Raw genomic sequence first — 144,179 nt, forward strand, 5'->3', positions numbered from 1 at the left:
ACACCTTTAAATAAAATTTTTTACAGATACAGTGAAGAAGCTTCACATGCCAACCCATCTCATAAGATTTAGCATGAGCTTGCTGAACTATGTCTCAGTGTGTCCATAGTAGATGTGGAAATGGAAGGAGTTTGATATAGTAGTGTGTAGTAGGCATGAACGTCTGAAGCACTTCAGACTACAGCAACATAATTAGTGGCGTAATCAACACTATCCATGCGCATACCTCAGCTGCCCATGTACTTTTAAGTCATGAAATACCTTACATATTCCTTTAAGTAGAGTCCATGCCAAGCTAAATTCTCAGGAGCTTCTGGAATTATCAACATGGTTGTTATTTGTGCCCTTGCAGCAACTTGCCTACAGAGAAGGATTACTTCAATCACATTAGCAATCACCTTAAAACTTAAGAAACTGTAAATTGCATGTTTGAGGGCTGTAGTTTTCAAACAAATATATATGGTACATTTATGGTATATGGTACATTTCATGGTGTCAGGGAAACACACCCCTCACCCCATGAAAGATTTCATATCGGGTGTAGTTAGAGCCAGATGAATCCATATTCTGTCCGATATGCTCTTTACTAAAATGACAGTATTGATGTCATGAGAAAGAGCTTCCAAGCTCTTTGCGTAAAAGAAGATCCAGGCAAACTGGTGAAGGAGTACATGGTCTGTATACTCAAATACTATTCAGATGCTTTGTTCTTTTTTTTTTTCACACACACTTATGTGCATATACTCATGCACTCTCTCCCTCTCCCCATCCATCCATCCATCCACCCATCCATCTATCTATCTATCTATCTATCTATCTATCTATCTATCTATCAGACAGACAGACAGATAGATAATCTATCTGTTTGTCTGTCTGTGTCTGTCTATTTATCCATCATTCATTCGTTTGTTTGTTCTTTTCTCCTCCTTTCCCTATCCCTGTCTATCCCACCCATTATTTCTCCAATCCCCCCTCACTCTTCATTTTTTATATTTCCACTCTTCCTTCCTTCCCTCCTTCCACCCACACACCCTTCCAGTCACTCACCAACCTGTATTTTGATCTTTCTATTCAAATAAACATCCCTCTGTATAATCATTCATCCATCTATGTAGCCAGCATGCCTTTCTTTCTCACTTTCTTTGTGGCTTTTAACCTTTTCACAGTCAATCCCATTCCATTTTTGGTGCAAAGCTTTTAAAACGTTCAGTTTCTCACCTTACAAGCACTTCTCCAAAAATGCATTTCTACTTTTTTCTTGTGAATGGTTTAATAAGGAATTGTTTGCATTGTTTGACTTCATTTGGTTACAAATTCAACAATGAGATGATAGATGTTGAGATGTAGTAGTTACACAGTGTTGTCATGGGGAAAAGAAAGGTTCCATGGAGAGATGGCAGAGATTCCGATTGCCATCTATGTTATTAAACATGAAGGTTCACTTCATGAGAGTACTCCATAGTATGGCATTTGCAGTGTGAATTTTGCTGTGATTTATAGATGCCTCAACCTTAGCAACCCACCAGAATTACTTTGAAGCTCTGCAGAAGATTGCCATGGAGCATCAATGAAAGTACAAGCACTGAAATCTGGAAAACTGGAATTTGCTGTCACTGAGCTATTTGTGCCTGTACACTGATCAGCCATAACATTAAAACCACCGGCCTAATATTGTGTGCTGTGCATCTGCACGTGCACTTTATGTAGAAATGTGTAGATCTTATTTAGTTCTGTGTAGTCTCATGTGGTTAGTGTGTTGTTTTATGTAGCACCACGGTCCTGGAGGAACGTTGTTTCATTTCACTGTGTACTGTACCAGCTGTATATGGCTGAAAAGACAATAAAACCACTTGAACTTGAACTTGTGGTATATGTTACCAAGACTTTAACAGCAGATCCTTTAAGTCCTATAAGTTGTGAGGTGGGGCTTGTTTGGGACTTGTTTGTCCAGTACATCCCATGGGTGCTCGATCAGATTGAGATCTCGGGAATTTGTAGGCCATGCCAACACCTTGAACTCTTTATCATGTTCCTCAAACCATTGCAGGACAATTTTTGCAGTTTGACAGGGCGCATTATCCTTCTGAAAGAGGCCACTGCCATTAGGGAATACCGCTGCCATGAAGGGGTGTACTTGGTCTGCAGCAATGTTTAGGAAGGTGGTATGTGTCAAAGTAACATCCACATGAATGCCAGGACCCAAGGTTTCCCAGCAGAACATTGCCCAGAGCATCACACTATCTCCGCTGGCTCACCTTCTTAACATAGCGCATGCTGGTGCTATCTGTTCCCCAGGTAAGCGACGCGCATGCAACCAGCTGTCCACATAATGTAAAAGAAAACGTGATTCATCAGACCAGGCCACCTTCTTTCATTGCTCCATGACCCAGTTTTGATGCTCACGTGTCCGTTGTAGGTGTTTTCAGTGGTGGACAGGGGTCAGCATAGGCACTCTGACTCCTAACTATCATAGCCAGCATTAACCTTTTCAGTAATTTATCTACAATAGCTCTTCTGTGGGATAAGCCCAGACAGACGGGCTATCCTTCGCTCCCCATGCACATCAATGAGCCTTGGGTGCTCATGACCCTGTTGCCAGTTCACCGGTTGTCCTTCCTTGGGGCACTTTTTGGTAGGTACTAACCACTGCATACCAGGAACACCCCACTCGACCTGCCATTTTGGAGATGCTCTGACCCAGCCATCACAATTTGGCCTTTTTGTTATTTACTTAAGTTAAACAAACCCAAATAAATGAAGTTCTGCCAACATGAGTGAAATATACCAACACTAGCCCAACACAATATCTTGTTCAACCCATCTATTTAAATTAGGTTAATGCTGTCAATGCAAATGAAGTTCAGTCAATATTATTAAATCATGATCGATCAACTAAACTGAATCATGTTAAAAGGGACCAATTTAATCACATGGAAATCCTTTGCATAATTAATGTATGTTCAGCAAGTTATTTTCATCATTGTGTAGTGGCACTAAATGGTGTTAAATGAAGTCTATTTACCTAACTTAAACAAACCCACTAAATTAAGTGTATCTTCTTCAGCCCACCCATTTAAATTAGCTTAATATTGTCAATGAAAATTAAGTTCAGTCAGTATTACAAAATGCTAAGAGAATGCAAATTAATTGTGTGGAAATCCATTACCTCAATTCATTTACATTCAGGTAACGAGTGCAACATATCTAATGTGGTTAACTCAACTCAAGTGTCCAGGTGTAAATAATGCTAGTTGTTTCTTAAATTCAAAAGCTCAAACGTGTTAATTAATTAATTAAAATTAATGTTAATTGGTTCACATTGATATGAACATTGGTTAATGCAGGTGTTGATTTATCAACGTTATGCAAACATCAATTAATTTTAGTTGCTGTGGTGTCAAAGTACATAGTTAATTAATGTGTTAAATATCAGTTAAAGGAACCTTAATGTAAAATGTTGCAAAAAAGTTTTTTTTTTTTTTTCCCCCTCTAAAGTGTGCGTTTTATTATGGTCGCATTTCTGACTACATTTTCATCAGCTTTATTAAATGGCTGTTTGCCATGGAACACAGTCCTCCTAATATCTCAGATGAATGCCTTCACTACTAGGGATTGACTACTAGGTCAATGTAATATCATTCTATTTCTGGCTCTCGTGACACTGGGGCTTTTTTTTTTTTTAATACCAGTGAAGTGAATCCAATATGTGCCTGAGAGGGAATCAATACTTTAGCCACTTACTAATATATGTAATTAGTAAGTTTAGTTAGAGGATATGTGGCTTCTGTGGGATGATTTATGACACGCAATCATTAGTTGATTAAGAGGAGTCAATTTGTATTGCCATATAGAATAGGAGAAAGTGGGATGTGTGGCATTGAATGAAATATTAAAGTGGAACAACATGCTCAAATTTAAACTATGGTGTAGTTTTTATCAGTGTGAAAGACAGAATGCTCTTATTTCTACTTTTACAGTCCCTGAATAAATAGGTTGTGAGCAGAGAGATTTATGTAATTTTCCAGTTGTCATTCGCATGTAGGTGATTAAATAGTAAGAAAACCATATGCAATGAAATAGTGCAAGGGAAATTAAGTATTCACTGATGATGTGCTTTGGGTTATATGTGACCTTTCCTGTAATAATACAAAAAAGAAGCTGTTCTAAACAAAGTGAACAAAGTAGTATGCTGTATGTATTATGAACAAGGAGCATATTTGTAGCTATACAGCCTGACAGCTGACAAAAGAAATTGGTAATCAGGCTTTTATTCTGAAGCACTGAGAACTGAGAAATAAAAAAAACTGAGAACTAAAGCAGTAGGCCTTTGTTAAGAGCAGAAAAATACAGTTATATCCATAAAACCTTTGCCCTTTATTTATTAACGTTGCCATAGGATCATAAAACAAATGCATGCAAATTTCACCACCAGTTTCCTTATTCATCGATTTAATCATTTAGCCAAGATATTTTATTAACAATCTATAAAAATGCTTGATTTGCAGAAGAATAATTGAAATGAATATCAAATAAAAATAATCCAGAATTATAGCAAGTATACTAAGTATATTAGTTTAAGTGATAACAATAAAAGTACAAATAATGTTAATATTTAGATGTGCATGCAGGAACCTCATATTAAAATGGGGTTTAGTGTCAACATATCAAATATGAATCAGAGACACCTTTTTATCACCTCTTTATAATTTATCACCTCATTAGTCTTTTAAATTTAGGCACATTTGCAAAAAAAAAGGCAGCACAAAGTACTGACCTGAATGTGGAGTCTTGGACAGATGAATCACATGCCCTGGACATTCAAAGACCTTTGCATATATGAGCTATAAATAGAGTTCACTTTAGGTAAGGTTGGGAAATGGTTCAGATTTCTACATGGTTATGGTTTTAAACAGACAAAGGGAATATATTTCTCACCATATTTACTTATTTCCTTGGATCTTCCTCTGATCTCGATGAATGCTATTCATTTATTGGCTCACAATAATGATACCTACATAAATTAGGGTGTGCTGCATGTAAATGTGATGTACTGTATGTGAGGGTCATTTGGGGGTGTGCCATATGTATATGACTTATATGTTTGTGTTAAAAACAACACTGAATCAGATGCAGATTAGTTCATACATCAAACTGTATATGCAAATGTGTGCTTGCATCTTTGCAGCTTTTATAAAGGGCCAGTATGTGCTGACTTGGTGCAGGGTAGAAACAATTAACAAGGACATGTCTCGTCTACATGCTATAAAATGGCTACTCTACACAGATAATGTGACAATAATTTTGACATTATCTCTATACTGGTTATAAAAGAGCAGGCACATAGATCCTATAGTGCATATAGCAATGCTTACATGCAATATATCTAACGTACTTCTAGAGCTCATGGGTGACAAAGGGAAAAAACAATATAAAGTCTTAGTAAGGTGCTGAGCCACCACAACATCTTCAATGTGTCTTACCAAATTCTACAAATATCTGGACGTGTACTTGGAGATGAACACGGCTCTTCCAAAAGATATTCCTTCAGAGAATATCTTTTGAGAATGCTGTGTAATGCTATAGAGAATGCTGTGTAACATATCAGTCTAAAATCATCCACAGGTGTTAAATCCGTTGGGATCTGGTGACTATGAAGGCCGTAGCATATGATGCACATCATTTTGATGCTCATGAAACCATTCAGTAAGCCCTCATGCCCTGTGGATGGGGGTGGGGTTATCCTGGAAGAAACCACTACCATCAGGATAGAGATGTTTCATAATAGGATGAAGATGATCAGTCAGAATGATGGCATTGATTGCAGTGATGCTTCCCTTTAAAGGGAATAAGTGGACCTAAACCATACTTCCACAGCATAACAGAGCCACCATTTTTTCTTTAACCTGTCACCCATCTTTAGGTTCAGTGTACATAGAGTCTATTTTAAGCCATGCATGGGTTCTCTCACAGCCAGCCTCTGAAAGAGGACTAGGCCAGCAGGCTTCTACTAAACCTTGTTTGCATCTGTACTGACATGACAAAGTGAATGTGCCTTTTCCCAGATGTTCTCCGTCACCACAAAATTGCATTTCTCCTTACCATTGGATGTATATATATATATATATAATATGGAACAAACTGTATGTTTGAATTATCTGGTTCACAACAACAATCCTCTCTACTGACCAAAAATCCATAGGATAGTTAGCTTTATTCAGGAAAGCAACAGGAAAACAATGGTTGTGAAAGCAGTGAAAGTTTGAGGCATGCTTATTGATGTGTATGAATGCATACGAATGAAAATGGCCCTTTTCTTACTCTTGACTGTGATATATTAGTGTTTGGGACTGCTTTTCTTATTATGTACAAAGCACTGTGTCTGGTCTGCACATTTTTGTTTCTTTGAAATGAGAAAAACTAAGAACAAGGACTAGATGTGCCAGAACTGGAGAAGGACTTGACGGTGATTGCCTAGGTTCATGCTGAGCCAAACTTCATGAATAAATAAATTCAACAACTTGGAGCATATTTGCTGGCCATCTTTGAGGCACAGCAAACACCTGCAGAACTAAAAAACCTTGTCTTAGACAAGTACATACATCATACCCTTTGAATGACATAACATAAATATATGAACAGAAAAAAGCTTAGCTTACCCACAAAGTACTCCACAGCACAATCATCCTAAATCACATTCTCCTCGCAAAGCTGTAATTTGCTCTGTGTGCTCTGTGGGAGTTTGAAATCCAAAAAGACATTGCTGAATTTTGCATGATAGGCCAACCGGTTTCAGAAACAGAAAAGAGGCCTCCTTTTTTTATTTTGTTCTGCCCTGTCAATTTTTGCTTACTTCTTTGATAAGTGACATCTACAGCTACGTCAACTTAGTTTATGCACCATATTCATGAAATCTGAGCACATGTCACTGATAATGTGAGTATGGTTATTATTATTATTATTATTATTATTATTATTATTATTATTATTATTATAAGGGGGGAAATATGCAGATGTGCAGGATGTTGTTCTGGCACAAGTCATCTACTGCTTGTTAGGCTTTTAATAAAATTCCAACCACAATTTAGTTAACACACTTGTCATTTCCTTTTTGCTGTAAGTACTAAAATCTGCTAATGTTCTTAGCTGAAAGCACTGATTAATTTAGAGAGTGCTGATAAATTTAGCTGCTATGCAGACCCTCTATCAGTGTGTGGGAGTCAGGATGCACGCTTGGTGTTCTTAAGCCACAGACCCAGTGGGCATTTTTGAACTGAATTAATATGTTTTCTGGCATGAATGCTTTGCTCTTCACACACACCACAATAGGGCTTGGATTGCATGTCAGTACCATAGTTCTGGAGGAGACAAATATCAACAGTTATTAGCCTTGGCTATGATTCATCCAATTAAATGCCAAAACTAATTACCACAAGCGAAGTGCATAACTGTACTCATATCAGGATAATACCTTCAGCCATGCATGTCTGGGGATCTGTGATTGAGTGGTGGGGAATTTTTATACCCCCAAATATATTAAAGGCCATCAGGAAGAAGAATACTTGATCGTGCCTGCTGAGCACCTGTGAACCGATCTTATCTCTTTCTCTACCACCACTTCTCTCCCAGCAAGGCTTTTTTTGTTCCTATTATACTGTCTGAAGTCTTGGTTGTCATGGAAACCATACCAAACTATCATTGCCCAAAATGGCATGACGCAGAGCCAATTCTTCTTTGCCAATGACAAAGTGACACATTGAAGTGATAGCTCACAACTGCTTGAAACAAAGAGTGATGCACTCATAAATTGTAGACCGACGCACATAAAATCTCAGGCTGAGGACGAGGATGAGGACGTTTAAGTAAAAGCATGCTAGTGGTTTGATGATCTGCTGTTCCTTTTTTTCCTTAAGAATGACTTTTTATGCAGGATCACATATAATTCCCAATGTGAGAGTTGTAGATTGTCATTCTCACAAAAAAAAAATCTGCTCAAGTACAAATGTGCAACAACATGCATAGCTAGCTAGCTAAACACAGTAACTGACACCATGCTGTCTCAAATACATATCATTAAATCACATATATTATAAAGTAAATACATAAATATGAAATAGAAAAATGAAACCAGTGTGTTCAAAAACTGCTAGCATTCAAGCCTAAATTTCCTTAATGCTGATGACAAAAATGATAGAACAATTATAGCAATTTCTTGATATGTACAAAATTTTATGCGGTTTATAACTGTTGCATGATGCAGTTTATTTATTTATTTATTAATCATTCTTAAAAAGCTATGGCATTCATTGGAATCTGGCACAAGACATATTATTTTCATTTGGAATTTCATGTAGAAAGTTTGTAAACATATACCAGAGACATGCAGCATTGAGAATCACAAATGTTCTAGAGAACAACAGAAATCAGGTTAATGTTTTACGTTAAATTACATGAAATATTGGTCTCATGGGATATTTAGATGATTTATGTCTTATTTTTTCCCTATAAACCATTTTGAATTGGTTATCCTATGCATTGTATGTTTTAAAAATACAATTCTGAAAAAAAAGGAAAATAAAACTAGTCAGCTTTCCTGCTCATTCCTGCCTGCTGATGATTCAGTCCCTGTATGCCTGTGTTATATGGTTTTGATTTGTAAACTATTAATAATTTTCGAATTATTCTAAGTACAAAACATAGAATATGTCTACTGCGTGGCTAGGCATTCACCAAAACTGCAACATCAAGTTTCTAAAGGCTTTCCTATTCAATAAATTTGCACAGCAACAAAGCACACAGAATAATGTATGAACAAATCATCTGATTCATGAAACTGTCATAAGAAATCAAAACAAGCTGTGATTTGAATGTGATCAATGAATCAGCTTCAGTTGCATGGATACAAGCTCCCAGCTACAGTACCAGTCTTGTATTTACATAACATATACATACAACATATCCCATTTTTACCCTTACAAACTGTACATCTAATTTGCACAAACCATTCCTTAAATCATGCAGAATAGCCATGTCACAATAGTGAGCCAATAAAAGAAAAGCATTCAGCTGGCCGTTAGGATGTTGAGAAAGATCCAAGGAACAGAGTTAGAGATACTTTGAGTTAGATGTACTTTTGGCCAAGGTTTCCTCATATCATCTTAGGGAGTTTTTGCTTGCCACCGTTGCCACTGGCTTGCTCAATAGGGATAAATTCACACACTTAAAATCTGTATCCTGTGTTTATATGTTTCTGAAAAGCTGCTTTGAGACAATGTCCATTGTTAAACGTGCTATACAAATAAAATAGAATTGAACTGCTGCAGATAAAGACAGTTATGTTAAAGTAAACTCTATTTTTAGCTAGGTTTTTATTCATTTTAGAACTTGAAAAAGTCAGCTTTAACTGATTATTTCGCCGAAGCTATATTTTTAAATGTAGGAGAGTCACGTTTCCAGTTAAACAAATTTCACATAAACAAAACACTGAAATGAATAAAATTGCATTTGGTGTCTTTTAGTGTTTACACAAATAAAAATGACATAGCATGCAATGATATCCAAGTGTGTTTGAATAGTACATGTGGATCACCTGTCTTATACTGATGGTCTAATGAACTGATGAATATAATAAACCCCATTACCTATTTTAGTACAGTGCATCCGGAAAGTATTCACAGTGCTTCACTTTTTCCACATTTTGTTATGTTACAGCCTTATTCCAAAATGGATTAAATTCATTATTTTCCTCAAAATTTTACAAACAATACCCCATACATGAAAGAAGCTTGTTTGAAATCTTTGCAAATTTATTAAAAATAAAAAACAAAAAAGCACATGTACAGTACATAAGTATTCACAGCCTTTGCCATGACACTCAAAATTGAGCTCAGGTGCATCCTGTTTCCACTGATCATTGTTGAGATGCTTCTACAACTTGATTGGAGTTCACCTGTGGTAAATTCATTTGATTGGACATGTTTTGGAAAGGCACACACCTGTCTATATAAGGTCCCACAGTTAACAGTGCATGTCAGAAAACCAATCCATGAAGTCCAAGGAATTGTCTGTAGACCTCCGAGACAGAATTGTATCGATGCACAGATCTGGGGAAGAGTACAGAAACATTTCTGCAGCATTGAAGGTCCCAATAAGCACAGTGGACTCCATCATCCATAAATGGAAGAAGTTTGGAACCACCAGGACTCTTCTTAGAGCTGAGTGATCGGGGGAGAAGGGCCTTAGTCGGGGAGTTGACCAAAAACCTGATGGTCACTCTGACAGAGCTCCAGCGTGTCTCTGTGGAGAGAGGAGAACCTTCCAGAAGAACAACCATCTCTGCAGCACTCCACCAATCAGGCCTGTATGGTAGAGTGGCCAGACGGAAGCCACTCCTCAGTAAAAGCACATGACAGCCCGCCTGGAGTTTGCCAAAAGGCACCTGAAGGACTCTCAGACCAAAATTTAACAAAGATTGAACTCTTTGGCCTGAATGGCAAGCGTCATGTCTGGAGGAAACCAGGCACCAGTCATCACCTGGCCAATACCATCCCTACAGTGAAGCATGATGGTGGCAGAATCATACTGTGGGGATGTTTTTCAGTGGCAGGAACTGGGAGACTAGTCAGGATCAAGGGAAAGATGAATGCAGCAATGTACAGAGACATCCTTGATGAAAACCTGCTCCAGAGCGCTCTGGACCTCAGACTGGGGCGAAGGTTCATCTTCCAACAGGACAAGAACCCTAAGCACACAGCCAAGATAACAAAGGAGTCCAGAGCCCAGACTTGAACCCGACTGAACATCTCTGGAGAGATCTGAAAATGGCTGTGCACCTACGCTCCCCATCCAACCTGATGGAACTTGAGAGGTCCTGCAAAGAAGAATGGGAGAAACTGCCCAAAAATAGGTGTGCCAAGCTTGTAGCATCATATGCAAAAAGACTTGAGGCTATAATTGGTGCCAAAAGTGCTTCAACAAAGTATTGAGCAAAGGCTGTGAATACTTATGTACATGTGCTTTTTTTTGTTTTCTATTTTTAATAAATTTGCAAAGATTTCAAACAAACTTCATTCACGTTGTCATTATGGGGTATTGTTTGTAGAATTTTGAGGAAAATAATGAATTTAATCCATTTTGGAATAAGGCTGTAACATAACAAAATGTGGAAAAAGTGAAGCGCTGTGAATACTTTCCGGATGCACTGTATGAGGATCTTGCATGCATAAATCTACCCTATATATCCTTATATTAATTGCATTCAGCATTGCAAAAGAACACCACATTAGACTATCCTTTGTTTAGCTGAAACTGTGATTACAGTTGATTTCAAGTTTTAATTTTGCCCACCTTGTATACCATTTTTATCTCATATCTCTGTGCAACTTGGTGAATAAGTGCCATCATCTGTGTGTGTTGTGTGTGTTAGTGATGCATGAGTCACTCCATTTAGAGCCAAACCTCATGCAAAGACAGTCAGAGTCAAGTGTCTATACAGCAATTACAAAAAAATTAGGAGTCCCACCCTAACTAAAATTTCCTTTAACCTTATTCCCATTAAAGTAAAACAGTATTTTTGTCAGAGAAAATATAAAATACAATAATATATAAAATAGCTACATTTTTTTAACTATAGTAAAACCCACTGAAAATTGTTTCTGCACTTAAATTTGTTTTAGCCAGTTTATGTAAGCCAACTTTAAACTTCTTTAAACATATTTTAATATTATTTTAGTAAAATCATTGTATCCTGTCATACCTCTGTATCCTTAAATAGTATGTGAAGCCACAATCTTAACTTCATTAGAGTCCACCAAATACACTGAAAGCTGTCAACAGCACAATCATTTTCTATTTGACGATTCATCCCCCTGTCACTGTTAAAAGCTGAGTTTAGATTAGTTAGTTAGTTTAGATTTGAAAAGTTATATATGAGCTTTACATTGCCTTACCAAGAGTGAAAACACTATAATCCTGTGCTTGTTAATGAACTCAAGAAACAGTAAAAAAAAAAAATGAGCTGTGACTTCAGCAGCATTTATCTTTTATTTTTCAGATGTTAACATTCAAAGTGATAAAACTGCAGTATGATGCAGAAGCTGACAATACTGGAGTTCAAGCACAGGACTTGAATGGTAAGAAAGTATAGGTGGATTTGGATGTCAGGTTTGAAAATGCACACAAGGAGCACAAAACAATGTCTTACCTGCTTAGTGCATTCATTGCAAATTGCCACAGTGATAGATTCAAGAAGAAGCGGTGCCTCTCAGGAGCTCCAAGCTGTCATTATTTTTGCATATGAGGAACATCAAGAGCAGGCTGGAAGCTGCATTTTGCTATAGGCACTCTATTTTGACACGCAGTAACATCTGGTTGTGTGGTGTGCAACCTTCAAAAAAATAAAGCCATCATCACTTTGCTTACAAAAGCATTCCACTGGTTGTTCTGAATGTGGGTCCTTCCTCTTCTAAGTGGACAGAGTTAAAACAACCTTTCAACAACAATTCTTAAATCATGCTAGAGTCCTTTTGTTAAGTGAGCAACAGGTTGTAATGAGCCTCGCCATCTCTATAGCAATGGATTTAAACAGACACGCTCAAGAGGATGGTAAAAAGGAGCTGGTCAAACATGAATGAATGACAAGTTGATCTGGAATATGATACAGTGGAGATAAAATGTCTAAACACCCCTGTTACAACTGAAGGATTTTGTGATGTAAAAAAATTAAGCCAAGATAAATCATGTCAGATCTTTTTCCACCTTTAATGTGTTATAGTAACTGTCAAAATTCAAGTGAGAAACAAATAGAATCGTTTGAGGGAGAAAAAATGAAAAACAAAAAAAAGCTTATAATAACTTGGTTGCACAATTGTGCACATCCCTTAACTAATGCTTTGTTAAAGCACCTTTTGCTTGTAATACAGCATTTATTTATTTTTTTTGCGTAAGAGTCTACCAGCTTAGAACATCTTGGTTTGCCAATTTTATTTCACTCTTCCTTTCCAAAATGGTTCAGGTATATCAAACTGCAATGAGATCTCCTGTGCACAGCCCTCTTCAAGTCATTCCACAGGTTTTCGACAGGATTTAGATCTGGGCTCTGACTGGGCTATGCCAAAATGTTGATCTTCTCCTGAAGCCACTCCATTGTTGACTTGGATTTGTGCTTTGGGTCATTGTCCTGCTGGAGTTGTAAGTTGGTCTACAGGTTTTGTGCAAAAACAGATTGGTATTTTGTGCTACCAATGATTCCCTCTATCTTGACTAGAGCCCCATTCACAACTGAAGCGAAGCAGTGCCATAGCATGATACTGCCACCACCATGCTTCACTGTGGGTATGGTATTCTTTGTGTGTTAAACTTTGTTATTTTTGTGCCAAGCATTATTTAGAATTATGCCCAACAAATTATACCTTGGTCTCATTAGACCATTGTACATTTTGCCACATGGTTTTGGGTAATTTAGGTGGGCTTGGGGATTTCTTGTGAGAAAGGACTTCAATCTATCTACCCTACCCCATAGTCCAGACGTGAAGAAATGAGAGGTTTATTTTCACAATTACTTTTAAACATGATAAATACTTTTGAACATGAGTTTAAATACAATTTGTTTATTCTGAGCTCAGCCACATGCCCTATTATGTACTATTAATAAAAGGGTGTGCATACTTAGGCAAACTAGTTAATGTAATTTAAAAAAAAAAAAAAAAAAAATTCTCTAAAACATTTCTATTTGTTTTTCACCTGAATGTTATTGGTTGCTATATCACATTAAGGGTGAGAAATATATCTCACATGATTTATCTTGGTTTCCTAAAAAAAAAACAAAAAAAAAAAAACATAAATTTGTGTGTGTAGAATTTTTATATCCACTGTGTTGATTGAATTGTGTTGATTTTGATGGATGTTTTGGATCATTGTCCTGCTGGAACATCCAATCATGACCCATTTTAAGCTTTCTGGCAGAGGCAGTCAGGTTTTCATTTAATATCTGTTGATATTTGATAGTCCATGATGCCATGTATCCTAACAAAATGTCCAGGTCCTCTGGCAGAAAATCAGCCACAAAACATTTGAAGTTCCAGTAGTATCTTGCAAACTGAAGATGCTTGAATTTTGGATGAGAATAGATGCTTTTTTCTTGAAACCCTACCAAACAACTTGTGGTTGTGTAGAAGATTTCAGATTGTAGTTTTGGAGACTTTCTGAGACCAAGACGCAACCAACTTCTGCAATTCTCCAGCTATGATCCTTGGAGATTATTTTGGCCACTCGAACCATCTTCACAGTGCGTTGAGACAATATATACACACGTCCAATTCCAGGTCGATTCATAACATTTCCAGTCGACTGGAACTTCTTAATTATTGCCCTGGTAGTGGAAATGGGCATTTTCAATGGAGGTTTACTGCTCATGTTAGAGAGGAGCTTTAGGGATCAATGCTCAGTGCAATGCATTACAATAAGTGTCTAAGGTGGATATTTCATGAGGAAAATATATATTTCCTTTTGAACCCTGTTGCTTTTCAGAGATGCTGACTACAGAGGATAAAGCAATTTGGTGTAGATCACTTTCAGAGACCAACCAATCTAGCAACCTTTCAAGAAGAGTTGTCTTCCCGTGTGTATACAAGATTGATTTCTAGGTACCCAGGCAATAAAAGTCTACATGGCAGTAATAGGGACTCAAACACTGCATGTGGCACAGGTGCTTCTGAGCTTTTCAGTACGCATAGATTATATATATATATATATATATATATATATATATATATATATATATATATATATATATATGTATCTATCTATCTATCTATCTATCTATCTATCTATATATATATATATATATATATATATATATATATATATATATATATATATATATATATATATATATTATAATTGATCCCAAAGGATAGAATTTCTATTTACCCGGTTTTCCATTATGAGACTAGTTAGTTTATGTTCTTATTGACAAACATTAGCAGTGAATTAAATGTTTTCACAGAAAACCTGTCAAATTGGCTCAGATTAAGTAGCTGGCTAATATTACCTGTCAGAATTCCTGTCAGGTTATGTCATGTTAGCTAGTGTCATAGATTTAGCAATGAAGATTTCAATAATTTTTGGATATGACATTAAAGTCCTTTCAGAAATCCTATCAGGCTAGCTCAGCTTATCTAGATGGCTAACAAATCATGTGAAAATACATGAGCATAGATGGAGCCAAAAGACATCCTTCTTGAAGATTAATACTTGATGATTTCCATGTACAGTAATTATTAAAAGAAATGCCAACTTGCTCACACTGAATTGCTCTCAAGACTTAAAAACACATCCACATTTCAAGTTATTTGGTCTACAAGCTGCAGACAGACACTTTTAAGTATTTCTACCATGGTAGTGTGGATATATATATATTTTTTTTTAGATATTTGTAGCTATTGTAGATTTGGTCTCACAAAGGTAAAGTACAGTACATCCTATGGTCATGATGCTAAGACATACAGACGTTCATTTACTTCCTGATGGAACAATAGAAGAAGAGGAGATAGCGCTAACAGAGAGTCACTTTTCCCTTAAGTGTCCGCTGACCTGCTTTAATGAGTCTGCATAAAGGAAGCAGTTAATTAGTCCCTATTTTTCATTCCAATTTTATCTAGACACATAATCGCCAAAAGCAGCCAATTTACAGTGGCAAAAGTTAAGGTCTGGTAAGAGCTTAGGCAGTCTTTTAGCAAATCCATGAGATGATCAAGAGAAAGTTGTTCTTTGTTTCCCTTTACAATAGTAGTTAGCAGACAGAATTTACTCCCATATGAATAAATGTCTTTGTCAGTTTCACAAACCCTGACGTTTTATTTCATAGTAGATATATATTCAAGCAGAGGCAAATGTCTTGGTGAAAAAACTGTTAGAGGAAAAACTTCTTATGGTTATCGTTTCATTTTTGGCATGCTGTTACACAGATAAGGAAAATAAATTAATTGAACAGCATGGAAAAAAGAGCTTTCCACAATAGCCAATAAGAGCAGTGGCACATGAATTATTGTATATTACATTTAGTAAAGAGTGCAACAGTTTTAGAGTACTCTTGCTGAATTGCAGAGCAGGCTGATTGCAGACCAAAAATTAGTTCAGCAAAAAAAAAAAAAATTCACTTCATGCATATTCTCATGCCCAACCCATGCCAAGTTCTCAACTGCTCAACCATGGTTCCAGCTGATGTACAGATCCAAGTAATAGTGATAACATGTAATAACAGCCTCTCCCATACCCTCTTTCTTATGAATGATACCTACTATAGATCTCAGCCTAATTTTCTGTTTCATGTTATAGAGTACTTTTAGCTACAGTGAAGCCCAGACTACATGCTTCTAATTTAATGCAAATATTCTGGATTTCTGTGCTTTTCAGGCTTTCTGTCTTCATGTAACCCACATATAACCTAGCCACATGCAATACATTAGAAAGGGAAAGAAATTTAAATAATAATGCAAGAAAATTGACAATGCTGCCATGAACAGGGGTGCATCTGGGAGAATCTTGTTGGCCAGCACAGGTGCAGCACTACTGAAGCTGACAGTTGATGGAACTGTTATGTTGTTAGTCGTTGAATTGATATGATGCATGCACTTGCACATTTTGTTGCAACCATTTGTTTGATGTTCAGATGGTTTTGGTTTTAGCGATTTAGATGTCTTCCCTTTCGTGAAACCATCACTTGAATGGCTAAACACAGCATGGCTGCTGCTCTTCGCTGAACTGTTTCTGCCACACAGCAAGACAAATTTTGTGAACGTGCAAGTGAACACATACCATAAAGCCATGGTATACTTTCAGTTAAATGCAAGGGTTGTGAGAAGCTGAAACCACCTTGCCAGGCTTACAGTCTCACATATGTTCTGCAGTTTCGTTTCACACATGAATACTCTACATACAGGTTTTGTCACTTAGCACCTTCATCCATAGACTTCGTCTGGCTGCTATGTGCACATCACAGCAAGCAAAGCCCTCCACACAATGACTGTTTGCTCCACAATTACTCCATTGTCTTTGTGGAAGCCAACCAAATATTGTCTTTGCATAAAGTATGCTGAGGCCTTTATGCCTATTATCCACAATTACATCATTTAGTTTACGGAAGTCACATGAATGATGTCTCTGCAAGAAATACCAAGGCCTTCAGAATCCACATTTGACTATTACAACAAAACTCTGAACTATGACCAATGGATGGGAGTTCTAATTTAAAATGAGTACTTAAATTTTGGTAAATATAGGTTGAACATCTAAATCACTGACAATTACCATATGCTACATATAGAGCTTCACTGGGGAGACATTACAGTGGAATTGAGTTTGTCCCCAAACATCCAACATTTAAAATGCTGTAAAATAAGAACGCTTCTTTAAGATTTATATTTATATTAAATGAGTGTTCACTAAAGAATTCCATTAATACACCATCCTCGACACCCTACCTCCCCACTGCAGCTGGTCAGGTGAAAGCTTGCTTTAGTGCTCTTGAAATAATTTTCTCATTCCTGTGGAAAAGGACTCCGTCTGACACCAATTTAGCTGAAGACCCAAGAGCTGACTAGTACCAGTGCAAAACCTTATGGTGTGAAAGGATAAGACTTGCACTGTGCTTGTAACAGACCAGTCTAGATCATTAGTGTAAAAAGGAAGAGTCTATACATCATTCTCTGAAAGAACTACAATTAGCATGACATTTAAGGACTTGTCTAAAGGATATGGCTAATGTTGGGGAAACTATTGCAATTGTAACTTGTCAAGAAGCTACAAACTACTCATGATTTAAAATAGCTACTGTACACTACAGCCACACTACTCAGTTAATAAAGTAGATAGATATGCTACAAGCTACTAAGAAAAAGTAGCTTGTAGTATAGCTAGCAACTTTATCAAAAGGCTAGTTTGGCAGTTTAATCAACAACAGTAACAAAAAAGGTAACAAGCTATCCACCTTTATGTGTGCCTGAATTGCTGCTCAAAAGTTTACATGTGGCCTCGGTGGTTCCTCCTGCTCACCAGCAGAGGGTACCATCAGCTGAGTATTGACTTTTCCCATGGACTCAATCTCCCATAACCACATACCACCACACCTGTTTGAAAGCCATATTAAAATGGCCACAACCCACCATGATCAAAGAACTGCAACATTTTCTGTGTTTCGCCAACTTTTATAGATGCTTTATCAGAGGCTTCAGTACTGTCACCGCACCTCGAACATCAATGACAAAGAAAGGGGGCTCTTGACTCTCCTGCACCCCAGCAGCCATGAAGTCCTTTCACGACCTCAAGGCTCGCTTCACCTCAGCACCCATTCCCGACTCGGATCGACCATTCACTGTTGAAGTGGATGCCTCCAACACCGGCATCAGAGCCATTCTCTCACATCCTAAGCTCTTCCCAGGTGCATACTCTTGCAAACTTTGCGCCACCGAATGGAACTATTGGCCATGAAGGCAGCATTCAAAGAGTGGTGTCATTGGCTGGAGGGAGCCAAACACCCATTTTTTGTGTTAACAAATCACTGAAACCTGGAGTATCTGCGCACCGCCAAGAGACTCAACCCCAGACAGGCTAGATGGGGGCTTCAAGTCACCTACCGCTCTGGTTCAAAAACCCGCAAGGCCAATGCTTTGTCCCACCAAAATGAATTCCCACAACAACCTCAGACTGAAGAGCCCATTATACCACCCACTATAATCATCGCCCCAGTACAATGGGATATAATGACTGAAATAACGAACATTCAGACTCACGACCCACCACCCCCTGACTGCCCCCCTGACAAGACCTACATTCCTCTCTCACTCTGCAATGAGGTCATCCACTGGGTGCACGCCTCCCTCAACTCTGGTCATCCTGGAATCACTGCCGCCCTCCAGTTAGTACACAACTGGTTTTGGTGGCCCACCATGCAGGCTTATACCATTAACTACATTCAGAACTGTTCCACTTGCAACATCAGTAGGTCACCCAGACAACCCTCTGCCAGACTACTACAACCCCTACCCACACCTCAATGCCCATGGTCCCACATTGCCTTAGATTTTGTGAGAGATCTTCCAATTTCTTCAGAACATCTATGTAACTATGTATTCAGACTCTACAGTCTACCAGAAGACTGAGGGCCGCAGATCACCTCTCATGTATGGGCAGATCTTCATCACCGTCACAACCTCCGGTTTGGCTCTTCACCTGTGATTTCCGACTCCACCTACCATGCAGGAAACTCAGACCGAGGTATGTGAGTCCATTCAAAATACTTGGACAGATCACACCCGTATCATACTGTCCTGCCCTGCCACCCACTTATCACATTTCTCCTACTTTCCATGTGTCTTTGCTCAAGCCCCCTGGTGGTTCGAGAGGGGTGACAGAGGAGGTCAGTAATCGGGGTCCCCTACCCATCGTCGTGGACGGTGAGGAGGCCTATCAGGTACGAGACCTCCTGGACTCCAGATGCCGGGGGAGGTCACTATAGTATCTCGTGGACTGGGAGGGGGGGAGGGGGGGGTGCTCTGTCACAAATCAGGCCTCTGTCGTTCATCCCGCTCACCACAAGAGGCCACAATCACCCAAGTATTGACTTTTTCAATGGACTCCGTCTCCCATAACCACATTCCTGGAACTGATTACCATCTCACTTGTTTCTCATCGAACTCTCTATTTAAGACACACACATACACACTCACTGCGAAGTCTTGTTTTGCCTGTGCAAACATTACTGAGCATTTACTATTTTTTCCTGCCTGTGTTTGATGCTGGACTGTTTATTTGGTTCGTTGATCCTTCGCTGCCTGACCTGACCTTTTGCCTGTTTGACTACAATTTTGGAATTACCTTTGATGCTTTGCTTGCCAGTGATTGACCTCAGCCTGTTTGTATATATTTGTTACATTGTTTAATAAAGCTGCAAATGGATCCTCACTCTGTGGATGCTTCTTTACAACAGTATAATTTCATGTTGTGTGAATCTTTCACGCTTATAAACATTGTTTCCTCATGAAACTATTTCCGCATTGATTAAAAATAAGGGGGGGACAAACATAATCTTAAAATATATTTTACAAAAAAATAAATAAGAGAAAAGGCAGTGTAGTTTTTGTCACAGTATACTGTTACTTTTTTTTTTTTAAAGTAGCTAGTTACTTAGCTACATTAAAAGCTACATTATTTTGGAAATAACTCAAACTACTACTAGCTACTGCCACACTACTATAAATAATTCATTTAGACTATTTAGACACTACCTATGGCTTAATCGCAAACTGAGCTTTTGAGCATCTATTAAAATATTCATACTTTGCAGTTAGTTGATGCAAGTTTCCCAGTAATTCATCACTGAACAAATGTAAAGTTCTGGGATGATCATACCCAGATACATTGTACACAAAAAATCACTGTATTGTGCTGAGGGCACTTTGAAAGATCATGCTTCAAGTCTCTGGATCAAAACACAATTATTGGTGGGAATGAAATGTGAAATTTGGCATCCTATTATTATCTCTTCCCCTTGGAGCTGTAAGGCAGAGAGCATGCTTCATGGTTATTTGTGGATGAAAGCCAGAGATGGTTGCCTGCTTTTTTTTTTTTTTTCTTTTAGAGGCTTGATTTCACTCCAACAGCCCTGACCACCTGTTGAGGTGATGTATTCATCTCCAAGGAAGTGACATTGATGAACCAGCGAGCCACTGCATAAGACTAAATAATGGCGCTCTGCACCAGAGCACCATCAGCCTATTGAATACCAGGAGTCCAGAAGCATTACACAGTGACTCACTCAATATTTTAAGCAATATATGCTGCAGACTTTGTCTATGGGAAAACAAATAATAGTGACTCACACACTAAGTACTGTACCTCTCACCTTTTGATTTTCCTGTCCATAAGAATGTCCAGGTCCAGTCATCTCGTATATATATATATATATATATATATATATATATATATATATATATATATATATATATATATATATATATATAAATACTGCTGATCCTTACAGAGCTGTCATTAACTTGAAACTTGAAATGTACCTGAAATTCTTGAAAATACTAAGTACACAGAAGAACAGTAAACAAGATGTTTGATGCAGAAAATGTAGACTACATTGCTGTCTTTATCTCTCTCTCTCTCTCTCTCTCTCTCTCTCTCTCTCTCTCTCTCGCTCTCTGTATATACAGTATATAGAGTCAGGTCCATAAGTATTTGGACAACAACACAATTTTCTTAATTTTTCCTCTGTGTACACCACCACAAGGAATTTGAAATGAAGCAATCAAGATGAAACTGAAATGTAGACTTTCACCTTTACTTCAAGTGGTTTCATAAAAATATTGCACTTACCATTTAGGAATTACAGCCATTTTCTCAGGCTCAAAAGTAATTGGACAATTGACTGATAAGCAGTTTCATAGCCAGGTGTGGCCCATTTCCTTGTTATTTTATGACAAATTAAGGAGATAAAAGGTCTGGAGTTGATTCTAAGCATTTAATTCGCATTTGGTAGTTGTTCATGGGGATTCTCAATTTTTGGTCCAAAGAGGTGTCAATGCAAGTGAAGGAGGTCATCATTTGGCTGAAAAAAACAAAACAGACCTATCAGAGAGTTAGGAGAAACTTTAGTGGCCAAATCAACAATTTCGTACATCATTAAAGAGAAGGAATGCACTGGCGAACTCAGCAACAACAAAAGGCCTGGAAGGCCACTGAAGACAACTAAAGTGGATGAATGCATAATTATTTCCTTGTTGAAGAAAATCGCATTCACAACATCTATCCAAATCAAGTACACTTTGGACGAAGTACAGTATGTGTATCATTGCAGAAATCAAGAAACACCTTCATGAATGTAAATACAGACAGTTTATCTCCAGATTTAAACCACTGGTTACACTCAAAACCAGAAAGGTGAGATTAGACTTTGCAAAAAATAAAATAAATAAAAACCTCTTAAAAAACAAACAAACAAAAAGCCTGACCAGTTCTGATGCAAGAGTAACTTGTACCACAATGATGTTAAGAAAAGAGTATGGAGAAGGAATGGAAAGGCTTATGATCCAAATCATATCACATCATCTGTAAAACATATGGAGGGAGTGTTATGGTATGGGCATGTATGGTGGCAAATGGAACTGGGTCACTGGTGTTTATTGATGATGTGACTGCTGATTGAAGTAGAAGGATGAATTCTGAAGTGTATATAGCTATACTTTCTGCCCAGCTTCAGTTAAATGCTGTAAAACTGTAAGGGCAGTGCTTCATAGTACAGATGGATAATGATTCTGAACATACCACGAAAGCAAATCAAGAGCTTCTTAAAGAAAAATCATTAAATGTTCTTAAATGTCTAATGACTTCAACCCAATTGAGCATGCTTTTCATGTACTGAAGATAAAACTGAAGGCAGAAAGACCCACATACAAACAGCAACTGAAGGCAGCTGCAATAAAGGCATGGCAAAGCATTTCAAGTGAGGAAACTCAGCATTTGATTATGTCCATGGTTTCCAGACTTCAGGCAGTCATTGACTCCAAAGGATTTGCATCCAAGTATTAAAAATAATCCTAATATTTATGATTGTTAGTTTGTCAAATAATTTTTGAGCCTGTGAAAATGGAGGGACTCAGGTAATGCAAGTAACATATTATATTATAACATAACATAATATAATATTTTTGATAAACTCCTTGAATTAAAGCTGAAAGTCTACACGTCAATCACATCTTGATTGCTCAATTTCAAGTCCATTGTGGTGGGGGGGTATATATATATATATATATATATATATATATATATATATATATATATACACACACACTATGTATTCTAATAAAGCGTATCATATATATCATATTCAAATGTTTAAATTTTGCATTTAAAATTTGTAACTTTTGGGAAGAATTTACTGGTGCTTCTTCTATTCCACAAGTACCGATAAATGCTTAGTAACATGATGAGAACAAACTTCTCGATAACTGTTGTGAAACATGAGGAGCAATAACATATTCCCACAGCTGATAATGCCTAAGACATTGAGACCCCCTTACTCACTGGTCATATCAAGCATGGATGATTTTTCTTGGAAGATATGTGATGTGCTGAACAGCTGTATCATCACCACTGTTAGAAATCTGTCTCTAATTTACTAACACCACGCAGAAACAAAACCATAAATGCCACTGAGAATCAGACAAAGACACTGCTGCTTTTGGGTAGTGAATTTGAAAAAAAAAAAAATCAATTAATGTAGGAATATATCAAATGTGAGCCAGACTATATTCACATGATTTTAAGTTTGAGAAGCAGCAATTGTAATAGATAAAACTTTCCTCATCCAAACATCTGCTCATAGTGAAAAACTTTACAGCATAGCTTGCTCATTTTTTTTTTTTTTTAATGCGGAAATCATTTAACATCTGATATAGGAGGAAACTGATATCACATCAAAAAGAAAGCAATGTCTTTTTTATGGTTTGTAATCTCTTGCTACCTTACAAATGTACTGCATAGTATCTGGAATGAAAAATTATTCTCTCAAATCCACTCGGCTCCATTCAGCTCCTTTTTGCATGTTTAATCTGTAGTCACACATATTTTGTAATGTCATTAGTAAAATGCAACATAAGCATTTCCTTTCACCATACTTTTTCTTTCCATTCTGTCTCGATCTCCACTGAAGCGTGTTAAAATTTCCACAGTTTATCCCCATCACGCACTCCTCTACAGCTGTTTCAGTCTGGTCTACATGCCATCTGGAGAACCACTGGCCCTGTGAGACCTGAAGGAGGGGGGAGCTGTCAGATGTGTCCGTACAGCACACAGAGACTGTTCAAGGTTAAAGGGAATTCTATTAATTTGTGAAAACCTATTTTCATAAATTATTTAAATATATATATTTTATATATTATTTAAATAATAATTCACTTTCATTCAGGATTCAGGATTTTGAATCCACATTATGAGAGATTTTATATTAGATCATCAGCTGGACCAGATGCGTGTAAAACAAAGCAAAACTGAAATTGTGCAAGGCAATGTGGCTTCCTGTTATGAAAAAATCATACATTTTACATGTAATCATATGTTTTTGTCATGTGATTAATAAGGGAATAATGTGAAATGAATTATGAAAAAAAATCATGTGAAAATAAATATATCATGAAACAATAATGTGAGAAATGAATCACGTGGAAAAAAATAATGTGAGAAATTAATCTTGACATAAAATAACATGAACTTAACTGAATAATGTGAAAAATCTGAAAAGATTGCAAGTGAAAATCAGTGAATCATATCAAAGAATCTCATGTGAATATCAGTCAGTCTTCTAAAAAAATACAAGTGAAAAAAACGAATATGTAAAGAATTATGTGAAAATAAGGGAATCGTTTAAAAACTAGTGTGAATAGTGAATGATGTGAAACATTGCTTGTGAAAATAAATGAATCGTAAAAATTGTATGTTAAATAAATGAATCATTTGGGAAAAAAATAATGTGAAATAAATGAATCTTGGGGAAAAATGAATCATGAAAAAAATCATATGTGAAATACAAATCATGTGAAAAAATGTTTGTGAGAATAAATGAATCGTGTAAATACAAATGAATAATGTGAAAATTTTCCTATCAAAATAAATGAATTGTGTAAAAATTGTACATTAAATAAATTAATTATTCAAAGAATCACATGTGAAAATACATGAATCTTGTGAAAAAGTCACCTGTGAAAATAAGTGAGCTATGTGTAAAAACTGCACGTGAAAATAACTGAATCTTGTCAGTGAATCACATACTGTACTATACATAACACAACATACAATATGCTATAGGGTAAATGGCACACTTATATAGCGCTTTTATCCAAAGCACTTTACACTGTGTCTCATTGACCCATTCACACACACACCAATGGTAACAGAGCTGCCATGCAAGGCGCTAACTTGCCATCAGGAGCAACTTGGGGTTCAGTGTCTTGCCCAAGGACACTTCAGCATGTGGAGTCATGTGGGCCGGGAATCGAACCGCCCACCCTACGATTAGTGGACAACCCACTCTACCACCTGAGCCACAGCCGCCCCATAGACAGAAAAGGAATTAATTACAAATCAGACATGCAGCATATTGAACATGAAAAGAAAAAGAAAAAGATCAACAATTAGTTCGCTTACTCTATTCATGGTCATGATTTTCCAATGAATTCTAGTCTAATGGAAAAGTCAAGCTTAAGTCAGACTCAAAACTTTCAGAGACTGCAATGTCTTTTCCCTCAGTGGAACATAGTGCAGTCACTGTCTTGACTTAAGACACATTAAGCCACTGAATAAGTGACCATGGCAGCAGAGACATTTAGTTTCAGTGGACACCAATTTCTATGTACCCTGGGCTATTCTGTTTCAGCACCCACTGACTCACTCTCTCCCTTTTGGATTTCTGTCAATTAAGTGCAATTCGCTGTATATTAATGTTCAAAGAGATATGGCTCTAGAACAAATTGACTTCCTTGATATCCTCATACTCTAACATTTTCCACAGAAGTAGGTTAAGATTTTTTTAAATATATTCTATTGACAGGCTCTTGTACCTACAAATCTCAGCACGAACAAAACAGAGAAGTACCCAAAGGATAATACTTAATACAGAAAATATTTTGTAGAACAAATCCAAATTACTTCAGAATGGTTCATTTTTCATCAGTTTAAATGACTTCACCTTGTTCAAGTATTAATGCTTAGATGCCAATGGGAGTTCAGCATAGTTTGGTGATTTTTCATTTTGCTTTTATCCAAAGTGAGCTAAACAATTGAAGGTTCCTCAAGGATGTTGCAGTGCTTCTCCTGTAGTCTTGGACTGTTTTTCTTGCTCTAACAGCTTCTAACACTTTCCAGCTGTACTACCCACTCTAGGGCACTAGATAGGGTGCTCAGTTCCATTATGTTATATTCTGGATGTACCCATAGGGCACTTGTAGGGCACACACAAGGTGAATAGGAATCCATTTGGGATTAGAAGATGGTGGAAGGAAAGTAAGATCAAGCGAAACAGTGATTAGAAAAACATTACTAAATGAATGGTTTAGCCACATACTGTACCTTAGGACCATTCGGAAAATGTTTTTTTTTTTTTTTTTGTCTCCTCTTCTTTTCAGAACACTGATTGGAAGCAATGAGAAGTTTACATAAGAATGAAATGTACTATCATGAGTGCTCTCACTCATAAAGGAGAGTGGGTTTCACTGGATTCTAACAACTGATGACCAGAAATTAGCTAATCCATTATATAATTAATTATAAAATTGTCCAATTACAATTAAAAAGCTGCAGTCAACAAGGGGGGGTTGATGAGGACTCTTGTAAATCACCCTTTTTTGTCTCCGCAGTTAGGTTGTTTTTGTGTTTTGTTCTGTTTTATATGGAAAAAATGTGCTTCAGCAGTTAAAAATGCTTAAAGTTGTAGTCTCACCTGCTGCTCAAGCAGCAGATAGATAGATAGAAAAATAGATAGATAGATAGATAGATAGATAGATAGATGGATAGAGTACTTGGGACATTGTTTAGGCTTGTATTAAATGTGATCTTTTTCCACTTTAATTTATTTAGGTAAGTGGGATTTGTGAAGCATGATTTCTAAAATATTGTTTTACAGGAAATCACAATCCACCATTATCAACTTTCTTATATCTATAATGAGTTCTTATAGTTATTAGCCTGCTTGACTGGCCACTTGAATTGAATGGGTTTAATCCAAACCTCCATAACTCAATATCAAGTCACCCTGTAAAAAATGTCAACTTGAAGTTCAGGAATAATAATAATAAGCGGATGAAAAAGCACTATGGTTTCAACAAAATGCCAGAATATTACTGTGCACAGTTTAATAATGATGCTAACATTTAAACAGTTGTATTATGTGTTTATGTAAAATAAATCTCTACTGATGTACTGTGGTATTTATTTGAGAGTTTTAGACTTAAAGGGGTATCTGGCTGGGTTTGAGAACCCCTGATTTAGGCACAGTGCACATTATATGGGAGTAACACATATGTAAGATCAGATTATCTGTCAATCATTGCAAGTGTTTTCAAATTTGACTCGTTGGAAGCTTGGTCACACAGTAATTCTTTCAGATAAAATAATAAAAGACAAAATAGTAATACTGTACATTCTCTAGTTTAATCCCTGACTGTCTATAGCCCTAGTTAAACAGTAACATTTATCTGCATGATCCTGACACACTGATAGAAAAACTGAATTAATTAATTGCATACCCATTTAACTGGATTGAAAGGAGGCAAGAAGAGGCTACTTACATCAGCAAACTCCTGCTAATGTCATTGAGACAATGAACTCTTTGGACACATCCAGTGTCTCAGCCTTGCAAATGAGGCAGAATACATTTGTCTTTTCCTTGACAGAAGACAATCTGGTCTGACAGTTTAATGGCATTATGAAGCCCAGCCAAAGTACCAGCTCAACTGAAGCCAAACTTCAAGATGACACTTTTTCCATCAGGGTTTCCAAACGGAATTACCTGTCAACAAGATCATAAAACTGCAGGATGCTTTGACAGTTCTCATACAATTTTTACCACAAATATCATTAGTTCCATTAGTTAGAAACCATCTGGTTGCAATGCGAGAATGTTTGTTCTAATTATGACAATGCTGCACTCTGGTGGTGAGGTTAGGGTGTTGCACCTTCAGGCACTGAGCTGAATTTCTGTATAATGTAGGGCTGTGTTCATTCATATTTAATTACTATATAGTTTATAACACAGTCGAAGAAAAATATACTATATTTATTTTACAAACTGATTTTTAAGTATGTATATTTAAATTTTAGCATGCATATTTAAAATTCTAGTATGCATACTTATTTTTTAAATGCATATAAACTTTGTGTCCATTCTTAATTTGTGTACAACCTTTTAAGATGCATACATATTTAGCATAATTATTGTTTAGTATTTGTACATATTTTTTACTGATTTGTACTTTCACAAGTCTTTGCTTAAAGACTTCTATGTATCAGTAAATTAGGTAAACATTGCTTAGTTAATTAATTCATATGGTAAGCTAGTTAAACTTTAGCTTGCTCCTGATGCAGTGGTGAGTTGGCATAATGGGTAATGTTAGGAGCTCGTGTTCCAAAGGTTTTTGATCTGTGGTCACTTTTGCAGAGTTTCACGGTTCCTCCTGGGCCTGTGTGGGTTTCCTACAGATTCTCTCATTTTCTCCCACCTCTTGAAAACATGCCACTTAATGGTTTAGGTAAAAGTCTGACCTGTGAGACTACCATGACTCTGACCAGGACAAATATCTATATGATTGAATGAATTATTTTAGCATGATTCTGATGCTCAAACTGACATACAAGGAATTGTAAACAATTAAGGTTTGATCAATGAACCTAACCAATAACTAGTTTTTGGATGAACTTCTTGGAACAGAAACATGTGCAATGAAATAGTTTTAAATCACATATCCATGATATCAGTGTGAAAATATGCATTTATTTAAACATGCAGTTAACAGTACTGTTCCCTACATTCTTGGCAGCCATAAAAGAAGTAGAGCTTCCCCATGTCCTAAATATTACTTTTACCCCTGAGACTTACAGACATAGATCAAATGTTTTGAAATAAAAACCTACTGGATTTTGCGAGTATATTTATTTTGCAAAACTTATTTTTAAGTATGTATATTTAAATGTTGGCATGCATACTTAAAATTCTAGTATGCATAATTATTTTTTAAGTATGCATATAAACTTTGTGTCCATTCTTAATTTGTGTGCAACTTTTAAAAAAGCATACATATTTTGCATACTTATTGTTTAGTATTTGTATATATTTTTACTGATTTGTACTTTCATATTTCTTTGCTTAAAGACTTCTATGTATTAGTAAAACAGGTAAACGTTGCTTATTTAATTAATCTATAGGGTAAGCTAGTTAAACTTTAGCTGGCTCGCGCAATTCTGTCCAGGATGAATAAATTGGATGACTTAAGTGTTTCAGTGCACCTCTTTAAGGTGGAGTCCAAGTCTTTGTTCACTTTTTAGCAATAGTTTTTTCAGCTAGTTATTGTAATTAACAGTGTCTGAGGCTAAATCAGTTTTGAAAAAACTGATTACTTCTACAGAGTGTCAATCACAAGGTTTTATTTAAATCATTAATTTAATTTTTATACACAATAAAAAAAACTATTACTTTCAAACTACTACACGATCTAAAAGTTCTCCCTATAATTACAAGAAAACAGAAAATTCATAGATAATTCAGATAAGATATAACTTTTTTGCCATTTAGTGCAAAATGCTAACATTCTGTATATTTGGAGCTATTCGAGTTGCGATAGTTTGCTGTAGTTCTCAAGCAATGATGGATAAGGTAGTCTTCCAGTGAGCACCAGCAGTAATGTGTATAGATGCAATTTAACTTGGTAAACTTGGATATTATATGCGTATGGTAGCTAATACTTGGGGGGGGGGAGGGGGGGGGCATGAAAAGGATATGGAAACATTTGTACTTCTTGAAACTGGACAGCAAGTAAGCCCCTGACAGCTGTGTAACACCGCAGCTTCCCTTTGGATTAATTGATTGCTTTTCAAATTAAATGACACGAAGATTATCACAAGGTAAGACTTTGCTATATTGTTATTGTTTGTTGTTCATTTATATAGCAGCACTTTTCCAGTGGGTGATAAACACGCTCCTTCAAATGCATCACGCGTGTATATAATGCTGGCTTGGTGTGTTTAGAGATGAATTGTTGTGATATTTGCTGCTGCAGCACATATTTATAGGGAATGAATGAGGAATGAATAGAAAAATGTGGTATTTGATACTGTCATGTGGGGTAGTAAAGAGAGAACCTAATTGGGAAAGCCAAACCAAAATGACTCGTGTTTTTTCATGAGTCTCTGTCTTCAAGTCCAAGTCAAGTCTCGAGTGAGTTGTTCATGACTCCATGTCAAGTCACAAGTCATTTTTTGCGACTTAAGTGTGACTCGAATCCAAGTCGCAGACTTGAGTTTCCATCTCTGCTCAGATCATTACGCTTGCCCATTTTTCCTGGTTTCAACACATCAGCTTTGAGAACTTGCAGCCTAATATATCCCACCGCTTCACAGGTGCCATTGTAACAAGATAATCAATTTTATTCACTTCACCTGTCAGTGCTTTTAATGTTATTGCTGATCGGTGAATACACAGTGAGGAATTTTCAAATCTTACCATATTATGCTATCCTTTCTTAACACAGAACTATTTAAAGGCAAGAAATTGAGGAGACAAATATCCTGTAAACATTTTATTTTAAAACAGTTTATTTTGTGTAAAATAAATGTAACAAACGAAAGTATGTTAAAAGACTACATTATACCGTGAGAACACTCATGTTAGCCAAAACATTTAACAATATTTTCTAGTGTTAAACATTAGAATTAAATAAAGAATGAATGAATAAAAATCCCTCTATAAATATAAAGAAAAAAAGCATAATTAATCAAACAGCATCTTGGTGTTCATTGATAAATATTTATATATTTCTATAGAACAAATATATAGAACACAAAGCTACAACTACTGACTTTCTGAAAATCCTGATTGTGCATTGCAGTTATGCAGTAGTTACTCTCAATGTAACATAATCTGATTAACAAGGAATAATCTCCCTCACAGGGAGAAGCTCAGTAAACCTTTTTGTCTGCTTTGGCAAAAAAAAAAGAGCTAAATCACACTAAACTACAGCCCGTTTGGGTTGGTAACTCATTACTGTGTATGCACACAATATGCTTCAGACTTACACATAATAGGCTGGTACTTGATCAGTGTCATAAATACAGTCAAATAAAATATACAGTGTCACTATCAGAAATATAAGAATAGCCTGCTCAAAAAAACCCCCAACTTGTCAGAATCTCATTAAAAATGACAGGAAATCATCATAAATGTCTAAATACAATGAATTGTCTTTAAATGTTTATACTATTTGGTAAGACTGAGCTGAGAAAATATAATCAATAGCTTTGCATACATGTATAGAAAAAGTTATATTTTTGAGACCAGTAACATTTTTTTTTCTTCATTTTCTTTGACCAGCAGAATGAAGACCAAACCTCTATGACATCACATTGGATGAACCATACAATTGTTTTTGTACTCGTAAAAACCCAGACAATACAAGTGCCATAACAATCTGTAATGAAGTTTGTAACAGCAATGACACTTCATCTTTGTAATGGCCATACTACTTCTTAATTTTTTTTCCAGTTTTTACATATAACAAATAAGTGCTGAATACAAACAGGCATCCAGAAAAATTCTTTCCATTATTTAAAATTAATTTAGGCAATACAAAAATAATCTGTTTAGAATATTCCAGTAAGGCACATCGGGTTACCTGCACAGTGTAGTAAACGTGTAGCATTTCATCAGCAAGGAGTCTCACATTCACCATTCTGTGACTGACAGCTTTGGGCATAACGGACAGCATCACCGAGAGAGTGAAAAATGATCTCAGTACTCTCAGGGTCATAATAGCCACCTCTGCGCAGCGATTCGATCACTGACGGGCTGCACTGGGCTAATAACAAGTGCACGGCAAACTCCTTGTAATCCTTATACATCTCCTTCAGAGCGCTAACTCCGGCAGTATCCACAAATAACACAGCGCTGCAGTCGAGGATCAGTGTGTGAAAAGAAGGGAGAAAACCGCAGGTGGGCACTTCAGCATCTTCCTTCATCTTCTTCTGCTGCTTTTCCAGCTTCTTGAGCCTGGCTTTCTCTTTCTGCGGGTCTAGACCTACGCTGCGATACAGAAACTTCTTAAACAGAGCCTGGTTGGCGTAGTAGATGGGAGCTTCATAGCGAAACACAGCCACCCCGGGATGCTTGTGGAGGTTTTTATACGATTCCATGTCCTTGAAGAGGTCACGATGCCCTGCCTGGCCCAGCTCAATTGCCTGGGCACACTGGGTGCGGCCTAGCACGCAGAATGCAGACACCAGCACGCCTACCAGCAGGCCCAGCTCAGTGTTTACCAGTGCTGATGTGGCCATGGTCACCAGCCAGATGGCAGCGTCTATGTGGTTCACACGCCACATTTGTGGAACATCTCGGAACTTCCGCAAAGCACCACGCAGGTTCACCACAATGATAACGGCTAGCACACATCTGAAAACAAGGAAGGAGATGGTAAATGACATTTAAGGATACTGAAACTCTTATTTAAAGAGTCTGAATGGATCACACAAACACTATGCAAACAATGCATCATTAAGTTTCAATTATTGTGTTTTTATAATGTTGATGTTTTAATTAGTTGAATTTAAACCAACCTAAGTCACATGTTTATTTTTGCAATATAAAAATTGCACTGTATTGAGACACTGTATCATACTGAATTGGAATTTTGTGTACCGTTACACCCCTAACACTTATCTGTGCAATTCATACTTAGAGACATTTATAGTATGTATAACTTAATTCTGTATCTGTTTTGTGTTTTATGTTTCATATCTCCTCTGTATGTACATGTTCTGCAGTTATACAAGTTATATCTATTTGTTTTGGTGTTGGTGTGTTCGTAGATGAAGGACACCCGGCATTTTGGAGGTCACTTATCACACTTCCTTCAGTTTCAAACTCTGTCACTTGAATGAACAACTTTTCTTCTCTCTAGGACTGAGATTACATTGCATTACACTATACACTTACTTCTGTAGTGAGTAGAAGAGAGGCGCGATGACAAGTAGCACCAGCAGTAGCACGAGAGCAGTTACCAAGCTTGAGAGCTGAGTCTGGCAGCCAGTGGACTCCTTCACCAGGGTCTTGGTCAGGGCGGCACTAGTGGTGAAGCAGCGAAAAAATGATGGAAAGATATTGCAGAATCCGATGGCGTACATCTCCTGATTGGGATCCACCATGTAGCCATGTTTCTGAGCAAACATTTCAGACAGAGACACAGTGATGGCGAAGCCCACAATGGCTATTGAGAAGGCATCAAGCGCTATGTTGGGTATGAGATCCCAGGCTGGGAGCTGTGGAGGCATGAAGCCTGTGGGAATGGCCCCAGACACCTCGGATCCATACTTCTCCTGGAAATTACCAAAATGGGAAGCCAGTGTGGCAATGATAACCACAAACAGCTCAAAGGGAATTGGTGCCTTGAGTCTGGATTTAAAGAAGTCGTTCAGCTCCTTGGCAGGGACCAGAACGAGCAGGCAGAGGATGCTGGTGATGAGATCACACATGTTGGTTTGGCCCAGGTTCTCGAAGAGCCTGATCCAGGTTTTGATTAATGAGCCCCAACCTTGGGCACGAGGTAGTTTCAGGCCCAGCAGGTACTTCAGCTGTGAGGTGAGAATGGTAAGAGAGGCACCAGTGGCAAAGCCACTTAGGAGAGAGTCAGAAAGGAAGACGGAGACAAAGCCAACCTGGAGGAGACCCATTAATACCTGGAAGAGAATTAAACGCTCAGAATTTGGAATGCTTTTTGAGATCAAATATAGATGGAGTTTTGGGTCAATTACGAGATTGCTGGTTTTTACAGCAATTTGGAGTTATAATTTTATAAGAGAATAATAACTTGTTCCTTCAATGAAGCAGATTAGAATTAAAATGTGTTCTTTGACTTAAAAGGGTTACACAATACATGATTTCTTAATCATTATCACATGGGGTGAACAAATCGAACAGGACAAATACATTACATATCTGGGATATCATTCACATTTGCCTGGAGGACAACAGGTTCAGTAGGCTGTTGATTTTTGTTTTTTTACTTCACTCGTCCAACATCCAGAGAAAGAAAAACTACAAAAATTATATATTTGTTTAAAACTTAACATGCATCAATTGGTTCATAGATTTCTCAAAGGTGCAAAGGACATAATGTATTCCACATGCACAAGTCACTTTACATATTAATGCTACTCAGGAACATTCAAACAGCTTACATCAACAAGAATACTACCGTGTATTGTAGCTATTTGATATGTACAGTTTAGTATTTAGTGTATACTGTATATTACATAGTTTACTGTATATTATAGAGTTTATTCTGTACTATCTATTGTAAACTATTATCTGTATTTATTGTTTACTGTACATTGTATCTTTATAGTTGAGTTGTTACTTTAAGTTATTTAGTTTCATGTTACTGTATATTGAATATTAGCTTCAGTAGCACATTCTTTAGCTGTGGATTACCTTGTTAATGGGACTGAATTGTTGCCAATTTGACAAGATTCCGGATTTTTTAGTTTACAAAGGATGTTGTTGGACCTGTTCCAACAGGCCTGTAATCTCCAACCTGTTCAGGAGCAGGCTTACTCAGTGTAAATAAGATTAGCTGACTCATCTAGACACGTAATCATGGTCATCATGACGTAGAATGTGGCCATGACATATAAAATCATGATCATTTGCAGTAGATGGACAGGAATAGCTTTGTTATTCTCTTGTTTCTACTACTGAAAGTATTTAGATTAATGTAATTGTGCTTGCCATGTGGTAAATTTGTGTTCTTGTTTAATGGATAAACTGAACAAACATGTTAGAGCTCGGTGTTAATACACAGAGTTTATTAGTCTCTTCTTTGCATAGTTTTTTTTCCATTTCTTACAGAGCCATAATGAGATACATTACCATCACAATGGCATTAGAGGAGAGAACAAAATTTTTATTATAGCACAGTTCTATTAATTAGATGACTCTGAGAGAAATAGCAAATGGCTTAATTTATTATGTGTCTTTTAATTTATTTCCACATTAAACTATAATGGGCACACATATTACTACATTGTGAGAATTAAATAATGAAAACCATAAGGTGGCCTCTCATTTTGCACCATTTTCATCAGCCAATTGTTGTCTTATAATGGTTTTAAGTCTGTCTGATATATCTGGTCGTTCCAGTCAACATATTTTGACATCTCAATCTTGTTATACTAATCAAGTCTTTCTGTTGGAAGAACCAAATTAATCCATAGTATATCTGACATACATCACCACCACCCTCACTCCCCATGTTTGGCATTTATTGGGGGACCTGATCTAAGCAGACACCTACCTGGTACACTCCTGCTGTGAAGGTCACAGTGGCCCCTATGATGATGGCGTAGCAGCTACGGTCACATTGTGGAATTGTGTTGTTTTCCAGGCTGGTGATGTTTCCTGACTGATCGGTGGGATATCCAGCCAATGTGAGCTCCCTGTCCACCACCTGGCCCACCAACAAGCACAGCACCCCGAAGATACCCACCGAAATATGCCTGGATGTGCCAAGAAGAGTGTAGATAATGCTGGAGAAGAACGACGTGTAGAGCCCATAGATGGGATCCTGGCCTGCCAGCAGTGAGTAGGCGATGGACTGGGGAACCAGCAAGATGCCCACAATAAGGCCTGACATCATGTCACCCAGGAGCCAGTCTTTGACCTGATATTTTGGCAGCCATTTTAAGATGGGTACAGAATCTAGGAGCAGGGCTTTTGCTCGAGCTGGGCTGCAGACACATTGCTTTTTCAGTTTTTGACTCAGCAACACCCTCAAAGACTGGTCCTTCCTCTCACATTCCTCTAGGATGAATGGAGTCTGAAGTTCATTCTTAGATTCACCTTCTGCTGCAACCTGGTCTGCCTCAACACCTGACATCATGTAATGACCCAGAGCTCTTCCTTAGAGGAAAACACACAGATGAGTTTTAATAGTGCTATCACAAACAGTGTTGTGTGACATGTGAATATTAAATATCAGAATGACAAATCATGTTGCTGTGCGTCAGAAACTGTGGGATATGTGATACGGCCTTTTCGATGTTGAGCAAAGAATTTTATCAAGATCCAGGGTTTCAACATGGCAGGCAGGGACAGTCAATATTTGCTACATGGCACCAAATTTATCAATCAAGCTTTATCTCAAAAAATGACGTACAATGATTTTGCAAAGCCTGGAACAGTCGATTTTCTTTCCTTTGGAGATTTTTGTTTCTGTGACTCATTCTGACTTGCACATAATTAAAACAATGTAACATGTAAAATAGCCCCTTCAAAAAAAAATCCAGCTTCTAAAGTATTTCAGATACTTGAAAGGCGTTAGGTACAAGTACAAATAAAACCCCACAGCAATTTAACAGATTAAAAATATGCATCACAGTCAGAGAATATACACTCACTGACCACATTAATAGGAACACACTGCCCCTTCATGCAATTTTCTCATGCAATGAGGCAATCATGTGGCAGCAGCACAATGCATACAATCATGTAGATTAGAGCTGCAACAACTAATTGATAAAATCGATAATAATTGATTATGAAAATCGGTGTCAACGAATCTCATTATAGATTAGTTGGTCTGCGCACGGCCCGGGGGAGATTTACTCATTACATTACTTCTATTCCGAAAACACGCTTCGGAGAGTAGATACTAAAGTTGTTTCCCAAATGAAGTACTCTACACTTACACTATGCACTAGTGTCTAGTGTGTGGATTTTAGAAAGGTAATATCATCTCAAATTACATCACTAGTGTTTTTTTTACTAACCGGAAGTATAAGCCACTGTATAGTTGACGGCGCATGACGTCATACGCACGCTAGCATTAGCAGACACCCCAGTCACAGACAATGGCTTTCTTCAGTTTACTTTCTGTCAGCGTTACCTTTTATTTCCAACATGACCTCAGTCTCCATCAGACGGAGGCGAAATCATCACGTGACTGAGGAAGAAAGTCCTCTAAAGCAAGGGAGCATTTTATATTAAACACTGCAGAGATTAAACAGTGCTGCATGAGAACAAACATGTTTATATCCAAAATGCTCCACTGTGTGTAAGGGGCAGGGGAAACTGATGCAAGCTGCTTAAAAGGTTTAGTTTAATTTAAGTTTATTGTGATTATATGCTGTATTTGCGCGCTTGCAGTGTAAATTCTGTCGTTTATTATAACGGAAGTGATGTGTTAGTAACGAGGCCACGTTGCTGATCACACGCAGTGTAGAGAGTGGGAGCGCGAGTAAGATCTGTAATGTCTAATTAAAAAATTATGATCAAAAGTACAATAGTACACAAGTACAATAATATGTCTAAAGGCAGCGAGTAACAGAAACCTAGCGGTGCAGTGAAAGTGAGTTTTTATTATTAATTTAGGACTGTAGTATAATTCGGTGATTTTTGTGCATCCATAAAAAAAATTATGCATAAATAAATTGTGTGTATATATTGTATATATTGTGTGTGTGTATATATATATATATATATATATATATATATATATATATATATATATATATATATATACACACACACACACACACATATACACAATATCTCACAAAAGTGAGTACACCCCTCACATTACTGTAAATATTTGATTATATCTTTTCATGTGACAACACTGAAGAAATGACACTTTGCTACAATGTAAAGTAGTGAGTGTTCAGCTTGTATTACTGTAAATTTGCTGTCCCCTCAAAATAACTCAACACACAGCCTTTAATGTCTAAACCGCTGGTGAAAATGTCCATATTGGGCCCAAAGTGTCAATATTTTGTGTGGCCACCATTATTTTCTAGCACTGCCCTAACCAGGACTATTTTGTTGAACTTATCGACTGTTCACTAATGGAGACTTGAGTGCAAAACTGACCGTGGCAATTGCAGTCCTAAAGCTATCATAGCAATTGTAGTCCTAAGCCATCATAACTGCAAAACTGTTCATATGAATTGAGGTCCAAAGCCATCTTTATGGTTTTTTAAGTGGTACAGTACCATCCTCAGTACTCTCAATGATCTTCAGGCTGCACCATGTAGGGCCATCCTCAGCAGCAGAGAGTGATTTCCAATTGATGAGAACTCCAACCAGACGTAGGGCATCAGGATGGATCGGGCAGGACCGCAAAAGACTAAAGCAAGCACTAACACTGCATGCAGGAATTACCAAGCAGTCAAGAGCATAATGAGAGTTACCATGATCTAATCATCACTAATCACAAATTAATTATGCGAGTAAGCTCACACAAAGTTCTTCCAGATTCCGACAGCTCCACTCCCTTACCCAACAAACCACCCTCTGTGTAAATGATATGGCATACAGATTCATGGAGGACTTCCCCCTGCATATTTTTTATATATATATATATATATATATATATATATATATATATATATATATATATATATATATATATTCCATAGATCACAAGATTCTGCCCTAGACCCTGATCTAAACTTTCACTACATCATCACAAATGGATAGTATTTATGAGGGTGTCCATATCAGAGGTCTGTGCTGAATAGGCATAAGTTAATGCATAGGCCTATATAAGCCTTCTATTTCAGACAACTAACAAGTACAGGAGTCATAACTATGAAGAATTAATTAAATTAATCAAAAACAGTTCCCTAACTGCGATACAATATTCCCGACAGTTGTCAGACACTGATTTGTTCAATTATGATCAATCAAATACAAAATAAAGGACAATATCCACTGGCTATCTCATTGAAATTCTAGGATGCTAAATTCATTTTGCTTGCCGTGTCATTTTGCTATATGAAATCGGATCTAAAGCTCTGGAGTTGATGCTTAGTTTTTGAATGTGTGAAATGAGGACATCGACTGTTTTAGGGATCTTTCCTTTTAGGGACTAGTGTCTTTTTCTAAGTCAATCAGATAACATTGGAGGGAGAATTTTAATCCTGTATACCTGTATATATCTGTTACAGCATACTTTCTATAGGCGTGCTACAGTATTCCATTAACTGTAATATTTATCCAGTTTTGCTTGCTACTAAACTGAAAGTCATGTGTCTTTTGTAGGCTAAGTGTAGGATATAGTCAGGCCTGGATTAAGAATTCAGAGGCCCCTGGGCACAACGTCTCCCGCACTCTGCTCCATTCAGCGCTGGGTTATAAAAAAACAGCGTGGGCTTTCCACACTTGCGCTTGACCAATTATATCATTCTGTTTAGATTAAAACAATATCAGCATGCTTTTTATTGGTTATACATGGTGTCATTATTTGAAGGCAGCGGCTATTTACACTAAGTGAAAATAGTGATATATTCTATTTACACTATATAAAAATAGCAGTTATTTGCAATACGTGCAAATAGTTGTTAGATACTATTGATACATATAAATAGTGGCAGATACTATTTGCACCTCAGTATTGTTGTACATCAACATGATGCAGTAATAGAGTGTAAATGACTATATTTATGAAAATTATTAAATGGATGCCACCTTATTGGGACAATAAAGCCCTCCCTACACCTCTAACCGATAAACACTTTATTATTAAACAGTCGTTAGGCACTTTATTTCCCCTTGTCAAATGTTTTCTTCATTTTTATTAAAAATAAATGCCTTTCTGATCTGATATGTGATGGAAAAGGGAGAAGAGTGAGTTTGGCAAAAGGCGGATTTCAACTCGGGTCGAACGGGTCAAAAGCTTCATTCAGGTGCCACAGTCCTTACAGCCTACACCACTGTAGATGCTAAATAGTGCACGTCTTTTTTAATCGTGTGTGGTCCAACCTGACATTACCCTCTGTTTTTGGCAATGTAAAAAAAAAGAAAAGAAAAGAAAAGACATAAAATTTCTTCTTACCCTCGCTTATACCCGAAAGTGCACATGGGCCCCTGGGCCCGTGCCCAAAATATCCATTGGACAATCCGGCCAAGGAATTAGTTCACAGTTAGGGATTTGCACTCAAGTATAAGTCAGTCCATGAATATAACTAAATCTGAAAATTATTTAGTTATGGAATCAATTTAGTCTGAAACCATTTATTGGTTTGAGTGAATGATACAAGCAAAGAATTAATGAATTAAAAAGAAAACACTTTCAACTCAGCAGCAGTAGCTACCCAAATTCTTACATAAGAAAACTCCCAAGTGGCAGTATGTAGTGTATTATGGCTCATTCTAAGTAATGCACAATATGTCCAATAGATAGAAATTGCAGTATGTCACAAGTTTTAATTTACTCTTAAAGATGCATTATGTAAGCTCTTTCTTTAACTCTATATATCACTTTTAAAGTATAAACTTCTCCAAGTAACTAATAAACAGTAATATTCATTTAATCTAAGTTTCAAATGTGGATATAACATCAACACTCTACTTATTTTTCTTCAATATAATAACTTTAAGAACTTTTTTTAACTACTTGTCTTTTAAGAAGTGCCACGACAGCAGTGTATATAAATGGGCCATTGATCAGAAGTTTGCAACGTGTAACTGCAGGTTACGTGTACCTTACCGGACTCACAATACTTCAAACAAAGCACAAGCATAAAGTTTAATCTGTTACTTACCGCGTAAAATTTACATACTACTCATATCTTATCATGCCCAGCGGATAACGTACTTCATCTTTCACGACTACAACCCAGTGACACTTCTAAACGGTGTAATAACGACAGAGTTCACCGACGAGATGTGAAGCCATCGCGGAACACCGCTGTCACGTGGCTAAATGTCACGTGAATAGATATATAACCCGGATGTTGAGTAGTAAACTCTGAAATAGCATACTATCTTTCTAACTAGTATTTTTCTGCCTAGTGTGAATGGAAAGAGTGCGCTACACACCCGTATAGCGAACAAGCCAAACTTTTAGTCATGCTATTTAGTACAGTAGTATGGGGTTTACAAATACTACTTCCATTAAAAAGCGTTTTACTCAGGAAACGTGATCACTTGCAGAGATGATGATGATGATGGTTGTTGTTTTGTTTTTGCTGTCACTACTACTACTACTACTACTACTATTGTTATTATTATTAGTAGTAGTAATAACAATAACCACAATAATAATGTTACTACTACTAATAATAATAGTAGTAGTAGTAGTAGTAGTAGTAGTAGTGACAGCAAAAACAAAACAACAACCATCATCATCATCATCTCTGCAAGTGATCACGTTTCCTTCTGAGTCGGGTTCCTCTCAAGGTTTCTTCCTCTTAAAACATCTTAGGGAGTTTTTCCTTGCCACCGTCGCCACTCAGTGGCTTGCTCAGTTGGGATAAATTTGCACCTTTAATATCTGTATACCATGTTGATATTTCTGTAAAGCTGCTTTGAGACAATGTCTATTGTAAAAAGCGCTATACAAATAAAATAAATAAATAAATAAAATAAATAAATAGTAGTAGTTTTATTATTATTATTATTATTATTATTATTATTATTATTATTGTAGTTGTTGTTAATACTATTACTAATTAATAATAATAGTAATAGTAGTAGTAGTTTTATTATTATTGTTATTATTATTATTAGTAGTAGTAGTAGTGATAACAATAACAACAACAATAATAATAATAATAATAATGTTACTACTACTACTACTATTACTACTAATAGTAATAGTAGTAGTAGTTTTATTATTACTGTTGTTGTTGTTACTACTACTACTACTACTAATAATAATAGTAGTAGTTTTATTATTAGTAGTAGTAGCAGTAGTAGTAGTAGTAGTGGTAGTAGTAGTGTTATTATTATTATTATTATTATTATTATTGTTGTTGTTGTTGTTGTTATTATTATTAGTAGTAGTGGTAGTAGTAGTGTTATTATTGTTGTTGTTGTTGTTGTTGTTATTATTATTATTATTAGTAGTAGTAGTAGTAGTAGTAGGTCACAGACATGTCTGTAGATAGGTCTCACACAGATACAGTATTTCAATATACAGAATGCTGATCCCCAATTGAGTTTATAGTCTTAAAAATGATTTTGACACTTTCAAGTACAATTACAAAAGTGTATCAATTTAATTTCCTGTGTTCTCTTGCAGAATCTTTCTACGATAATGTATTCTATGTGGCCAAAAGTATGTGGACACCGTAACAACACACCCATACGTAGTTTTCCCCCAAACTTTTGCCACAAAATTGGAAGCACACAGTTGTATAAGATGTCTTTGTAGGCTGTAGCATTTCAATTTCCCTTCACTGCAACTAAGAGGCCCAAACCTGACACTGCCCAAGCATGACAATGCCCCTGTACACAAAGTGAAATCCATGAAAATATGGTTGGCCAAGAGTGCAAGAACTTGAGTGGCCTGCACAGAGCCCTGTACCTCAACCCCACTGAACACATTTGGGATGAATTGGAACGCTGACTGCACCCCAGGCCTCCTCGTCCAACCTTAGTGCCTGATCACTGAGTGCACGCCTCTTTAAAGCAATCCACATAATCCCAATTAGTTCTGCCCACATAGTAAATGTAGAAGACATTACACACCACTGGAGTGTGTGCAGTTACAGTCCTACAGGAAACTCTCAAAGGACATCAGTTTTTTTTCTCAGCTAAGGCAGCTATATGGCTGTAGTAGACCAGGACGTGGCTGAAAGGTTTTTGGACAGTAACCCTACCTTTGCCAAGCAATACTATGATACCCACTTTAGGGCCCAGGTTGTGTCGAACCTGCTGTCCACATCCAAGAAGACTGCCGTTGACATCAGCCAGTACCATGACCTGAGCTCTGTGGAGGAGAGTGAGATTGTGTTTGACATGGTACGGGACCTACAGGACCATCTACAGATGGAGAAGGCTCTGTTCAACCTCATGCGCCATCTGAGCTTCATCATGCGTGCTGACCGCATGAGCCTGTTCATGTACCGGCAGAGGAATGGCACGGCCGAGCTGGCCACTCGCCTCTTCAATGTCCACAAAGATGCCACATTGGAGGAATGCCTGGTCCCTCCAGATAGTGAGATCGTGTATCCACTGGACATGGGAATTGTGGGTCATGTTGCCACTGTCAAGAAGACAGTTAATGTACCTGATGTGACACAGGTAAATTAACGTCTAGGGCTGAACATGTGTTATAATCTCAATTTTATTGTTCACAATTTATCATTATCTTCAAGATTAGTACTGAATAAATCTCAATGAAACATCCAGTGATTTTAATTTTCTGCTACGAGACATTCACAATGATCTAGATGACTGAAACCTGTATAGATATTTAGAATTTTGATAGAATATTAATATTTCTAATTTTCTAATTCATTTTGTGTGTGAACTAAAGCAACATGACACTGTATTTCATAAAGCATAAAAAAGATATATTTTGACCAGTAGAGAGCAGTGTAAGTTTACATTTCTGTAGCATGACATGATTTTAAGAACTTGCCAGCAGACTAAAAACTTTATTTTATAAATCAAATAAGGGCAAAATACTCCTCAGTGCAGTGATTTATTATATTTTTCCTGCTAGGTAAAGAATATTACAAATTACACTCCATTTGCGATTTTAAACCATTGCAACACATTTAATACTCTCTAATAATCACTTTGTGTTAGTAGATCAACATAGTTATATTTGTTTTCTTGCAGGAATAGTACATTTCAAATAGTATCAAATTTTGAGTCATAAAACTCAAAGATCCAGTGGATTAATTTAATCCCGAATCACACTACTACAAATAAAGGCACATTATCAAATGTGCATGACACTGGTCTGAAATGAAAACCATGAAATTCTTCCTTATAGCAATCAGTTCAGAAAGGAACAGACTGTCTCGCTCTCCTCTCTGTCTGGCATGAAAATCTGCTACTCATCCTGGAAAACACCTGTCTCTGTAGAACACGACCACTCCAGAGCATATAATCATCTGTAATAAATTGACTGCCTTTATCTTCTTCAATGAAAATGTGACTGAAATACAAAGTGTCTGGAATACAGCAGTGGCACTCCCTCCTTGCTTTAACCCATCTCCTGTCTAACTGACCAGCTGAAAATATCACTATACAGTATGTTCAACAACTCTGTCTTTAATAATATGCTAAAAGATACCTCTTTGATTTGATTGCTTCAATTGCTCTTTGGGTAAATTATTTGCTCCACAAACTATATGAGTGCAGAGTGGAATTAGCGCATTAGGTCTGTTTCTTTCCACTGGCTATGATGGGCCACAGGGAATAAAGCTCTTTAATCTTGCTTGAATTAGAGTGACCCTGGATTATATTTAAAGGTCAGTGCATAAAGCCGTGTTCTCTAAGTCAGCGGAATAGCAGCAGCTTACTGTACCTGCACCTTTTATTTATAACTAAATCACAAATGTCCATAAACTATATAGTAAGAAAGATAGGAAGTGTTGATAACTAGTCAGTAATGGCCACATGAGCTGTTGTTGAAGAATGACAGCAGATTGAATACTCAATTCCTGATTTATTTTGTTTTACATGATCTGAGCCATATGTTCAAACAGACATTTGGCAGTTGCTCATTTAATAACAAAATTGACTTTATATATATGTAGCCTTCTTAGACTTTAGGGAAAAGATCAAATGGCGAACAGGCGAATAAATTCAATTCAAAACTAGCTATAATGTTGCATGGAAATATCATAGTTTATTGTTCATCACTGCAGTCTTTGTAGGTTGTCTCATGCATTTTTAATGATTCTTAACATGTGGTTCTTTGATCAGTGCCCCCACTTCAGTGACTTTGTGGACACACTGACAGAGTATGAGACTAAGAACATACTGGCTACTCCCATCATGAACGGGAAGGACATGGTGGCCGTCATAATGGCGGTGAACAAGATTGGTGGCTCCTGTTTCACCACACAAGATGAAGAGGTGTCTGTCTTTCCCATTCCCCCATATTTCTCTCTCTCTCTCTCTCTCTCTCTCTCTCTCTCTCAGATAATCAGATAGATCAGTTGTCACCAACCCTGTTCTTGGAGATCTACCTTCCTGAAGACTTTAGCTCCAACCATAATTGTGCCCACCTGACCATATAATCATTATCTTAAGAACTTCTTGATCAACTAAAACAGATGTGTTAGATTTTGGTTGGAGAAGGAAGGTACATCTCAAGGAAGAGGGTTGGTGACCACTGGTGTACATCATATTATTCATCATATCTTATTCAAGATAGCATAAAACTTGCCATTACACCATGTGTGTTTAGAAATGTACGGAAATGTTTATACCTTATTTCTATGCCCATCTTATCTTCCCAGCTTAACTGTTAATGTTAGAGTAACTCCTACCTGAAACCTGCCTGTTTGTTTTTTTTTCAGACGGTGAACAAATATTTGAACTTTGCCAATCTTGTTCTTCGAGTCTTTCACCTTAGCTACTTGCACAACTGTGAAACCAGAAGAGGACAGGTGAGATGATTAGTAATATTTTTATAATGGTTTTGCCTAGTGCAGTAACATGGTGGCTTAATTAATGGCTTCCATTCACATCTACCTTGTAGGTTTTGCTCTGGTCTGCCAGCAAAGTGTTTGAGGAGCTGACGGATATTGAGAGGCAGTTCCACAAAGCCCTGTACACAGTGCGAGCCTTTCTCAACTGTGACCGCTACTCCGTGGGCCTTTTGGACATGACCAAGACAAAAGTAATTTAGCTGATCACTGCAGTAGTGCTATGACGTTTGAATTAGAACTGGGTTTTTTTTTTCTTCCTGATTAGAGAATGGTAATAAGTAGATTAAATGTTAACCATGTGTCTTTACAAAAACTCTTGATATGTAAACATCTGTTGTGAAAATTGAAAACAGTATACTGGGATGTAAGACAAGCTCCTCCATTGCCACTTTGAGACACAAAGTCCAAAATGCAAAAATGACACATACAATTCTTTGTAATACTTAAAAATTAGGTCCATAAATAAGCATTTATTAATACTTACATATTAACCTAACCTAACATCTATCATCTAACAACTAATCGTATCATGATGCTCCTTAGATAATCAGCAAATAATGAAAAGTATTCATTAACACCCTCTGAGTCATACAGTATATGACCAATAACAATGATACTAATTAAGTATTAACATATTTGCACACTTGCTAACTCAATCTGTTCATATCATGATTTGCAGTATAATTAAAGATAATGAACATTAAGAAGGGTGTGTTTGGAAACAATGTAGTTACTACCTTGAAACATACAACTGTGGTACTACCATGAAACATACAACTGTGAGCTAGGCCTCAACAACTGTTTGCAACTCTTCTACTCTTAATTACCCTATGTCACATTCCTTACCATATGCTTGTACTGTATAAATGAACCTTCTAAATTAGTGGTGCTAAGTTTGAATTTGGGATTGTGAACTGTCCCAGTTACTTAAATAAGCTAATGTTTGGATTAACCTACAGTACACTGTGTAAATAAGTATTTTTTTTTTAAAACAACAATTAATGATCTTCATTAATACTACAAGTCACAGTATTAATTTACAGGATAAGTTAATATGATGTTAATTCTATTACCATTAGTAATGTATATATGACTCATATATGACTCAGTTGGCTGTTATTGTATACACTTCGTTACTTCCTGATGTGCTAAGCATTAGTGCATGTATTAATTCATTATGAAAGCATTACTCAAGTATTAATATATTTTTATTTGTGGACTCCATATAAAATAATAAATTGACAAAATTGTGCATCAGTAAGTGCTAACATTCCTATAAGCATCTCTTATTATGCTTTTAGGAGTTCTTTGACCTTTGGCCTGTTCTGATGGGTGAGGTGCCTCCATATACAGGACCAAAGACTCCTGATGGCAGAGTGAGTACCATAAAATATGGCAATAAGTAACATTCAGTTTTTAAATCCTATATTCTATTTTACAAACACACCTGTGTGTGTTCAGGAGAAACTCATGATATTACTTTCCCCTCAGGAAATCATTTTCTACAAAGTGATTGATTATATATTACATGGAAAGGAGGACATTAAAGTAATACCGTAAGTCACCCCACTTTTATCATTTCTGATCTCAGAAATTTAATTACTAGGATTTATTTATAGCCTTTGGCTGAAGCCAATTATGACTGTCACAAAGAGACACTGCTTTTATTAAAATATAGAAGAATGAAGTATAACACCATAAAAACACCACCAATTTATGAAGAAGCTCAGAAAGATCTCCACCCAATCAACTCTATCTCTCTTCAAACAAAAAAGGGCCCCATCTATCTAGCAAAATCACATCTCGCGCCGCCTTGCGTTAAAGGCATGGCCTGCATTCACAAATGGAGGGCTTCCCCACATTTTCAAGCAGAGCTGAGCTCTGATAAATAAATAGTGTTGGATAATGGGATAATAATGATTATATAATACAGTTTCACACTGTGTTGTAGAGAAATGTATTCTTTCAAATCGTGGAAATTGTTAATTGTTGTTTACATACATTTGATCATTAAACCAAATTGTATTCATCACGCATAATTTTAGAAAAGAATTACAATTAGTATTTAATCTATTTGATTATTTGCTAAAGCATATAATCATATAGACTAAATACTATTTACAAGTACAAAAAGATGTATTGTACATATTGTATATTGTCATATTTTTGCAACTCTTATGTAGGAACCCCCCTGCTGATCACTGGGCTCTTGTCAGTGGACTGCCCACCTATGTGGCTGAAAATGGCCTGGTAAGAGTCCTCTATCTAACAAAACAATCACGCCAGTCACAAGCAGAAAGGCATTATCTGAATGTAATGATGGAATACTCTGGACACAGCAATTAATGGATTAAACCTTTTTAGTACTGGTCAATCTCATGATGTTGATGGTCTCTGTCTTTCCTCCAGATCTGTAACATCATGAATGCTGCCCAGGATGACTTCTTCAACTTTCAAGTAAATTCAATTATTTTTTTAATTTTTATTTTGAGTGAATTTATTTTTATTATTTTTAATTTATCACTTGCTGAAAAAGTGAACTGTATTAAACTAAAATGTGCTCTGAACCTAAACTCTTTTTTATTTTTTATTTATTTATTTATTTATTACTGTTGTTATTATTATAAGAAAGAGCCTTTGGATGAATCAGGATGGACTGTAAAGAATGTCTTGTCTCTACCGATCGTGAACAAGAAAGAGGAAATAGTTGGCGTAGCAACATTCTATAACAGGAAAGATGGAAAGCCGTTCGATGAAATGGACGAAACACTAATGGAGGTATTTGCGGATAAGACTGAGTCACTGTTGTATTTTTACACAGCAGACTCTGCATTATTGAGTTATGAACTCTTCACCCAGAGACTGTGAAGAAGTCAGTGTGTTCTCATTTATTAATCTTTATTTCAGTGAAAATAAACTGGTTGAATTCCAGTGATCATCAAGTTTATTTTAATTCCAGTTCTTGTTCTGTTTTATATCAGTCTCTAACTCAGTTCCTGGGTTGGTCAGTGCTCAACACAGACACTTATGATAAGATGAACAAGCTAGAGAATCGCAAGGACATATTTCAGGACATGGTGCTTTACCATGTCAAGTGCAGAAAGGATGAGATCCAGAACATCTTGGTGAGTTTCTGCACCATAACATCATCGTATGTATCTTGATAAAATAAATACATTACCCAGACCATTTAAATAACTTTTAAATCTTGTACAGTAAAAATATTATATGTTAGTATAGTAACCTGCAAAGAGACTATTATCTTACCCTATGATGTTGCTAAAATAATTCTATTATTATTGGGTTTTTGTGTTAGAATACACGTGAGATGTATGGGAAAGAACCACATGAATGTGAAGAAGATGAATTGGAAGACATTCTGGTAAAAAAGAAAAAAGTGACCTGAATGAAAAGAAATATTTAAATATGATTCATTAGCTACATGTTTAAATGTCATTTTATCTGTCTTGTAGAAAGACACTCTACCAAACCCAAAGGAATCCGAGATCTATGAGTTTCATTTCTATGACTTTGTGCATACTGAAATGGACCTGGTTAAGTGTGGTATTTCAATGTACTATGAGCTGGGAGTGGTGGACAAGTTTCATATACCTCGCGAGGTGAGTTAGAGCTAACAACGAGCCAATCGATATCTCAAATTATGGCAATCCAGGGGTCCCAGACAGCGTAAATGGCTCTGCTCTCTGGGTGGCAAAAATTGGCTTTGTTTCTTCCCTAGTCAACCATAGCCCATGTATTTAGAGTGGGACTGTTAGTGCACTCCTCGAAGTGTTTTAGCAGTAGTGTGAAAAGATTGAGTGGAGTGCCATTGAGTGGCTTTATATCTTAACTCCCACACTTCTAGACTAGTAGCTGTCATGTGGTAGAGAAGCTCTAGCTAGTGGGTAGGAAGAAAGCCAAGTTTAAAAAAATCTGTACATGGTCATTAAAAAAAAAAAAAACAACAACAAAAAAAACCATTTTCTACCAATTTGATCTCCCAAGATCTCAAGATGTCCACAACTGGCTAGTGTTGTGCTGATTGACAGGGGAGAGGGCAACACCATCCCACTCACATAAATGGGAACATTCCCAAATTTGCTTAATTGGACTCCCAGCCATGGATGGTTGTGGTATCATTGGGATTCAAATTCATGATCTCATGATGAACACTTTTCTGTTGCACCACTTAGGAGCCCCAGTACCACTTCTGTGATATAAAATAAGGATTTCATAACTCACACTGCTTGGTTAAGAAGGTAATTAAAGTGCTCATATGTTTCCAGGTGTTGGTGAGATTCGTGTACTCAGTCAGTAAAGGCTACAGAAAGATTACTTACCACAATTGGAGACACGGCTTCAATGTGGGCCAGACGATGTTCACACTTCTCATGGTAAAGAGCAGCTGTGTTAGCAACAAGCACTAGATGCATTCAGCAAATAATAGACCAACAATTGAATCTTTGAATAGATTTGTCACATTTTTAAATGTGCTGGAAATATGTATGGGTATAGTGCCCTCCTACAGTATGTATTCCTTAAAAAGGAGCTCTAGAAGCAAGATAATGAGGCATCCAGGCATGAAACTGCTTCATGCTGCCTCATCAGTAAACACTGACATTGAGTCATATGGCAGGCAGGATGGAATTTTGTTGCTGGTGTAAGTCCAGTCCTTGATGAGCATCATTCCCAGGTGTCACTGAATGTAATGAGCTCTCTGGAGTCCAGTACAGACATTGAGTCTCCTCCCGCAGCTCCGCAGAGATGTTCTTTAACCCTTTAATATAGGTTCAGGTCATAATTGTAAATATGAAACAAAAATGAGGTTACAGAGCATGTAACATGTCTTATTTGCACTCTCAGCCATTTTTTTTCCGCAAAAAATGGATTTTTGTCTATTTTCATGTTTATTTCCAAATATTTCCATATATTTGATACTTTAAATTAGATCTTGTACTATTGTATTTGTTCAAAATCAAAAGTGATCAACAGCACATAAACTGAAAACAGAACAAAACATGAGTTAATATTCTAAATATTTCTCTCAGACGGGTGACCTGAAGCGCTACTACACAGACTTGGAGGCCATGGCCATGGTCACAGCCGGATTATGCCATGATATCGATCACCGTGGGACAAACAACCTCTACCAAATGAAGTATGAGCTGCATACCGTAATTACAGCCATAAACTGCAGAGATGTTACAGTTACTTTTGATGACAGCATCTCTCTGTAATATGTTGCTTCTTATTTGTGTGACATTAATTTAGCATGTTTTAGATCATCTCCTTTGTGGAATTATTTTCTCAGATCTGGGAACCCACTGGCAAAGCTGCACGGTTCTTCCATTCTCGAGAGGCACCATCTGGAGTTTGGTAAAACCCTGCTGAGAGATGAAGTGAGCCTAAGAGTTGATGTGCTTCCTAAATTTATCAAATCATCTCATAATATTGTAATGAAATTACATCTTGTCTTGTGCATGCAAAGCAAATTCAAACAAACCTGACCTCTAGGATCTGAATGAAAAAAGAGATTGCATGTTCTTCTATTCACTGTATATATATATATTCATATTTTCAGGCTTTGAATATCTACCAGAATCTTAATCGACGGCAGCACGACACTGTCATCCATTTGATGGATGTAGCTATTATTGCCACAGACTTGGCCTTGTATTTCAAGTAAGGATATTACATATTATGCTGTGAATATGGTATGTGAACAGTGGCTTGTTGATGAGGGTATCACTATGGAAACTGTTAGAACATTTCTGAGCTGTCAGTAGTGTATCACTGTGAATGACATTCATTTAATTGTTATATTGCTTGTAGAAAAAGGACCATGTTTCAAAAAATTGTGGATCAATCCAAAACCTATGAGAACTGGAACGACTGGACCAAATACATGATGCTGGAGACGACCAGGAAAGAAATTGTGATGTAAGTAACGTACACAGTGTTGCCACAATATAACCCTGCAGCAGTAATATTTGACTAACTCACAGAATGAGAAATATACCATTGCTTTCTCCATTTTTGACTACGATGTGAGTCCATGTGAGAAGATTCACAGATTCACAGTATGATGTTGATGGTTTTTCCATGGCAGGGCAATGATGATGACTGCATGTGATTTGTCTGCTATTGCCAAGCCCTGGGAGATCCAGAGCAAGGTATGGCATTACTTTGGCATAATGCAGTTTTGCTCAGCAGGCGAGATTCAACAGCTCCTGCATAAAAAGGCTGTGGCTGCACAAATATATCTGTGCTGTCAGGCAATATACTGTAATGAGATTCGGGTGCTTTTCATATGGTAATGTAATAAGTTGTTTAAACTATGTTATTATATGCATTTACGAATCTGCAGCCATGCTGATGATTATGTATGACAGGCTAAAGTAGGTACCTAAGCTATGGAAAAAAAAAATGGGGAAAAAAATAATGACTGAGCATAATGTTTTGGTCCTGTTCAATTGTGTGATCACCAGCAGAGTAGTTTGTTACTTTGGTCCTGTTGAGCCGATTAATTGCATTCAGTTAGGGGTGTTTATTGGGACTGAGATCTCTTGGGACCCAACAAAAAGATGTGGCAGCAGATGTTTCTTACTTGCATGAAGCTTGTAAGACAAAAAAGGCACTGTTGATCATCCAGGTTAGTTTGGCAATAGATTAAATTAGTTATTTGTTTTTATTTTTGGAAACAGAACCAACTTTGAGGTACAAACAAATATGACAATGATCAAACGTTCTGTTGGAGTGGACATGATTGTACATGAATTCCTTGAGCAGCAGGCAGGATCAGTTAGAATTCCTTTGGGAACAGGTAGGATTGATCAAAATTCCTTTGTGAGCTGGCAGGCCTGGTCAGAATTCATTTGTTAGCAGGCAGGATTACTCAGTTTCTTTGAGAGCTTGCAAAATCGGTCCAAAGTCATCCAGGAATTGGCAGGATTGGTCAGAATTCCTTGAACAAAAGGCAGAATTGGTCAGAATTCCTTTGGGAACTGGCAGGATTGTAGAGAATTTTTTGGAAGCTATCAGGTTTGGTCAGAATTTCTTTGGGAGGAGGTGGGAGTGGGATTTTTTAAAAACAGTTAAAAAAAAAACATGTGTAGACCTCTATATCCAATTTTTAATCTTTGAACGTTCAAGAATAACAGCTTACATCAAATACTTGTGAATATTATCATTTTTCTTTTTCCAGAGAGTGTAGCAGCAAATTAAACCCCTTTTTAAATAAGATGCTTCCTTGCAGTTATTTCACATATAAATTTAAATGGTTTATTCAGAAGATTCATTGCAGAGACAGACTGATATCCCATCTAAGAAAATATCAGTTGACTGCTAATCTAATTTTATTGCTGCTAGAGACACAAAAGATTACAATCAGACAACTTATCTCCATGTTCTGCCTCAGCCGATATTCCACTGTAGTGTAATCTATGTATAGTATCTCACAAAAGTGAGTACACCCCTCACATTTTTGTAAATATTTGATCATATCTTTTCATGTGACAACACTGGAGAAATGACACTTTGCTACAATGTAAAGTAGTGAGTGTACAGCTTGTGTAACAGTGTAAATTTGCTGTCCCCTCAAAATAACTCAACACACAGCCATTAATGACTAAACTGCTGGCAACAAAAGTGAGTACACCCCTAAGTGAAAATGTCCAAATTGGGCCCAATTAGCCATTTTCCCTCCCCGGTGTCATGTGACTTGTTAGTGTTATAAGGTCTCAGGTGTGAATGGGGAGCAGGCATGTTAAATTTGGTGTCATTGCTCTCACACTCCCTCATACTGGTCACTGAAAGTTCAACATGGCACCTCATGGCAAAGAACTCTCTGAGGATCTGAAAAAAGAATTGTTGCTCTACATAAAGATGGCCTAAGCTATAAGAAGATTGCCAAGATCCTGACACTGAGCTGCAGCATGGTGGCCAAGAGCATACAGCGGTTTAATAGGACAGGTTCCACTCAGAACAGGCCTTGCCATGGTCGACCAAAGAAGTTGAGTACATGTACTCAGCGTCATATCCAGAGGTTGTGTTTGGGAAATAGCTGTATGAGTGCTGCCAGCATTGCTGCAGAGGTTGAAGGGGTGGGGGGTCAGCCTGTCAGTGCTCAGACCATAAGCCGCACACTGCGTCAAATTGGTCTGCATGGCTGTCGTCCCAGAAGGAAGCCTCTTCTAAAGATGATGCACAAGAAAGCCCGCAAACAGTTTGCTGAAGACAAGCAGACTAAGGACATGGATTACTGGAACCATGTCCTGTGGTCTGATGAGACCAAGATAAACTTATTTGGTTCAGATGGTGTCAAGCATGTGTGGTGGCAACCAGGTGAGGAGTACAAAGACAAGTGTGTCTTGCCTACAGTCAAGCATGGTGGTGGGAGTGTCATGGTCTGGGGCTGCATGAGTGCTGCCAGTACAGGGGAGCTACAGTTCATTGTGGGAACCATGAATGCCAACATGTACTGTGACATACTGAAGCAGAGCATGATCCCAGCTTGAATTCCAGCATGATAATGACCCCAAACACACCTCCAAGATTACCACTGCCTTGCTAAAGAAGCTGAGGGTGAAGGTGATGGACTGGCCAAGTATGTCTCCAGACCTAAACCCTATTGAGCATCTGTGGGGCATCCTCAAACGGAAGGTGGAGGAGCACAAGGTCTCTAACATCCACCAGCTCTGTGATGTCATCATGGAGGAGTGGAAGAGGACTCCAGTGGCAACCTGTGAAGCTCTGGTGAACTCCATACCCAAGAGGGTTAAGGCAGTGCTGGAAAATAATGGTGGCCACACAAAATATTGACACTTTGGGCCCAATTTGGACATTTTCACTTAGGGGTGTGCTCACTTTTGTTGCCAGCGGTTTAGTCATTAATGGCTGTGTATTGAGTTATTTTGAGGGGACAGCAAATTTACACTGTTACACAAGCTGTACACTCACTACTTTACATTGTAGCAAAGTGTCATTTCTTCAGTGTTGTCACATGAAAAGATATAATCAAATATTTACAAAAATGTGAGGGTGTACTCACTTTTGTGAGATACTGTACATTTGTTTGCATAAGGCAGAACAAATTTATAAATGAAGCACACACAGGAAACTTAATCAGTGCTTAGTAATCACTTCACTTAGCATCAACACTAATAAGTATCAAGCAACCTTATGAGCTCTTACAACTGCAAAGGCTAAAGCCTAGAAGTCATTCTAAGCACTGTCTCTAACAGTTGTGATTATCTAAATGCTATGTGAGTTTTGGGCAGTTTTCTTTTCCTGCCCTATTCCTAAAGGCATGCTTGACACCACATCCTGGTATGTTTAAACTCATGTGGTTTGTGCCTGTGTGATCCTGCAGGTGGCACTGTCTGTGGCTGCAGAGTTTTGGGAGCAGGGTGACCTGGAGAGGACTGTGCTGGAGCAACAACCTATTGTGAGACATTCACCAGAATTATGAGACACAGAGAAGAGGAGGAGGAGAAGGCCATGGTGGCAAAGACAACGAGTAGAAAAAAGAAAGAGAGATTGCCCATAGGACACATCGTGATGTACTGCCTATTATGTGGTGCAGTGAGTCATAAAGAGCGGTCATAGTGGCCCAGGCAGCTGCTCCATTCTTTAACTTGCCCATTTTCCACCACACTGCCACCATAGCCTTTCATATCCTGTTCTTTCATATGGCTACTAACTTGCATTAAGTGCAACAAATGATTTTAAAATGGTTTGTTTCACTACATCTTAATGCTAAGTTCTGTTTACACTCTAGCCCATGATGGACAGAAACAAAGCAGATGAACTCCCCAAACTGCAGTGTGGTTTCATCGATTTCGTCTGCTCATTTGTGTACAAGGTGAGGCCTTCCATTTTGATGTGCCACCATTTACTTGCACCCCTAAAGGCTTCCAGGTTTTCTAGACATTGATAGATTTGCACCTGTATAGAAAATACTGTAATTAAGTGACAAGGCTAGTTTAATAGTTTTAATTTGTAGTTTTAATGGTAATGTAGTAAGTGGGTCTAACAATTAAAGAGAGTAGAGTGTAAAAATGCAATGGGAGAATTTTAAATGCATTATTTATAAAGTTTGCTTCTAAGATGAAAATAAATGGCCTAATGAGTCAGCCAATTTAGCTGAGGAGAAACTAAGTTCAGCATCTCTCATCACTCCCTAGTTTAAGTGTGCTAAAATGGAACTCAGCTTTAATCACTCTAGGTTTTTCTCAACTTTATTTCTTGTTGGTGTGTTCATTAATATTTAAATATTATAAGAATTGGCTGTCAAGATCATAAAAAAACTACCCTAAATGTAATTCCTAGATTTGAAAATCAAAATAAATTCTTCAAAGCTTTTTGGCAGAGTCTGCACTACCACTTAAAATGCATTCCTGTTATCCACCATTAAAGGAAAACTTAATGTGGAGTTACAAGATAATAATTTCAGCATGTTATACAGTTGTATTAAAACTATAAGAGTTACCCTCTAACAAGAGATAATGTTTTCCCAGATCTGTTCTTATACAGGTTTATCCAACTTTCAAATCAGAATTACAACACACACACACACACACACAAACACACACACACATATATATATATATATATATATTCTCCTCTGTACAATATATATATATATATATATATATATATATATATATATATATATATATATATATATATATATATATATATTGTACAGAGGAGAATACAGCACAGATAAATATTGCACAGAAACATTATTGTATCTTAAACACAAAACATAAGTTGTTTGTGAAGCAATTAAGCCGTTGTAAGTTTGACTGCATATAGGAAGTAGCTTTTCTGGTGCCTGGAGATATTGACACACTGCTGGAAAGAATTTGTGGTTTCCTTTATGCAATTTTCTAGTGATGATGGAGCACTGGAGAAATACAGGATTTTTTATATTGACTTCTCTCTGAAAAAGTACAGTAGATTGTTTAGAGCTTGACTAAGGAATTCATAGTGTCCTACAAAAATTCATTTTTACTTAAATCTTCACTGACTGCTCCAACAATAGATTTGAGAGTAAACAGAATGTATGTTCTTTTCTGAGAAACGTCAATATTCTAGACTGTGGTAATCACACATCACATATATGCTTGTTTGTGATTAGCTTGACTAACTGCGGTAGCATTACACACTTTTCCATATCTCCCTGCAGGAGTTCTCTCGCTTCCACTTGCAGATCACACCCATGCTGGACAGGCTACTGAACAACAGGAAGGAGTGGAATGCACTTAAAGAAATACATGAGGCTAAACTGGCGAAGATTGAGGAAGCCAAGAAGGCTAAGGAAGAGGCTGCAGCTGCGGAAGCAGCTGTCAAACAGGGTAAAAACTTTAAAACTGGCTTGTTCACTGGTCAGCCATAACATTAAAACCACTGACAGTTGATGTGAATAACACTGATTATCTTGTTACAATGGCCCCTGTCAAGGTGTGGGATATATTAGGCAGCAAGTGAACAGTCAGTTCATGGGAAAGTGTAAGGATCTGAGATACTTTGACAAGGACCATGTTGTGATGGCTAGACAACTGGGTCAGATCGTCTCCAAAATGGCAGGTCTTATGGGATGTTCTCGGTATGCAGTGGTTAGTACCTACTAAAAGTGGCCCAAGGAAGGACAACTGGTGAACCAGAGACAGGGTCATGGGCGCCCAACGCTTATTGATGCATGTGGGGAGCCTGTCTGGTCGGATCCCACACAAGACCTACTGTAGCACAAATTGAAGAAAAAGATAATGCTGGCTATAATAGAAAATTGAAAGCACCTACAAAGGGCAGGTGAGCATCAGAACTGATCCATGGAGCAATAAAAAAGCCTGGCCTGATGAATCTCATTTTCTTTTACATCATGTGGATGGGCGTGTGCATGTGCATCACTTACCTGGGGAAGAGTTGGCACCAGGATACACTATGGAAAGAAAGCAAGTTGATGGAGGCAGTGTGATTCTGCTGGGAAACCTTGGGTCCTGGCATTCATTTGGATGTTACTTTGACACATACCACCTAACTAAACATTGTTGCAGACCAAGTACACCCCTTCATGGCAATGGTATTCCCTAAAGGCAGTGACCTCTTTCAGTAGGATAATGCACCCTTCCACAAAATTGTTCAGGAATGATTTAAGGAACATGACAAAGAGTTCAAGGTGTTGACTTGGCCTCCAAATTCCCCAGATCTCAATCCGATCAAGCATCTGTAGGATGTGCTGGACAAACAAGTCCAATCCATGGAGGCCCCACCTCTCAACATACAGGAGCTGCTGCTAATATCTTGGTGTGGCCAGATACCACAGAACACCTTCAGAGGTCTTGTGGAGTCCATGCCTCGACGGGTCAGAGCTGTTTTGGTGGCACAAGGGGGACCTGCACAATATTAGGCATGTGATTTTAATGTTATGGCTGAGCGGTGTACATCATTACTCTTCTACAACTGTATACTATAAAGTCAAGCTGTGCAAAGTGTGTTGGAAATATCTTAAGTATAAGCATCAGGATAATTTTTTGGTTTCTTTAGAGTTTTAGAGGTTAAGAAAAAGACAGTAAAGTAAAAAGGCAGATTTGACACTAAACACTGACTGAGAAATAGTGACCTAAGCTATGATCTTTTCTCTTCCAGCAAGTGCAGCCCAGGCCTCCCAGTCCAAGACCTGTGTCCTCAGCTGAGTCTTCAATATTCCAAATACATATCTATTTATTCCCATTTTCAGTTAGGTTTCACATTTAAGAGTTTAGAATATTAAATGTATCAAAATAACTACTTTAATGTCAGTGATATAGCTAGGGGTAAGTAAATATACTAAATAAAATCACTATGTGATCTATAGAATAAATTGCCTGTTCAATTAACTTCTTCTCAATATAGCACTTGGTAGCCAATAAAATGTGATTACACAGAGTAAGGGATGAGCATGTTCGATGTCTGGGTGGGTAATCATAGAGGAAGTGTAATGATGATGTCCACTGACCTTTTATGAACATTATTATAACATAATTACAGCACAAAGAATTTGGAAATGTCCAAAATAGACTCCCAACCCCCCCCCCCCCCCCCACCGCATACAGCAAAAAAAATAAAATCTGTTTTACGTGTTGTCTTACATCCTCCTCTCCGCCTAGAGGATGCTGCACACTCGGCTGAGCTCTAGTGTGCTAACTGTTCCACAGGGAGCGTGCATAATCATCTAACACATGGCATGATGATGCCTGCAGGGGATAGCGTAATTGAACAAGGGAGGCGAGAGAGCTGATTGGCAGATTAGGAGCTGGTGAATGAGGGGGGCTTTAACTACAGTGCTGACGTCATCGCAGACGCACATTTACGTGTGTCTGCGATGGGTACGTCAGCATTGCGTGACGTAATGGTGTACTGTCCTGGGATTGAACAGCTGCAGGTGTGTGTTCTAAACCCTGTGCTTTCAAGATCTTTACGTGCATTCACACACACACACACACACACACACACACACACACACACACACACAGAGCTTATGCAGAAAGCAGAATCACACAAGGCAATGCAGCAGTAAACTACCACCAGCATCATCATCGGGATACTGCATTAACGTAAAGGGTCTTCTCTTTTTCCTTCCCATGAGACTTTGCCTGGTTACAGAATTTTCAGTAGCCAATCATGCATCTGCTGCTTACACAGTGTATAGCTCAGCTATAACAGGGATTCAGCACCCTCCCCTCTCGAACTCCAGTCCAGCCTGCACTGCTCATTCCAGGAATAATTTCATAGTGCTAACAGTGCTTTATGTGGAGGGTAAATCAGCCCATAACACATTAATCCTTGTCAAACTTATTTTGAAGTGGAGTATAACAAATAAATGATAAAACACTGTACCACATGCATTAACAGACAACACACACTGTCAGTGTTCATTAGGACGTTTTTTATTGTCTGGAGCCAAATCAATGAATATATATCAGTTGTTTTTTTGTTTGTTTGTTTGTTTGTTTGTTGTTGTTGTTTTTTTTTTTTTTTTTTTTTTACAGTATATGAGGATCAGTTTCTATAGTTTAATAATGTAAACAATCTCAGAAGAGAAATGTATTCAGTTTAAAAGGAAGCCATCATCTTTTTTTCCCCAACTATTTACATGAATTAAAATATAATTTATAACATCAGATAATTTCCACCATATAGATAATCTGTGAAACTAGATTTCAACAATTCAAAAATACTGAAATGCATTTGTCTCCATTCTCAAGACATATGAAATCACACAATATAAAGGGAAAAAAACACCATTAAAAGACATTCAAGCTAAGTGACATATAAATAAAATTTAAAAACCCAAAAGAAAAAAAAAACCTAAAAATAAAACAATATATGTAAAAATAGAAAATCTTACTAGAAGTATTTACCATATTCCAAAAAACTACATTAAAAAAAGGAAAATCATAGTGAGTTTGATAGTCATTAGATGTAAAGGAAAAAAAAAATATCGATAGAAATGAAACAAGAAAGAAATCAATGTATGCCCTTTGATGCTGATTTTGTTTCCACCAAACACACGATACTGAAGCAGCAAGACTACATCCATCACTGGCTTCATGGATTCACAAAGACATCAGACGCCTTGTTCTCTGACGCTTCGGCACAAAATAAACACAAAACGGGACTGAATTTTGATATTTATGATCATGATGTAGCGTATATAAATATTTGTTTTGATAAAACAATCGTGATTTAGTTGACAAATATTTTCCAATATTGCGATATTTTCTGACCAAGGATGTGACATTGTTATAAAGTGAGAAGATTTGTCTCTTTCCTTACACTTCTCATTGTAGCAATGACAACACAGATGCTCTCATACACACAAGGGCCAAGAAAGCCGGTCATGACATTCACTCATGAGACAGATTCAATGTGGTACTGCACTTTTCCTGTACATACATTAAGTATACTTTTTGGTCAAATAGTGATTGCTAAAATGGAGATGTATTGCATTTAAAGAGGGTTCCCTTTGGGAGTTTTTTTTTCTTTTTATTTTGATTATCTCAGTCTGTATATTCTAGATTGACACCATATGTTAAAATGTATTGAAGTGCTTTCAAAAGCTGAATAAATGGTCAAAATTCTATAAGAAATTATATCTTCTATATATATTTATATATATATTTATCTACACCAACACAAATACATATAGATTCATATATATGTACTCTATATAACTTTTTGTATGGCTGTATTGAAAAAGTTCACTTAAGAAAACAGATTGGACTTTTAAAAGGACAGTAGATATTAATAAAAGCTTAATAGCTGTTTCCCCGACCGTTGGTTTAAGGCTCTCCTGACGAGACTGTCTGCAAGACCTTCATTTGACCCATTAGAGTGTCTCAGTACTGACCAACAATCCCCCACTCCAGCAGTCCGATGACATACACTCGCACACACTCACGCACACACACACACAGTCAGAAATCCAAATCGTACAAGTTCACCACTGTGTGAGAGGGATTTTTGGTGGCAATATTACACACGGCACCCAAAGTCAAGGGTACTAATCTACATCTTGCAGATTAGTAAAATGAGAAGCTGTTAGTGATACTACAGTCCAGTTCTCAATCAGTATTTCACTGCGACATACAGAACAGGATCTCATCTCAAAGACTGCCAAGTAATTTTCAGAATAAATCCTTTCATTTAGGAGAAAGACTGTCTCTGATAACATGTATTGCATCTTAAATCTGTTTTTTTTTTTTAAATACAATAATTAAAAATAAGCAAGAACAGAAAATAGCTCATTATCATCTTCTAAAGGGATACTTTTTTACAACAGAGTCTGACTTTTGAAGCCACGTCCCTTTTCGTGCTTCCCTGTATTGCTCAACTTAAATCCTCATCACGTGCTTGCACCATTAATACACCTTTGCCCTAGCAGGCAACCTGACACCCCAGTTTTTGAACACACATGTGAACACATCGCTGTACAACACACAACCATACAAGTCATGTTTACATTAGACACAGGGCTATGTACAGATTATATACCCATGTATATATAGATCTATATATAGTCATGTAAACAGCACATCCTCCTTCAGTAGTATATGTACTAAGAACAAAAAACTCATTCAGGTTTTTATTTTAAAACGGTGTAGGTTCTACGAAAAGAGTGTGTACGAACGAATATCTAGGGTCGGCCAAAAAGGCACATCCTGATAGAGTAGCCTTAACGCTGAATAAGGCGTGTTGTACTTAGTGTGCGCTCGATTAAAGTCAAAGAAGGATTCAAATGATGTAAACATTCAGTTTCCTGGTGTGTTACTGAGGAGGTGATTGGTTAAAATAGGTGAGGCAGGGATCATGCATAAGAAACACACACACACACACGCACACACTTAAAAGCACATGGCTCCACTATACAGGATCTACAGGATAGAATCAAACCCCCCATATTTAAAAAAACAAATACAAAGCAGAGAGTGACTGTCTCCCAGGTTCATGAAACTTGGGGCCAAGCCCATCCCGGGACCCGAGGAAACACAGAGACGGCACAATCAGATATACGTGGGTATACTTTTACACTCCAAACACAGACAGAGAACGATTAAGAGTTTAAAGTACGAGGCAAGAGCTAGAAAAACCCGAAGACCTTCCCCTATTAGATAGGAGAGAGTAGAAAAACTGAGTATAGAGAGAGCATGTGAGAGAGGGAGATGTAAACAACATAGAGATACACTGGTACCTCTCGGGAGATTGAGCTTTAGTAATAACTTCCTCCCGGATTTCCATGGCCCTTCTCTCTACCCGTAGACACTCATCTGTAGTCCAATGGCTATTGAGTTGATGGGATGTGTAACTAGCTGATACTGATCAATATTCATATCCTTGAGGGATACATTCTACTGTGAGTCCAAATTTTCCTTTGAGAGTCTTTTTTTAACGTTAATGGTCATTGTTTTTTTTCTTCATTCTAAAAAGGACACTATGCATCCAAGCGCACTGATTGCATACCTAGAACCTGACACACTGAAAGCATTATGGATGTGCTGAGTAAATGTGAATGGTGCAGTTGTACAGTAGTGGTACAGTAAAGTTGGTTAGGTCTTCGGGCTCCATTGCTTGTTATATGTGGCAGCCAGCAGCAAGAACCCAACCATAGAAGGAGGGGAGAGGCAAGAAAACCACAAGCGCTACCTCGTTTGAGTGCATAGATGAAATAAGGAAGCACTAAAATGACAAAAAAAAGACAGATTTTTTTTTGTTCTTTTTGATTTGTAAACTCTATGAGTTTTTTTTTTGTTGTTGTTTGTTTCCCCCACACTTTTTTGTCATTGTAACACACAGTTGAACATCCACAACGCTTTGCTAATATAAAGCAATTATCGTTTATATATTTGTACGACAAAATGGTGAGTTGCAGTTCCACCGAAAAAGTGACAAAAGTTTACAAAAAAAGAAGCGAAAAAAGCAACACACGTACAGACGTCACAACGACCAAACAGAGAGGGCAAGGGTTTGCTACAGAAACCAGGGCCGCTCAGAGGCCACTAGTGTTTGACGTCCACACACTTCTTTCTGTTGTTGTTTCATTTCTCGGTTTCGTCCTCATGCCTCAGCAGCACTCCGGCCTCAATAAGAAGGTCCAATTTTGTTTCCCCGATTTCAATGTTCGAAAATGTAAACATGAGGAGGAGTCTGGGCTGAGGTTGTGAGGTGGCTCAGGAATGAGGATCACTGAGCTGTCAGTAAGGCGTATCAGCGGTGTAGACTCCTCTGGGCCTCCTTAAGCAAAGTGTCAAAGTCCAGAGCGTCATACTTGCTCTTCACTGGGCCTGGTCCTGCCTCATCTGAACAGCCAAACACAAAGCACAGTTGTAGTAGGACATTACTTTACTAACATTTACGAAGGTTTTAAGTCAAACAGGTCAGTGTGTAACATCTAGTAATAGTAATAAGTCAAAGCGACCAGACTTGTGGTATAACTGAATAATTACTAAAGAAGACCTTTGGAAAAGTCATTTTGACATACCACTAAACAACATTTAAAATTCAAATCAAAATTAATTTTGAGCTCAACTACTTACTATCTACAGGTTATAGCATAGTACAGCCTAGCATAGCTAGGTGTAGTGTAGTATAGTACAGTATAGTATGCCGCCCAGTATAGTATTTTAAAGTAGGGCTGCACGCTTATGGCCAAAATGATAATCCCGATTATTTTGATCAATATTGAGATCTCGATTATTTATCATGATTATTAATTGAGCTTAGTGACAACATATTTTATTGCACTTTCACATTTATTAAGTTTTCTCATGCCACAATATAATACACAAGTAGGCATGAGAAAACTTGAGCTGGTCAATTATGACAAAATTTAGGAACATAGTGTGAGCCATGACTAATTAATTTACCTTCTGATAAACTAAATTTAATATTTTCAGTTAATTTTACAGACTGTATGCAAAAAAAAGTTAACCTGTTCCATCTTGTAAACAAATACAATAAACATCAATGTTCAGTGTTTGAAGTCTGCTCCTCTTAAATATATTTAAAGCTACACTATTAGACATTTTCCGCCGTCATGGTTCTGGGCTGGAGCCAGTTCTCGAACCGCTCTGCATATATTGTAAATATATCTGAATAATCTCTTATAGGATGGATTGGGTGAGTTCATTTACTCGTCAGATGCAAAGCGCTATAGTTTAATGGTGTTCATTAGGGATGCTCCGATCAAGATTTTTACAGCCGAAACCGATCCAGATACCAATCTTTTTTTTGTTTAAGCTTTAATCAAGAGGTCATATACAGTTACAGTATCTCACAAAAGTGAGTACACCCTCACATTTTGTAAATATTTGATTGTCTTTTAATGTGACAACACTGAAGAAATGACACTTTGCTACAATGTAAAGTAGTGAGTGTACAGCTTGTATAACAGTGTAAATTTGCTGTCCCCTCAAAATAACTCAACACACAGCCATTAATGACTAAACCGCTGGCTACAAAAGTGAGTACACCCCTAAGTGAAAATGTCCAATTTGGGCCCAAAGTGTCAATATTTTGTGTGGTCACCATTATTTTCCAGCAGTGTTTTAACCCTCTTGGGCATGGAGTTCACCAGAGCTTCACAGGTTGCCACTGGAGTCCTCTTCCACTCCTCCATGATGACATCACGGAGCTGGTGGATGTTAGAGACCTTGTGCTCCTCCACCTTCCGTTTGAGGATGCCCCACAGATGCTCAATAGGGTTTAGGTCTGGAGACATGCTTGGCCAGTCCATCACCTTCACCCTCAGCTTCTTTAGCAAGGCAGAGGTTGTCTTGGAGGTGTGTTTGGGGTTGTTATCATGTTGGAATACTGCATACTGATCATGCTCTGCTTCAGTATGTCACAGTACATGTTGGCATTCATGGTTCCCTCAATGAACTGTAGCTCCCAGTGCCAGCAGCACTCATGCAGCCCCAGACCATGACACTCCCACCACCATGCTTGACTGTAGGCAAGACACACTTGTATTTTACTCCTCACCTGGTTGCCGCCACACACGTGACACCATCTGAACCAAATAAGTTTATCTTGGTCTCATCAGACCACAGGACATGGTTCCAGTAATCCATATCCTTAGTCTGCTTGTCTTCAGCAAACTGTTTGCGGGCTTTCTTGTGCATCATCTTTAGAAGAGGCTTCCTTCTGGGACGACAGCCATGCAGACCAATTTGATGCAGTGTGCAGCGTGTGGTCTGAGCATTGACAGGCTAACCCCCAACCCTTCAACCTCTGCAGCAATGCTGGCAGCACTCATATGTCTATTTCCCAAACATAACCTCCGGATATGATGCTGAGCACGTGCACTCAACTTCTTTGGTCGACCATGGCGAGGCCTGTTCTGAGTGGAACCTGTCCTATTAAACCGCTGTATGGTCTTGGCCACCGTGCTGCAGCTCAGTGTCAGGGTCTTGGCAATCTTCTTATAGCCATAGGCCATCTTTATGTAGAGCAACAATTCTTTTTTTCAGATCCTCAGAGAGTTCTTTGCCATGAGGTGCCATGTTGAACTTCCAGTGACCAGTATGAGGGAGTGTGAGAGCGATGACACCAAATTTAACACACCTGCTCCCCATTCACACCTGAGACCTTGTAACACTAACAAGTCACATGACACCATGGAGGGAAAATGGCTAATTGGGCCCAATTTGGACATTTTCACTTAGGGGTGTACTCACTTTTGTTGCCAGCGGTTTAGACATTAATGGCTGTGTATATATGTATATGTATATATAGAGTACTCTATATACTACTTTTTACTATATACAGTTGGGTGCCAGCAAAATATCGCCACACAGAGCCTCCAGTTTTTCCTCTAACTTGTTACATGTATATACATATAAAGATATATACATACATATATATATATATATATATATATATATATATATATATATATATATATATATATATATAGTTATTCAATAGACTGCTTCTCTCTTGCTCATTCTACATCAGGATTGACTCCCGTCACCTCTTCCTCCATCTTACCCAGATCTATGTACCGCTTCCTGCTGAACCTCCGACTGCCATTTCCAGCATACTGCCCCACAGAGTCATGTCGCCTGTGCTTCAGACTCGGCTCATTCTGATTCTGCCTAAAAGTGATGACTCCACAGCGCTCCCTAAAACCACATACACACAGGTTAGAATCGTATGTACCTGTACATACCTTAGCTACTAACCCAAGTAAGAAAACAGGCAGGATTTGTCCTACTCTTTTTTGACGAGCACCCGGCAGTCCTCTGGTTCGCCAAAGGCCTTGAAGCGTTTGCGCAGGACAGCCTGTGTGACGCTGATCGGCAGATTGTGAATGTACAATACTTGGCACTTGTCCTGAAATACCAAAATTATAATCGATCAGTCACAGAGGTATTTTGTCATACTGTATACTGAATTGGAAAATAATAAAACTGACTGGAACTGGAACAGTAATTTTTTGTCCATTTATTTGACTTGGTCATCTCCAAAAGATCTGTTAATGTAGATTATGCAGCCTCAAAACTACTTACCCCATCTTCCTCTTGTCCATGTGTAGTGATATTGCTCTGCTTGTCACAGTGGCTCTCGCAACTACAACAAATCAAAGAGAGGAGAGTTAAAGAGATACCGACTTACACAGACAGCAAACAACGTAAAAGCAGGCGCACTGAGTCTCCAGAACTACCTGAGGTTGATCTGATGGCAGGGTGAAGGTGGCCGGCATGAGTCTGGGCACTCAGCATCAGCCTCGGGAGTGGGTGAGGAGGCAGGAGAGGGCTGTCCTGTCTCTGCAGGTTGGTGTGGGGAGAAGTCTGGGGGCAAATCAGCCTGCTGGGCCTCGGTCTCCTCCTGCCTGTTTTTCTCCCCCATCTGGTCCTCCTCTTCCTCCTGGACCTTGGTGTAGCAGACAGGCACTGGGAGGATGGCAGCAATCCTTTTGTGGCTCTCCCCTAAGTTTAGCATGCAGTAGTCATGGTCTCTGTAGGCACCCTTGCTCTGGATCTCGCCCGTCGGGCCCATGCGCCGCAGCTGGGCATACAGCTCCGTCTGCTCCGGAAGCTTCCGCAGGTGTGTCCGCACTGGACACATGCCCTTGCTGGGGAGTTCGGCCTTGACCTCGGGCTTGAAGAGCTCCTCTTCAACAGGTTTATGGGGTGGTGTTGTGGGTGGGGTGAGTCCTGGAAAATGGGACACACTTGTAAGCCAAAGTGTAAACAATACAAAATAACAAAAAAGAAAAAAACACCTATGAATGCCTTAAATAGAATATTTAGCAATGGCTCGTGCAAGCCGTTGCTAATAAACTTAATGCTTATAAAACATTAAAGCTAATTTAACGGGATAAATTAAGTTCTTGCATTTTATGGTTCTTTTATGGGGTTTTTTAGAGGAAAAATAAAGTTAAAGTCAGCAACTTGGCCAAAAGCTAGCTCAAGCTAGTAGGTACAAATTGAGCCCCAACGTTCAGTGTCCCCTCCAAAGCCATGCCCCCTGAATGCTCTCCTAGGCTACAATGGCTGATGCTTGAATGCTATTGCAAGAGGAGCTTGGATGAAAGTGATTAATGGATGACCAAGATCCATCCAATCACAAATTAAATCACTAATTAAAAATCACTTTTTTTCTTGCTATTTACAGAGCCTGGGGCAGAACAGTTTTTTCCTCTGAGCAGATGTTTTATTGATCAGAATATGAGGAAAACATCAACAAATAATACAAACACGTTCTGACTCAAATATTACTAATCCCACCATTAATGGCTGAAATGGCATACAAATTTTATATTATTTATATAGATAGACAAGTTCATGACAAGTCTACAATGAATGTTTGGAATAATTCTGACACAGGTGTAAACCAACACCATGCTATTAGCTATGTAAATGTCACAGTCAGTCTAACCTAGTGGCTTTGATGTAATGGAACACTCTGCTTCATTATTCATTTAGTTGTCTACGTTCCTGAGCACACGGCTAATCCTGTGTGTGAGTACATGGCTTCCCATGGCATGAGTTTGAACTTGCACAATGGTTTGAGAGCATGACATTACCTGCAGTGCCGCACAGTTCCACACAGAGATTCTGCTCAAAGGGCCTGCTTGGATCTCTGATCATGACAAAGGGAGAGTGAAAAGTCAATGGACTTCATGACTTTATAATAAGGAGAACAGCAAGAGCAAGTCTGAACAGGCAATTGAGAAAATAAATGTTAATACACAAAAATATATTTAGTGATGGCTTATATGCCAAGCATTTCTGAGCGATCGGTGTCACTAAGCATCACACCAATAATCTATAATTGGCAAAACAAACTCAAGCTCTAGCAAGGCGCTTTCGGATTTTAAAGGTGTAGCATCACTATGTGTCTCCCAGACGTCACTTGGGAGGCATCCAGAAACATTCAAAAGCCCTTTAGGCCTGGAATAGCTCCAATTCTATAATGGCAGACTAGGAGTTAGGGGAATACACACCCTGTGGATTTAGGAGTCAGCGGCAGGCAGAGGCAGGCACGCTTCTCTGCAATCAGACAAACAGAGTAGAAAGACGTCCTCAGTCATACCAGAGTTATTATGAAGTTAGTTGTTTGTCGAACTTCCTGATCTACTGTATGTCTCTTACCGTCATTACAGCAGAGGTTTGGGGTTTCAGGGCTCTTTAGGGAGTCTGCTTTCTCAATGCTGTCTTCAGCAGGGGAATCCATGGCAGGGTGGTGGACTGAGCTCTCCTCCTCACTGGAGTGTCCACTCGAACGTGCTCTTTTTGCAAATCGGCTCGGGAAGGAGGCTAAGCGGCGGGAGCGGCGCACCGAAAACGAGCCCTCATCTATTTCGGGCCATTTAGACCGCTTGGCAGCCACCTGAGAGCCTTCGATGACGCTCGTGTCTTTGTGCTCAGCTTTGGGCCGTGCTGCGGTGGTCCTGCTGTGGCTATATGGGGGGCTGTGCAGTCTGTAAGGCTTGCTCACATCAAAGGAAGCGACAGCCTCCAGCAGCTCCTTAAGCAAAGAGTGCGCTTTAGTTTCTCGACGGCGTACAAAAGGAATCTTGGGTTTAGTTCCTCTACTGGTGCTGCTGTTGGAGAGGGTCGCGGGGTGGGTGGCAGGTTTAGAACAGCTAGAGGTGGCATTACGAGGAATTGCAGGGTTTTCAGGCTTGGTCTTGCGCGTCACGTTTTCACGCTCTTTGCGGTCCCAGCTGGCCTGCTTGCGTGATGGTACACAGTACGTGTGCATGTAGCGGATCAGCTCCACCACAGAGTGACGCTCCTTCTCCGAGGGGAACTGAGGTTCGAGCGGCTCGGCGCACATGGTACTCTCCACCTCGCTGCTGGATGAAGACTCCTCTTCCCCTTCATCCTCCCCCTCCTCATCCTCCGAGTCACTGTCCTCATCTTCCTCTTCTTCCTCCTCCTCCTCGGTATCAGCTGCATGTGTGTCCTCGGTGTTGGCCTCCTGGGTGAGGTGGCGTTGCAGCTCAGTGCAGAGATGGCCAACAGGCCTGAACGCTCGCGGTTTCCTCTCCACTGTGTATGCTCTGTCCCTCTGTAAAGAGACCAAAGGAAAGAGAGAGATTTATTAGATTTGATAACATTATCAAGTAGCAAGCTATGGTAACAAAGCGAAAATCCATCCTGAATGACTTGCATATCAACATTTATAATCAATAGCTGGTTTCTACCTAACAAGAGAGATGTAGCAGTGCTTTAGTCCTTAAGCCCGTCCAAACATTTACTGTGTTTCAGGGAGGAGGTTTCTTTTAAGGCATATAAAGAATGCAACCCAAAATAAAATAAAAAAATCCGTACTCCAGTAAACCACCCATCTTTCGTTCTTCAAAACAATTCATTTACTAAGACTTTTTCTTCATGTACCTCATACTCTGTGATTATAAGCTAAAGTTGGAAACATTCTATGAGAAGCTAGACGGTGAATCAGGCTTTATGTAAGCTCTTAGTTTGAAGCAGGGTTGCCCTTTACCCCTCTGGAAACCATGGTTTTGCTATGACAGATGGCCACAGTCAGCGCTAATTCTGCACTCGCCTTGGCAGAGCTACAACACATCAAAGCACAGACACGCAACACAATGTGGCTTGCTAATTCTGAGCAACTCCAGTTTATTTCATTCTCTTCACACGCAGGTAAAAGCATTAGCATTTCATTCTCTTCATAAGCCAAGCATTAGCATGATGGCAGGAATAAAGTGTTACAGCACAGACAGTGCTGCTTAATACATGGTGTCTCTGCTGATGCTAACCTTCCCAGACACAAGTTTTGTGTGCGTGAGTTTTATGTTTTATTGCCGCAAACAGACTCGGCTCACCTTCAGAAAAGGACGGGCAGACTTGAGTTGCTGAGTCTTACTGAGCGCGCTGCTCAACCTGTTTGAGTCCAGACCCACAGGCACATTTGGGGGGGACAGCAGGAGCTTTTTCAGCTGTAGACAGGAAAGAAGAGAAAGAGAGAGAGAGAGAGAGAGACAGAGAGAGTGAGAGAGAGAGAGAGAGTGAGAGATAGGGACAACTAATTAGCAGGCATGCCACTCTATCCATCCACACAACACATCATCATCACATGAAATGTTCACTGCTTTGATTCCTGCCAAAGAATCACAAACACAAAATCAAAATGCAGGTGGCATGGCGACAGGGAAATGTCAAACAGCAATGCTAATTTCAAGCTGTACTAGGCATTGCTGCTGTGTTGGAGGAACGACCCCCCCCCCCCCCCCCCCGAGCTGCCCTGGTGGGAGAGCCAAGGGAACAAAACACAAGAGAGAGAGAGAGAGAGAGAGAGAGAGAGAGAGAGATGGAAGACTGTTTCTTCTGCTTTCTGAGGGAGTAACCTGGGCTCTGGGATGTGAGTCAATGATGAAACTAGCAGGGAAAAATAACCCTCAGCTCATGAAGTTGCTTGAGGTAGTGTGTTAGATTGGCAGATTATCAGAGTCCACAGAAAGAAGTGAAGGGGCACAGGGTGCTTCCATTGCGCTCTACAAAACGCCACCAGTATGCCAGGGCCATCTACTCCATGAGAACATGTGCTCGGCTCTCTCCCTCCCCACGGTGCCCAAAGGTCCTCAATGCGGCCCTTGTTTCCTACACAGATGGGCCTCATTGAGGGGGCTGAGGCACACAGACAGCACTAGCCACCAGAGGGTGCTCTAAAACTTTCTGGGATTATACAGCTGCCCAGACATAATAAGATATAAAGCTGTCTGAGTAGGCGCAAGAAGAAGGAGGCCTCCATTAGCTATATGTCTGACCAGACAGAAATACACCTGTCTAGACCATAATGTTAGAGGAGAGTTGTTGAGTTTTTTTTTTTTGTATCTTTATGATATAGATAGAAATAATCCTCTACCATTCAGGCTACAAATGAGACTGTCAGAATAAATGTACAGTGTAAATGTTGAACAGTGTCTATTTTTACTTTGTACCACCACTGGTGTAAGTATAAATATCAATTCATAACCATATGGTCAATTCTACTTCCATGTATTCATCTTAACCATTCCATGTAAGGTGTCATATCTAAAAGGTTAGTTCATTAAAACATATATGTATTCTGATGGTCTTTAACAACATCATTTAATTTTCTAGGTGCCAATACTTTTAAGTATCTTCGATAAGCCAGACAAAGCCATAGTGCTGGAAGGGTCATTTCCAAGATATTGTTCTATTGCAATGTGCTTTCAATTACAAAGAATACTATTTGGAGGAACATTCTGACCCCTTAATGCATTGAGCTGAACATATTAAATCAGTTTAAGAACAAACTGCTTCTTCCCTAAGCGTCTGTTGCTTAAGGTTGTTTACCATTCTGTAATTTAGCCCAATTTCATTCAAGCCCAAATAAAAGCGAAGGTACCAGGCATTCAGTTAGCCGCTTTCACTGAGGTAACAATAAGACTTTTGTAACCTTCAACAAAGCGATCTTTTTAGTCCTTTTAATATGGCCTGAATTTGGATTTGTGTGTTTTTTTTGCATTAAGGCAGATATACAGTGCCCTCCACTAATATTGGTACCCTTGGTAAATATGAGTAAAGAAGGCTGTGAAAATTTGTCTTTATTGTTTAAACTTTTGATCTTTTGTTAAAAGATTCACAAAAATACTCTGCTCTCATGGACATCAAACAATTTCAAACACAAGAAAGGTTTATCCAAAAAATATATTTGTTAAATATAGGTGTGCAACAAATGTTGGCTATGAATTCATATGAGAAAAATATATTTGAAGTATATTCCCATTGATATTTAAATTTTTTTAGTACACCTGGGTGACTAGGAAGAGGAAATTTTTCAACCATGACTTCCTGTTTCACAGGGGTATAAATATGAGGTAACACACAGGCCAAATTCCCTTAGTTATTGATAACAATGGGTAAGACCAAGGAATATATCTGTGATATGCAGCAGAAGGTTGTTGAGCTTCACAAAATGGTGACTGGCTACAAGAAAATAGCACAAGCACTGAAAATGTCCATTTCCACCATCAGGGCAATAATTAAAAAGTTTCAGTCAACTGGAAATGTTATTTTTCACAGCCATCTTTTCTCATATTTACCAAGGGTGCCAATATTAGTAGAGGGAACTGTATATATAGCCCCTTACAGCCTATAACTTATAATTCATTTAATAGACTGAAAAGAAATGTGTTCAAGTTGCTCATCAGAGTGTAGCATCATGCCGATTCAAAAACATCAATGGAATAAAATAAAAATGTGTCCAGAAAGCTAGTAATCAGACAGGCAGTAATAGGATGCAGGGAGCAGGAGAAAGGAAAACATCTTGTTTTTGGGGTTGTTTTTTTTTTGATTGTTTGTTTTGGTTTCATCAGAGATCTGTAGAGCCTCTCATAAACAGGTGTGAAAACTGCAGAATGGGGCTGAACAAGCAAAAAAAGAGGTCATGGAAGAAAAAGACAGAGGGACAGAGAAGAGAATCAGAAGAAGAAAAAAAAGAGTCTAAATCCTAAGGTGTAGTTTGTGTTGTGCTCCAACTCCCCGCCTGTGAAAAGGATTCTTATTAGTGCGGTTGCTAAAGAGAATTGAAAAGCCCAAAATGAGAAAAATTCAGACCTGTTTTGCCTATCATACCCATGCTGTGGGGTAGTCAGAGGCCCATCCAAATCCACCTTAAACAGGAAGGAAGGGTTCTTACTAGAGACGGGTCTTCTGTCTCTGGGCTCAGCGAGCCTTGGACAGGCTCACTTTCCAAAAAGAGTTCGTCTTCCTCGTCCTCCTCCTCCTCAGGGTCTTCACCCAGCGAGGGGAACACGGACAGCCCCCCCACCCCGTCCTCCACAATGCCATCCAGGCTGTCTGTGAGAGCGGCGAGCAGCGCCGCATTCTCCTCTTCCGTCTGTAGGGGAGGTGAGAGAGAGAGAGAGAGAAAGGAGAGAGAGAGAGAGAGAGAGAGAGAGAGAGAGAGAGAGACAAGGGGATAAGACAGGTGATGACCTCCAAATGAAAGCCCAGACACTGGTCCATCTGCACATTCTGCTCTGGGGACAGTGCAGCTATCTGATTACTGTGCAAAGATCAATCCAAGGCTTATTGTGACCCCATGCCTGATAAGCCCTACAAGAAAAATCCTCTTTCAATTAAACTTGTGTGTACCTCTACTACTTTTTAATCTCTACCCTTGTCCCACGTAATCATATGCTCATAATGTGTGGAGCTCCAGGAAGTTACTTGGTGCTATCTTACAGAATTTGGTCCCACCTGAAGGTTAATTGAACTTGACGCTATGATCAATAGCTTCCCTGGCACCTAAAATAGAGCAGTACTCGGTGCCTAAAAATCAATCACAGTCCAGAATTACATGATGCAAAGAGTGAATTAGCACTAGATACAACAACTCTCTATGATCAATCATCAATCACAAACATACACGCTTTTGGACTTGACAGAATCTTGACAAACTGCCATGAGTTGCCAAACCACTCGGTTCGGTTGTCATATTAGCTCCATTAAACCCAACTGAGTTCTTTTAGGATCCTTCTGGTGGGAATAGCTACGTAATGTGCTAAGATTAGAGCAGAGATTAGAGCTGGAAATTGTTGGCCTGAGGATTGCAGAATGTGGGGTCTGACCTCGAAGAGCTCAGTGTCCCCTGAGCTGTACTGTATGGAGGCGGGGGAGCTGTCTGAGTGGTCATTGCACCAGTGTAGCTCGCTGAGGCAGTTCACGGAGTCAAAGTCGCTGTCCAGCTGAGAGAGGTCGAAGTCGGGGAAATCAGTGTCCAGGCGGTCTGAGCACACCTCCTCCTCCCCATACTGAGAGAGAGAGAGAGAGAGAGAGAGAGAGAGAGAGAGAGAGAGAGAGAGAGTAAAGTTACAGGCTGACAGGCTAACATCAAAGAGACATTTCCCCTAAAGACCGTATCTAATAATATACTTCCTTTTTGGGGGATCAATAAGCAGGCCTGTGGTCAGGCAACTGCATCACTTTGTCTTGAGCAACGGATATGAGGTAGGTATCATAAGCACAGTGAATCATATGAGTCAGCCTGCCCGATCAGCAAAACTTCATTACCAATACTGAAGCAATAATTACACCTGAGATTGGGCATGCGGCATTTCAATAAGAAAACGACACCATGTGTGGGACAGGGAAATGCAGAAAACAAACATTGTGTGTGTGCACAACTATGAGAGTATGTGTTGCACATAAGAGAGTAAGTACTGTGAGAAGGGAAGTGCTTTAAACCCCAAGGGGGTGCGAAGAAAAAAACAAAAAACAAAACAAAACACAGCTCCTCTTGATGTGTGTAATCGTGGTATGCAGTCTCCACTTTAATAACTTAAGCTTTTGCTGTTGTCCATGCTGAAGCAATACACCTAATCCCACTTTACTTTCACAGAGGTCAAAGCATGAATATTCTACACAGCCACTCAAATGCATTCTTGATGAGCTCTTCCACTACACACACCCGTCTCTGTTTCACCAAGCGGACTACGGCGCCAATTCATTTCCATCCGTTTCACTCATCTAGGTCTGGTCAAGTGGATAAAAGGTCTGAGCTTTGTTTAGTGTCCACTTAGCTTCTTGAAAACACAATCAGTAATGTGGAATCACGTATATTATGAAAGTTATTACCAAAGCATGTCTCACACGCTACTGATTAAAAGCTAAAAGGAATTTACAGTCTTATAATAATCTGCCAGCCATGAGCGCTACTGAGCGTCGCTCTGATTGATCAAGACACCAGTGCAATGAGCTGAGGTGGTTAATTGATATTTCGAGACGCAGTTATGCCATTACAGCGTCTCCAGATTTACGGCTTGGGCGACTGTAATTAATGTTAATAATGAGAGATATGGGCCTGCATAGTACATATGCAGATGTGGAAGCCCTGGTTGGGTAAACTGGTGTGAGCATTTGTGGCACTAATGCAGGTGTTCATCCTGTATCCAGAGGCTTCATGCACACACAGACACCCTGCTGCTGCTGCTCTTTTTAGCACTCTCCTCACATCCTCCTCACATGCCCCTGAGTCATCTCGCTCTTCTCCTCCTCCTACAGCTCACCCCATCCTCAGCTTTCAGGAGCGGCCAAGCGACCACAGCTAATCAATCTCAACATATGCTTGGCGTCTCACATATCCACACGTCTTTGTCTTATTTTTTTTGTCTGACCTTTTTTGGTGCTTCCTTCCACTTTTCCCCTCTCCCCCCTCTCTCCTTCCTTCCCTCCATGTTATGGAGAGCCTTGATATCAATCAATAAAAATCTCCTTGGTGCTGGACGGTTAAGGTCACTCACTGGGCCAGCACACACATAGCAACACACACACATACAGTATTTGTGCATATACTGCAGCATGCAAGCATGCTAGGACATGCTGACCATATAAAACACATCAGCACTTAACGTTGGTCATGGGAGAGCCAGCCACTGAGGTGTGACTCACATACCAACACTGACATTATTTGTGCTAGCTCTGGATTCCCTCCCATTTTGTCCATTACTGATATACCCATTACTGATATACCCATTTTGTCCAAGTTACTGATAAACCAGCAATCTCTCACCTCACTAACCCAAATGCCTTCATACAGATCACTGATCCCATTTTAGCTCATTACAATTCATATAATGTAGGTACATAATTCATATAATTATGAACATAACCTACATGCCTTGGTGAACAGACTGAACCTTCGAAATTGGATCTTATTAAAAAAAACATGCTTGTATATCATTTTCATTAAATTCTGTCCCCTTGCCGTTTTTTTTTGTTGCCAAGTTGTCCTTGTAGCCTACCTGTACCTTTCTACAAAGAAAAGACTCATGACCTTTGAATCTTGAATTATCTGAAAAGCAAAAACAATGAATTTGTGTGGTTTAGTCACTAAAATTTACACTCAAAGACCATTAACTGCTACCAGGAGGCGAGGGCTTTTGTTTCTGCACATTAAACAAGCCCCAATCAAAGGACATCAAGATAAGGAACAAAAACAGGGAGAAAAAAAAAATGGGCACCTTCACACTCATGACTGCTTTATTGCCCCTCACATACAGCTATGTGCATGAAAGTCTCAATGACCAATGAGTTCTGCTCCTGCACACAGCCATACAAGGTCAAGCCACTGGAGGGGAATGCAGAGGGGAAGCTGACATGTACTGTAGCAAGGTCACTGGACAACTATAGAACAATATCAGGAGTCTGAACTTTCCTGAATTCCTACAGAAAAGCTGAGAGAAGGCATTTAAGAAACTTGAAGAAAGATTTTAGCTGACAAATGTATAGTGAATTTGTTTATCAGACTGCCAGGTGACTGACTAGCTGACTACCTTGCTAGCTAGCTAGCTTACACTATTGTAGGATATTGGTGTTCTCTTGTACCATATTGCCCAGTCCCAGTAAATAAATCTTTTTTTTACTCCTCACAAACAGAGCCGCAAACAGTAGCAGTTATGAGTAGATTAGCTTGCTATCTGGCAGGAAGTGTAGTGTTTAGACACACTGATACATGCCACACTCATAAGTGGTATTGACCATGCTTGTCTGAAGATTCTGCACATCAGGCCCATGCTTGTGGTATTTACTATTTTCGATTATTAATCCAGAAGATAAAAATGGTGATGTTTGTAAATATGGCACAATCCGTAGAAGTTCAGTTAGCCGTCTAATTGGAATGTTAAGTAAAAATACATTCTATCCTCATTTTGCTCAGAGACTTTTCCTAGTTATTTAGAATAACATACTGAATGTTTGTACACAGCATTTTAATTGTAACAAGGCCTAAGTACCTCTAGCTTTGGGGATTCCTGTCAACTGACTAAATTTGTGAACTATTCACCCTTCTCCTTCACCCACAAGTTAATAGGCTCTTATCTGGGCCTTCTGTTCCCTTTCAGCATGCACCTATCTAAGGTACATTATATATAGCTGTTATCCTTGGGTCTTATGACTGGCTTACCCAAGCTGCTTGTGACGGGCCAGGCATTAAGCACTACTGATGCCAAATGCAGATGGGCTAGGAGTGAGTGCTTCTCTCAGCCTTCCCTTGCTCTATCAAACACACTCACACACCACGCACAACCACATAACCCTTCAGCTTACTCCTACACAGAGCCTGATGCTACTACCAAATTGATTCCCTCACAGACTGCGTTACCAAAGGTTGGTCTGCAGCAACCAGTTACACGAGGCTGGAGAATTTTTTTTCAGCTTATTCATGAGATCTGAATGAGATATTAGTCTGTGTCAGAGAAACTACTGTCTAATTTGATTTTGTTGGATGAACCTCCAAATAGGTGGCACATCTCATTACCTGCTTTAAGCGCTGATTAAATGCGCTGTTCTCAGGTAGTTTCTGAACAAGCTTTCTAATGCAATCTTGCAGGAAGTTGAAATTAACTGCAGACAGACAGAAGTAGGACAGTTAAAGGAAGATCTGGGGCAGCAACGTACAGTGGAAAAGCTATCCTCCTCTCTGTCACAAGTTGAAGTATGATTGATAAAAGACTCAATTCCATAGCTCCAGGCTGGAAGATATCTTTTTTTTTAATCAGACTGGGACTTTCAAATGTGTCTAATATTGGACCTAATATGGACCTTGTCAAATAGTTACAAAGTATTACATTTCCTAAGAAAACATTTCCATTAAAAAGACATTGTGACATCTTAAGAGTTCTAGTGCCCTTAACACACACCAGGACAATAATGGGATCACAGTGAACTGGATTCAGTTCTTAAAAAAGGACTTTTGATTTTCTACGAATTCATTTTGGAGAAATGGGTGGGGGGACCCAGAAACTGCGCTGCTAAGAAAAGGAAGTAAAATAGTGAGTGACAACTTTCCCATTCATGAGTTTTAAATTCCCAAATTATCAAAGTAGTTCATTGAAAAACACTACCCAATAACATTAATGATCACTTCTGAAACACAGATCAGTTATAAGTCAGTGGTGTTTCTGCTTCTGCTCCCCAAGTGGAAACTCAGACGCAATTTTAGCCAAGAACTGGAAGTGACCCAACTTGGCTTAGTTTTATTCCATTCTCCATTTCTAAGCTCTTCTCTACTCTAGACAAGTGCGGTCACTACATCCCTCCTGTCACATGTCTTAGGCATGATAGTCCTTATTGAAGTCTACTTAATTTAAACAAATTCCTCAACTTACAAAAATGCCAGACATGATTTAGATACAAAAAAATTATTTAGCAAAGTAATAAAGATGAAAATGTTTCTTTAAATGAGAATTGCTAGAAGCTTTTCCATATTGTGTCTGCATGACAAACTTTTAGAGAGGAGTTTTAAAAGGCTATTGTAGAATATAATTATTTAGGTTACTGCAGAGATTCCCAGCATAGTCTGACATAACTTATTTGAAGTCTGGAGACAAATCCAGTGAATATTATGTGGCAACAATTTCAACTTATGTCTTCACAGTTTTTCACCTTGGTGCTTGCGTTCAGTGGAAATCCATAGCCATATCTGTTTAGTTCACCGGGATAAACTCTGGTCTACTTACTTTTGTGGACAAAATAATACTAGACATACTATGCTATAGCAAGGTGGAGGTTTGTTTGGATACCACAAACCACAGCTGATGATGCTTGCAGCTCTAGGAGAATTAAGATTAGAGACCCTATTTTCCATCTGTTGCCCATGGCAGTAATGACAATGCTTCAGAGCCAGAAGGTTATATATATATATATATATATATATATATATATATATATATATATATATATATATATATATATATATAAATTTATTTCTTTATTTATTTACTTACTATTTTGGAGCCATTATTACAATTTGAACCACCTTCTAGGGTGTAAAATCATGAGAAAGATATCACTACTCCTTTAAACTAAGGACACAGCAATGCAGCAGCAGTTCATAATGGTACAGGAAAAAATGGAAGTAGCACACTGTCTACTGAGCCTCTAATGCAAGGAGCATGGAAAAATGTAGGGACAATTCCCAGAGGGCAAATGTGTAACTTGCCATTTCCCTGGCATTAGCTTTCAAATCTAATGAATTTAGGTTTATGCCTGCATATTTAAAATAGCCTCCTTTATTTTGGACACTGACAAGACAGTCACTCACACAGAATCTCATTCAGCGTGGTATGCATTTACGCTAAGGGAGGATCTTTGGGATATGGGTTAAAGCTAATAATTACCTGCCACAACTACCAGGAGAATAAAAGGAGAACATGCCAGAAACTGTTATTAATGAATAATTCCTCTCATGCTCTGCAATGACTTGATTCTCATCATATTTAAGCAGCAGTATGTCTTGGCCTGTCAGTGTCCTCCATGGGGCAAATCTACTGATAGAACCAGCAAAAGATCAAGCAAGACATTTCAGCTAATGAGATGAAAGAGGCAGTACCACAATTTTTTTTTCTTATTTCTGAAAACCAATTACAGTCAAAATGCCATTCTTGTTGGCTGTGGCTGAGCTGTGAGTAAAAATAATGCTCTGTTGTGAAATACATCACAAGTTAAATTTACATCAAAGGCAGATTCTATTACAGAACTGGTACACCAGTGGACTACTGTAAATGTCTGAACCTGTAGCCAAACGTTATGTCATGTTATTCCCATATAATTTGTCATCATTAAGATCAATCTTTTCAGCTTTTAAATGAATGATACATTAAAATTCAGCCTCACACAGTTTACAGACCTTGGATGGCAGAAACATAAGCTTATCTGGCAGTGAGGCAAAAATAAGACTCCTGAGCCAAGTCAGCCTGTATATTTCTCAAAGATGTAGGAGAGGAAGGATCAGGAGGAGATCCAAAAAATGTTCAGCACCCCGAGCACTCCAAGCCAGATCTTTTTCACCGGAGTGGCGTGAGTAGCCCGTCTCCAGTTTCAAATCCTTGTGCGCGACCGTTAACAGGCCTCTGAACGTCACATGCTCCTTGCACAATTCTGTGAGCCTGGCATAAGAGCTGCAGCCCAAGATCAAATTAACACCACAGGGGGCATATGGCACCTAGGAGATGCTGAGGTAATTGTACCTGCTGCAGTCATGACTGGGGAGTTGTGGGAGTGTTTCAGGACAATGCAGGTACTATTTCTAGGCTGTCACAAAGCAACCGTCTCTGTGGAAACTCAAAAAGCCGAAGAACAATGCCTCAGTCACACCAATCTAAAATGACAAGGCAAATGTTATGAACAAGACTACATGTGGCAAAGCTGCAGCAGATATCTGATGACATCTCTAAGTCATCTCAGTAGTCCTCTTTATGTGTATTCTAGCCAGTACTTGGAAGAAAAAGGAAAAGACGGGGAGGGTCTGAGATGTGAATTGAGCCGTATCATTGGGATGGCTGCAAACGGATCCTGACTCACGACAGCCGAGGAAGATGGCACCGGCCCAGCTCGGACTAATTCACATGCTGGAGTCAGCATCCGTCTGTGCCCTTGCTCTTAGACAACATGGATTGCAGTAATTAAATCAAATCGCTTTTGTAGACAACTCTCCTCGAGCAAGGCAGAAGGCAGTGTTAGAGATATTAAAGTTTTTTTTTCTAGTGTAACCATTCTTCTGTGAGCTGGGATTATAATAAACCATGAAGGTGCAGTGTCCTTGAGCTGCCTGTATCCTTAGTAGGAGTTGGATGTGGGCTTCACATGTATGCACAACCCTCAAAACTGTAATATTTAGAGGTGGGCTGGGACACATTGACCGCATATGACTACACGTTATACTTATAGCTTGTGTAGTGTATAAGTGCATCTAAAAAAATTTGAATATCGTGGAAAAGTTAATTTTTTTTTTTCTGTAATTTAATGCAAAAAGTGGAACTTTCATATATTCTAGATTCATTACACATAAAATGAAATATTTCAAACCTTTTTTTGTTTTAATCTTGATGATTACAGCGTACAGCTCATGGAAATCAAAAATCCATTATCTCAAAATATTATCTCAAAATATTTGAATAAAGAATTTATAATACAGAAATGTCGACCTTCTGAAAAGTATGTTAATTCATGCACTCTATACACTTTTGCATGAATTATTGCATCAATGGCATCAATGGCATGGAAGCAATCAGCCTGTGGCACTGCTGAGGTGTTCTGGAAGCCCAGGTTGCTTTGATAGCGGCCTTCAGCTCGTCTGTATTGTTGGGTCTGGTGTCTCTCATAGATTCTTTATGGGGTTCAGGTCAGGTGAATTGGCTGGCCAATCAAGCACAGTAATACCATGGTCAGCAAACCAGTTACTAGTAGTTTTGGCATTTTGGGCAAGTGCCACGTCCTGCTGGAGAAGGAAATCAGCATCTCCATAAAGCTTGTCAGCAGATGGAAGCATGAAGTGCTCTAAAATCTCCTGGTTGACGCTGCATTGACTCTCGACTTGAGTAAACACAGTGGACCAACACCAGCAGACGACATGGCACCCCAAATCATCACTGACTGTGGAAACTTCACACTGGACTTCAAGCAACTTGGATTCTGTGTCTCTCCACTCTTCCTCCAGACTCTGGGACCTTGATTTCCAAATGAAATGCACAATTTACTTTCATCTGAAAATTGATTGTGGTTGTGTGTACTGAGAGATTAAAGGCTCAGGAAACCTTTGCAGGTGTTTTGAGTTAATTCGCTGATTAGCGCTCTTCTCAGGTCGACATTTCTGTATTATAAATTCTTTATTCTAATAATTTAAGACAATGGATTTTTTATTTCCACTAGCTGTAAGGCGTAATCATCAAGATTAAAACAAAAAAAAAGGCTTGAAATATTTCACTTTATGTGTAATGAATCTAGAATATATGAAAGTTCCACTTTTTGAATTAAATTATGAAAAAATTTTACTTTTCCACGATATTCTAATTTTTTTTAGATGCACCCATATATTGTGAGAATGGGAAAATGGATTTAGAGACCCCAATTTCCATCCTTTGCTCAAGTAATGGGGGTTCACCAATGTTAAGAACCTCTTCCTTGTTCAAAGGGCACCACAAGGGGTCAGTCTAAGCTCCAAAAAATTTTTAATAAATACATCTACGAGGGCGAGAGAGAGAGAGAGAGAGAGAGAGAGAGAGAGAGAGAGAGAGATTCCAAGTATTCATTTCACAACATAGACTACAACATGCATATGGAGTCAATGGCAGAACTATGTGTCACATTCTTAACCTCCTTCTCATGGATCTCAAGGATTGCACTATAAATATAAATATCTATAACTATAAATATCTCATGGATCTCATGGATTGCACTAGAAATATTACAAAGCATTTGGACCAATTTGGTATTCAAGTATCTGTAAAATTTAATGAATAGGTATTCAGTTCACCAGATGCTAACTAGATAAAAGGGTGAAAGGGTGAGAGATGGTGAAAGACTGACAGGGTGCATATAACTTTAATTCTTTCCTTCTTCCCATGATGCAACCTAACAAACACTTGAATAGTGATTGCAGTACGTAAACCCTTGCACATAAAAAGGTTAAATATTCACACATATTTTCTTAACCTGAGTCTGTCAATCTGAAAGAGTAAAGGACATTTTTCCATTTATTGGCCGGGAACATAAACCTCTGTCTAAATATGGAAAAAGCTTGTACTGCAGTGTCTTTGAATGCAGCTGTCCCTTAGAGGAATGTCACAATGTAGTGAGGTAAAAAGATGGGATCTGAACATTGGTGCCCAGTTGCAGTCATGTTAAACACTGCATTTCATTGCAAAAAAAAAAGGTTTCAATTAAAAGACTGTCTGTAAGGGTGAGATTTTGGCAGAACAAATACAGTCATGCAGAGTGCCATGGACACCATCACAAGTTGCTCTTTCGTCTGTTAACAGCTGCCAAGAAATCAAGGCACACTATATTCCAATTTCTATTTTAGGGCCGCACTGAGAGAAGGGGGTTTGTTTTGAAACCCAAGAATTGACTGAAGTGCTGAACTGACCTTTGCTTCGAGATAGGTTCCGCTCAGACACAGCTGTTCAACTCACATGCACAGTGGTCTACTGCAGGAGACATTTAGAAGCACAAATGCTTCAAATTACAAAATAAGATACTACAGTATAAAACTTCAAAAACAAATACTGAATCATAACATATTACCTTATCCATTTGATGAATGACAAGAATGGTGGAGGTGAAAAGATTTTAATTCTTCACAGAACTGTGTATGTCTTCAAATTACAAGGTTATGAAAGGTTGCAGTACCCGAGCACATGAGAACACTCCAACCCTTGCCAACACTAATGTCAAAGCTACATCTCCACTTTCCCACATGTATTTGATGATGAAACCTAAGCCCTTTTTAATTTTTTCCTACAACTCCATTCTTACCCCATAAACTTTTAACACACAGCCAAGACTTATCATGACCTATTGAGTTCTATCTGGGTTAAGAATGAATGGGAGAACCTTATACTACTAAGGTCACATTAAGTCTGAGTCAGCAAATCATGGTTGGTCTGCAGGATAGTTCTGGCTTTTGGGATGAGCTCTGAAGCATGGGGATGATTCACCCTGAATTCCTGATGCTCAAACAGAAGGCTCAGCCATCTGCCAGACCTTATCTTTAAGCCATTGGACTGGAAAGTGTAACTCCAGGTTCTACCTAAATATAATGTAACCTTTTGCCTTTATTGCCTGTTTGTGATGTACCACAATAATGATTAGGTTAGAATACTGTGGCCTCTGACCGATTCAATGTCCCATGTTATTTTAAGAGAACTTACCCGGTTAAGAATGGCAGTGATGCTGACAACACCATAGGCATTTGTCACTTTGAGAGAAGGTTATCAGTCACAACAACCTGTACTTAGTTCTTAATGAATCTGTAAGGATATATTAGTTAAGGTCATTAGAAGTAATTAAAGCAGGAGTGATTTCTTTTTCTTGTCAGTGTCCCACAGAGGTTGTCATGTCAAGGACATTGCAGCAGCTTAGACCATGTGCTGAGCAAAAAGCCCAGACAGCTGAAAGGAACTGAAAGTCATGGCAGAGTAGCAGCATTTCAAGGAATTAGCCCATGTGAATATCACTGGCTGCCTCCCATTTATGCCTTACTAGGTGAAAAAGCACATTTTCCATCCAAAACCCCTTTGCAGGCGCAAGGCTAACTCCTTTCTTAAAGTTAACAAGAATCCATTTGCATGGTGTGGATACCTTCTAGCTACGATAACATTACGTGAATTCATTAGTGTTCCCAAAAAACAAAAGATAACTGAGCTCCTCGTTTATTACCTTTGAATTCCTTTATCTAGTACTTACACATTAGACCATTTTTGAATTAAAGTAAAAGGTTTCATTTAAATTCATGAAAGAATGAGTAAAGACAAGAAAAGACAGGCAAGAAGAAAGATTTTGCAGTCCAACAAAATAGGATAAGGCTGAAAATATTCCATCTGAGCTCTTAGTCAATTAAAAGAGGCAGCCACAGACAGTGCTACGATGTATTTGCGTCTGTCATATGTACCAGGGCTTTAATAGATGATGGATATTGAAACAGTCTGCCCCCCATTGCTCAGAATGTAGCTTATTTGCTGAGCAGCGCCGTTAGCGGAGTCTGATCAGATGCTTTTATAGCCTCGGAGCCCTACTATACCAGTTCAAAGTCATGCTCAACCCAATTTCTCTTTTTGACAAATTGCGATTAATTCCTGTCCGGAAGCCCACCAAGACTGTTCCTTTACATGGACCACTGCATTTCAAGAGGTATTTGGGCCTGCACTGTGAGTTTGTCGTTTTCATTTATTTCATTGTTGCTGATGTATGGTTATTATTATTTTGTCAGGCACAGTTGGCTATCCCACTCCTCTAACGATATAACCATCTTAATAAGTTGCTAATGTGTTTCATCAAGACAAATGCAACGACTTTAGTGTTAATTAGTATCAATAGCTTTAAAAATCACTGTTCAGCATTTAGTTGGCAGACTGCAGCACAGCTCTGGCACCCATACCGCCTCCTCTGTGTGCATGGGTGAAGATCGGATGTGTGTCCCACAACCGGACTACCTGCAGAGTAAATCTCAGCAAGGTTCCTCCTCCCCGAAAGGTCAGGCCTTTTTGGTGCAAATATCAGGAGCACCACACGGGACACCAGAACAGGACACACTGGGTAACAGAACTCCCCAAATCTCCCTGCATGGCCCTGAGATCAATTGACAGACTGGAGAACCACTTCCTGCCCTCAACAGCCCCAAATCCACTCAGCTACATTTTTAAGTCCATCTTGGCTGAGAGCGAATGAACGTTATCTCATACTCTAGTAGGAGCCATTAATAATACAGTCTGGTCCAACAGGGGAACGGCTGCATGGTTTAAAATTATGTATAGCTGCTCTTTCAGCTCGTACTACTACAAGCAAGTGCTAACTAATTAGGGCAGTGCAAATTTACTACAAGCGTTGTAAAGTTAGGATCATATTAACTGGTACCAGAGAGTGTTCAATGTAATGCTTGCTCTAACATTTAACGATGATCTTGCTGTGCTGAAGCTTTTGGGAAATTAATTCCTGAGATATTGAGTAAAGGCTGTGGTTAAAGCCCTACTTGGATCGGATTAGTTTTACACGGGGCAATGTAATTATTACTGGAGTGTCTCTGAGATTTTTTTTCATTCAAATTCATCTGTGCCTTGGATATATTTTGACATATTTTAGAGTACCTTCTTTAAAATGAGCAGTAGAAATAATCCCAGGCAGGTAGTATATATTCCATTTGAATTGAGATGTTGGTAAAGATTCTGTCATATATTGTAGAAAAAGTGTTTTCACAATTTTTCTTAAGTATAGCTCCATTCCAGGAAGTTCCTTTATCTGCCGTCCTCCATCTAAACCAAACTGAAAAAAGGTTTTGGCTGAGTTTCATACAACGACCAACAAACTATAGACAACATTCAAAAGGACTATATATATATATATATAGATAGATAGATAGATAGATAGAAAGATATAAACATATATATAACATTTTATGTCTACAATGTCTACACAGTCAAAGTACTTTAAACTGAAAAGGATACAATATTCCAATTCCAATCATTTTAATAAAATTTTAAAGTTTGGTACAAAATGTTACCATCAAATCAATTGCTTCCAATCAGAGTTTGTCATTGCTATTTTTAGGATTCATGATACCTGCGATATATCAGAAAAACCTACTGTGACTGAATGAATGTTTTATATTTCCTGCTTTTATTCATTTTTTTTGAGTGGGAAAACAAAGCGTACATTGTGCAAACACTCCCATCTCTCTAATTTATATCGAGATCGTTTAATCCCGTGGGAAACAGACAATCATTACAGATGTCGTCCGGTAACATTACTTAACAGACACGTGTCCAGAAATCCAATCTTAGGGCTCATTTAATATAATATAATCCTATGTGTGTTTCTAATATCGGCCTGTTGCCATGCTTTACCATCCACACTCACAGTAAACATCAAGGTTGAAAGGTTACTGCACAGCATCCCTCAGACTCTGTGATGCATCCTGGTCACATAACAGCATCTTCTGTCTTCCCTTCATCGGTAGGAGAGATTTAATTAGATGCTGTGTGAATCATTAGCTTTGCTCTCCCCTGCAGAGTTGTTCTCTGACTAGTTTAATAAGCTTGTTTCTGATGAGTCAAGCAAAAAATACAGGAGCAACCAATTTATCTGTGATTCGAACACCACTAAAAACCAATAGCAAATAACAAATAAAAAAGCAAATGAAGAAAAAATATATAATTGCTTTTGATTGTTGGCTTTAAGTGTCCTTAGCAGCCTATCGAATTGTATGCCTTGGCTGTGCTTTAGTGTTATATGTAACCAAGAACTCCTGTTTAGCACACCCTCAATTTGACAAACCAACATGTCTCGTTCATTGTTTTTCAATGAGGTTTTGTGCACGCAGAGATAGAAACGCTTCTGCTCGTTGCTGAGAAACTGAAACCCCATAGCAAGCTGGATGACAGATTTACAAGATCAGTCAATAAAGATTATGTGAGGGCAACTGAGTGTAAAATAATTACAGCTACAGCTAGCAACAATGTGTATCAAACAGTTTATCTCCTAACTTTGGTTAGGTCATGGATCAAAACCAATAATAAAGGTGCAGTGCTATAAAAAGGGATCGTTGAATTCACTAGTGCTAGAGTGTCTCTGTGTACATGAGGGATCACTAAGAAAGTCAGTAAAGTCAGTTTATGTGTGCTTGGGTTTTGAGCTCATTGCTTCTGTTGCCCTTTATTTCCACAACATTTCAAACAACTTTGCAGAAGCACTGCTTGCTTTGGTTAACCTAAGGATCCCATATGCATACCCTAAAAATTGCACTTCCTGAAAACAGTTCATTCCCAAGGTCTCACAATAATCTCACCTGCATACTGTAAATTTGTACCTGAGAATTGCTGCTGTAATCATAAAGACTCTGCTACTCACACTAAACATCATTTCATCACACTTAGTTCTGTTTAACTTGATTGTATACAATTATGGAAGAGTAATGATTTAAAATCCGACTATGCAGTGTTTCCTTTTGAGTCTGAATCTTCTCAAGGTTTATTCATCATGTTGCCTCAGGGAGTTTTTTCCCTTTCCACTGTCGCCTCAGGCTTGCTTATTAAGACTCTAAATCTACATTCAGATTTCTGTAAAGCTGATTGTGACAATGTCTTTTGTTAAAAAAAATCCTATACAACTATATTTAATTGCTGAAAACAGATACAATGTCCTCAGGCAAGCCATTTCCACATGACTGAACTGTCTGCGTTGCGAGAGAGTGGAAAATTAAAATTGGTGTCGATAGCAAGATAGAAACAGACAACACAGCAAATTTTCACTACCCTATGAGACAAGACATGTGGTTATTAAGGCTGTTGTACTGCTAAAGCCTTCTCCTCTGTGCTGTTCTGCTGAGCACCATTGAAAGGTGCATCACGTTTGTTCTGTCACAGCTCACTGCTTCCACTGCCTAGCTTCTCCTCCCTCCTCAGCACTGCTAACACGCCTGCACTGATCTTCCCCTATAAAAAGCTCATGTTCAACAGGCAGCTATTTCCTCAGGCACCCTCATGAACACCTGCAGAAATCAGGTTTCATGCACATCTCCTGCAAAATTTCGCTGACACGCACAAGGGCACTCCAGGCCGGGGTGCAAGGACACCGACGGCGTCGCAGGGAGGCCAGGCAGAAATGCACTTCCTGTGCAGAGAGCTATCTTCTGGGGCGTAAACGAAATGCTAAAAAAGTGGTTCTCGTCCCACAGGACCCCTTATACTTTGCACGGCCTAGATTCTCCAAATGGGAAACCTATAGACGAGGTCTGGAGGATATGATGCTTCAGTAATTCCATGATAACTAATATGTGCAGATTAACATTCACGCAGCATTTCACCTGAAACACTGAAATAGACAGACAAGGCCCAGAGATGCCTCCAAGGTAACCAATATAGCAGGACAAAAAACAAGCCCCTCATCGACCTGCCAGAATCTGAATTACAGCTACATCATGCATAAGGAGTCTCTAGTGACAACTTATTTATCAGTCAACTTGTGATCAACTTGTGATAATTGGCCATATTAAAAGGGTCCAATTTACTTCTTTGCTCTGTGTAACTACGACCACGCATTACACCTCCTTCCCCAATACAATTATCATTTCTTTACTGAGGCAATTAATTAGCTGAAGTGCTCTTCCAGGCCCTGAGGCAAGTGGCTCTCTCCTCTTCCCTCTCCAGTGCCATTTTACTGCTTTCCATTCATGACCACATCCACAAAACAGCTGCGGTGCAGCAGAATCAACCTTTAGCATCTTTTTCTTGTTGGGAAACAGCTTTCACGGGAGTAAATGGAAGGACAAATGTAATGCATGAACTTGCATAATGTAGCACCTTTGGACTCTAGGAAAAAGGGTACAAACAGTACCACTCCTTGTCACTGAGGTGGTACATCTTTTGTACCTCTAGTCAAGTCAAATGAGCGAGTTTTTATTGTCATTCCTCTATATAGCTTGTAAACATTGCAACGAAATGTTGTTTATTCAGGACCATGGTGCAACACAGAAGAGTGTTTTCTTTACATGCAAATGTGCATGTAGTGTACCTTTAAACTATTACTCTGTAAGGTACAAGAGTGGACATTAACGTCCAATTATCTACCTTATTTTCTTTTTCTTAAAGGTAAGCAACATTCACATTACCATGTAATAGAGACTTACTAAAGGTGCACCCCAGTGACTTGGAAAGGTACAGTTCGTACCCTTTTTTCTGAGGGTGTGTACTTAGAAGTACATAGTGCACAGTAAAATTATTGAGTATTGTCAATTATTCATCAATTTATTACTTTCTCTCTCATTAGAGGACTTTGCCAATGTGTTATCAGGATCAACACAGCGGAAACAACAGCCATTAACTCGGCAATGCATGAGCATCAGTGCTTTCACAAACGTTCATAATAGGGCTCTTCTTATATGCAAACACACTACTGATAATAATGGAGCAGCGTACACACAAACACACACCCTTTACACATTCCCTTACTATACCGCCGTCTCTCCAACACGAACAGTGATGAGACCCCTGGGGTGTTATAAATTCTAAGTCTTCTTTGGAAGATTGAGAAGTCATGGAAAATGGTGTTCCCTCTTCATGAGTGCTACCTTTTCCTTTCTTTTTTTTTTTCCCTGAATATCACGGTCTGTTCAGCTCTTCTGACAGCCAGGAGCCATAACTCTGACCAACCCCCAACCCACCACACACCACAAGGCCTGTCACTCACACAACGACAGTCTGCGTGACTAATCCCTCCCAATCTGTAACTGCCGTTTTGGGGATCCCAGGGTCGGTCTCAAATCAGTACTTATTAGACGAGAGCTGTAATTACTAACGTTTCATTCTTCATGAACTAAGACTTCAGTCTCATAATTATGCAGCTTTTCGGTTTTTGTGTGGGAAACGATTACAAGTGTGTTATCCTTGCCTCTGAGTCACATAAGCCCCCATATACAAGTCAGCAGTGCTCTTGTTGTGAAGTGTGAAGCCAAATATATTTCAAAATGCACAAATGCAAAATAGCCTTGGATTAATGCTCTACACGAGCATCAAACAGCATCTCTGATTGACCCCTAGCCAATGGCCAGTGTCTGTCTGGGCTTCAGCCAATCCAATTAGTACAGAAATGTCCTTGAGAGGTTGATAGAAGCACCAGGGCTACCTTTATGACACATGAACCATCACTCACCTCACCCACTGCTGCACTCATCATCCAATCCCTGCTAAATCACCAGCTGCCTATCACCAAGACCACATCACAGCCTACGCCTCCCACACTGGTCTACCACAACCTCCTGGCGGTTGGAGACTTGATCAACATGTAAATACATCGGCTGAAGATTTATAACGCTGTAGTGTGACTGACTTACAAGCGTGAGATTCCAATCCCAGGCTACGACGTTTTCCGCCTGTGGTGTCTGGGATGACCGATAAGGGAGGAGCAGGGAAGCAGAGAGACAATCTGCCAGCTTCAGACAGCCATCAAGGCTGCATTCGCTCATTTTCTCTGCAAAGTGGATGACATTTGGGCTCTTTTCATTACGAAGATGTAGAGTGATGTGCATAGAACACCACACATGCCTGAGGGGGTGAACAGAACAAACCATCTGACTCAGCTGGCTCAAGGACATGCAGCAACATCAGCAGAAAAATGTACTTTTAAAGAGTTGCCATCGCAAACTTTTATATTAGAAATTTTATTTCACTGAAACAAATAGTTATGCAAAAAATAAGGATTTAGGCATGGGATGTTCAAATGAGAGTTTTCTAACTTTAAGTTTTACTGTCTCAAGTCACTGAAAGGGCAGGAGGAGGCGGTCAAAATGGCAGGTTTAAAGGAAGATTAACCAAATGTGAGGAGATAACCATAGCTTAGGACATAAGCCCATTAGGAATTACGCTACTGTTTACCTAACTTGGCCTCCGTTGTGTCAATATCCACTCCGTAGGCAGAACCTGCAGCACTAACTCCAAGAACTTTACTAAAGGAAGGAAGAGAGTGCAAGTTGCAAGAGTACAAACCTTAATTTGAGATTTTATCATGATATTATAATATGATCGTTCTGCCAGATAGAAAATGGAAGCTAGGGAGCTAAAGAAGGATTTGTCCATCTATGGTAGAGTGTAAAACTAAAAAAAAAAAAAAACATTTACAGAACTGATGAGAAGAACATACTTGTTTACACAGCAGAATAATCCACTGAAGCAGCAGCAACTATGAGAACCACGGCACAGATCTGTGCAGTCGTGCTGCACGTGACTGCTCGCTTCACACACAACCAAAGCCATATTTGGAATAAATGCTGGACTGGGTTGAATGGAAACAATAAGAGAACTAGGACAAGCTTTTTCTACTTAAGAATATGGAGGAAATTGTACACTTTAATAAATATTGTCAGTCTAATAAAAGATAACATGAACGATAAGCAGTGTATCGCATCATTGCAGCTGGTACCTATCTGATACAACTGAAATAGATCAAGACAAGCACATGTGCTCCTCTGAACAAGCAGGGCTACTTTGAACTTCACAGCTGTCAGATCAAAGGGGCGTGTTCCTTTGAGTTTCCCGCAAAATACAATCCGGATCTGTCCTCCTGATATCTGCCGTGTCCAAATTCAATCACGCCAGGTTATGTCGTCACATCAGGAGACCAAATACAGTGCATCCGGAAAGTATTCCCAGCGCTTCACTTTTTCCACATTTTGTTATGTTACAGCCTTATTCCAAAATGGATACAATTCATTATTTTCCTCAAAATTCTACAAACAATACCCCATAATGACAATGACATAAGTATTCATAAGTACATAAGAACCTCGGGAAATTGAACCAGCTAAATTCGTTAGAAAATATCACAGGCAGGTAAAAGAAAAAATAACAACTGAGGGATAGAAAAAACAGTCCCACGCACATCTCTAGTTGAGATCAATTATAAAACTCGAGCTGAGGTTGAGGAACTGTCAGAGCGAGAATTCACACAGTGCTGCCATTTCTACTTTTGAGGTGGTCTTCCCCCTGCCCTCTCCCCCAATGTTTTCCAGGGTTTCCAGGGGCATTGTGGTAGAGTTCGTTTAAAATAAATACATTTATAAATTATTCTGGTTTAGGCCATGGCTACTTCGAGCGTAAATCTGAATACAGCTACAGCTATATGGATACAGATAGTGGCGTTGCGTTATACCCATATTAGAAATTGACTGGACAAATAATATTCCTGACCTTCACTAAAACTGACCCTGAGGCAAATGGATAATGCTTGGTTCTGGTTTTGGTCTCCATCCATCTCCTCTCCTTGTAACCAAATACGCAAATAAAAACTGCTTCACTTCCAGTTGTTCTGCAGTAAATCTCAGGCAGTCAGGTTAAAAGTGGATCCAGCTGCCTCCAGCCAAAGGTGGTTTGCTGGCCGCAGTAAATAAAACATGACTGTAAAGCGTGACCACTCCATCACATAAGTGACCTTGCATCTCTCCACCACCTTCAGAGTCACCTGATGGGTCTATGCATACTGCTGGTGTCTTTTTCACAAGAGACTCAATCTGCAGAGGGAGTGTGCCACGTGCTAAGCCAATCAAGTGACCAGTATATGAGAACATCACAAACCAAGTGACCCAGACGCCTGGAAAGTCACACTGCAATATTTCCCTGCAATCGTCTTTCCTTTAAAAGGCTTTAGCGTGTGTTCTTGGGCAATGTGCAACTATGTTGGTCTTTTTTTTTTTTTTTTTACTATGTACTAGTTCAGAGATAAGGGCAGTTGCACAAAGTTGTGAAAGTCCTTTGGGACTTTGTGCCAGGCACATGAGAGTGGAAAGGGGATGGCAGGTAATCCATCTCTGTCCCTTCTCACCCCAGTCATCAGCAGATTAGCAAACCCAGTCGGAGGTCTCTGTGTCACTGGCTGTCGTCTGGACATAACTCCTATTCCAGGCAGCTCTTGTTCATAGTAGAGAGGAAAGTCTGCAGGGGGTAAAGTAACTCCTCTGGCACCAACAGCCAAGCCATTCCACTAATGGCTGCCTCGGGCATCGTTCATGGTCAGTGACTTGCATTCCACAAATGCTGAATTCAAGTAAATTATAGTTAGTTAACAACTTATTCATGAATATATGGAGAAAGTGACTGTGTGTTTGACAAACATAACATATATAATAATAATAATAATAATAACACATTTTACTTCTAAAAAGCGCCTGTTCACGACCCCCAAGGTCACTTCACAAATACAACATGCAAATACAATTCACAAAACACTAAAACACAATATTATATATACACACAATTATACACATGTATATATATACACACATTACACAATATTATACATAAAACACTAAAACACAGATATTAATTAAGTATTATGTAACCATATCACAGAGCATATGCACGCCTGAAAAGATGAGTTTTTAAAGAACTTTTGAATCTTGAAATGGATTCACAATTGCGGATGTAATGGGGAAGTGAATTTCAGAGCTTAGGGGCAATGTGACTAAAGGCTATATATATATATATAAAATGCATGTTGCCATAAGAGCAGCCAGGGGTGTGTTTTGGGAATAGAGTGGAAATTTACACCTATAGGGCTCCTGTCAGTGTGAATTAGTGGGTGTTTGCCAGGAGATGAGGGCTCCATTTATGCATGTAACAAGCTATTGGAGAACAGGATGGCTTAGTCATTCAATTCACCCTCATATTTCCTCTCATAGCCATTTCCTGTCTATCTAACTATGTGTGCAGGACACACTGTAAGGACCTTCAGTTATAAAGATCAGGCAATTGTTTTCACTCCACTGAACAAAACCTTTGTGTCTGGAATCCATTTCCTTGAGTTTTGGTGAATAAAAGCAGGAAACTGTCATCGCTGTTACCAGTTAATGTCTGAGAGATGAGCTATTCTGCAGAGACACACTACAGAACATTCTCCAAAATGTATTCTGCAGGTCTCAACAATACGGCCTTTATTTGGCCTTTGTGCCAACCTTGAGCTCCTGGCAAGACACAAACACTCTACTGTGCTTCTTCCATCTTAATGAGTCTTTAGCAAGAGACGTCCCAGAGAGTCTTTCTCCACTCTATGGTCCATCTCTAAATCAATAGTTCTTTGGTGGTACCTCCAAAACAAAGCCACGTTCTCCACATGAAAGAACAACTCTGTGTCCTAGTTCCAAGTAGGTGGGATTTAAACTATAACACTACTTGGCAAGAGTTTCAACAGCATGTGACTGGCCTCTCGTATCCCGCCATGCTGGCAGATTTAAAGGGCATTTATATCATTGTGACTTCCATTTCCCATTAAAGTGTTTAACATTATTCATTCTTTGTTAAGTCACATGACAGAGGATGTTACTATTATACTTTTTAATAGCTGTTAGTATAGTGCAAGAGGTACAAAAGTCTCAAACATTCTTTTTTTTTTTTTCAAATCCACTGAAAACCAAAAATAAATATTCAGAAAACTGTCAAGGAAGTATATCAGGGTGTAAATGTTTTTTTTTTTTTTCTTCTGCAAAATAACCTCAGAAGAAGTATGTCCAGAGAAATCAATAAGCAATCACAGCCAGGTTGGATCCCTCTGAAACCTGCACCAATGTTTGTCTTTCTCATAAGGGTGTATGCCTGAGGAGACTCATCCCTTAAACCTACAACATCCCCAAGATAAGGTCTGCATGACCAAGATTTTAGAAATGCCTTAAAGCAAAAGCACTACACACTCGCCAGATTTTTATTATTAAAAGCGAGATTCAGACTCTGGCAATACAAACACAGAGTCTGATCAGGCTGAATGTAATGTAGTTTGTGTGATCATATGCAAAAGCCAAATATTCAAATGTATGCAGTAAAAATGCTAATGTGACCCAATGAGGCTGCTCCATCTTTTTCAAACACATAGTGAGGCTGGAAATAGGGTCACGCATAGCCTCTCTGCATCAGGGAGCTACTGGAAAAGCACAAGGAGTGCTTAGAGAATACATAGGAAGACTAATGGAACAGATGAATAAAGAAATGACTGCAGAATTCAAGATTTAGATAAGGGGGAAAAAAACTAGCAAAGGAGAGACCAAGCTCAGGATACATACACTAATGATAATTATAAAAAAAAAACAATCATTTGCCTACAAAAACTGAAACCAGAGCCTGACTAGAAGGTTTAACATTAAGTATTTAAAAAGCCAGCCCTTACATGCATAATAAGAGAACTATTAATCTGCCATAGATGACTAATAGCCATATTGTTATAATTGTGTTGCGCAATCTCCCTGTTTTGCACTTTATTTCCTTGTAGCATTGTATTTTGTCTATTTACACAATATGCTACATCAATGCTACATATTTGGAATGCTTCATGAATGGAAACACCTATTCTGATCCTCACCTCCACACAATTTACAAGTCCCTACTGGTACATGGCATGTTACTGGTTTAACGGCTCCTTTTCTTGATCCATGATGCAACTTCAGACAAAATCAGAATACAGTGTCATCATGAATCTGCACTTTGCAGAAGGCCATAGAAGAACAGAGTAGGAGAAGAAAATTCACAGATTTGTGCCATAGAAAACACACGTTCTGGACATGATAGGCATTGAAATCACATATAAGCTATAATGATATATACATTTATACATATATTATCTCTTTAATATGTTGTACTTCTGAATGAGACTTGAGCAAACCAGTCCATACCAGCTAATTCTGGCAAGTGCCAAAGCAGCATTCATTTCTTAGGTACGTACGTGGCAAAGTGACAGTGCACAGAGTGGCATTTGAATTTAAATTTTGAAAAGTTAGGTATGACACTGCAAAACTACCAATCCAAACAACTGGTTCAAATGATTCCTCAGACCAATCCTACGACATACATAGCCTACATAGCTAACGCAGTCTGCCATAGAAGAGGGTAGAAGCATAGTATGTAACATGTCAATCAAATTTAAATATATTTTAAACCAATGAGATGTGTATAAATCCTAGAGTGTGCTGTAGGCTCTATGTTTGGCTACTAGCATCTCTCATCAGAATTAAAACTATTACTGGAGACTGCACTGGAACTACAAGTAACACAAGCAACTTATCACTTGTTAGTGTGAACTTAGGGTAAGACACCATCCACCTAACTGAGCTTGTAATGGGCTTGAGTAAAGCCAATCCATCCCGGCTAAGAAAATGACAAACTGCAGAGCTGTGATCATTCTAGTGCTAGCCAAGCCTCCCGAGCGAAAGTTCAGTGCTGAATTAGGTCAAAGGCATGGAAGGAGAGGGGGGGAGTGTGTTCACCTGCACCTGATACGTTGGAGACGTATTGTCCTGCCAGGTTGCTTCAATAAAGATAATGATATTGTACAGGTTTTTTTTGTAGGTGTTGGCAAAAGGCCCAGCAAGTCAGGAGTTCACTCTTCACTACTCGTGAGAGACAGCCCCATTGAAAGACTTCCGCAGTTTAGTAATTTTCCGCAAAAAGAACATCATGTTACGAATCATCACTGCTCTGTTTCTTTGGGAGGAGCCAGTCCTCTCGTCTCAGCCATCCCTTGCCCTCCTTGGACTGAATGGAAAGTTTCACAAAGGCACGAGTAGCAGCCTGCACCCTTATGAATGCTGCCAGTTTCCGTAAACCAAGGAACAGCGTTTACCAAATCCCAGTAGCCCACAGCAACATGTTTATCTGCCAACGCATGTACTCGACATTCCTGTGGGTGTGACCCCTCTTGCTCATAATCTGCTACGAGAGCCTTTCCTAATATGTCAGTGGACAGAACTTTGAGAAATGCACAAATGAATCCTCTAAAGATACATCAGTTATGTTTGGGGATTCACATAATCTTACTGATTTATCCGAGATGATTGATCAGATTCATAGATGCTTTTTGGTGAGTGAACTCTGACTACAACTATTTTTAACTATTTATGGCAAATATTTATGTGCCATCATGAACCCATCAAGTGCAAAAATTATATGGTGCACCCCAGGTTCAGCCTGAGGTCAGCTGTGAGGAGGGCCCTTAACAGCTACACTAACTAGTGTTTTAATGAAGTGCTTCACGGCTTTCTGTTGTCCCACATGAGGCTTTACCAGTCTGAGCTTGCCCTCCCTTGATGTCATTGCCATGGCGGGGTTTGGTGCGCTGCTCTTCTACCAAACGAAAACATGTGGAAATTTCCTTCCAGTTGAACTGATTCACTATTGTGGCTTACGCAAGCTAAAACAAAGGCTATTCTCATGGCAGGAATCAACAAAAAGAGTGCAGGATTGGTGATCAATACACAAAACATAGTTTTAGGATTCTGGTGCCACAAGTACTTTGTGAAAAACAGTTTAAAAAAAAAAGAGGGTTTATCTTTCGTCTGAATCCTACACGGTGGCTTCACATTTCCATTGCTTCCTTATTTAGTTATGTACAAATCTTTTATACTGGCAGAAAATATGTACTGATGCTTAACTGGCTGTCTGAACACATGAGGCTTTTACTCTTATCATACAGTGTGACTCAGACTTTAATCAGTGATCATTGGAGAGCCCAGAGAAAAAAAAGTTGATGGCTCCAGATGCAAAATGAGAGAGAGAGAACTTTTGAGGTTTATGGGTAATTACTGAATGCTCTGCGCTTTACACATACTTACACTGACTCCATACTGTTGTATGTTTTACCCTCTTACACGAAAATGACCTGTGGACAGACTGCGGGCTTCTAGAAAATGCATTGTTTCTGCGTTATTTAAATAAGCAGGTGGGGGAATGATACTGTTAACGGATGACACTCCTGCAACCTTTTTTAGATTGCAAATTTGCTGGCTCAAGCCAGTCTGGCCTCGCAAATGATGACCAATCCAAACAATGACCTCAACTGCCTGGCCAAGCTCAGGTGGGTTTCAACTTCAGTGTACCTGCTTTCATCAGCGTTATCCATTTAGAAATACTGATTCTGAGTACAGTATCATTAATAATTAACAGTAATGAAGAAATAACATTATCGTAACATTAACAGCTTAGCAACAGCCAGACTTCAGCTTTGATTAGTGTGCAGCACTTGAAATTACAATTAAAAACATAAAATTGCTATAAATCATCACTACATAGCACATTATAAACAGTGTAAAAGCCCTAGTCTGCTCCTGACCATTTGCTGAAATGGGAAATATCTGTGGAGGCAAAATCCAACACAAGATCAAATCAAGCAGCCAGCAAAAGAAGAGAAGCTCTCTCGTAGGCAAAATTCACAGGCCACACCCCTCACGTGCAGATCTTTCATTAAGGACAATGGGCCTCATTTATCAAGTTGGATATGAACAAATATATATTCGTACATAGAAATGCTTTTACATGAGCATTTACACAAGAAATTTGGGGTTCATGAAAATCTATCTAACAGCCAAGTTTGAGTAAATTCACATATAAGGGGACTCACTAATGTACATTTGCAATATTACTGCAATATCATTTATACAGGTTTACTAAATAGCTTATTTGTTTCAATTTTACACCTGAATGTAAGCAAAACGTTGTGAATCTCATACTAAATGATTTGAAAGAAAGTATCCCAAAACAAATCCATTAATTAAGACAAATAAGACTATCTGCACTGAAGGACATTTTAGCTCATGCCACACTTACAAGGCACTCTTTTACCATTTAGTATTCATTTTATTGTTTTCAGCTTTTCCTTTTATGGAGTTTTGTGGGTGTCACTAAATGTAAATCAGCTGTGCGGTGAACAAGCTTGGTGATTTACAGGTGATTTATTAACACGCATGCGAGTATGAAGAACATCAGCGTGAGCAACTTTTGTAAATCTGGTAGCGATTTTCAGTTTGGCTCAGCCTACGGATACATTTACACACAACTTTATTTAAAAGAGTGATAAATGAGGCCCAGTGTTCATTAATAATAACGTGAGGATCACAGGCTCAAGAATGCAAACTGGGAGGCAGAACAAAATTCAGATCATCTTTAAGAGTGAGGCAAAGAGAAAGTTTCTCACTTCATTGGAGACATGTGAATGAAGACTCAAAACAAAGGTTCACCTTTGATGCCAGATGTCAGCTGACAATGGATTTCTCAGTATCAATTATTGATGGTTAATCCCCTTCCCAGTCCACAGTAAGAATTAAACATAGATCAATAGCAGTGCTTACACACACACGCACGCACACACACACCCCTCCCTGAACCACCTGAGGCTCTATTCTAAACTCAAAATACAATATATAACAAATCACAGAGGCTTGGATGAGGGAAGCAAACACTCTACATAACTACTTTGAATGGTATCACACACCAATGAGAGTGGCAACATATGCATGAGAGCATTTTGCATAATAATTGGGGTGAAGATGGCAAAGCAAAGATCAGCAGATAATGTGTAACATAACCTAAATACATTTCAATTTAAGTGACGCACTCACAAATTCAACATTACACTCATTCTCTTGCATTACAAATTAATGTCCATAGATATTGAATTTCTTGCAATGTACAATCAAAGTGGAATCAAATGCATCTAGCCAGCTTCCTGGTATAATATCAACCTCGATATCTTAAACAGGCACGTTTTTCATCCTGATGTTTTTCCAAGCTTAACAATGTGGTAAATGTGTGGCCACAGAGACCATTGTGTAAAAAGGATGTCACTTCTGCTTGTTTATGGTGGAAAATGGACATAAAAAATCTCAGTGGCAGTGCACAAAAGCTCAGGTCCGTCCCACTGAGCTAAGACATTCAGAACAAGTTATAAGAAATACATTTTCTTGACTCTCGTCAAGCCAGGTGACTCAGCCCATATCACGAAAGCAGTACACATAGCACTGCAGTGCTGCACATCACGACAGCACTGTTGGTCTAGAAAACCTGTCAGCCTGAGAGCTGCTGCAGCATATTTTACACCTATAGCTAAACAAATCCCAAAAGATTTTAAGCGCAATTTTCAATTTAATATGATCATAGTATGACAGTGTCAGTTTGGCTTGATCTTATCTCAGGTATTCTTCCGTCTTGGCTTCTGTAGTGTCTGCTACACAATGACCTTCAGCTATATGATCCCCTGTAATTGCCCATCCTTCATAAATCATACAGTGCATGAACATCTATGATGGAACAAAAAGTCATTAAATGTGTGATGAGTTCCGTTGCTAGGATTGTAAAAGTCGTCTGGTGTATGCTCAGGTTAAATCAAAAGTCAGACTCTCATGCAACCATTTCTTCAGCTTTCACACTGTCTCCATACTGACCTACATGTACACACTACATAGGCTATGTACAGATCGAAGCCAGGTAGACCCCACTGTCACTTAGGCTTTGTTCAACATTACAGCAAGACAAAAGCATGCGTGAAAAGGGACGAGTTAAATGGCAACCTGGCTGAGATTTGGATTAGCAGTTTCTCAACTATTCCATCAGTGAGCAGATCAGGGAGTGTAAAACTCCATGGAAATTAGTTAGTTCTCCCAGCACTCTCTGTTATAGATAGTTTGAACAGGGAACTAAGGGTCTGGGGTTGCCAAATTGGAATTAATGCCACTGAAAGACAATCAGTTTACCTACACTCGCACTACAGCTGCTACTTAAGACTCTGATATCCGTATTGTATCAAAAAAGAACAGTAAAAAATGCATATTTACTGTACATGTTAGATCATTTCCAGATCAAACAGCTATAATGTCCTATTTCTCTGGAAACTTTGTGTACTAGGTATAACTCTTTCATCAACAAGGCGTTTCCATCTGCAGAACTGCCGCTGAGTATATTGATTTTTGTTTTCCACACCACTCTAGAGAATGGGTCTTCAATCTTATTCACAAAGGGCTGGTGTCGCTGCAGGTTTTTATTCCAGCCCAGTTGGACGTATGCTTGATAGTTGATTGGTAGTTGGAGACCAAGGTGAACTGCTTACACAAGTGGAATAAGGTATGGCTTCTGCTTGGCTGGAATGAAAACCTTCAGCCACACCGGCCCTTTGTGCATAAGGATGCAGACTAGGGACGTGACAGGGAGGAAATTTTCCCATCGTTTCATAGGCATGTGGCATTTCTCTTTTGCTTTCAAATTAGCGGCAATTGCTTGAATGGTGGGTTCATTTTTATTCTTAATGAAAAACACAACTACAAAACAGTACAATGTCAGACTCGCTTATATTAAACATAGAACTTTTGAAACCAAATCTTCCGCCATCGCCTTGTCAGTCAGCTCGCCTCACTCTCGTTATGTGATAAATGAAATCTGACTCCTGCTGATCTGCGCTGCAACTCTGACTCATTCAGCTCATGCTGAATTGAGCAGACGTGTTCGGTTTTTAATTGTAGTGTCCGTCCTCTAACTGAACTAAATGATTTTTATTACTATAAAAAGGCAAAATGGCTGTGTGGGCAGTGCCACGGTGAGAAAATGATGTAATCGGTGTACAGCCCCAACACCGTGTAACACCGGTAACACCGGCTATCTCAGCAAGCCTAATGCAGACGTATTCTCTAGCGAGATCAGCAGTTTCTAAATTATTCAAACCAGCCTATCTGGCACCAACATCCATGCCGTGGTCAAATATACTCAGATTTTTCCATATACTGATGTTTGATGCAAACATGAACTGAAGCTCTTGACCTGTATCTACACGTTTTTAAGCATTGTGCCACCATCACATGATTGGCTGACTTAATGAATGAGCAGACATACAGGTGCTCCTAATAAAGTGGACGGTGAGTGTATACACACATATGTATAGTCATAATCTCAACGCTGTTTTTGGTGTGTTAGAAAGGCCCAACCTGGCAACCCTGTGAACGTCGTGATCAGAGCTGCTCTACTTTTGCGCACCGCAGTGGACGGAGCAGGAGAAGGCACGGGTTGGGTTGGCGTGTGAGTTGCTGCGACGCACGCGCGTCCGCCGTGACGTCTCTGCACTCCACTACGTCGCACGGCAGGGGCAAGCACGTGACTGCAGCAAGTTCGTGTCACGAGGACGGAGTACTATTTCACACGCACACACACACGCGCGCGCACACACACACCGGGCGATTTGTCCCGGTATCCCGGCGCGAGCGTAATATAATCGCTTTCATTAAAAAATATATATATATATAGGCTACATACATATATTTCCCATGTATGCATTTTACATGCATGTTTAATATGCGGTCTTGGATGTAGACAGAGTTCACAGAATTCTATCTGTAGTTGTATCCTATAGGCATGGACGTCACATCATTGCCGTATTTTACTATTAACGCCGTGATCGACCTGAAATCAAGCACCTACTGCAATATCCACTTAAACACTTGGTATTCAAGTCAACATTCCCATTTCACACTGCAGTTCCTTACGATGTGCTGGATTTCTCTCTCCAACAATGTGCGAACTTTTTCCTCACTTGCGCAACGATACCTAGCCTAGATCTCATTTGCATAAGGTAACCTATAGATGACATATTCATTAAACACCACATCAGGTGACACATTCAAATGCCCGAGCACACTCCAAGTTGTTCAGCTTCAGAGCCTAGTAGAGACAGCAGGGATGTAGGAGGTATGAATGGGAGCTGCGGTATGCAGAAAAAAAAAACAGCCAAACTCAGTGTGACCAGCAAAATAGTACATTTATTAGGCTATAAATAGTCTGTTTCTCGAGAGCACACCTACACACCACATCTGCGACATGCATCCAGCCTATATCTAGCTTATAGGTTTAATGTGCCAAAAACATTTCTAAAAAAATCCAGCTTCTGCCTCGTTTCTGTTCATTCTGTCCGAATGATCTGTCTATACAGCTCTGAAAGCACTGGGTATATAAAACAGATCTCTGGAGCACGTCTAGAGTTCAAGTTCAACAGACTCGAGCACCCACGTGTGCGACTTTTCCTTTCTTCCCCGACTCATTGCAAAAACTTTTAAACATACTCTCATAATCATGCGCGCGAAACTGATCGAGCTCCTACTAGACATTTCAAGAAATGAAACTAACCGAATTATACTTATATATATATATATATTTAAACTATATAAATGAGCAGGTTCGGTGCTTTTTCCCCCCTCCTCCTCCTCCTGTATTTCAATCATTTCCTATAACCTCCACGTGAAGCGCAGACGTCAGCGAGGCTCGAGACGCCGGCAGCGCGGGAGCAGAGGCGCTTTCACAGCATCTCTCAGGATCACGAGCCGCTGCTGCACTGCAAAATACCTCACGCGCAAAAACACCGAGCCGGTTCAACAGCCGCAGTCCTGTTCTTATGAAGCGCGTGTGTTTCTTACCGGGCTCCTGGAGTTTTCTGTCAGGTAATTGAAGACGAAGGAAGAGAGCTCCTCATCTAACAGCGAAACGCAGTCCGCCATCTTCTAGAGAATGAGAGCCGAGGAGCGCGTGAGCGGTGGTATTACGACTTAGCTCGCGCTGCAGTGACGCAGATTCGCCGGCAGGGGGCACTTACTATTACACAACTGTTACAAAATCTATTTTGTAACACAGACTCTTTCGTAACAAACACCGCCAAATTAAAGGCGGGGAGGAACTTGAAGGAGTGAGTGAAGGAACCAAAATGCTCCCAGACATGTGTATTAAATGATACGATTAAGCAATTAACACAACTACTATGCTCTGGGTTTGTATAATAATGCTGAGCAAGCCCAGAAGACCTTGATTTGTGGATCAAGGTGGCAAGATCTAAATCCATGGTTCTGAAAGTGGGGTCCAGGGACCTGTGATCATACACTATATGGTCAAAAGTAAGTAGACACCTAACCTATACCCATTCAGTATGTGGGTCTTCTCACACAATTATATAGGATTTCTTTATATTTTGTAGCATTACAATTTACCTTTGCTGAATAAGAGGCCCAAACCTGTTCCAGCATGACAATGCTACTTTACACAAAGCGAGATCCATGAACACATGGTTTACCAAGGTTGGACTGGAAGTACCTTTGGGATGAATTGAAACACCGACTGCACCCCAGATCTCCTTGTTCAACATCAGTGCCTAACATCACTGATGCTCTTGTGGCTGAATGAGCACAAATCCCCACAGCCACACTTTCCACACATTTAGTGGAAAGCCTTCCCAGAAGAGTGGAGGTTATTATAGCAGTAAAGGGGGAACAACTTAATATTAATGCCTATGGTTCTGGAATTTGATGTTCAATACTCAGGTGTCCACATACTTTTGGCTATACAGTGTACTTTATAGCTAGGCGGTCCCTGGCTTCATTGTTTGTTTGTCTGTTTTCTTTAATAGCATAATGGTGGTAGAGATTAGGCTACTGTCAAGTAGTATCAAGGTTGCTATCGGTATTATTAAGTTATCATAGTTGTAAGACTAATTGATTGGTTATTTGAAGTGAAGGTGGCTAACCTAAAAATTTAGTAACTACAAAAAAAATGTAAGGAACTTCTCTTAATATGATGCATGGTGTTGCAAATTGAAATTGAACCTCGAATAAATGAACAAGATGGTGTATATGGGCCCTAGGGTGGCATAGTGCAAAAAGTTCAACTTGTTCAGTAAACAAGAAACAATTAAATTATTGTGCTACAGTGGCATACAGCTACAGTTAACATAAAGTGTTTTCAATAAACAAAAAGAGAAAACACACGACAGCAACGTAAAGGGAGAATAAATATGAGAAAAGGTGTTACACAAATGAGATTGCAAAAACTGAGCTCTGCATTGGCCATGAATCAAACTCGGGCTTCGCACATGGCAGGCGAGAATTCTACCACTGAATCAGTAATGCTTGAGTGGATAGCCTCCGAGCTCCAGGGTTCCTGGTTTGATCCTGAGCTTGTGTTAGTGTCTGTGTGGAGTTTTGCATGTTCTAGGTTTCCCCTGGGTTCTCTGGTTTCCTCCGGTAGGTGGACTGACTAACTTAAATTGCCTCTAGTGTGAGTGAGTGTGTGAATGTGTGTGTGAGGCACTGATCTAAGTGACTTAGAAAGAGGGTTCATTGTTTGGGGCCAGATGGTAGGAGCTTCAGTCAGAAAGATTGTTGGCTGTATTTCAATAGGAACAGTGACGAAAAGTGACATCTGCTCATAGGTTTATGTGAAAGACATCAGTAAATAAGGTTAGAAGTTGTAGTCAAAAGCACACATTCAGTGTCCATGCGATGTATAATAGAAAACAGAAGAGCAAGAAAGTGGGGTCCAGGACATCCTTAATTTGTTATTTTTGTTACAGTGGTGCAACCAACCATTATCAAAGTTATATTTATTATTGAGTTATATTTGTTATTGTTATAATTACTAGCTTGGTTAACTGGTCTCTGAAATTTGAATGGTTTTAATCCTATTCTTGATAACTGTAATAGCAAGTAGGAGTATAAATAATAAATAAATAATCCCAACTTGGGCCTTTTGTGTTTTGTGATTGGAAAGTTCAGGAATAAATAAAAAATATCTTTAGAGCTCTAATAAACATCTATAAAAGTAATATTTAAATAGTTGAATTAGGCTCATAATATAAATCTGTCCTGACAGGTCCATGAAATTTCTTTTCCATTTAAAGAGGCTGCAAAAAGTTTGCGTTAGGTGAATGAGACTATCATTGCAGAATGTGATCAGACTGCATCAGTTTTTTGTCCATGTCTTTAGAATATTTCAGTAAATATAGATTGATGTGTGAGCAAAATGGACAATTGGAAAAACTGCACAATGAACTACAAAGCAAATTCAATCAAAAAGTATTAATCCTTAATAGGATGCACTCAGTTACTCGTCATCCTATGACTCATTTATACAGGAAGGCTGGGCTATTTGTTTATTTTATTTTTTCGCTTCTGCATCAGTGCAAACTCATTTAGACTAGGCAGTGTTCTTCACAAGCACCTGCATATCTGACACTATTTCCAAAATTTACTAGTATAAATACAGTGATTAGCTCACTGACACATGACATTGGCATTTTAGTTGTCCACAACAAGACCTGGAATTTATTAGATGAATGCCACTTGTGTTTCCTGGGAGTTGTTGACATCTGGAAATCATTGACCATTTTTCACTAATGATACTGAAGTACTTTGCCATTTTCTCACTGCCCAACATTAACCAAACATTTTGAGATGTGATGTAAATCTTTTCATTGCAGTTAGTGTGACTCACTTGTTTACTGCCATGCTCCAGCGCTACAGACCAAAACACCCAGTCCAGCTTCATTTCAGTCACAATTGCAAAAGAAATCTATTAACTGACCCAGAAACGCCCATTGAATTAACATTAATAATAGATCTAAATCGACAGGCTTGTTTGAAAATTGTGCTGTGATTTCTCAGTCAAATCAGAAAGTGCCCTCAGTCCAACAACCCACTGAACACCATTCTGTCTATCTACTGTAGCTACTGTATCTGCACTACTAAATGGTTCACGTCTTAGGGAAGAGTAAGTCAAGATATTACTGATTGAAAGGTCTTTTAATCCAGCACATTTTGTTACATTTTATTTTAAATGATCTGTGAGCTGCTGAGGCAATATTTAAGCCTAGATTAAAAGATCGAAGTGGCACACATCTGATTTTTAAGTGAAAGAATACAAATATATAATTTTCCCAAATCATATTTGAACCACATTTACGTACTACCAGTCAAAGATTTTCTCCATACTCTACACTTTAGCATTTTTTGTTAAAATGACCTCAACTGGAACATGAGGGAGTACTTTATTTTATTGGAACAATCTAGATTTAATCTAATCAGGAAACGTGTGCTGGCTTGAATAAAACACTCACTAAGAGTCCCAGTAATATCTGAGTATGACCATTAATTACTTCTACAAAGATGTAGGCTTCCTTATTTAACTGCTACTCTGTATTGTTTTGTTTGGTCTATTGCAAAAATATATTATACATCATAAGTAACTAATTAACAGTGCAAAAACAACAACAATTCAAGCTTAGGACCAGGCATGTGAAACTATAATTTACTTAAGACATCACAGCAATAGATGGGGATAATGTATTAGTAGAAGTAATGTATCACAGCATGTATAAGTAGTGTATCACTATGTGTGTATTACAGTGTATACAGTATATGTGATAGGTACTGATGCATATCCAAGTCCCAGTTTTATTCTCCATGTTTTACTTAATGACCTTAATATTTATTTCTAAACTCATTTTCCTCTGTTTTCTGTTTTATTTTTATGTTTTGAATGAGGAAATATGTCATTTCAGAGGTAACTACTAACACATCTGGGCTCAGGACAGTTCTCAAACATTTTATTTCATATTTACTTACTGCAAAAAGTATTTATTAATACTTCTCTGTTTAAGATAACAATTTTTTTTTAAATATATGTGTATCTGTATACATTGTAAAACCCAGTTAAATATTGGGGGGGGGGGGTGTTGACTGGCAGTTTGTTATTCTAGATTGGATACATACATATTTCCAGACTTTTTCATCAGACTTCACCATGCATGCACATTTCACTGCCATGTCCATCATACGCAGCATGCTAGCAGCAGCAAACTTGAAGAAAAAAAAATGGAGGACTGCCAGTACCAGCTGCAACAACAGCAACTCTGCATCTGGCCTATTTACGCTCAGCCTAATTATGAACAGCTGATGAACCATCAGCCGAACTCCAAACAAAAGGATTTGCCTGCTGATTCATTCATTCTGCTGCTACAATGATGGATTACTGTCTTACAAATATACTCTTGAAATCATTAACACCACATGCATGATCCATGTTTGTGATGAATGACAAACGTGGCTCATGTATGTGATGCTAATGATTCTGAAACTCAATGACAGAGATCTGTTCACACTATTGACAAAAAATTGGAATTGAACAGTAAAGTGTATAATGTGAACCAGCCTTAAATGCTTGATTTAATGGCTCTTGGGCTCTGAACAAGGATTGGCAGTTTGCTTTTTGATCGTGTTGTTGTGACACAACTAAACCCTGAGAACTGCTCCGTCCTCAGAGCTGAACAGAAACAATAATAAACCAGATCAGTGATAAAAGGGATCTGAATGACATTACTACGCTGTTGTAACAGTGATCCAGAGTGAACAATGGGCCAGCAGGTGACATTGAGGAATCCAAGGTCCTTTAAAAACTCTGCCAGTATTAACAAACACACCGTGTGTGCTACATACAGCCCGGATGTGCATATCACCTGCTACGGGGCTGTGAAAGATTACACGGGTGAGTGGCCCTTTTGCACAACTGTCAGAGTAGACAACTGTGCTGTCTGTATAACTCAGTGGAATACCCCATTTCCTCAATCACATTATCGTATTGATTCACCCATGAGGCTTGGGCTTTTAGAGGTCAACTTTGTTGTGCATCCAACCCAAGTTGTCCACAGGCAATAGTAAATACAGTTTGCACATTATTTTCCAATGCTGGTTGCTGGTTTTCCGTTTGATACAGTCAAAGTTACATCGCAATTTAACATTGTGGTGTTGCTCAGTGTCCCGCTCAATGCTTCATGTGTAAACACATAAAGAGACATTAATTAAAAGCATTTTACAACAGCTTTTGAAACCTTGACTCTGGTTGGTCAGAATGCATTGAATAACAGCAAGATTTATAATAATGTCTTCATTCTAATGTTATCATTTCTGTAGTAACAACTTACAGAGGGACTTGTGTAGCAGACTCTCCACATAAATTGATTGAAAAAAATGGGTATAATCATTAATATGGTGGTTACCCATGAGGAGATGTTTATTTAACATTTTTGCAAGGAGTCTCCAGTGTTAGTGCTTTGCAACACTCAGAGATAAAGCTATAATTTGAAGATTTCCAACACGGTTTTGAGGTTTGTCAGTAACCAGCTGTATTTTATATTTAACTTTGTTGTGTTACTCTAAATCATTGCTGTGCATTTTTTTTAAACAAACACATTTATAGACAATTCAATCTGATTGGTCAGAAGGTGTTGATGAATTTCTCTGACAATAGTGCTGGCTGGAATTCGGATCAATGTTTATATTAATAATCACATAATTATTGATTTGGTGAAGCTTTCTCTAAGGCAATGTTTATTTAACATTCATGGAAGGACTCTTGGGTGTCAGCACTTTGTAATAGTCATTATGGTTTTCCACCATGGAAGAGTCTTCAGGACATAGCACTTAACTCTTTCAATTCAATTCAATTCAACTTTATTTATATAGCACTTTTAATAATGAACATGGTGACAAATCAGCTTTACAGAAATCTGAATATAGATTTAAATGTATCCCTAAGCAAGTGGCAATGATGGCAAGGAAATCCTCCCTGAGATGACATGAGGAAGAAACCCTGAAACTCAAGACTCAAAAGGGAACCCATCCTCATCTTAGTGACACTGAATAGTGCAATTATAAATAGTTTCCCTACTATAACAGTATACTAAATGTCAAACAGTGCCACGTCAGGAATTTGAGTATGAGCATCAGAGTCATTTCTGATTAAATTTTTTTAACCTCAAGTCTAAAGTATCAAAGTGAAGTTATTGACGGTTCAATGATTTAGACTTGAGTGTAAACTGTTCTTAGCAAGTGCAGTCTTTGGGCTATCCAAGTAAGAACATCCACAGCCATCTTTAGGGTGACCAGCAATCTCATGGTGATCTTTAGGCTGTCCAAGGAGGGCCATACTCAGCAGCAGTGAGTGAATTTTCAGGTGAAGGATGCTCCAAGCAGAAGTGGATCATAAGGATTGATCAGGTATTCCAGCGGACAGATGGCGTCAGGATCTCTGGTATCTCATATGGTTTCTTTGTAACATAATTGTTTATAGCTGATACAATACAAAAGATAAACAGAAAAGAATAAAAGATTTTGCAGATGTTTCACAACAATAACATTTAAAATGCTGCTAATAATTCATAATGCTGCTATGGGACACTTTTAATATTATAAGACTTTTTTTGCTGCTATAATTTACTCATTATTGCTGCTAAAGTTCATAGTCAATATTTACAGACAATTGTCTGTGCTGGTTTTCCCAAACAATACTGTTCGATTGTCCTTTCTTATGTATTTATTGTGTATTTTGTGCTTGTCTCACACTCTCATGTATTTGCCTTTTATATATTCCTGTGTAACATGCTACTGTATTATGTTTTGCACCAGGTTCCTGGGGAAATGTTATTTTTTCCCAATGTATACAAGCTCTATAGAGGAAAGACAATAAAAAGTCACTTGACATGAGTTGATTAAACATAATTATAAATGCATAAAAAGTAAAATGTGTCATTATTTACTTAATAAAAAAATGTAATTGCTAGCAAATAATCAACTTTGGGGTGGTAATGCCATTCAATGTTTTCCTGTAACTCTGCTGTCTTTTTTTTCCTTAATTCTCTAAACCCTTGTGTCAGTTTAACAAAATTACTATTTTGCCAAGCCATAACTGAAGGTTAATTTAAGCAATGTATGACAAAGTTGTTCCTGCATTAGAAAATAGGAAATGTTAAGTTTTATCTAAGAATGAGAATAACTTTGCAAAAGTGCAGAAGTTGTCTTGGATTTTCCTAGTCACAAGACCAAAACGTTAACCTAAAAGTTACTCATTCACTGAGTGGTTTTGTCTTTTTTTGTGTTTCATTTAGAAATGGTTGCCATTTGTTAAAATTTTATATATATATATATATATATATATATATATATATATATATATATATATAAATATATATATACACACACATACATACATACATACATACATACATACATACATACATACATAGATATACACACATGTGTCTGTGTGTGCGTGTGTGTGTGTGTGTGTATGTCTGGTCACATCTCCATATCTCTCACTGGAGATTTGTTCATATACAGTGCAGTAAATAATGAATTGGGTCTTATATCTACCACATTTAAACTGATTGCTACAGGGTCAAGCATCTGGTAATATTTATGGGTCACGGATGGTCATGGATTGCAAAGGATTTGCAACCGAGCACTAAACAAAACAATTGTATTTACTTTCATTACAGTCCCCTGAAACGGAGGTATTATGATTCTGAAAAGATGATTATATGGTTCACCCTGTATAGTAGGTAAGTTCAATTTAATAAAAACTTAAATTAGGAACTGTAAACCCTTAAACCCCATAGGACCTGTTGGTGGGCTCGACTTAGATTCCTCATTCTCATAACTACAGTGCCCTCCACTAATATTGGCAACCTTGTTAAATATGAGTAAAGATGGCTGTGAAAAAGTGTCTTTATTGTTTAAACTTTTGCTCTCATGGGTATCAAACAATTGCAAACACAACACAGGTTTATCTAAATAAACATATTTTGTTAGGTATAGGTGTGCAACAATTATTGGCACCCTTTTAGTCAATACTTTGTGCTACCTCTCTTTGCCAAGATAACAGCTCTGAGTCTTCTCCTATAATACTTGATGAAGTTGGAGAATACATGGCAAGGGATCTGAGACCATTCCTCCACACAGAATCTCTCCAGATCCTTCAAACTTTGGTGGACTCTCCGAAAACCAGTTCACCCCACTGGTTTTCTATGGGGTTTCAAGGCCATGACAGGACCTTGATTTTGTGGTCAGTAAACCATTTTTGTGTTGATTTTGATGCATTTTCTATTAGTTGCATTGTCGTTACAACTGAAATCATAGTAGTTACTGAATAATTTTCTTTAAGATAAATACCTGGATAATAAACTAAGATGTGAAGGAGCTGGACATCATGTTTATTTGTTTGTTTTTATCAAAGTTTTGTGTCTTTGTATTTATTTGTATTTCTAAACTTGTAAAGCAACATTAAGTATAATCATGAAAATTATTATTATTATTATTATTATTATTATTATTAATAATAATAATAATAATAATAATAATAATATTACTGTAGTATAGATGTATGAGTGTTTGTGAATTTTGCCCTGTGATGGGTTAGTACCCCATCCAGGCTGTCCCCCATCCTTGTACCCTAAGTCTCCTGGGACAGGTTCCAGGCATCCTGTGACCCTGTGTAGGATAAGCAGTACAGAAAATGGATGGGTGGAATGATGGATGGAGGATTGTTATTATTATTGTTGTTGTTGTTTTTGATGATGATAATGATGACGACGGTGATGATGATGTTGATGTTGTAATATTATTGTTGTTGTTGATGATGATGGTGGTGGTGGTGATGATGGTGATGTTGTTATTAATATTATTGTTGTTGTTTTGTGCTGGTAGTTGTTGTTTAATTTCACAATCATTATGCTGGGGTATCAAGACAAAACAATGTAATAGCCGTCTACTTTCAAATTCACTGTATTTCACAGGTGATGTGATTACACATGCAGTAGAAGACAGCAACAGTGGCAAGTAAAATATGAGATACTTACTTTTATTTAAAAAGTAAATTGCTCTGCACTGTCCCTCATTGACCTAAAATCTACAAAGGCTACTGTTTTAAAACCAGTTCATTAGCTGTTTTTGTTTTTATGTGGAAACAACAGAGGGGAAATTGAGTTGAACAACTTTTAAACAGTTTAATTGCTGCTTTAATGCTGTTGTAATGGCCTCTGATGTCTGCACAGCAGCTTCTTATGTAAATTTTTGTACAAGAATGTATATTTTGATTTAATTTCTCGAATGACCCTGATTCTAATAGTCTCTTAATGGGAGTTAATCTTCTGAGTATAAGTGAACCTCATCTTAGCTTTGTACTTAGTGGGAAAATCTGAATGGGACAGGAAGGCTCTTTACTCTAACCTTGTTAGAACTACAGTGTTGGGTGCCTCAAGGACGACCTGAGCAAGTACCAGAGGAAATGAACCATGTAATCACAGAAATATGTCTTTGTTACAGTCTGTAGGGTGAAGTTTAACTAAACAGCACTATGCCGTTATGGAGACCTTCAGGCACATTGAACTGTGGATAAAGGGCATAAAATACCGCACTGTGACTGAAGGAAAGGCCAGGGATACTATGGACATGCAAAGTAGGGAAGGCAGGCTGCACAGTGATTGGTTAGACCTGCTGGTATCTGAGAGGCTGGAAAGAGAGGGTGTGTATGGAGTTGTGCAGGTCTTATATTGCTGGAAAACAGTCTCCAACAGCCTCCGCATACAGCTGTCACATGACTCGCTTGAGTGCCATTTTAAGTAGGAGCAGTGGATTTGCCTCTGTCATGCTAGTTAAACAAATGGATGGCTGGGCAGGTCAGAAAAACTTTGAATGTACACAAAAGGACAAGGGTCTGGAACTAGCTCTACAGTGGACATTTCTTGGCACACCTTCATTTGATACAGTACCCTCTTCCTACTCAAGATAGATTTAAGAGCAGAGAAAGTATGAAAGGAGAAATTGAAAATGGCGAGTTTACACACTGTGTGGGGGAGGAGAACAAAAGAGATAAAGCGGGAGATAATAAAATAGTGTAGGCTTTTTTTTCCAATTGATAAAAAAATAAAAATCATGGATTACTGAAGGATTAAAGGACGATAAATGTACAGGGAAGTAAACAAAAGCACCTCAGCACATTTAGATGGCTAGTTGCAAATCAGCATCAGAGAGTATACTGTTTGTTTTTTCTTTGGAGGAAAATTCAATTAAAGATTGTACATATCAGAGGATATATGCTTCATTCTGTGCTGTACAGTGATCTGTTAAACCCACACACACATGCAGTCTTTAAATTCAGTAAAAAACAAAAAAACAAAAAACAAAACAGTAACTTTAGACATGTAAAATGAGTTCATGCTGCTGTTTATATAGTCAATACTCTTCCTTAGAAAGCGAAGGTCAAACTGAGGTTACAGTGTACACAAAAGTAGCACTGTCTTAACAAAAAAGCACCCAAACATACTTTCTGAGACGTATAAGAATAATCAGGCCTGTAGTGCATATCAGCATGGCATGGGACAAATTGTTTAAAAGGGGGCCCCAAGCAAAAACACACACACACACACACACACACAATGCAAATGCCTGTGACACATAACTGAACTAAACTCATTCTAATGTGATATTCAGTATAGCTTTAAGAACTTATTTGCCAGTCCAGTTAACCAGTTCTTCTTCCTCTTTTCTGTTTTCTTTGTGCTCTACATATGGAAAAATGTCTGTAATTAGACAAAAGATGTGGACGTTCTTACCATAGAAATGCAGCTAAACCATTTTATAAAATAGGGGAAATATTTTATTTTACTTTGACCATAATAGTTTGATTAAATAGATGTACTTCAGATTTTTTTATTCTACATGACCATACACCACTAATTGTTCCCAGGAATCTCATCTGGCCTCGGCCCGTGACAACTTCCCTGGTGTGCCACTGTGTTGACAGGATAAGCCTAATATTTCACCTCCCTGCATTTCACATTCATCTTGCCCTGAAGTTCATCATCAAAGTGCACATCAAAACAATGTGCTGGTATGACAAATGCGTGTGGAAGTCATCCACAATGCTCAAGGTTGACACAATCTGAATTTCTGCAATGTTTGTGTATATTGCCACATGTGTAGAATTCCTGCCTTTGTGTCCTGATTTGCTAGATTTCTTTTCCCACCATCTTTCGCCTGAGGGCTAAACAAACAAAGAGCCATCACAAGCTTGGTCGCTTATATAGGAACATAAGATCTATGCCAAACGGAAATAAAAAGAATAAAAAGTCATCTTCAGTTTACTGTGTGTGAAAAGTGAAATGTGACTATTCCAAGTGCAGTTAAATATCCAATGTTAAATTGCCACCTGCTGTAAAACAACTGGAGGATCTAGCCCACACAGTCTAGAGTGTAGGCCAAAACAACAATAAGTGTGCTAATTTAACACAGGTCATCTTGCTGCATGCATTATCAGGTGCTCCATTTAGACAAGCTTACAGAAATAGACGACAGCCCCAGTGTCTTTTCAGCATATATCTGTCCCCATTCATGCCAGGTTACCATTAGTGATCTAGATGGGTAGATTCATTAGAAATGCTTGGATAAGTATTGTGTTTTTCTGTGCTAATTGGTGGTTGTCACATTTTGTATAATTGAGGCCATTGGTCTTCCCAGATGTCCATCATGGTTCATCAGGCTCACATGCATAACAGGCCTTTCAGGAGAAACATCTGAGCTGGAAACACCAGCCTTCCAAGCCCACAATTTATTAGGAATTTACAAGGATGATACATTGTTAAAATGAGAACAACTGCAATGGAATAACTGGAGAGAGTCAAACCTCCAAGTTTTTTGGTGTGCACATGACTGAGGACCTCTCCTGGACTCTCAACACTACCTTCCTAGTCAAGAAAGTCCAGCAGTGCGTCCACTTTCTGCTGAGGCTGAAGAGAGTCAAACCTCCCCCTCCCATCCTCAACTCCTTCTACAGAGAGATGATAGAGAGCGTCCTAACCAGCTGTCTCACCATGTGGTACGGGAACTGCACAGCCTCCGACCGCAAGACCCTACAGCAAATTGTGAGGACAGCTGGAAAGATCATCAGGGTCTCTCTACACACCATTGGCACCTCCTTCAACAACCGCTGCATCCAGATAGCCACCAGTATTGCAGACGTCCCCTCTCACCCCTCTCATGGACTATTCACCCTCCTGCCATCTAGAAGAAGGTACAGGAACAGAACATCCATGCTACCACCAGCAGACTCTGCAACAGTTTCTTCCCTGAAGCAGTCAGATTACTCAACACCCTGCTGCCTACCAACGCTCACCTGGGCTAGTCAAACACCTAACCCAGTAAGACTCAGTACTACTGCACACTGCACTTAACACAGCTGCATCAGTCCCTTTATACTATGGAACTAACTTTTGCTGCCAGTATTGCTGCGATACTTGCGCTGCTACATTAAACAATAGCTTACAGTCCATGTTCTGTTTATTTATTGTCCTGTGTATTTACTGTCCTGTGTATTTATTGTTTTGCACTCATCTCGCACTGTAAATACACTTTAAAGTGTATTTGCACTTTAAATAGTCTTGCGTACTGTTCCATGTTGTACGATGGTCCTGAAGAAACATCATTTCATTCCAATGTATACAAGCTGTATAGAGGAAGGACAATAAAAACCCACTTGACGACTTGACTTGAAGGTGATGTGATATATATATATATATATATATATATATATATATATATATATATATATATATATATATCACATCACCTTCAAGTCAAGTCGTCAAGTGGGTTTTTATTGTCCTTCCTCTATACAGCTTGTATACATTGGAATGAAATGATGTTTCTTATATATATATATATATATATATATATATATATATCCCACAACATACAATATTATTTTAATTGATAAATTGTGATAAAGTGTGATAAAGTGTGTTATTATCTGTCACTACTTGCTGATTACTTCCCTGTCTTCCTTGTTTGATTGACAGCCTGCTAATGGCAAAGATCTTCCTACAAAGAACTGCAAATAGCAAATATCCTATTTTGAAAAATAAATAGGAACAATCCAGGCCTCGGGAGGTTTCTTTGAGCATGAACCAGCCTAGTAGCTCTTGAGTAATAGAGAAGACAACAACTGGGTTGAAACTGTAACAAAGTAAAATACATTGTAGGCCTATGGTAAAACCTGTCATGTTTCTTGAGATTTTTCATACATATAAATATACATATATATATATATAGAGAGAGAGAGAGAGAGAGAGAGCGAGAGAGCGAGAGAGACTTAGACTTCTAGATAGACTTCTAGATATTTCTCGAGACATTTGTCTACATACCTACTGTATATATTACTTCTGTATGCATTAAAATACACATTACCTCAAAGCAACACCTGGGTTCCAGTTGGTTCTGGTCTCAGCCAGAATCTGGTGGGGTCTGGTGTTATCAGAGGGCTAGAACGAGTGCTGACCCTCCACTTGCAGAAATGCTGAGTGCACAGCTAGACGCATCCTGGGCAAACTAGGACATGTGACTTTTGGATGTAAAATGGTTACTCTCCTGACCAATACTACACTGCTTGGTTGTTCCCTGAGACACAATAATTTATGGGATGCCATACTGGGGATGAAGAACATACATTAACTTGCCTACAGTTACAACACAAAGCACACCATTCCTGCTTCACATGGTAATATGGCTGCATATACATATGCAAGCTCACACAGGTACAGGAGGCTCCCATACACTCACATAAATAATATATAGGCCCATATAAAAGGTGGCAGGTGTTTGTTCAGGACTCAAACATTCAGTGGTCACATCATGGCTGCAAGCGATCTCATAAAGAAGGTAATGGAGGTGTCCCTGAATGGAAAGAGATGGAGAAAATTGGAGTATGTTTGGAATGCTGCCTAGATATTTGCAATTTTCATACCAATATTTCTTTGCTTTTCAGGCATTGGATGAATATCTAAGAAGAAATAGAGAGCACAAAGACAGAATTTTCATGAATGACAGTGTCACCATTTCCCTGCGGATAGAAAGGCAGGCCAGGTCATACCAATATTCAGCACAGGACCAATAGGTTAGATCTCATCACCGCCCACTCTCATGAATCCCCATGAATGCACAACCATCCCCAAAGGACAAAATGATAATGAAGGCAATGACTGCCATAGCCCTTGCAGTCCGCTCTTTCTCTAAACCCTTATGCAGCCGTTAGCAGCACAGAGACACAAGACGTGATAACACAGTTGGCTTATCACAGAGCCACACACCTTCAGCAGTGAACCTCTGGGTAATTGAATTATGCACAGTGCTATTATCCTGATTATAAGCAGCACTGCATGGGCAGTTTGGTTGTGTGTGTGTGTGTGTGTGTGTCATGTAATATTGGAGAAGGACTAGGAACTATGTTTCCTATCAGCCACTGCACCATGTTACATGTCTCATTCACCTGTTTCACGTTTAGCTCATTAGCACGTGTGTATATATAGTCACGTTCAGCACTGCACTGTGGTCTTGCATTGTTTCTTTTGTCCCCATGTGTCACGTTATGCTTGTCTTTTGATCCATGTAAGTCTTGTGTTGTGCTTTGTTTGATATTTTATTAAATGTTTCACTGAGATTCTGCATTTGCCTCCGCCTCTAATTCTATAATGTGACAGAACGCAAGACCGAATAAATGGATGCAGCAGATTTTTTTCAGCATGCAAAAGGCCCTTTTCAAAAGGGAAAAACCAAGGTGGGAGAAGGAAGGGAGATTCTCCCTGATCAAGTCCAATCGTGAATGGCTCGACATGATGTACTCCTTCAGGGCGTATCTCGAGAAGGAGCCTTCCAGCCAGGCAGAAACCATCTCCCACCCTCCCTGCCCCACTAAGGACATCGATCTTCCTCCCTCCCCTACTGTGGATCTCGTTCAGACTGCCGAGTCAATGAAGAACATTGTTCAGCCTCCCTGTTCAGCTGAGGACATCACTCAGCCTCCTTGTTCAGCTGAGGAAACCACTCAGTCTCCCTGTTCAGTGAAGATGTTGCTCCACCTCCCGGTGTAGCCAAGAGCTCCGTTTTACTTCCCTGCTCTGCCTCGGACATCATTATGCCAGGCTGCTTTGGACATTGCTCCGCCTTCCTGCTCTGTTGAGGACATCGCTCTGCCATCCTGTTCTGTTGAGGATGTCGTTCTGCCGCCATGCTTAGCTGAAGATTTCACTCCTTTTCTTTGCTTCGTGCCATATTTCGCTCCCCCTTCCTACTCCATGGAGGACATCGCTCCCCCGTAATACTCCGCTCCCCCCTCTGGCCTCAGGGAGAACTTCGGTCCCCCCTCTGGCCTTGCGGAGAACTTCACCCCCCCGACCTCATGGAGAGCATCAATCCCCGTCTAGCTTCATGGTGAATGTTGCTCCCCCCTCGGGCTCCGCCTTGAGCTTCGTTCTCCCCGCAGGCTGCGCAGTAGCCATCACTCCGTGCTCAAGCCAGGCCAGGAATAGCATGTCATCTCTCTGCGGTGCGGAAGAGACCGACCCATTTCTGAACCTCAGTGAACACGTCAAGCATCCTCTATCCAGCCCCGTGAGGGATGACACACAGTGGAACTCTGGACATCTGGTCTGGGGATCCAGGACCCCCTCTTGAACTGATTATGTGCTTCAAGAACCACGCATTAAGGGGGGTGGGTGTGGGGGTGTGGGGGGGATAATGTCATGTAATATTGGAGAAGGACTAGGAAATACATTTCCCATCAGCCACTGCACCATGTCACATGTCTCATTCACCTGTTTCACGTTTAGCTCATTAGCACTGGTGTGTATATATAGTCACGTTCAGCACTGCACTGCGGTCTTGCATTGTTTGTTCTGTCCCCACGTATCATGTTATGGTCGTCTTTTATCCATGTAAGTCTTGCGGTGTGCTTTGTTTGATACTTTATTAAAATGTTTCACTGAGATTCTGCATTTGTTTCCACCTCTAATTCTATAACGTGATAGTGTGTGTGTGTTTGGCTTCTACCTCAGTTCTGACAGAGATGCTACTGTAGGTTTGCTGCAGTGGTTAGTCATACAAAGATTATACAGCAACTGGTATTCATTCCATTCCACCTCACACTCATAACAGGAGGAAAAGAGCTAAATATAAACACGAGCAATAGCATCTGTCCTGCAGTACACTGCAAAAGTGTTATACCTTTTGCAAGGGAGAGTTTTATAGCACACTTAGCACAAAATTGAGGGGATATATATTCTTATTCTTGCTCCATAAAATGCCCTACAGATTAATTTTCCCTAACGATGATCTTTTCACCTTTTCTCTTTTATTGAGTGCCTTTTGGTAACACTTGTAAGCAGGCACATGATAATCCATTTACATGAAGCAGAAATGGCAAGAGGTTATTGAAGCAAGCTGCAAACTTGTTTCGACACAAAAGATTACTTTAATTACTATTGCATGCTTCATAAAACACAGCTCAAATTCAATGTATTGGACAGATAACAGTTTATAAATGCAGATTTCTGTACATGGCTGCACATCAAAAAGAGGCAGTAGAGGAATTCAGTTCACTTTCCTTTTTTTCCCCTTCTTCTTTGTGCAGTAAAGTAGTCAGAGCTCTTTTTGGAAAAGGCTTTGCTGGAACATTCTGAGTGTGCTCGGCTTTCCTCTTTCAGTGCTGTTGGAAAATCAAAAATCAAAAAGGGATGAATTGAATCCTCCTCTTCCCTCATTTGCATGAATGAAAACACTCAAAATTTACATCTTGGCTTCAGGGTAAAGTCATTTAAGAATTTCAGTACCACGCTCCAACATAAAAATTTATTATAACATTATAGTAACATTACAGAAGAAGTCTACAGGTTCTATGAATGTAACATACAATTCAATTCACTTCAATTTTATTTGTACAGTTCTTTAATACGGTAGAAGAGCTGTAAATCTATAATGAGCAAGCCAGACTTGACAGTGACAAGAAAATAACCGTGAGCTGCCATGAGAACCGAAGAGTACCAGACTAAACAGGGAACTATAGATGACACCGGATAGTAGGATTACAGTATATCATTACAATATACAGTTACAGAAGGAAATTCCAGAAATAACATTCTGGGCAATGTTCCAAAAAAACATCTGCAAGGCTTCTTCTGACTCAATGTTATTAGAATGTTGGGCACACAACATTTCCCATTTTGACAAAAAGTAATATTTTGGAAACTTAGAATTAAAGTTCTACAGTTAGAAACATTGCAGCAGTGTTCTATGAACACATTTAAACATCATGTGAAAATATTCTCAGAACATCCAATACACCTGAACAGTCTAGGAACCAACTGACAGAACCATAACATTCAGAAAAGGCTGTGCTAACCTAAAATGTTTGCTGGGCCATCATAATATTGTGTATATTCCACTCAAATGTGTGCACATAATATTGTATATTCCACTCAAATGTGTGCACACAGTGTTTGCTACAGTATTGTGTGTGAATCTATGATTGGGCTATTTGTGACCCACTGATGCTACATTTACAAACATGTATGTAAAGTAAAGGGAAAGTACATTTTAAACATACATTTAAAAACTTAAATTTAAAGGTACATTATATAATCATTAATGTACTTTCAAAATCTTATTTTTGCATTTGTGAGGGAATCCATTGAACATCTCATGCTTGGATTTTTTTTTTTTTTTCATGAGTTATCCATTACAGATTCTGAAAAATGCATACAGTCCCCTCTGAAACTATTGGAACAGCAAGGACAATTCATTTGTTTTTGTTGTAGACTGGAGACATTTGGGGTTGAGATCAAAACATGAATATGAGAAGAGAGTTTAGAATTTCAGCTTTCAGCTAGAATTTTTATTTCCTGCTATTTATATGTAGACGTGTTAAATGCCATAGAACACAGAGCATTTTGAATCAGACTGCCCAATTTGTAGGCAAGCAAAAATATTGGAATGTGACTCACAGGTGTTTCTTGTTGCCCAGGTCTGTCCTGTTAGATTGATTGTTAACAATACATAGCTCTGAACATCTACTCTTGGTTTTAGCCTTCAGTTTCACCTGTGAAGAATGCATTTGTTATTTTTTAAAAAAGGATAATCCAACATGAAGATCAGAGAGCTGCCTATGGGAGAAAAGCAAGCCATTTTGAAGCGGAGAAAAAAAAGAAAGAAACCACTGGTGTACTGAGCAAAAGACACTGAATGGGTTGGCCAAAGAAAACAACAACAGCTGATTACAGAAACATTGTAAGAGCTGTGAAGAAAACCCCCAAAACAACAGTCAGTGACATCGCCAACAACCGTCAGTGGGCAGGGGTGACGGTATCACAAGCCACCATTCTTCGCACAAGTCTTCGAAGAAGACTTTGAGAGCAGAAATATAGAGGCCAAACTACAAGATCCAAAACACTCATCAGAAGTAAGAACCGGAAAGCCAGATTGAAATTCGCAATGAAATACAGAGATGAGCCACAAAGGTTCTGGAACCAAGATTAGCCTCTACCAAAGTGATGGAAAGGCCAAAGTGTGGAGAAAGAAAGGATCTGCTCATGATCCAAAAAACACAAGCTCATCTGTGAAACATGGTGGAGGTAGTGTCATGGCTTGGGCTTGCATGGCTGCTTCTGGAACAGGCTCACTAATCTTTATTGATGATGTAACTCATGATGGTAGCAGCACAATGAATTCAGAAGTGTACAGGAACATTTTGTCTTTCATTTAATTTTGAATTTCAACCAAATTAATCAGGAGGAACTTTATAATGGAGTTATTTACTTTAATTTACTTCAAATCTTATCTGTTCTTATACTTTTTCTCGACAAAAAATTGGGTGGTCTGATACAAAAGGTTTCATGTTTTATGTTGCTTAACACATCTAGATGTAAATACCCAGAAATAAAAGCTGAAACTATCTTTTCATATCCATCTTTTGATTTCAAACCCAAATGTCTTTGGTGTATAGCACAAAATTTTTTAAAGGCCTTTACTTTTGGAAGGGGCTGCATTTGAACTGTGTCCCAAAATATTCACTCAACCCTGTAACCCTGTAATTCACTCTTACGAAATATATGGGATCTTCCAAAAGACACATGTTCAATAGGGAAGTTGCATCATTTGCAAATGTCTAAATGATTATGGGAAGAAGAGGAGTATGTCCGTCCCCCCTCCCCCGCTTTTTTTTTTTCAATGATATTGTGATACTGACTCACAAGATCTCTTTGAAAGTGATATACCAAAGTTATAGACTGGAAAAAACTATTAAAAATGAATAAATTTATTTTAAGTAAATCATTAGAAAGTCCTTAATACTATTACCACAGATGCTACTTAACCCCATTTTTTGTTTATTTCTTTATTTTACATTTTAAAAGTTTTTTTTTGTTTTTGATACCAATCTGCTGTCTTAAGTTTATATTTATGCATTAATGTATTTTTTTGTTTGTTTGTTCTCTTTGGTGACCATGCATTATTAAAAAATCAATGTCACTAGGTACTCCTTGCTTCTCTCTCTCTCTCTCTCTCTCTCTCGCTTTTACACACACATGTATAGACAAGCACACAGGAACACCTGACACTGGAAGCGTACAGTACCGAAACATCAACAGCTTACTGAATCCGCTTAAGAGGCTCATGCTAGGCAGGGGGGATATTGTATATGTGTCACTCATACTGTTACTCAAAATAACAGTCGAATACTAGCACACTTCATGTATACATGGTAATTTGTTCAGCTTTAGCATCTGCCTATGTATTTCTCCCCGTTCCAGAGTGTGGCAAGGAGCTAAAGTCAGATGGGAAGTAACAAGAGAGGGGGACAAGGAATTGAGATGGTTTGAGCCTAATTAAGGGGTTTAAATCAGGGATTAATCATCTGCTATAATGTTGGATGCACAATCCCAATGAAATACTCTCAGCTCTCCACTGTAGCACTTCCGTTCACCTGCTGCTACGAGATGAATGCACAAAGCTTATGATGCACATGATCACAGACAGTGCACAAAATATTATAATCCCTAAAACCAGAGCCTTGAATTTTGATTGTAACAGGCGAAAATAACCATTGTGGTTATGTGGATAAGAAATATTTGACTAAGGAACCATGCAGCTGCATGGGAGACAAAAAACACCAACAACTAGACTTTCCCGTCTGAGGCTAATGCAAGACTCAATTGAGCCATGAAAAATGCACAGTGCATGAACTGTAGTGACACACATAACTACAGAGGAGGAACATGATTCATCCATGAATAAGGAAGTACAGCTGGATTACACTCCAGCAATACCAGACACTCACATGATGCACTTTTCACAAAATACTAAAGTGGTTTGTGGTATGCTAACAAAAATCATTATAGTAGGCTTTTTCTACAGCCTACTATAATGATCGATATTCACTTGGCCATTGTGGACTTAATGGGACCAGGGGGCATGGTGGCTTAGTGGTTAGCATGTTTGCCCCACACTTCTGGGGTTGGGGGTTTGAATCCTGCTTCTCGCCTGTGTGTATGTGTAGTTTGCATGCTCTCCCTGTCCCCTGGGGGTTTCCTCCGGGTACTCAGGTTTCCTCCCCCAGTCCAAATACATGTTGAAGACTAATTGGAATTTCCATATTGTCCATAATGTGTGAATGTGTGTGATTGTGCCCTTCAATGGGTTGGCACCCTGTCCAGGGTGTCCCCCACCTTGTGCCCCGAGTTCCCTTGGATAAAGTGCAAGCTCTTATCGCTGGTGGAGTTTGTGACTGTTAGATGCAGACCATCTTATTTACCATGGGAATTCACCACTGTTCATATAATTGAAGTATACATTCCCCCCAGAGCTAATGTTAATGAGGTGCTCTGAACCTGTGTAGGATAAGCAGCTTGAAAAATGGATGGATGGATGGATGGATAATGGGACCATAAAAGGCTAAATCTTAAAAGGTACAATACAGGGTGTCCCAAAAGTCTACATACATCTTTTTAGCAAAATGTCTGCCAAAATTTTTCAGTCTTAGTTTATATTATATATATATATCTTTCAGATAGCCTTTAAGAATGCCTTTGACAAAACAAAAATGTATTGAAATCATTCTCGTGGTTGTCAGAATTATTAACAAATCAGAAATCACTGTTGCCAAACTTGAGATGTGAACGTCAATGAATGAATACATAGTCCCCTATGTATGAAGACTTTTAGGACACCCTGTAGATGTATCTTTCTATGTAACATTTACATACAAAAGGTACAAAAGGTGTATGCTTGAGGGTACAACCCTAGCAACAAGGACAGTTAAAGTTTTTTTTGAGAGTGCCTGTCTTCTACTTTGCTGTCTAAATAAATCAAGCCTAATGTCTCTTTTCTTGAACATTAAACAAAAACGCTTCAGACAGAGTGTATTAATTTCTCCAACTGATCCTGCACACTAAATATCTTCTAAAGTAAAATTAAAAGAATTGCCTATTTACAGTCACATAAGTAAACAACACAACCAGAACTTATTGTACAAGGCTGCCAACATATTTCTCGAGCAAATTATATATGGAATGTGTGTACTGGTACACTAGTACTGGTATTACTGTTGCACTGGTATTCTGCAAAATTCCAGACATAACTCTGTTACAATGTTATAGTTAGTCACTATGTACTAATATCTCTCTGTATTGCCTAGCCCTAGACAATGAAGAAACCCACACCCTTTTTATCCAGAAACGCTTAAACTAGATCTGTCCTTCTTAGGTTTTGTGGAACGCTAATCAAACTATAATGTCAGGAATACTAAGATAAGGATTAGATTATTATACAAGAATGGTGCAAAAGGTTAGAGGCATGGATGCCAAGCAGGAAATAGATACACATCTAATATTATTTGCTGCATTTTATTATTAGTATAAAAAAATAGAGCATGATATAATTAGAGATATGGTTGTTTATTCATAGTAGTAAATCAGTTGCCAAAGATGAAAATGACTATGCTTCATCCATAAACATTGCCTCCAGAAAGTATTCACTGCTTAGTGATTACCTCTTGTTTCGCTGTATTGCAACTATTAAATTTATTTCTTAAATTACATTATTTAGATACACTCAGAATTGTTTAAAAATAAAAATTCTAAATTGATAAGTATTCACTGCCCTTTCTTTTCATTTTTCTTGAGTACTGAGTATTTTCTTGAGCACTCTTTTAAAAAGAATGGCCAAGTCAAAGCCCAGACTTGAAAATCTGTGGCATGACCTGAAAATTGCTGTCCACCAATGTTCTCCATCTAATTTGGCAGAGTTGGAAAAGATTTGCATTGAGAAATGGAAGAAAATACCAAAATCTAAATGCACAACGCTCATAGAGATATGACCAAGACAACTCAAATCTGTAATTGCTGAAAAAGAACAATGCAAGTATTGCAGTTATTGACTCTGGTGGATAAATAATCAATTAATTATCCATTATAAATTAATTATCAATTAATTTTTAAATAATTCTGAGGATATCTACATATTTTATTGTATTTATATTTCTGTAGAGCATAATTTCAAAAGGAGCAAAACAAAATCTTATTCTAATATACTTACATTTGATGTCGCAAAATAATCACTATGGGTGAATACACTTTAGATAGCAATAAAAGGTGCATTAGTGGAGACTTAGTCTTATTTCATTTTGTGGATTAGCACCTCAAATGTAACTGCAACAAGAAGCTCAAGAAGTTCTAAAGTGTCCTCCACTAATATTGGCACCCTTGGTAAATATTAGCAAAGAAGGCTGTGAAAATTTGTCTTTTATTGTTTAACCTTTTGATCTTTTGTTCAAAAAATTAAGAAAAATACTCTGCTCTCATGGATATGAAACAATCTCAAACACAACACAGTTTTATCAACAAAAAAAAAATATATATATAAAAATCTCAAATATAGGTGTGCAACAATTACTGGCACCCCTACGAATTCATATGAGAAAAATATATCTGAAGTATTTTCCCATTGATATTTTACATTTTTTAGTACACCTGGGTGACTAGGTTCAGGAAATTGTTCAACCATGACTTCCTGTTTCACAGGGGTATATATATGAGGTAACACACAGGCCAAATTCCCTTAGTCATTCATAACTATTTTTAAGACCAAGGACTATAGCTGTGATGTGCAGCAAAAGGTTGTTGAGCTTCACAAAATGGGAAGTGGCTATAAGAAAGTAGCAGAAGCATTGAAAATGCCCATTTCCATCACCAGGGCAATAATTAAGAAGTTCCAGTCAACTCCAAATCTTATGAATCAACCTGGAATTGGACGTGTGTCTATATTGTCTCAACGCACCGTGAAGAGGATGATTTGAGTGGCCCAAAAATCTCCAAGCATCACAGCTGGAGAACTGCAGAAGTTAGTTGCATCTTGGGGTCAGAAAGTCTCAAAAACTACAATCCGAATTCACCTACATCACCACAAGTTGTTTGGTAGGGTTTAAAAAAAAGCCCCTACTCTCACCCAAAACAAATTCAAGCATCTTCAGTTTGCCAGACACTACTGGAACTTCAAATGAGATCGGGTTCTATGGTCAGATGAAACCAAAATAGAGCTTTTCGGCAATAAACACCAGAGGTGGTTTTGATACACAGAGAAGTAGCCATATGGAAAAGTACCTCATGCCCACGGTTGGATATTTAATGTTTTGTGGCTGTTTTTTTGCTAGAGGACCTGGACATTTTGTTAGGATACATGGCATCATGGACTCTATCAAATATGAGCAGATATTAAATGAAACCCTGACTGCCTCTGCCAGAAAGCTTGAATCGTCCAGCAGGACAGTGATCCAAAAATATATCAACATTACCACAAAAATGGTTTACTGACCACAAAATCAAGGTCCTGCCATGGCCATCCCAGTCCCCTGACTTGAAACCCCATAGAAAACCTGTGGGGTGAACTGAAGAGAAGAGTCCACAAGTTTGGACCTCAAAATTTGAAGGATCTGGAGAGATTCTGTATGGAGGAATGGTCTCAGATCCCTTGCCATGTATTCTCCAACCTCATCAGGCATTATAGGAGAAGACTCAGAGCTGTTATCTTGGCAAAGGGAGCTAGCACAAAGTATTGACTAAAAGGGTGCCAATAATTGTTGCACACCTATATTTAATAAATATTTTTTTATAAACCTGTGTTTTGTTTGCAATTGTTTGATATCCCTGAGAGCAGAGTATTTTGGGGAATTTTTTTAATGAAAGATCAAAGGTTAAACAATAAAAACAGTGGACTAGTTCAACAAACAGACTTCATATAAAACCATAATGAACTTTCTTTTACTTTCACACTCTCCATTGTTACCCAGATGAGGATAGGTTCCCTTCTGAGTCTGGTTCCTCTCAAGGTTTCTTCCTCATATCATCTTAGGGAGATTTTCCTTGCCACCGTTGCCACAGGCTTACTCAATAGGGATAAATTCACACATTTAAAAATCTGTATCCTGTGTTTATATGCTTCTGTAAAACTGCTTTGAGACAGTGTCCATTGTTAAAAGCGCTATACAAATAAAATTGAATTGAATTGAAAGACACATTTTCACAGCCTTCTTTGCTCATATTTACCAAGGGTGCCAATATTAGTGCAGGGCACTGTATCTTTATCTGGCATTTATCCAATGTTGTGATGAGCTGTTACTGTATTTGCTCTTTCTTCTTTTACAACACCATAAATCAGAGAATGTGAACTTTTTCATTAACCTGTATGTGATGTCATGAATCATTATCTCCTCTGATCCTTCAGGCTTACTTACAATTGGTCAAAAATTGCATCCTGTGTTTCTTTTATGAGGATAGTGCCAGGGTTTTGGACCTGTTGAACCCTGTGTATATCTGGAATGCAGTAAATCATCTCAGTCTCTCTCCATCTATATCCATAGAGTCATAAGACCAGCCCAGTACACACAAGTCAGAGTAATGCATATATATAAGCTGTCTGGATCCACAGTAGGGATTCAGCCTTAGGCTGACTTTATTCTGGCTTCATAGAAACCCCTATCTCTGCACAGATAGCTGGCTTTTCCTCCAGAGCTCATTGTTAGCTGTTTGTCTGCTAGAGCACACATAGAGTGCCTCTCATCCTTTTAACTCTAAAGCATGTAGCACATGTTGTGCTCTGTAGGCAGGCATGCTTGTGCATTAGATTTTGCCTTCAGTGTTAAGAAAGCCAGCATACAAATGTCCCCTTACCATTTCCAGACTCTTTCTAGTAGCTCCTGTCTATTTCCATGTCCAACCATGGTGTGGCTGGTGTATTACAGAGAAAGGAGAAAGCGTCCAATTCCCAATTCCCAGACAAACACCCTCTTCATTGTATTACTAATGATTTGTAATTTTCCATCAATTATCTTATCTGGTCCTGAATAATCAAGTCCAGAATCAGCCCAGTGATAAGTTTCAAGGAAACGCTTCAGATTGTTATCGTATTTCAAAGAGAAGGTAGAACTAATAAAAAAAAAAAACAACTGTTGTTGTTATTTACTGGGATTGCAATGACAATATCTCATAAGGCTCAAAGGTCTCTGTGAGGAATTTGGTTATTCTAATTCATTTAGCTTATACTCTGAGGTGAGTGTTTGATCATGTATTTTGATGATTCTATTAAAAGGTTGTAGTCCACTATTAAAGGAAAAATCCACAGTGAACAACTTGTATAACAATCTTTATAATTAATATTTGATCTTTAACAGCATTCAATATTTGTTTTGTACTGAAATTCTGAATTGAGTTTTATAGTTTTTACGCCTTTCACCTACATGTAGGTCTATTTTCACTTTGGTTAACCGCTTCCTACATTACCTACAATGCTGATCAACTAGCTGCAGATAGTGGTGCCAGTGGCATTTAGCCCTTGCCTCATCTCTTGCTTAAAGACAGTAATGCAGCAGCGCTTTAGTCCTTCAGAGGCCTGTTTCACAAAGCTGGTTTTGGTGGCTACCCAGGTAAGTTTGTGTTTAGTTTGAGCTAACTCTGATTTTTCGGTCTCAACAAGGTGGATTGGTTTTTAGTGGGTTTCATTGCCATGGTAACTTGTGCTACATGGCTAACCTGCTCTGGAGCAGGTTTTATTCTGGGTAAGAAAATCCAACTCAACTTGGACCAATCAGCTGTGAGCAAAGTGATATAAATCTGATGCATGCAAGTTAACTCTTTAGTGGTTGTAGAGGTGGCTTCACCGTTTATGGAGCTCAAAGAGCAAATAATAAAGACACTTTGAAGGGAAAGAACTTTTAGGGACAGATACAATCCCCTGGATTTTCCAAATGACCATCTGTACAAAAGATACGGATTTTCAGCAGATGACATAGTTTATCTATGCCGACTTCTTGAGCCGCACATTAAAAATCTGACACGCAGAAGCCACGCCCTTACTGTATTGCAAACTGTATGTGTTGCTTGTATTGCTTTGCGGTCATTTGTGAGTGGTACATATTTTCATGCGGTCACATTGTTCCTGTCCTAATATATTGTCGCAAATTGATATTTATTTTATTAACATGTAATTAAAATAATTGACATTAATATTAAATGAAATTACCTGGGTTATAAATTTCCAATCCGTTTATTCTCATCGTGAGCCTATAAATATAAACTTGGCCATTTACACAATCAGCAAATTTCCTGAGCTTTGGCAGCTGCAACTGTGTGATTTTTGCGGTTAGTGTAGGTTTAAACACCTCATATTTTCGCATAATAATTTCTTGCTTCTCAACCGGATGTATACACACCTGCTTTTTTCCATGTTGAGCGCTATTGGGTGTTTGATGCAAACGTCTGGGCTTTTATGTGCATGCGCACTCTGAGTAAACCTTGATTCTGGGTTAAAACCTGGGTTGACTAAGAAAGTTGATAACCAGAGTCACTTTAATTAACCTGTTAACCTTAATTAACTCGGGTTGGATTTGTTTGGTTTTGTCAACTCAAAACTTACTCTGCAACTGTGAGTTTGTTCAACTCGCTTTGTGAAACCGGCCTCAGTCTGTCCAGATCAGGTTCCAAAGCTTCAGCTTCAGGTTAAGCAATGCCATTGTGCTTATCTCATATATCGCTAACTAGCCAAGTCAAGTCTCTGCTGTAACTTAGCACAACTGTGTCATATAGAAGGAAATTTGAGCCTAGCATTTGCTCTCTCCATTACTTCTATACTGGATTTCTCATTAAAATGATATTGACCATCACTGGGAGATGATGAGTTAGCAAAGAAGCTCTTAGAGACATATGTTTGAGATGTTTATTTACATTTTTCTCCTATTAAACGCTTTTGTTACTGCACTAGCAACATCTCCAACATCTGTGACATCAGCACAGCACATAACAGCTAAAGTCTCACAGGAATATCAAAACTACACCACCAGCTAATAAATTAGCTACAGAATCAGTATAAACATATTTCATTTGTTTCCATGTGGCCTTTTTCTTTAACTGTGAAATAATAGAAATATGCAGCTATTAATAAAGCAAAGGCCAACGATAACTGGCACTGAAAGTTTCGTGATGATGAAAATGTTTACAGCATGGTTAACCCCTGAGCTCAGTCACAGAGGAGAAATGGAGCTGTCGTGCACCACCTGTCAGCACCGTTGTTTAATTAGTATTACTGCTGTCTTAGTCTTTCAAGGTGTTAATCCAAGTTTCAGAAAGTGCAGAGACTTTTCTGTCTTCATCTACATAATAATTTCAATGGGGTTCAGAACTGTAGGTCAGAGGTCACATGGCAGCTTCTTCCATCCCAAAGAGAAAAACATTTGTCAGCAACCTCAATCACTTTTGTCAACACACCTAAATCACTCTTGGCTCAAGGACAACTGCTGCTGGTGGAATGTTAGTTCCACAGCAGTGCCTTAACATTCCAGAGATATTACCCCATATTTAAGAGTCAGCAGCTTCACCAGGGTGACCTCCAAGCACCATTTACATCCAGTTATCATGCAAATAGCATGCAGTAACAGCACACATGTTCCAAGATGGTTGGAGGTCAGTGGGATATCCCTTAGAAAAAGTAGCTATAGAAGCAGTCCTTCCCTAAGGGATGAGAATCAATTTGGATTTCTACCTCAGTTAGTGGAGGAGCTCCACATCCTCCACACCAGCACTGAGAGCTACTAGTCCACAGATCAATAACTCTGCTGGGTTATGTGGGGAGGGAATGGATTTGTGGAGGTGTTAAGCCCCTATCTAACTACAAGGCAAGGCCGTTTCAAGGCCATTTAGATTCTTCTATAGTTCAGCTTTACCTTAGGAATCAATAAGCATTCCAGTGCAGTACAATGAGAACCAGCCATGCCTGAAGCAGAAAACTTTCAGTAGGATATGAGAATATATTAAAGGACATTTAGAGTACAATAAATGCAAAATAATGCTGTCCAATGGATTTCTATGAAAGCCATTTCACACATCCAAGTCACACATTTCCTGCTTTTTGGGATCTGTCACACACATTTATTTCTCTAGCAGCCATGCTTCCAAAAAGAACACAGCCCTGTCCCCTTCCTGGGATATTTGAACAGTTGGAGTAATGGAATTCAAAACAAGGCTCATGTGATTGCTTCCCCTAGCTATCCATGCCCTTACATTGCTCTGCCAAATATGCCACCATCACTTGTTTTCATAACTGTGTGCAAAGGTTAAATCTTCCTCTGTTTGTTTAATGTACACATGTCGATAAGACCGTGGAAAGCAACCCTCCTCACATGATCTTTAACCCTTCATAGGTGAGAGACAGTACGTGCGTGCTGACGTCTGACTCACGTAGGCTGCTATATTGACCCTTTCAGCTGGCGTAAGGTGGAAGAGGAGAAATAAACATAGCTTAATCTTCAACTGAATGAAAGTGGTGCTCAGCACATCCAGGATGTGCTAGAAATCCAGAATTTACGTTTGACATCTTTCTGTTTGTGTGTGTACTCTGCTTTGAACTCCTCAGACGTGGACTGGGGGAACATAGTGAAAGAAAGAAAAACATAGTGCATAAGCAAATTATTAAGACATGTACTTAATATAAATTTTCTGCATATGCTTATTTAGAAATACTTCACTTTCATGTTGATTTCAGATTAAAAAGATCATTTTCCAATCCTTACTATACCAACCAGAAGGAAGCAAATGTTAAGCCAAGATTTCTTATTAGTGGGTATAAAAATCAGGCACAATGTGTTGAACACATACACACACACACACACACACAGAAAACAGGTGTCTCTGACCGTTGCAGACTCATTTCATTAACCCACAACAGCATTCTAGCTGGAACTGTGAGGAGCTCAGAGAATTAACACAATGCCTACAACTCTCTGAAGTCAGTCTCCTGTCATGCAGAGAGCAGTATTGGAGCCAACAAGAATAGAACAGTCTCCGTTTACTGTTTATGGTGAACAGGTACAACTACACAAGCAGGATCTGTTTAAAGTTTAAACATATCAACGTGCACACAGGCAGGCTCCAGACTGGCGGTTATTAAACAGAGCAGGAGGAGGTGTAGGGTAGACACATGCATGCCTATTGTCATCATGTGATTCGCTCTGGAAATAGCCTTCTGTTACAAAGGAGGAACGGATCAGAGTGTCCTCTGTGGTATGCTGAGAACCTCAGTTCCCCTTATGGTTCACAGCGTTCCTCAGCTGCAGCCAAAAGAAAGCTCATCGTCAGGGTAAGAGTGTGGTACATATGTAGAGAAGGTTACGGATTTAGTGGCTGGTGCAAGGTTGAAGATAAGAATAGATCTGGAGTCTGAATGATTTATTAGTTTTTCATTTTACTGCTACAACAGTCCAAGCCCATCTACTCTGTAGCATGTTTAATTTCTGCAAAGACTACAACACAGGACTTCCCATACAGAGGTCATTTCCCAGGTCTGCAGATTCTGGCTGTTTGTCTTCAAACTTGTTTAGTAATGTATCCACCTGGCACTCACATCAAAGTTCAGGGATGTCACTGTGGGGGGGGGGAGGGGGGCGAATCGTGTATCTGACTATTCAGGGTAGGGACGTTAAAGGTTAAAGTTAATTTTCTGTTTTCAAAACATGGGAATTCACACAGGGCCCAGAAATCTGTGGAAACTCTCAATCGGGCTTTTCACACTTGAAATAGTTAACCCTCCGTCATTCTAAACCCCAGGTAAACGGAATCCTGGGTTATCTTGTTTCCCGTTTCACACTGCTCATACTTTACACAGGGCTAAAAATTAGTCTTGGGTATTCATAATCTGACATTTCAGACAGTACAATCCTAAACCTGGGTTAACTATTACTGATATGAGGAATACACTGTTCAATTTCTAATTGGGTGTCTGTTGCTATTTCTAGCACATTCTAACACCGCATAGTTTCACACTGTACACATATAGCACCGCAATGAGGGGTTAATACCACAAAAGCTATGCTAACGCTGCTTCGGAGCAGGATTTCAGAACCCCGGGTAAAAAGCGATCCTAATCCTGCTTCTAAAATATAAGTGTGAAATTCCCTCTACCTGGGGTTATGAGCAGGGTTTAGAATGCCGTTAACCCGTGGTTAAGTGCAGTGTGAAATGCCCTAATGTTTATCCTCGAGACATTGATGTACAGCAAGATTACAGTTACAAGTCTTGGGTTGAATATTTTGTCATTAATAATCTACAACTTAATCTATGTAAAAAGTGCTTGATTTGTTTTTCCTTCTTACCAGGGTACTACGAATACCAATCTAAGATCTAAAACGCTATATATATTGAGCTAGAATTAGTCAGACAAACACATTTTAAATTGTCTAGTTAGTTAGGCTGAAACTGCATAATAACAAGCAAACAAGTACTATAAATACTATATAAATTAACAGGTTGTGCTGAAATGTTCTTGCGTGCTGCTTATGTATCAATTAAATTTGTCATAGCTGTAAGCTGCTGTGAGAGAGCAGTCTCATCAAGGATGAGTTATGGCCATGTTCTGGCAGTCAGATTTGGAGTCCTTCATCGCAGTGAGCCATTACTCAATTACTATAACGGTAAAAAGTAAATGAGACTGTAAAGGTCCTTTATTTTTGATACTGTGGCTGCTAATGTGAAATCATGACATCACATAACAAAAACCAGAGATCTCATCCTATATGTATATGTTTATGTAATGGAAAAAAGAAACAGATACTCTACCAGAGTACAAGTAGGACAAGGAAGCAAACTGATCACCATACTGAGCTGTTCCACACTGTCCTGTTCAAAAGTGGTATACTAGGAAGGGGTTGTCACTCAACCTTCTCACTGCACTGACTGAAGTGTTTTGGACACCAATAGCTAGCAACAGGCATGCTGATCTTCCAGAGTGTCTGGCACTGAATGGTTTCATGAAAGAAAGAAATGTTCTCCTGTTCGTTGCTTTGCCCTTCTAGAATGATTCTTGTGCAGTAAGCCAGGACATCATGTCCCTGCTTTTTCTCACTGCGCTGATCGGTCATGGAAGACAAGCCGCGTAGCCCTGGCAACCTCAGCCACCTAAACACCTGCCTCTATACTTCTCATTATTCCCAGCAAGCCCTATGCATCTGTCACATATCAGAATTATACACAGACCAAAATGTTAGCGTCTCCTCACATATATGAGCACATTTTGACACATGGGCACATTAGCAACAAAAGGTCATGAAGAATATTACAAGCTTCACAGTTTTCAGAATTAGTGAGTAGGTCAGAAATGGGCAGGTGTATACCAATTATTATATTTTTACTCTTGCTTTTCATCATTACTTAAACTGGATGTGGCAAGGCTGAAGGTGAACATCTAAAGTCATACCCTTCTCCCTTATTCTACTGCCTCTTCAGTCTAACAGCGGCATTGTCTTTATTTGGAGATCGTGCATATAGGCTAGCATTATGCTTATATTAATAGGTGCATTTGTATGTGCATGTGTGTAAACAGGATGTGGCTGTGCATGTGTGGGCGGCACTGACACCAAAATGAGCTGCATTCAGGGGCGTGTGGAGAATGTGAAGACATTCGGGTCTAAGTCCAGAGCAATCTATGGACAGACGTGGCATCATACCCTAGGAGACACACACACACACACACACACACACACACACACGTTAAATAAAAAAATAAAACACCTGGCTCAGTACAAAATATTTCTGGGATCATCGTTTCATTATATCATGGTTAGGCAATACTTCAGTTTTCTGATTTTTGTAAAAAAAAAATTAAAAAAAAATGTTTACATTACGCAAGATTTTTTGCAGTAAATACAGTCTAAAATGACAGCAAACAGCTTCATGCATTTGGCCTTCAGTAACAAATCAATCTCGCCAAGTTCTTTCTAGAGGAACAAGTATTTTAAAAGCATTATTTATACTGCTTTCAAATCACTGAATCAAATCACTGAATCAAATCACTGTTTAGTATGTTGAACTGAATTCATTTACAAACATTGCTTGTGAATCAAGTGAAAGCCAATTCAATTCAATTTTATTTGTATAGCACTTTTAACGGTGTACATTGTCTCAAACAGCTTTACAGAAACATATAAAACACGGGATACAGATTTTAAGTCTGGATACACCAATGAACTGTGGTGTTGGCAAACAGGAAGCATTGTAAAAATAAACAAACAAAAAAAACAAAGACAGCACTTGCTCTTTTATTGGCAAACACACAATTACAACACACAACAATAGACTTGGTGGTTAGTAGTAGAACTGGTGAGGCCAGGGAAAACGGGCGAGGGAAACAAACTCACCGGACGTCTGCTGGACGACAGACACAGCAAGCACAACACAATGTGCTGGTATAACACAACCAGGCAACATTTCTCTGATAAGAGCACTCATTCTAACAAAACAAATAACGGGCAGCTGTAGGGGCTCATTGTTATGCAAAACAAGCACCTGTTACTGTATGCAAAGGTGCAGTGACATATTAACCTGAAATCTGAATGATTTTGAGTATTTGTAGCACAAGAAGAAATTGTCTACAATTAGCCTTTTTCAAATCCTATTTGTGACCAGTATTAATGATTGAAAACAAATTTGAAGTTGCAAACATGCTAACCAGCTGATTTATCACAATTCATCAACTATGAGTACTCCATCAATCCATCCATCCATTTTCTGTACCACTTATCCTACACAGGGTCTTGGAGAGTCTGAAGCCTATCCCAGGACACTCAGGGCACAGGGCGGGGGACACTCTAGACAGGATGCCACTGCCAACTCATCACAGGGCACAATCGCGCACACATTCACACACTACAGACAATTTGGAAATTCCAATCAGCCTACATCTCATGTTTTTAGATTGTAGGAGTAAGCCGGAGTACCTGGAGGAAACTCCCATAGCACGGGGAGTAACTCCATGTACACAGGGCAGAGGTGGGATTTGAACCCCCAAACCCTGAGATGTGAGGCAAACATGCTTACCACTAAACCACCATGCCCATCCCACCCAATGAATACTCAATATTATTAATCATTTTTATACTTAGAAATAGTAAGTCACCAGACTGGTAAAAAAAAAAAAATGTACAATTTGTAATTAACACATACAGTAACTCCAAACATACTGTAATAATGATAATATTGTTTTCATAGGATTGTTTATCAATACCTTAATCATTCAATGTTTCCATCCACGTCATTCACATCATTCACATGTTTCCATCCACATCATTTTATGTGAATTTTGGGATATTGCATAAACAATGCTGGATGCAAATAAATTCGTCATGAGCATAAAAACGTATGCACTCAGTTGAGGCAGATCATTTTTTTTATTCTTCAATAAGAAGACATGTGCATGAACGTAAAAATGGTGGAGAGCTAGAGGAATGTTTGGACAGACGACGACGAAGTAATTTCACCAGAAGTGACGATTTTGTTCTCTTGAACACATAGGATGGAAACAGTGCTTCATTCGCAAATTTTTATCATATTCCAATTTTTCATATAAGTTAAATTTGCAATTTGGATCTTCTACACCCTGGCCTGGAAATCAGATGTGCTCCTAATTTTTTTTCTTAAAAGGCAACCTAAGAGACAAACATTCAGAGGGTGGATTTGGTTAGGAGAACGCTTGTGGGTGTTTTCACTGCAACTGAAATGAATAAACCAGAATTCACAGGAGATTTCCAGTGTCATTGCCAGTTGGCTTCCAGTCAGAAATGGTTGGTTTATATATTGTTACATAGGTTATCTGACTTTTGGGGGTTTTGGAGTTTGTTTATAATATATAATTATTAATCTCTCTACTAATTATTACATTATACTTGGTGTTCTATTTAATACCATTATAATACTCAATGGATATTCGTTGTTCTATTGAGTGATGAGGTGTTGGTGTTTTCTAGCACTAATTTAAAAAGAAAACATTAAGAGTTAGAATTTAAAAAATACTCAGAGCTACGTACAAAACATGACCCTAACAACTCCACTAGCTACAGTAGTTGAAATGGAGGTGACTAATGGAGAGCCACTACAAATAAATAAAAATAAAGGCATAAGGGGAAAATAAATGGGATGGCATGACATGATGGGCTTTAAAAATGGCACTCAAGTAAAACTCCTTGCCAAATTATGCACTCAGCCACTGCATTTCTCCTAAAAGCAGTCTAATGCATTATTGAGCAGCACTGCTTGTGTCACAGGTTTAGAGCCGTAAATAGCCAGCAGACATTCTGCACACACTTGCCGCTCTCAAAGAAGCCATTTAAAACAATTGCAGGATGAAAATCGCTGTCTCTTACATGTAAGATTTTTACCACACAAAAAAATGTTTTTCCTCTGAAAGAGGACTGAATCATCTTTCAATACAGAAACACAATATATCGTGCACACAGTGTAGGGCTTCATGAGACAACATCTTGCTACAGTGAGAGGGATGTTTTCTGCACATTAGAACACCATGCCATGCAATCAGCAGAATAATAATGATGATTAAAATTGAAACAAATGCAAGAAATGCATACCTTCAGTCTGCTAATAAATATGCATGAAAAGCTCCTTCAAAAACTAACTGTAAACTTAGTTTAAAGGTGACTTTGCTCAGTGGAGGTCAACCTTATCTCTGGGATATAATGTTTAAACACGCTTTAAGAATGATTACAAAGAATGATTGTGGGCTTGTGTTAATGGTTTGCCATGCAGCAAGCCACAACTGTAAGCAAATACAGCGTCTAGGCTGATGACCATTAGCCTGAAGGATAGGCAAACAGTTCACAGTGGCACCAACAAACATTAACACTGACCCTCAGTGGCTTTCAGTTCACCTGGGAAGCTGTACGGAGTTTACATTTTACAGTAGAGGACAGCAAATGACCTCGGGGCTTCCTGGAAATTTGCAATTGTGGCATGGCACATGAGCTGATGTCATGGCATATTCCACTGTGGGATGCAGCATCATGTGGATTGATACACATCTGCAAGCTTTTTTTTTTCCTCTAGCAGATAACTGTACATCCCAGGAGTTTGGTGGTGTGTTTAAAACCATTTAAAACAATACAAGAAATGTTTTTTTATCAAGTCTTCACATTCAGTCAAGCATCTGAAATGAAATTCTTGGGAAATCTAGTGATGTTTCCATTGGAGCATGTGTTTACTGTTTTGATTAATGAGTTTGCTTGGTCAGGGTTTTACCACATTCTGTTCATGAGAGTGCACTGTCCTGTGTTATGGTGTCCTTGACAGGCTAGAGTATGTCCTGATAGGGGACTGAAGCTGCATATGGCTAGTGAGCAGTGAGGCACTGAGCTAGCCATCCTATATTCACATCCTGGGGAATGAGGATGATCCATCTCCCAGGATTAAGAGCTCAGCCATGATGAGTACATCTGTATCTCATTCCAATACAGAAGAAATGGACAGTGAGAGAGAGAGAGAGAGAGAGAGAGAGAGAGAGAGACTGTGCTGCACCACATCAGATTTACCTCAAAGTAGTAACTGTATTTCTCCTGAATTTGGTGTGGAACATGACAGGAACACATGACTAAAAGGCTCAGAGCAGCAAGCAATCACCCAAGGCTGTGTAGTATTGATCCAGTGAGTGGCCTGGACAAGCTATTGATGAAGTAATCATCTAGGCCACAGCCTTGTTTCCAAATGCCCCCCGTCTGTGCTATATGATTCATCACTTAAATGTCATCTTAGCTAAATGAACACACAAGTAAATAAATAACTAAATGAGACGGGTTCTGTCACCCAAAAACAATTAGCGCTAAAACTAAAAGGTAAAAACACTCCATTTTGGACACTTTCCATTTAAAATTGGTTTTGCGTCTAGCCTATTTGGTTTTTTTTTTTTTAATATAAACAATGTTAGAGGATATACAGTACAGGTGCATCTCAAAGAATTAGAATATCGTGGAAAAGTTAAGTACATTTTTTCCCACAATTTAATTCAAAAAGTGTGACTTTCATATATTATAGATTCATTACACATAAAGTGAAATATTTCAAGCCTTTTTTTGTTTTAATCTTGATGATTACTGCGTACAGTTCATGGAAAGCAAAAATCCAGTATCTCAAAATATTATAATAAAGAATTTATAATATGGAAATGTTGACCTTCTGAAAAGTATGTTAATTTATGCACTCAATACATGGTCGGGGATCCTTTTGAACGAATGACTGCATTGATGTGGCGTGGCATGGAGAAAATCAGCCTGTGGCACTGCTGAGGTGTTATGGAAGCCCATGTTGCTTTGAAGCAGGAAAAATGGGCAAGCGTAAGGATCTTTGATCTTGACAACGGCCAAATTGTGATGGCTAGATGACTAGATGATCTCAAAAATGGCAGGTCTTGTGGGATTTTCCTGGTATGCAGTGGTTTGTAACTACCAAAAGTGGTCCAAGGAAGGGCAACGGGTGAACCAGCGACAGATTCATGGGCACCCAAGGCTCACTGATGTGCATGGGGAGTGAAGGCGAGCTTAGCTAGTCTGGTCTGATCCCACAGAAAAGCTACTGTAGCATGAATTGCTGAAAAAGTTAATGCTGGCTATAATAGAAAGGTGTCAGAACACACAGTGCATCACAGTTGGCTGCGTATGGGGCTGCGTAGCCGCAGACCGGTCAGAAGAAAGTGGCCTGGCCTGATGAATCGTGTTTTCTTTTATATCATGTGGATGGCTGGGTGCATGTGCATTGCTTACCTGGGGAAGAGATGGCACCAGGATGCGCTATGGGAAGAATACAAGCTAGTGGAGGCAGTGTGGTGCTCTGGGAAATGTTCTGCAGGGAAACCTTGAGTCCTGGCATTCATCTGGATGCTACTTTGACACGTACCACCTACCTAAACATTGCTGCAGACCAAATACACCCCTTCATAGCAACAGCATTCCCTAATGGCAGAGGTCTCTTTCAGCAGGATAATGCTCCCTGTCACACTGCAAAAATTGTTCAGGAATGGTTTTAGGAACATGACAAAGATGTTGATTTGGCCTCCAAATTCCCCAAATCTCAACACTAATGTCTGTGGGATGTGCTGGACAAACAAGTCTGACCCATGGAGGGCCCACCTCACAACTTACAGGATTTAAAGGATCTGCTGTGAACGTCTTGGTACCAGATATCACAGCACACCTTCTTGAAGTCCTGTGGAGTCCATGCCCTGATGGGTCAGAGCTGTTTTGGCAGCACATGTTTTGCACCTACACAATATTACACAGGTGGTTTTAATATTATAGCTGATCCATGTAAGTGCCATTTAGCAGACATTTAACTGAAATACTACTGCATGGTTAAATATGGCAAATGTCTTGAAGAACATGACATGAGGAGAATTTTACAGCTCTAGATACTGCAATACAATTTCCCATCATGTAAATGTGATTTTTTTTTTAGATGCCTTTCAAAAAATTTATGAGATAAACCTTCATGTTCATGGAATAACCCAAATAACTGAATTGATGTAGTGTATACAACCATATTACTCACTGAGCATGTTTTATACTGACTCACATTGCTTCTCTTCACAAACAGGAAGTGAAAAACCAATGTTCTATGAACAATGTCTTGTCATGAATTAAACTACAGCATGGTACACCTTCATTACAACTTTACAATAACATTTTGATAGTTGACGAATTGTCGGTAAACAATATACGTGACATACAGAAGAAGCGGTGCAATGTAGCAATGGTGGGGTACAGTACTAGTAATGAAATACAAATAATTACTTTAAAAACGTAGAGAAGACAGTGTTACCCCAATGTGGTTGAAACCGATAGACACCACTTCCCGTTGAGCTAACTGTAGTCAGCAGCACTTGCAAACTCTTCAGTGCACGTACACAGGAAACTTTACCAGAAAACCTAGTACATAAATATTGTTTATGTACTGCTCAACGACTGCTGAGTAGAAAGCACGTTGTCCGCCAATGTGAGAACTGAACGATCATTACTCCATTACCTGTAGATTAAAAAGATCATTAGTCATTATTTTCATTTTCTTTTGTAATATAAATCTATTTCCTTTTAAGGAAAACCCCACCCCGGAACTATAAATATGTTTATATTCAAATATTTATCATGTGTTTAGCAAATCTGGTGCTTTGTTGGTTGGTGCTGTATTTTTGTTATTCCTGTGGGAATTTAGTGGTTGTATGCCACATACAACAGTGTATGAGTTTCTTTTCCCACCATTTTCCACCAACACTTATTTACGTGTTCACACATTACAGATTACTACTAATTTAGAGATCCCAATCAGCCTACAATGCATGACTTTGGACTGGAAGAGGAAACCAGAGTACCTGGAGGAAACCTCCAAAGCATGGGGAAAACATGCAAACTCCACCCACACAGGGCGGAGATGAGAATCGAGCCCCCAACCCAGGAGGTGTGGGGTGAATGTGCTAACCACTAAGCCACTGTGCCCATGGATGGCAATTATAGAAGATGTCATTTTAAAGGTTAACATGCACGTTGCTCAAGGTGCATTTTTCTCTCAACAGTATCCAGTAGCAGTCTACCCAGTATAACATTTCTACAGAGTTTTTCTTCTAAAGTCAGAGAAACTTTTTTTTAAACCCTAGACACAAGCTCATGTTTCATGGAGGCAAGCAACAGCCTAAATTTAGTCTGCAAGCATCACTATTGCCTTGGTGCGCCATACAGCTTTGAGCCTCACATGATGGATGACAGCCACAATTCTCCATGAAGGCAACCCGTGGCCACAAAGCAGTAAGAAAGTTCCACTCCAGCTCTCAGTTTAATCTCTCTGGATGTCTATCACAGAATCAGGGAATAGGAAGTATGAAAATTACTCGTTAATTTTTACAGCACTTGTGGATATTACCAGAATGCTGGCATAGCCAGTGTATAAAAGTAGGAATCAGACACGACTGCTGCAGATTGTGATGTAATCAAATCAAGCTTAAGAGCCTTAATGGAGGCTTTGTTGGAGAGAAGGGATTGGAGATGACACAGCACTACCTGGTTGGAGCTAAAGTGCATGGAACAAATGGGAGTGAGGGCAGGACATCAAACCAAGCCTGTGAGAAGAACCAAGCCAGACAACAGGGCATGGAGGTTAGCCTGCAAGGGCACAGACATTACCTAGCAGAATCACTAGCACAGAGTACTCCATTACCCCGGTCATCCCAACTTGGCCCTATCTGACGCCTTATTTCAAGGCTCGCTGCTTAAACTGACAGCACGAACCATCCACTTTACTAGAGCATGACTCAATGTCTTGTGTTCTTTTTTGGCTGAAAGTGCATTTGATGTTTTAGTTCATAATGGCAGGATGCTGAAGATGGGGAATGTTTTATATTCCAGTCACAAAAAAACGACTGCTTTTTCCTTCTATCCTGTTTCCTCATCACATTTTTTATTTCAGTAACCATTACTGTATGAAAAGGACCGAAGCAGCCATGTTGGATCTTAATGTCCATGCACATACACAGTGTGACGGAAAAAAAAGACCCTTGTTGTAATTTGGGGGCATGATTATGATAGATGAGATACAAGGGGGGAAATGATAGGTTCATTTTGACACTGTACTGAAAACAAATAACATGCCCTCTAGTGGTGATTGAGCTGGGAAACACACATTCAGTAACACTAACCTGAATTTACAACAGACGGCTGATGGAGGCAGGATAACGTCACTCTGAATTCCATTCTGGGGTCAAACATCAAAACAGGCAACCACTGATATCCATTTCAAATGCCCCAACAGTTATGTGTGGGAACACTTTTGTGGGTTTATTTGGAAAGCAATTTCTTGGGAGTTTGTGTCACCTGATGAAGGAAATCGTTTCCTTTTCCGGTTATTATAACTCTTATTATCACAACTTTACTCATATGGAACCTGTGTTTTTGTTTTTCACTGTCCCTTGTACACATTATTGACACTGGCAACAGTATTTACTACGTTACCAGCGTGGCTTCTGTTTACATGTAAGCATATTACAGTAGCGGCAAAACATTCGCTGCCTGTATTTGCTGAATGCTGAATAACTGAACAGATACTGACTGTTTCCAAGAATGCTAGTATAAATCCATTATTCTAGGAAGGTCAGGGGTTCAAGCCGCAGCACTACCAGGCTCTGGATTACTGATTGGAAGGTCGGGGGTTCAAGCCAGAACACTGACAAGCTCTGGGTTACTGATCGGAAGGTCTGGGGTTCAAGCCCCGGCACTGCCACTGTTGGGCCCTTGAGCAAGGCCCTTAACCCTCTCTGCTCCAGGGGCGCTGTATCACGGCTGACCCTGTGCTTTGACCCCAACTTCCTGACATGCTGGAGTATGCGAAGAA

The 144,179-nt window shown here is 38.8% G+C and overlaps 3 protein-coding genes across 6 annotated transcripts; 1 reads left to right on the forward strand and 2 right to left on the reverse strand.

Annotated features, from left to right (window-relative positions):
- Nucleotides 1-30,328: 30,328 nt before the first annotated feature.
- On the reverse strand, nt 30,329-40,518 carry slc26a2 (solute carrier family 26 member 2). 3 transcript variants are annotated; one of them, XM_053631342.1, is made up of 4 exons: nt 40,354-40,518; nt 35,106-35,706; nt 32,750-33,489; nt 30,329-32,206 (listed from the first exon to the last, which is right to left on the reverse strand). In XM_053631342.1, exons 2-4 carry the CDS (start codon nt 35,688-35,690, stop codon nt 31,465-31,467), a joined length of 2,067 nt encoding a protein of 688 aa, XP_053487317.1. In that variant the 5' UTR covers nt 35,691-35,706; nt 40,354-40,518; the 3' UTR covers nt 30,329-31,464. The 3 variants fall into 3 exon arrangements, with proteins under 3 accessions (XP_053487317.1, XP_053487315.1, XP_053487316.1); XM_053631340.1 differs by having other exon boundaries at nt 35,106-35,710; XM_053631341.1 differs by lacking the exon at nt 40,354-40,518 and adding an exon at nt 37,801-38,106 and having other exon boundaries at nt 35,106-35,710.
- Nucleotides 40,519-42,361: 1,843 nt separating this feature from the next.
- On the forward strand, nt 42,362-58,268 carry pde6a (phosphodiesterase 6A, cGMP-specific, rod, alpha). The gene is made up of 22 exons (XM_053631023.1): nt 42,362-42,838; nt 44,477-44,629; nt 45,076-45,165; nt 45,258-45,398; nt 46,509-46,583; nt 46,699-46,763; nt 47,391-47,457; nt 47,617-47,664; nt 47,836-47,985; nt 48,189-48,332; nt 48,524-48,589; nt 48,681-48,827; nt 49,494-49,601; nt 50,256-50,365; nt 50,519-50,606; nt 50,789-50,889; nt 51,040-51,147; nt 51,317-51,380; nt 54,578-54,652; nt 54,986-55,069; nt 56,399-56,567; nt 57,859-58,268. The coding sequence occupies exons 1-22, from the start codon at nt 42,362-42,364 to the stop codon at nt 57,903-57,905; spliced, it is 2,577 nt and encodes an 858-aa protein (XP_053486998.1). The 3' UTR covers nt 57,906-58,268.
- Nucleotides 58,269-58,572: 304 nt separating this feature from the next.
- On the reverse strand, nt 58,573-103,740 carry ppargc1b (peroxisome proliferator-activated receptor gamma, coactivator 1 beta). 2 transcript variants are annotated; one of them, XM_053631025.1, is made up of 12 exons: nt 103,435-103,740; nt 73,823-74,005; nt 72,889-73,089; nt 70,049-70,162; nt 68,349-69,270; nt 68,201-68,246; nt 67,781-67,836; nt 66,416-66,908; nt 66,261-66,321; nt 65,966-66,084; nt 65,740-65,873; nt 58,573-63,047 (listed from the first exon to the last, which is right to left on the reverse strand). In XM_053631025.1, exons 1-12 carry the CDS (start codon nt 103,513-103,515, stop codon nt 62,956-62,958), a joined length of 2,502 nt encoding a protein of 833 aa, XP_053487000.1. In that variant the 5' UTR covers nt 103,516-103,740; the 3' UTR covers nt 58,573-62,955. The 2 variants fall into 2 exon arrangements, with proteins under 2 accessions (XP_053487000.1, XP_053486999.1); XM_053631024.1 differs by lacking the exon at nt 103,435-103,740 and adding an exon at nt 90,571-97,645.
- Nucleotides 103,741-144,179: the final 40,439 nt, after the last annotated feature.

This window comes from Ictalurus furcatus, chromosome 8 (assembly GCF_023375685.1).
Source record: "Ictalurus furcatus strain D&B chromosome 8, Billie_1.0, whole genome shotgun sequence".
NCBI classification, from domain to species: domain Eukaryota; kingdom Metazoa; phylum Chordata; class Actinopteri; order Siluriformes; family Ictaluridae; genus Ictalurus; species Ictalurus furcatus.

What these genes read in the sequence shown, in the direction of transcription:
- slc26a2 (XM_053631342.1), bottom strand. Translation starts at nt 35,690, where the DNA reads ATGATGTCAGGTGTTGAGGCAGACCAGGTTGCAGCAGAAGGTGAATCT. An exon ending in TCACAGCAGGAGTGTACCAG is followed by an intron (nt 33,490 to 35,105) that starts GTAGGTGTCTGC and finishes ATTCTCTTCCAG; the next exon opens with GTATTAATGGGTCTCCTCCA. An exon ending in CTCTTCTACTCACTACAGAA is followed by an intron (nt 32,207 to 32,749) that starts GTAAGTGTATAG and finishes CCTTGTTTTCAG; the next exon opens with ATGTGTGCTAGCCGTTATCA.
- pde6a (XM_053631023.1), top strand. Translation starts at nt 42,362, where the DNA reads ATGGCTGTAGTAGACCAGGACGTGGCTGAAAGGTTTTTGGACAGTAAC. An exon ending in ACCAGGAAAGAAATTGTGAT is followed by an intron (nt 51,148 to 51,316) that starts GTAAGTAACGTA and finishes TTTCCATGGCAG; the next exon opens with GGCAATGATGATGACTGCAT. An exon ending in TCTGCTCATTTGTGTACAAG is followed by an intron (nt 55,070 to 56,398) that starts GTGAGGCCTTCC and finishes ATCTCCCTGCAG; the next exon opens with GAGTTCTCTCGCTTCCACTT.
- ppargc1b (XM_053631024.1), bottom strand. Translation starts at nt 90,831, where the DNA reads ATGTCCTTGAGCCAGCTGAGTCAGATGGTTTGTTCTGTTCACCCCCTC. An exon ending in GGAACTGTGCGGCACTGCAG is followed by an intron (nt 66,909 to 67,780) that starts GTAATGTCATGC and finishes CCCATTTTCCAG; the next exon opens with GACTCACCCCACCCACAACA. An exon ending in CGGGTGCTCGTCAAAAAAGA is followed by an intron (nt 65,874 to 65,965) that starts GTAGGACAAATC and finishes ATGTGGTTTTAG; the next exon opens with GGAGCGCTGTGGAGTCATCA.